This window comes from Sceloporus occidentalis, unplaced genomic scaffold (assembly GCF_023333645.1).
Source record: "Sceloporus occidentalis isolate IW3139 unplaced genomic scaffold, rSceOcc1.0.p SCAF_107, whole genome shotgun sequence".
Taxonomy (NCBI): domain Eukaryota; kingdom Metazoa; phylum Chordata; class Lepidosauria; order Squamata; family Phrynosomatidae; genus Sceloporus; species Sceloporus occidentalis.
The window spans coordinates 109,759-253,937 of record NW_028317087.1 but is presented as its reverse complement, the minus strand read 5'-3'; the positions used below and the strand labels follow the sequence as shown (position 1 = coordinate 253,937).

Below are 144,179 nucleotides of genomic sequence, written 5' to 3'. Positions count from 1 at the left end.
GGCTGTCACAGCATGGGCACTGATGCTGCGTCTCGGCTCTCCCGGAGTCGGCTGACACTGTGCGCAACACACTACGGCTCCGATCACTAAGACATAAGGACCCGCCTCCGTGACACGCCCACACGTATAACCCCGCCCAACCCCATTCATGAATGTGAAGCCTTGCCTCCCCACAGCACCGCCCCTCAGACAAGGCTGATAAGGGGGTGGCAGATCTGTCTGATTAGGGGGCTGCGAATTGGGCATACGCACCCCTGCTGTTCTCATTCTCCGGCCATCCCCACCAGTGAGGAAATAACCACTAAAGTAAACATGTCAGATGCCATTCCACAGGCATCCACATCCTCCATTAGGGTCATTAATCTTTAAGGCGTTGTGTTTTCCTGATCCTTGATTAATAGCTTTATTATATTTTCATGTTGCCGTTGGATTTTTAGAACGTAGATCTAATATATGTTTCTATATAACAAATGATGTTTATAATAAAAAAAAAATTAAAAAAAAAAATATAAACATAGTGTACTAATTTATTATGTACTTTCCGCTGTGTCTACATCTATAGGAAGGGAAACAATTGATGATCTGGAGGAGTGAAGTGCACAGGAAAGAGTTAAATCATTTCATACACCAAGTCATCCAACACACATGTTCTAGATGCCTTCTTTTCATATCTTATCAGAGTGCTTGATGTCTGAGTACCAGATGCACAATGATCCAGAATGATGTGAATCCCACTTCTCACCTTGTGATGATGCACATGTGAAAACATGCATCCAATTACTCTCATTGGGGATAATTTAGAAACATAGAATTTGATGGCAGAAAAAAACCATCTAGTCTGCCTCTATCCTGTAGAGACTCAGGATAGCTTTATGCTCATCCCATGTATGTTTAAATCCCCCTATTGTATTAGCCTCTACCTCTTCTGATGGGAGTCTGTTCCATTAATCTACCATCATCTTGTTAAAGTAAAACTTCTGACCCTCCAATTTTAAACTTTGGTCTAAGGTGTCGCAGACATAAAAAGAGTTGCAATTGTGTTAACACACAGTTTCAAAGAAACATTTTCTGAAAATTAGCATTTTGTACCAAGAATGAGCATAACAAAAGTGGCAGGTTTCATGTAAAAATATTAGATGGATTTTTTGCACTAGAAAAACAAAACAAAATAAACTGTCCTACGTGTCTTTATCAGATCGACAACAGAAGTATGTAAAGACTGGTAATTCAACGTATACATTATCATGTGTCAGGGTATAGTGTCTTTTACTCCATGAATGCAGAAAATCAAAACCTAATCGGTCTTTTTTTCTGTATTTAAATGGGCAGTTTAATGTCCCTGATAGACCCAGGTAATGCATAACATTAAAGTCAATTATGATTACCTAAATATGTATTCTCTAAAATATGGGTGAAAAAATTAAAATACTTACCTAAGGTAGAAGCTGCAGCCCTCTATGATCCATCAATTCTTGCCATGACATATAAAGGCTGCAGTGTCCATTTAAAACATTTGTTTAAAAAATAAGCAGTAATGATTCTTTAGATCAGGGGTGGGCAATTAATTTTCCCATGGGGCCACATGAGAAATTGGAATGGTTTTAGAGGGCCAGACCTCTACAAACTACAAACTCCGAAGCCTTGTCCATTTTGTTAACTTATGTGCTGTTTAATAAAGTTATTCAAGCCTACGTCATTGGTAGAGGTGCTTGAATAAGTAAGGCCTGAATAACTATTAGCACAGCACAGAAGTGAACAAAATGAACAAGGCTTCGGAGTGCATACCGTATTTTTCGCTCTATAAGACGCACCTGCTGATAAGACGCACCTAGATTTTAGAGGAGAAAAAAAAGGAAAAAATATTTTGAGCTAAAAAATGGGCTAAAATATTTATTACAATAACTGAATAAGCTATGAACACAGTAAGACACACGCAGTAAGACAGACACAGACACAGTAAGACACACACAGACACAGTGAGACACACACAGACACAGTGAGACACACACAGACACAGTAAGACACACACAGACACAGTGAGACACACACAGACACAGTAAGATACACACAGACACAGTGAGACACACACAGACACAGTAAGACACACACAGACACAGTGAGACACACACAGACACAGTAAGACACACACAGACACAGTAAGACACACACAGACACAGTGAGACACACACAGACACAGTAAGACACACACAGACACAGTGAGACACACACAGACACAGTAAGACACACACAGACACAGTGAGACACACACAGACACAGTAAGATACACACACACACAAACACAGTAAGACACACACACACAGTAAGACCTCCCTCCCTAACCCCCCTTCTCAGTATCTCCCCTCTAACTCCTTAACCCCCCCTTCTCAGTATCTCCCCTCTAACTCCCTAACCCCCCCTTCTCAGGATCTCCCCCCCCGCCCCGGTCACTTACCTTAAACTCCTGTGTTGGAAGCGTGAGGCGTTTGTCTCGGGTGCCGGCGCTTCACTGCTGATCGCCGGCGTCTGACGTCATATGCCGGCGCCCAGCGTAAAGCGCCGGCACCCGAGACAAACGCTTCCAACACAGGAGTTTAAGGTAAGTGACCGGGGCGGGGGGGGGACACCGGACTCATTGGTGAGTCACCAGGACACTCTTTGCGGGCCGGTCCGAGCTATTCAGCGGGCCGGATGTGGCCCGCGGGCCGTGCTTTGCCCAGGTCTGCTTTAGATCATTATGTTGCATAAATGTTTAGGTTGATACATTGTTTCATGATGTTGATATATTTATGTATCACAACTGCAAAGAGTTTTAGTGTAACCAAGCGGCAAGGCTGATACATGTACAGGAGCAAATCCTTCCTCTCCTATGCACAATAACATAAAGGGTTAAAACACACACACACACACACACACACACACACACACACACACACGCAAACACACACACACATATATATATATATATATTGAATTATGCTAAATGCTGTGTAGGTGACAGTATCATTTTAACTTTGTGCTCATCATTGTCAGCATGCTGAATGCAGAACCATTTGAAGTTTCCTGTAGCCCCTGGCTTGGCCAATCAATTTGCCACTTGGCAAATTGGCAAAGAGCTTTCCTTCCACTGATGGCTGCTTCAAGCTCCTGAAAGTAATGAGAAAACTGGAATACAAAAGCGGAGGAGCACTGCAGATCTGGAGCTGCAGCTTCTCCAAAAGGTTTTTTTTTTTTTTTTAATTTCCAAACAGGTTAAATAATGCATACTGAAGTACAATATACTTTAATATTCATTCTTTCTTGGTGGGAGAGTATCCAATTGTTCTAGCTGCAGACCCAGATGCAACGGACAAAAGATGGACCATTCATTGGTCTCTGCTGAGTAGTAAACACAAAAAAGCCTAATCTTATTTTACATCGAAGGGGTAATAATGTTAAGACCACAAAAGTATTTAATTTAAATATGAAACCTGTAATACCGATTGTAAAATCTGATGAGAAAAATAAATCTGAATACATTTGAACTTCACAGGTCGATCTGTGACTTTGGTTGTCAGTATTTGACGCAGATTAAATTTCTGCCCTTGGCTTATTTAAGGTTTTTCAATGCATCCCGTGTGACAAGTAATATAGTCTTTTGGTCTAGACTGAGTTGAGTGTATGGAACTCCTTTGGGTATTTTGCAGGGTAAATGTGTTTTGGAACTCTTCTATCACTGGGCTGCTCGGCCGCTCTAATCACGGGAACTGGAAGCTGTCAGCCTGATCTTGGCTGCCAAATGAAACATATCTCAAAAATGATTAAAGGGATGGCTGTACACTACATATTGCTGATGCACGTGTTGGGCAGAGGTTGTTCGAACCTTTGTGCCCGGGGGTATCTGGAATATGCCCAGCCCTGTATGTCACTTGCCTGTATGTAGTATGTAAGTAAATGCATACATGTTCTTTTTTTTAAACATGTAAATACACAAATGAATTGTTTACTGCTAGAAATTCTTCTTGATGAGTGTGAATGTGTAACCTCCATGAGTTCAAAAACCCTTTTGGCCATCAAAACAGAATATATATAGTCATTCACCACCTTTTCAGTTAAATTTAGTGGCATACTTAGGGCTGTTTGCAGAGAGTAGCTGGTGATGACAATTTGAAATCTCTTTCCCTCGTCCACATGCCGTCAGGCTCTACCTGTTGGATCTTTCATTCTCTTCCTGTCCACTTGATCCACCACTTCACCCACCCCGACTTTATTGCACAATTCTTTATATATATATATATATATATATATATATATATATATATTATTAATTAACAATGTATTCAACCCAATGTGAAATTGTTTTGTTAATTCATATTTTTCCACTAATGATAACAAATGCAAAAAAACAAATTAAAAAAATATCAAAACTAGACAGATCATAATTTGTCATAAATAAATAGTAGCATTTGGTCAAAGAAACTTTTTTTTTCTACGCAGCTCTTGAAGTTGGACCATATTTTATTTTAAGCTATTATACATTTGTTGAGGTCCACCAGCTGGACAACAGCAATGATACATTAAGCAAAACTATTAATATTGTGTTGTTGATGCACTCCACAAAATGCATAATTGTGGGATTGGTCAAGTTGTGGCTTTACAGACAGGACTCTAATGTCTTCACTTACTGAGAATAATTTGTAATCTCACAATTGTGTAATCTCACAATTCTAGAATTTAAGCATAAAAATAATACAAATAAACAAATATAAATAACTGTTTACCCCCCCAAAAAAAATCTTCTGCATAAAATAAAATGTTTTATTAAGTATTCAAAATTAAGGAGCCCCAACAAAACACGGTCCTTTGAAGTTAATGCATTTAGGTATTACTCTGAAATATGATTTAAGAGCAGTGTAATCAATAAATCCCGAGAGTCATGGGCTATGTACCATGTTCCCCAAGAGACATGTTAGAAAAATGTCCCATCAGCAAATGACTTTTAATGGGTCAAAGAAGTGATTAATTGATCCTTTTTGTCAGTCCTAAGGGATAACTAATACTCCCTTTGGTCTATGGGGTAAAATACCAGCAGAAAAAAGATTTGCTTGTTGTGGGTTAAACATTTTTTTTACTTCAATTACAAAAAAGTTCATGGAAAAATGCAGAATATCCACAAAAGAAAAGAAATGGATGAAAATCCTGTTTCTGCTATTGGGTAATAATGTTGTTTCATTATTTTTTTATTAACAAAACATATAATAAAATATTGATTGTATTGAATGTTATTGGTTATCATTAAAGAAAACAAACAAGTATCATATATATATATGACATTTTGCCACCTAATGGGTCTTTGGCCTTGTCTGTTATATTCAGGATAGTCTTATCCTTCACGTTATTAACTGCTTGCATTCTGCTTATCCACCACACCATTAGTGAAATAATACCTTCTTACATTAGGCTTCTGCGGCCGGGGTAAGGGCCGAATTCTGTGTCAGTCCCCCTTTTAGGAAATTAGTTTTGTTATGAAAAATGAATCAGGGGATGCTTTAATATATAAAGAAATAATTGAGTTGCCATTAATATCCTCCAGTCTTAGTCTATGACCCCCTGATCCTGGCATTTCTCCTTTTTCCAAGTATACTTTGCTCGATAAGTTAATGTGTTTAAATGTTTCACAAACACTTTCCCTCTCTCCTTGTAGTTTTGCCATCTCTATTTTAAGTCTCATTACTATTCCGACTATTCATTTTCTTCCTCACCGTTGGCACATATGATATAATATATGAAGAAAATAGCTTATAAAGGAATGGGAAACTAACTTGGGTCATGTAAGGCCTGTGCCTAATATATAATGTCCAGATAATTACAAGAGATATCAAATTAAAGAAGAAATGTAGTAATTAATGCAATTTTTTACATAATCTCGGCAAAATTTAAAGGATGCATTAGCCCATTATCCATCATTCATCAGCAGGAACTAAGCTAAATCAGTATAGATTTTGAGTAGCATCCATAGCAAAGAAAATATGTCACCATTAACCCACAATTATCAATTTACCTAACTCAAGGATCAGTATAATGTATAATTCCCATATTGGCACTTTTTTCTGAAGACTCCAATCTCCTCTGCATTGGAGGCGACCAAAGGAGATCCAGCCCTCTCTTTGTTCTGCTAAAGATGGAAGGAAAGTGCCTCGTATCCCTTTGGGAGTGTGGCCCCAAAAGAAGAAGAATGAGGATGCAGTGTTCCTCTGGGGCCTTATAACGGCACAGTCAATTTCAATTACATTTTAGAAGAAAGTTTAAAACAGAAACATTAGTATGTAAGACTATATGTACCCATGACCACCCTGTCTTATATGGCCTATGCATAAGTCAACTGTAATATATGTAAGTCTTTTTGTACCCATGGGCTTCCTGTACATTGTGGCATCCTAAACAGTCATCCATACTTTAACAATTGAAATGTGAGAATTAAGAAAATGAATAGGGTGGCACTCTGTGAGGGACAGCAAGCACCCACAAGTCAATAAATGATGTCATATACCAGCACTATGCAGTGTATGACCATTAGAGGGAGCAAAAAACGCAGATCACTGCTGGTACATCTCTCCACAACCACTTGTGGAGAAGTTAAAAGAGAAGGGGTGCAGTTTCATCTATTTCGTTGAATGTAACACTTTTGTAACTAAGTGTAGCATTAGAATTATACATTTGGGGTATAAACTGTTTTAGTTGAGGGCACCGAGAAACCCTGAGTGAGAGTATGAAGAATTTTCCCCCTGGCTGCCTTTTCAGCTGTAGCTCCAGAAAAACTGACATACAATTGTCCCGGGCTAAATACAGACTGGGACAAATACATATCTTCAGTTGGATGTTTTTAGCAGGTACTTCTACTGATAAGAGTGTACACTTTTGAGGCGCACAGATGCCAGATGGGCTGGCCACAGGTCATTTATCATTTAGATTACCTGACATTTGCACGGTAAACACTTACAACCAAATGTCTTTAGCTTAAAGGGCTAATCGCGGTATAATGCCAGTAAAATTGAGTCATGGACGTAAGGGCAAAATGCCAGTAAAATGACACCTAGGATGTGACACCGGTTATTAATGATATTCAACAGTGTATTTTAATTTGAATATAAATGGCTATTTATCATGAATTTAGCTTTAAAAAGCCATTAAAGGCATTAATGAACTCTTTCATTTGACATTCTATGCTACTCACTCACTTAGTTACCCAAGTCTTTCTTATATAGTATACATAATGTATAGTAATGACACACAGAAAGTTACATAAGTTCTATTACAGTGAAACTGATCTTCTTAATTAAATGGTCTGTTATTCCTAAAATACAAAAATTACATAGTTACGCAAGTTGAGAAAAGTCTTCAAGGTACCCGTACCTGTGTTTTAAATAATTATACAAATGTTATGAAGATGCCAAGGAATACCCATACCTCTTGTACGTGTTCCCCACATAATGTATATTCGCACTCTAGTCTCTATCAACATTTCCTGCAACTTAACAGGAAGGACCTGCACGTTCTAATCGGCAAAATCTGCTGACTGCATATTAAGCACCACACAAATCAGGGGAGATGTACAAAAATCAAAGGACAATGTAAACTTCATGTAATCCAGGGGATAAGGCAACTGTGTAATCTCGAATGTTTCTTTCTACGCATACCATAACATTTCTAGCACTATCCTCGCAAATTAACATTTTCTTAATTAATAATTTTAAGCAGTACAGTAGTCAGTTAAAAATCAATACAATTATAGAACAGGGAGTAATATATATATATATGTATATAAATATATATATATATATATATATATACATTATTTTATCTTTCAAATAACTACTATGTATTCATTAATAATAATACTATCATAAATTCCTCTTAGTCATTCATATAAAATAATTCCTTTTGAATTCCAGTACAAATTGATTCATATATGGAACCTGCATAGAAGCTGATAAATGACTGCGTTTGGTATTAATAAAGGTAGTGTTCATTCCGCATTGTGACCAGCTATAAGGGGTCAAGGGGACTAGAGGGAAAAAAGAAGAGATTGTATACTCTAAATGATTGGCATACAACACACTTAGAAGCAAAGCAGGATTACCTTGACGTGAATCAGGAACCATGCAAGCAAAATAGGGCAACACACATTGGCAACTAGGGGATATTATTTGACCTCAAATCTTATTCCTGCTCTTTTTATTCAGTTATAGAGACGTATAGCCTTTCCCTTTGATCAGAAATACATAGCTAGGACCTGGCACTTATTGTTGATTTGGGTGTATTTTGATTATTATATATGTGACCTGGCACTTATTGTTGATTTGGGTGTATTTTGATTATTATATATGTGACCTGGCACTTATTGTTGGTTTGGGTGTATTTTGATTATTATATATGTGACCTGGCACTTATTGTCGATTTGGTTGTATTTTGATTATTATATGTGACAGGCAATGCAGTAGAGCACAAAACCTAGGCTATGATCCGTGAACAGGTAGCCGGTCGTCCAGCAGGCTCCTCTTACATGGGAAGTAGTATAGCAGGTCTGTCTTAAAGAGAAACTTGCTGATGGTGCTGAAATTGTCAGCACTGCTTGTTATAAAGCTGGTGACGGGCCAGTGACAGACACTTGTGTGTTGATAAGATTAGATTGTCTGCTCTTGCCTAAGCTCTTCTTTCCTGTGTACTTACAAACAGAGCAGCCCCATTCTGAGTGCAGGCCACAGGTTTAACGAAAATGATAGGTTTTGATTCCACATAGGCAGGAAGTCATGATCAATTTAGATAATCCAAGTATTACTGGTTTTCTGTTGGTTACCACATATTTGCATTTTGGCGTGATATATCAATTCAAAATGGGAAGTAAAATAGTGTAGGTAACATAGTAACATAGTAACATAGTTCATAAGGTTGAAAAAAGACCAAAGTCCATCAAGTTCAACCTATATACATATTGTGTCCCTACTGTGTTGATCCAGAGGAAGGCAAAAAACCCTTATGAAGCAGATGCCAATTGCCCCATACCAGGGGGAAAATTCCTTCCCGACTCCAAATATGGCAATCAGAATAAATCCCTGGATCAACGTTCTGTCCCTATTAATCTAATATCCATAACTTGTAATATTATTGCTTTCAAGAAACACGTCCAGGCTCCTTTTGAACTCTTTTATTGAGTTTACCATTACCACTTCCTCTGGCAGAGAGTTCCATAATCTCACCGCTCTTACTGTAAAGAACCCCCGTCTGTGCTGGTGTAGAAACCTTCTTTCCTCCAGCCGTAGAGGATGTCCCCTTGTTATAGATACAGTCCTGGGTATAAATAGGTCCTGGGAGTGATCTCTGTACTGTCCCCTTATATATTTATACATAGTTATTAAGTCCCCCCTAAACCGTCTTTTTTCCAAACTAAATAACCCCAATTCTGATAATCTTTACGTAAGTACAAAAAATAGTGTAAATTGGAAATTGATATAGGGGCTCCTTGAGGGTGCATGGAATGGCCATTAAATATATGCAGTCAGTTATTAGTTTAAGGGCAGAAGACGTTACAGTATAGCGTACTAGTCAGGCGTGAATAAAAGTCTCTATCGGTGCGCAGTAGGATAGGCACTGTAGGGGCAGGTTAGGCAGGCCGGGCTGGTGAGCTTAAAACAGGCCAGTAAGCAGGACAGTGACAATCTTCACTCCCCGTCAATTTCTTCCTTTAACATCAGTCTGGAGGGAGAGCTCCAGGTAGCCACAACCATAACGCTCCCAGGTATGGCGTTAGTACAAATAGCTAAGAGCAGGACTCACCATGGGTTGGGTCCCTGGTGAGCAGCAAGCAGAGTGGAGGATGCTACGCTGGTGCTGCTTCTATGCCAGAACTCTCAGGGACTCCGGATCATCTGGACTCAGGGTTGTCATAGTGTTCAATAACACAATGGCCTTTTATCTCCATGCCGCTTTGTCTGGGTCATTATAGCATGATTTAATGACCATATTGACATTGCTCCAGTCATGTTGTTTTAAAGGGTGAAGTATGCGTTATTTCCTTTGTATTTTCTAAAAACATTTGCAGAGGTCTTAGCAGTGGTTTCTGCAATAACTGTTACATTACTAGGCTTGTAAAATGTAGACTTTTTGATGACTTGCTAAGAAACATCAACACATTTTGACCTCATAGGCTTCATAGATGATTGTAGGCAAGATGACATTCATTGTCTGGATGGTTTACTTACTAAGACCTGAGGTTTGGAATTTGTCAGGGGCAGTAAATCTCAGATTTACTTGGCTTCTACTTACAGGAAACTTCTATATTAGCTGACTTGGTTAGTGTCAGATGTAGGTTTTCCCCACAAACTGAGCTACTGAGGGGCGCTATCAGTTGTTTTCTTTGCATTAAGCTGAACATGTCTTAAGAATACTAGCTATAAAACTCATAATGTTCCTATAGAACTTAAAGCCCAGGGTATTTTCAAAACATTCACTCACAGTTAAAGGGGAACTATCACATTTCCCATTATAACCTATGTTGTATTCTGTTGTACTATGAGTAGGTCCATCGTCTTGCCATATGACATCAGAAAATGTTTCATTACCCTAAGATATAGTGTGCTAAAACAATGAATGCGGAGAACAGGAAACATGATACAACTTCCCGCTAGGACTAATGGAAAGATTCAATGCAATTCTCACTAAGAGAGCATGGGAAATGAAGGCACATTTGCATGCCATTGGTGGAGCCAAGGTGATAAACAATAAATAATGTGAAAACCTGAACAATACATAAAAATAATAATCCAAATGGTAGATGCTTTACAATGTTGGCTTTATAGGGTAGGAAATTCTAGGAGGTTATTATTTTGTCATTTTGATAATATATTTGTAGTTTACATAGTAATTGCAATTTTGGATTAAGTTTATGCTCCAGCTTGGACTCATTTAGAATGTTCAAATAGTTGGGTATAGGAAACAGAACATAATATTTTCCTGGTAAATTGGACAACCTCAGCAACATTTAAAGAGAAGAATGATACCTTATAAAGGAAGCGTCCCATCTGTTTGCATTGCTTTATGTTTCCAGGTCATCCTGTACAGCGTGGCAGACTTTGACAATGCTGATTTGTTTTGCTTGATTCTAACTACAGTGAGATTGCCTTAATCCGTAAAGTTGAATTATGAAGTTCAACAATCACTACAGCTGCTTTATTCATTTCCTCATAAAGGAAAAGTCATGTTTATTTGGGTTTTTTTTACATTTTGTAAAGTATTACATTTAAGTCCCCCGCCATTGCAGCGTCTCTGCAATATTTATAGTTTACTTTCACTCATTTCCCTAGTAAAAGTGTAAGCTGTTTGAGTTGCAGAGGAGTATCTAGGGTATGGCACCTATGGCTCGTGCCATAGGCGCCATTTGAAGGGGGCGCCAGTTAGCGGCTTTCAAACGCCGTCTTTTTTTTTTTTTTTTGATGCGGAGGAGAGAGAGGGGCGCCTAGCAACCGCTCGGTGCCCCTCATTCTCCTCCACGAGGCCTCTACCTCCGTCCCGGTCCCGGTGCCGGTGCCGGCATTTCATGCTGAGCGCCGTAATATGACATCATATTTCGGCGCCCAGCAGTGAATCAGCGGGCACCAGCGAGCGGCTTTTAAACGCTGTGGTTTTTTTTTTATGCGGAGGAGAGAGAGGGGCGCCTAGCCCTCGTTCTCCCCCGGATCAAAAAAAAGAAGACAGCGTTTAAAATCCGCTCACTGGTGGGGAGGATATATATATAGTGGGTAGGGGGGGATATATATATATAGTGGGTAGGGAGGGGAGAGGATATATAGTGGGTAGGGGGGAGAGGATATATAGTGGGGAGAGGGTATATAGTGGGTAGGGTGGGGAGAGGGTATATAGTGGGTAGGGGGGGAGAGGGTATATTGTGGGTAGGGGGGAGAGGGTATATAGTGGGTGGGGGGAGAGGGTATATAGTGGGTAGGGGGGAGAGTATATAGTGGGTAGGGGGGGAGGGTATATATTCCTTCAGTGCTGAGATCACAAGTGAATTTCAATTGATCTGGGTTCGTGTGTTGATCTATACCTGCTATCGGCAGCAGGGACTAATATTTATATATATATGGGCAGCTGGGGCTAGTAAATGGGTTTTAGATATTTGGACAGGGGCGCAACTTCAGTGCTTGCCATAGGCGCTATTTTCAGTAGATACGCCTCTGTTGAGTTGTCACCTAAATGTACCTATAGCAAAAATACGAAAACTAGCCTCATAGAGAAAAATGTGTCCTGATCTCTCCACAAAAATAAACGCCAAGTGCCCTCAAGTACCATTTTTGGATTTTTGAATAAGATTACATTGATTCGCTAATGTGTAAAACACGACATTAGGTAAAATCTGCCGCATATATAAGTGTAATGAAAAAAATACCAATGCACGAGATCCGAGATCAGACACTGCTGACGTAATCTACTGATTTCAGTTTCTTAGTTAATTTCTTAAAGCATCAAGCAGCCGTAATTTTAGATGCCCCGCTAACATTAAATTCGTTTTCTGAGATAATGAGCTGATGGAATAATGTGCACATGTGATTAGAACATGAAATGTTCTTAGTGAACAGAGGAGAACATCGCTATCATAATGGTGTTTAGAGAAAGATATGTCATGCTTATCTAAAGCAGTTAAAAAAGCACAGTTAAACGTCTGGAGATTAAATGCCTTCTCTGGCTTCTTACCTGCGGTTGTTATAATGTGTCGCAACTTCCAGCCATTGTCTCTTACAAGAACAGCAGGAGTTTCCCATTACCACATTATGGTATTCTTTCGCGGGTACCGTTCGTTTCTATAGCAGGAGTTGGATATCAACAGTACTGTTGTTTTTAGCCACAGAGTCATCATAATGCGAGTAGAAGTTGGGCGTTAAATGACTTTAGACATTATTAAAAATTCACATAATATACACAGGAATGGATTTCCCAAACACTTGCTCTCAAATCTATGTGTTGGCACCATAGAGGCATCAAGAATGAAAATTTGGATCTCAATAAGAACTAGCTTAACTGAGTGTTACTCATTCGTGAGTAAGCTGTACTTAGCTGGTCGTTTCCTCAGTGGCTCACCCATAACTTGTATTGCACACCTATAAATTGTGTTGGGCAAGCAGATATTCAGATATGCATTCTCTTAAATTGCCACCATAAAGAACCTACAGAGAATGATATTTCCACTAAATGCTCGTTTGCTAGTAAAGTATGAGCTGGCTAGTAACCTCCAACATAGAACTACTGGCTTTAACAAAGAACAGGAGGGACGTTTATTTCAAAGGAGGAGAAATGTTAGAGCAAGAGCTCATTATATAAAATTAGAGGGTCAGAGACCTATATGTAACAAAAAGAAGTTTTACTTTACTGAGAGGGTGGTAGATAAGTGGGACATCTTCCCAGAAGAAATGGTAGAGGCTAATACAGTGAGGGAATTTGAACAAACCTGGGGATATGGCTATCATGGATCTGAGAAAAGACCAAGGACCAATTACGACTATATAGGCTCAATGGTACTTTTGTGACGTTAAGTTCTATGTTTCTTTCTGGATCATTGTATGTTGTGATCTCAGTCCCAAGTTACCGTAACACACACTTAAATCAAACATGATACTTGTTCAAGGGGAAAGTACAATTATTATTATGCCTAAAAAACATTTTTTTTTATACTGTGTCTTGTGATTAGCAACAGCCTTCAGAAACGAAACGTGTTTTTCTTCCATGTATTATGTTATCTCCCTGGCCAGGCTTTTCAACTGCTTGTGAGTTATTGTGTCTTCTGAACTCCGAAGGAGTGGTCCAGGAAATGAGTAGGCACCCCATTTTGTTTTATGTGTGGAAATATTCTTATTATAGAGTTTTGACTGTTTTCCTCCTTGCGAGGGCTTTGTTTTGGAAATTCAGTTTAATCAGAACATGTGTTTGGGAGGTACGTAACGAAGGACCCCGCACACATTTATCTTCTTTCAAGCTTTGCAAGGAGTCTTTATCTTGCACACAGGTCTGTGGCTGCGTCTGTGTGTTAATGACCAGTATTTCATAGATTGATTAGCCTATAACTTCCTGCATCACATGCCGAGAATTTCTACTAACAGCCTTATAAAACTAATTTCAAGGGCATTGTTTTAACTGGAAATGTTACAGAGGAGCTGATGTAGCTGAACAAAAAAATGGTGTTAAAGTTCACCAACTAAATCTGGATTTAAAATGTACCCGTGCACATTAGAGTGACTAGGTGGAACTCTAGGTGGAACTCTAGGTGGAACTCTAGGTGGACAAACCATTTTAATGCAGCTCCATGGGACACATTGTCCATAGATCTAGCAGGGTTTTAACTATGTACATCCACTCTAATATCACACAACTTAATGTTTCAATATTTTGATGACATGTTCAAATATTACAGAACATGCTGGCTGATGCAGGGGGGTTATTAAAGTAAATGTCTTAGAGGGTCAGGCCTAGGGTTCCTAATAGCCTAGGCTTGCTTACATGGAAATGAGGTTGGGATGATGCCTCTGGCCAGCCTACAGCCTTAGACAGCCACTGTGGATGACTTTATGGTAGGACTGACCCTTATCACTTATTTATCGTAGGCCAAGGTTTACCCCTCAGTACAAAGGGTGCTTACAAGTCCCAGCCATGCAGCTTGTTACTTGTTACTTGTTACTAAGTATGTTTTGAATGGTATGACTTACATAGCAAGGTTAAAAAACAAACATCCAAATGAGTGTAGCTCAAATCATATGACTTTTTGATTACCGTCTATGCAAGGAAAGCATGACCAGATGACTCCAGATGTTTATGGAGAAACGCATCATGCAGGGCAACAAGTAACGTTTACTACTAAAGGGCCCTGATGGACAGCCTAGTTCAAGGCCTTGTGTTTGAATAGGAAAGTAGGATGTTTTACTGTCCTAGTGAAAAATAAATCAACTAACAATAGTAATCATTTATTTAGAGGTGGTCTTACCTCATCAATAAGCACGGACATCTTAGAAAAGGTCAATTTACGGTATGGAAGTAAAAATTATTGAACACTCAATTGTTAATGTCACTTTGTTTAAACCATGTATGCCATCATTGTGATTACCCTAAGCCCTTGGATGTATTGTGTCCAGTGTTATTGTGTTATCAAAATTGACACATTTTGCCACCCGTACAGTGGTAAACAATTTGTGATAAATGGTTATCTTAATTGTCAATCTAGCCAGGTTGTATACATTATCAAAAACCTCTGTCAGAGGTCACTGGTGGCAACAAACCTTGTGGCTTTAGGTCACGTGTGTCATGGCCTTGGATTCGGACTATCCATCAGATTAGTTACCCCAAAAGATTGGTGATAAAATCTAAACAACAGAACCTGTTAGTCTTGTATTTTGGACAATAGGTAAGAGAAAAATATCGATGTATTCATTCTTGAGACACTGTTTCTTTTTCTCATTTATCTTTTTTGATTTGACCTGGTTCCAATGTATCTTTTACACCATGTTACAGAAATAAAGTCATGGCAATCATGCTAATGTGATATAAACCAAAAGAAATGAATGTCAGGTTTTTCTACAGATGTTCCAGTATTCTTTAACTGGACAGCTGCCAGATGTTATGGAGCACTTTTTACTGCTTGGTACCTAAGGAGGGCCACTGGTGTCAGGCAACGTAACATGTCTAGTAGAAGGTTCCTTCATTTCATAAGAGTTGCTCCAAAAACATAACTCAAACAAGTTCACAGACTCATCTAGTCGGAAGTCTTTCAAATATATCCTGATCATGACATAGTGATTTATACAGATTCATCCATGTTTCCTATTATTATTATTACTTGCTGATTTTGGGCTTAATTACACTTAAAGTCTAGAGAGAGGTGAAAAACCACTGCTACGACAATCTAAGTACAGGTACTGTCTAAGCAATACAATGGTATAGAAATATGTTTATTTGAAATTAGATGAATTACATATACTATATGTTTACTTCAAATTAGTAACCATGTGTGTTATAACACTGTGGCAAGTTTAATGTCTAAGTGTTCTGCAAAGACAAGGATTATTTCTCTGTACAGCTGAACACCCATACACCGCTTATACAAGCAGCGTGATTTCATGAGATTTGGTGAGTTAAAATATTTCAACCCAGTTCATCTTCTGTAAACTACATCAAGTTGGTCCTGAATAATGCATAGATGAAGAGTGTCAACTTACTGATTTAACCGATACTTAGCATGGCACTCATCTCTTCTTGCAGGAGTAACTCATGATAGTTGGCCATTCGTGGTGTCTAGTGAAGTCAGTAAGATGAAATGTTTCCACTAATTGCAACTAGCCTACAAACTCACAGTGAATAAACCTCTTGGTTGAGTGAGATGGGCAAGATGTCTAAGACTCGGGTGTAGCTTTTCGGGAGTGAGGCTCGCTAAAACATCTCCCCTTCCCACTCATGTTTTCTCACACTCATCCAGAAGGGCTTTCCACATCAGGCAGACAAGTGCGTGTCTATCGAGAGGAGCTGGGCTTGGGGTCTGGCTTATTCTCTTGTACTGGCAACTCAATGATCAATGCTAGTTCATCACTGAATTAAGTTTTGTGTATCTTGCCAGAAAAGACACATGAACGGAAAGAGAAAATTCTACATTGCACCAATTCACATTGGTTTTTATCGATGTTAACCAATGGGCTTTTGGTGAGCCTTTCACTTATTAAGTGTCATTATAGAAAATATTTTTCACTCTTTTTCTCTCATTAAGATATCAGCACAACATTTCAAAACATTTGTTTTGATCTACAACTTAACTTTATGTCTGGTCATTTATCACTTGTATTCTGACTGTGGCCAAGTTTCTGGATGTGTTATCAGCCAAAACTGAAGGTGACTGATATCAAGCAATTGTTTTGAGACGAATGCAGCTACTCCCAGAACTTATGGAGCGCATGATAACAACTAAGGAAACAGGAGGTCCCAAGAGCCGTGTGTTGGATTTTCTGGTAACTTTTGCAATTGTGCAAAGCAAACAAATCCCTTGACACAGATGTGTGTACTTGGCTCAAATATTTTAATGTCAGAGAGCTCTTTCTCATATTCAAATGGATTCCTGCTTAGCTTACAAGCAGTTTAAAAACATTAGGCTTCAATCGGTATGCATTGATATTCATGTGTATAGATAAAGCATTATATAAAGTATTTTGGGGTACAAGATTTTTCAAGTAAGTTTGAAAATAAAAAAGTGGCTACACCAACAAAGAATTTCTTTATGGCCATTTGGTGTGACATGGGGCTATAGGATTGGCTACTGGAGTTATAGTCCTAGAGTAAAAAAAAAAGAGATTTAGTCCCAAATACTTTATTTTCACAAACATTTCCCTGTTTCCTTGTCATGTAATAAAATATGCTCTTAAGTTTAGTAGTGTCATTCTTGCTCCTTTTATCTGGAATAATTTGGAGGAATTAAAGGTGAATTTTCAGCATTTTTTGTATCCTTTTGTTATTGCCCTACGGTTGTAAAAATATTATTTAATTTTTCAGACATAACATTTGTGGCAAAAAGTCACATAAATAGAACTTATTTCTATGTTTCATGTGAGTACACATCTACCCTAATCTTTTACTATTTGACAAATTAGTTCACACGACACGGAAACCTCGTGGATACCAACAAGATGTCAAACACCCTTAAGCAAGTCACAAATTCTCTCAAATATATCAAAAAGTGTTCGCTCTGACGTCAGCTCAGGCTAATATCTACCTTAGTTCCTGAAGCTAGGAAAGTCAACCCTTCGCTGTAGCGGACACTAGATCTACTGTGTGTAAAAAAAACACCCATGCAAACCTTTATGTAAATGTTCCTTTTGCCTCAAGTAGCAATAAATCCCACATTGCTTCCTTCCCTACTGAAAATATAAATAAGCCACAAAATTGATACATGGTGTGTTTCCTACAACCATGTTTCATATGTTCACATATACATGTACTATACGTCAGCTTCAAGCAATCTGGCACTGCGCGGCTGGTAACATAGTAGAGTTGACTACTACTTTTTATCGGCTACTTTAACGCATGGTGTTAAAGGCATTCACAGAACTGAATTATATAGGTAAGCAATATAGTTAACATGGATTTTGACATAAGAACTGTGAGCCACTCATGCTGTACAAATCTTAAGTGAAGGAATGAAAGAGAGTGCTCTATGAAGATATCACGATGGCCAGAAATAAACCAGTAATGGGGAATAGGTGGGGGAAAAAGTATGGCACAAGTTGCTGTGAGGTATTGCCCCATCATCGCCAGTCCCCCTGACTCCGAAGAAAGATGGCTGATGTATCCAATCCTTAAGATCACTATATAAGGTATTCTCAGAGAAGAGTACTAGAACAGCCAATTGCTTTTACACTACAATTGACATTATAACACGTATTCCTTTTATCACATCATTAAAATCGGCGGACTACTCATTATTAATTGAATTTATATTGAGTTGCATTTTTGTATTACTAAATAGCAAACACAACAAACTTGATCAAACAAATGGAATTCTAGACAACAATGTAATTAGGATCAGGTAGTGTATTACTCTAATCACTTTATTAAGAAAACTGTGAAGGGTTTGGCGTATTTTTATCTTGTTTTTGCAAGTGGAAAGCATTAGTTACACAAACACAGGGCTATAGGATAGAATGACATCCATGCATGTTATGTTGTCTTTTGTTACATCTTAACCCCTTATTTTCCTAACAAAATGCAATGAAGGTATTGAGACCTTAGGTTTTTAGAAAGTAGAGAATGGAGGAGAAGCTGCGATGAAAACATTTTTTATACTGGTAGAAGAACGATTTCCAGGTCCCATGTAAAGTCCGTCTCAATTTAGTACATAGTGCCCGGTCCTGTTTAGTGGATGGGGTTGTGTCCGATTAAATAATGCTTGACCACAGTAAGCGCTAGGACTCCATGGGGATAACAAGGAGGTCTTGGTACTTTAAGGTTGGCTCTCCCTAATGATGTAAGTGCAGGATATGACACTACGTTTTTATGCTCACGTAGCAAGCATAAAAACGCTCACGTAGCAAGCACGTATCCATTTGGTGGTGGCACTCTGCAGCACTCTGGCAGATTGGGTGAGTATGGGGTGCTGTCAGCCAGTGGCACTTTATATAACCTGCAACTGCTATTGTTTAGCTGTAAATATTGTATTTTTTTTACTATAATTCCAAAAATGGTTATTGCTATATTGATGCGAAAGAAGATCGTCTAAACAGTTGCATACACTGTTAAAGTACCAAAGCTTAGAGGTCCCTTCTTCAGACATTGTTTTTTTGGGCACTGTTGTATAGGAAAACTAGGTGGCTGCTTAAGGCACTGAGCAGGTAGGAGGCGCAGTCAATAGATTGTCTCATATGTTTATACGTTGGATGAAGGGGGACATCGCAGACATAGTTTGCCGAAGGCGCTGTATGTAGCTCTATGTTATGTAAATCTATTAGTGGTGGTGTCACTAACTTCTTTAGACTGTCTGCAATTCCAAAAACACCTTTTCTGCTATAGACTGTCGATTAGACAGACAGTGATTTTTGAGATAAGAATACAAAAAGGGTGTTTGAATGAATGTTTTGATCCCAGGCATTACATTGCGACTGTAATTTATTGGGTATTACTAGCAAAGTGATCACAAAGAGTACCCTTTATGACATAGTTTTCTCTAAAATCAACTTCTGCTGTTATATTAAAAAAAGAAAAAACAGTGTATCCAGCACCACCTTTGTAGTATCTCTTCCCTGGCACGTCCTTCAAAGGTAGAGCACACAGGTTATGACACCATGTTTCAGTGCCCATAACAGACACTATGGGCCACTTTACTAGGGAAAATTTGCCCTACTGGACAACCAGGCTACCTAGTTCACCAGCAATGATCTCCCTTGTAAGCAGCCCATCTTTCTCTTTCACCGTATCTAAGACAGAACACCCAGAAATGCCCAGATGGCATCCTGGTGCTCTTTCATTAAAAGGACTGGCAGTGGCGGCGTAAGGAGTATGTAAGGAGCAGCACCACAAGATCCTGGAGGCTGTTGGGGACGTTGTCCCGGCTCAGGCCTATGGCAACAACCTCTATAAATGCATCACCGAAAAGACACATTATTGATATGAGATATGTGCCATGTGAGGCATGCATATTACATATTACTTTGTTGAGATGTCTTTATTTGTCATAGCATTCCTTAAAGCCTCTAATAGTGAGCAGCACAACGGTGAAATTAAGACATATGTATATCTCATTCAGAAGTTGACTATAAGGACTTTTAAAGAGACATCCCCCAGAGTCATAGACATGGGAGTAGACTATACTATATAATATAGTAAGTATACTATTTGGAACTACATGATTTACGGCTGAAAACAGTTTTACTAGCTTATGGCGTCCTCAGATTTTATGGTACTCTAAATTAATGTCAGCAAATGCTACTTTGTCCGTGTGCAGCCCACTGACAATAAACAATAAGCTAAATCGGAAGCATCTCACGGTCTTGTGTGTGACAAATAATGTGTAAGGCTTGCCATAGGGACCTGTGTTTTCTAGTTATGCCCCCTGACAGAGGACATTTGGAATGATACATCACACATCCAGGGGTAGCACCCTTTACATCTTCCTGCATTGACATGCACAGCTTGGTTCCTAAGTTGCTTAATTAATTCCCCTCGTTTGTTCATCAACACATTATGTAAAAACAAACAGAAATACTTCTTAACGATTGTCAACAAGTACAAAAGAGGTCTTCCTGGAGAGGTGAGCAATGCCACCCTGATAGAGAAGGAGGAAGTTATGTTCTTTGTATCCCTTTCTGTACAAGTTGTCACCAATCTCTTTTCTTCAACTGGCTCAAGTCCACACATGCGGAAACTACGTATCTAGTGTACAAAACTGGAAACTTCATTAAATGGTAGATAAGAATTTAAACATTTTATATACACAATTCCGTGGTTCCGACTAATTGACTCAGGCCAAAGTTATCAAAAGGTGTCCAAATTCCACTCATTAATCAATTTAACCAACACAGAGGTGGTGGAAAAAGCAATTAGTAATTGTAAGTAGCTATCAATCAAGAACGTTATTCTGAATGTCACACTGCAGTGGCATTTTATCAGAGGGGATAAACCTCTGCACAGCCAGTGTGGATGGAGATGATGATACAAGCCATGCTGCTCATGAATTAAGGTGCATCCAATGTTATTTTGAACAAAAAAGGGGAAATTGGGCAATGCTGCCTTGGCCAAATGGACAAATATTATGCATTCTTCCTTCATGATAGCTCAGTATTTTATTACTGAACTATGGAAAATAAAGTTAACTTTGCTACATTAATAGAAGTTCTCCTATAGAGACTATAGCATCCCAGACGTGTCCAAATCGGTCTGGGTTCTGCTTTTATCTTAAATGACACTAAAGCCAGGTCCTACTTTTAGTCCGGCAACATGAAGGGAAACTGTGAGGAAGAAATGTTTACGGGGACCAAATAAATTTGATTTATCTTGTGTAGAAGATATAATGAATAATGACGTTAGTTACTAACTGAATAATGCGCACTATGAGACAATATTATTATGTAGTTTATCATTCTACTGCAACCAGTAACAAGTTCCTGTGCTCAGGAACGGAACACCTGAGCAGAGTTGGCTGCCAACCATTGACCAGACGGCCGTGTAGACTACCACAGCGGGATATTTTACCACATTTCAAGACAAACCGGGCCAGGATAAGCCGGGTCAGGATACCAGAGAGCAGGGAGTTTAACACAAGTCAGGTCAGGAGGCTAACAATTAGCAATCCCAGCCAACTCATCCCAAATTATGATAGAAGAGCATACAGGGAAGATGAAATCATATTAGGACAGTAATTACCAGCACAAAGATGCTTCCCTTTGGAAAACATTATATACAGTAGGAACTATTTTGTACGATATTGCAACGTTCCTCTTTTGTGAACATGTTTTGCTATTGTTTATAGTTCATAATGATAAAAAAGAGCATTGAAATATCATACAAAATAATTCCTACACACACAGTAGGTACCATATTAGGTTTTGTGCATATTTGGAATAAGAGCAACATATCATTAAGGGCCAGCCTGTCAAACCCCTTATTTAGATTATATTGTGGTCTATACTGTGACCCCCAAACTAATCTATGAAATTTGCAGAATACTTACTAGATGTTCACATAGACTTAGTTCTCATTTAAGAAAAGGGAGTAAAAATAAATCCTCTTAGCATACAGGTGTCATGTAATCATCAATTAATGGCTCGTACTCATATCATATGCTCTAAAGTATTTGAAATAATTGGATGAAAATTAGTACAACACAGACTTTAACTGATGATGTTTACAAAACACTTACTGAAGCCCAGAAGAAGGATAAAAGCTATCTACCCTACACAGTATCACTATAAAGCAGTGTCATCTGGTTATGGGGTTTTTTTAACTGAAGAGCTTCTAAAGCAGTGCATACAGTTCAGTACACTATATAATAATAAAAACAAATAAGGCTGAGCCTCATAGGTGTTCAGCGGCAGGCTGACGCGTGAAAGAATGACTGCTTGCACACACTGTGCGAGAAAGAACCCTCTGGGAAGGTAAGGGGATGAGGGGAAGGAGAGAATAAGAGAATGAGGGAGTGAGAGAAAGGGTAAGGGAATGAGGAACGGATGGAGACAGAGAGAGAATGAAAGAGATGACAAGCGAGTTTACATTCTCTAGATTGTGAGCTCATTTGCACATGGCCCTCTTTTTTTTACCTGTTTTTCCTGTATGTCATCTTGTTATGTTACATACTAATTGTTATGCCCTATCTACAATTTGCACAGCACTGAGGAATCTGATGGCACTATATAAAACAATAAATAATAATATCCATGCATGTATGTTACAGTTAATGTTCATGTGCTAATACAAGTATATGTGTGTTAGAATGAGTGTGATTATATATGTGTTAGGGGAAATGTGAGCATCACTGTGTCTGTGTAAGCATGTGAGCATCACTGTGTATGTGTGTTAGCATGAGTGTGCGTGTTAGCATGAGTACCAAAAACAATGCAAGAATTCAGCGCATACCGAGGGAATACCATTCAAAAAACACTTTTGAGGTGTAAATATTGGGGATTCAGTAACACTATATGCCATGTATTGCTTAGCCCACGACTATGTTGTATATGTATATTAGCATGAGTGTGTGTGTGTAAGCATAAGTATGTTTAAATGTGTGTTAGCATTAGTGTGTATGTGTAAGTGAGTATTAGCATGAGTGCGTGTGTGTGAACTTTGTAAATTTGTGTTAGCATATGTAGTTTGTAGCATGAGTGTGTATGTGTGTGCCAGCCCTGCCCTGTAGGCTTTCTTTGTGTCTATGTGCTATACGGGGATACTTTGACTCTCTCCGAGTACAATGTAATGCCCTCTTCTCACCCCTGTACAAAAAAAAAAAAAGTAGTACACCATACCATTATTCTTAACATGGTTGGTATTGCAATATAAGTGGATTAATTACCATAAAACAAGGATACATATTCATGTATATTTTAATGCAGAAATATTATTGATAACTTTGCCCCCCATGAAGTACATTCAATTTCCCCCTTCTGTGGCCCAAGATACAAGCAGTATAAGTAGAGAGGGGTGAATTCACCCATGACTTGACTTGATTCCATATGATTTTGTGTTTATGATGTTTTCTCGTGAATAACAGCATGTCTGAGTTTGATGTAAGTTCTTTGCAGCCTTTCTCAATAACAACTAAATCAGACTTACCTTACTTAAAAAACAAAGAGAGGCTCGTATTTTCACTAGTTAACTGATATTGTTGTATAGGACTCATTCTATTGATCTGTGGAAAGAATTAACCTTTGCACTCAGATAGGTCAGGTGTCATCTAAGCATGATGTTTAATGACACAGAGGAGAAGAAAGGCTTATAGGTGCCAGTATGGTCTCTGCAGGCAGCCTTTCTGATAAATAATCAATAATCCTTAAAAAACATTCATTTATAAATCATATATTTAATAATCGCAACGTTTTGTGATAAATTCCTTTTTAAAGAAAGGCATCAAGCAATGCATTTGCCATTTAGTTATATTTAAATTTGGATCAGCACCCAGGGAATTCCATCTATCATGGTCAATGATTACAGTGAACTGATACAATCCCAGGCTGTTCCTCAAAGTTTTATAAAAGAATTATATCAAATTATATCGAAGGTGACGTTCTACCTGCTCTGTAAATTTTAACACTTTTGTAACTAGATGAAACATGAGGAACGACATTTCTGGGGCTATTTAATGCCCAAATCCTTTCCAGAAATAACATTTTAATCATGTAAAACTTTATGTCATTAAGCAGTTTTTGCCAACATGACTTTATTTACGTGGGACACAAAAACACACATTGATAGGTTGTTGCCGTAGAATTAGCAAAATGCGTGTGTTTTTCTTTTGTGATTAAACCTTCTAGGCGGAACACCTTTAACTTCAAATAAATACATGCGTAAAGGTAAACAGAAATGTATCAGTATTCTGATAACGTTTTCTAAATGTTATTAAATGTTTATATATGCAAATGTCCACAGAGAAAACTAAATATACAGTATGATCTTACAAGATGAGCCATAGCATAATACCCAATAGTAATCTTTGAATATGGTTATTATTGGGATGCTTACTTGCGCCTCATTATGTTTGTATACCTACGGCACCAACTGCACAGCACCACTACTATAGTGGCTGCTGTACAGCACTCAGTACACCTGCTGTATGAAAATGAAATGAAGCTATAAAAGAAGTTAGAACGAGTTAATAACAAACATACAATATGTTGATCAAATACAGAAAGGTCGTATCAGATTTCCAATCCGCAAGCAACAGATTGGTGCGTCCTGGTAATCGTATTGTAAGTGTTACTTTATGTAGCCTAATAGCACAGGAAAGGTCAGTGTCATAACAAACCGTATATTTAGTACTAATCCTTTGTCAGGCTGCCCTGGAGTTTGGTAGGACTGTCAAACACCGATTCCAACACCTAACATGATCTTACAAGGAGTTTTTAAGTCCGGCAGGCCGGCCACTTGGAGTATTTGTTTGTGGAAGTGTTAGGGACTTACAGACATGCCATATCTTATTGTATATTTGTTGCTTGCTCGACTTTTTGCCTTTAAACCAGAGTTATCTGCGCCTCTCACAATATTTTGCCAGTCACTTACATGCCAGAGTGTCTGGGAGGCTCCTGATAAAGCTCTCGTCATGGACTCAGATTTCAGCTTTAACAATCACTGCTTTACAATTTGCACACCCGGGTATGCAGTTTCCTACAGAATTGCCTTTTTGGAAATATTATCTTTCACAATTATTGCTGTAGTCGCGACTTAATTACCCATTTGTTTAATATGTCTTTTTGTCTGTTTATTTCCAGTGATCAACGAAGTTTCGTCTTACAGATAAATTGGCTGTTATGGTTTCCAAAGCTTTCTTTATATATAATTCCTTACACAGTCTTCTGTGGAATAATCTATGCAAACAAACAGAATGTTGCAGAATCTTGTAATACCGTTTTTGGTATTCTGCGGAATAATCTGTAAGACAAAACTTTGTTCATTATTTCATCATTATCACTATCTCTATCTTTTAAGTTGTAATTATTGGTATTTTATTATCATTATTTATTGTTTTTATATAGCGCAATCAAATTCCGTAGCGCTGTACAATGGCTAGACAGGACATAACAAGTAGTATGTAACATAACAAATTCACTAACAGAGACAACACGTGAGGAGGACCCTGCTCAAACGAGCTTACAGTCTAGAATTGTCCTTTGGCGGACACCAGACAATTTTCAGTCCGTAACAGTATTAATTGTAAGCAATCAGGTTTGTACTGTATTGTAAATAAGGACAATGAATAGTAGTACTGGTCCAAAAGCACATGGTGTCATTAGTCTAAGAAAAAGGTAAAGTTACTTAAGCTTTTGGGACCTTTGAGGATCGACCTTCAGCTGGAATGATAACTGTAATTGTGTTGATTTACTAACATTTTTTTAATAAAAAGTTACTCCCTAATTGAAATTGATATAATTTTATTTGAAAAAGCTGAATTGAATTAGGTTATTTACTTGTAAACTGTATGGAAGCAGAGGAATGTTTTTTGATTATACGTGATTAAAAGCACTCATGAAGCACTAATCATACTGCCACGCAGATTTTATTTATTCTTTTTTTATTTTCCACAACTCCTCCATTTGCTGATTAACCTAATTTTGTACCAAAGCAGTTTTTCAGATTAAGATTAGATAGATAAAATAATTTCGTATAAATTCTGTAGTGAAGATAAGATAATTAAACAAATTTCTTAGTCTCAAATGTATACAACCAGATATCTACATAAAACAAAATGACACATTGTACCACTGTTGGCTTACATTAAACATATTACTTTCCAAAATTGATATGATAGACATTCTCCTTGGGTAAAGATAAACTATGATGGCAAGTCACAAATAAAGTACTACTACTTTAAAAACATCTGAATTTGAAGAATTAAAAGTATAAAGCAGCATGTACCGTATATTAGGAGTGACAAGCTTTATCTGGTTGTTGATTTGGACGGCGACCATCTCTCACTGCACCTTGAGCTAGATCGATAGATGGGATTGAAAGTAAATCTCCTCCCTCAATGTGTGGTAAACATGGGTGTCTTTTACTCATCCCTGTTTTAGCTTTATACCTAAAATGATGTGTCAGAATTTTGAGGCCTAATACAGATGTATGTTGCTGATCCCCCATCAGCATCATAATCCCCCTATGTTCTCTGAGGCAACTTCTCTTTCCCATTCCCCTGCATCTCTGCTCCAGTGTCCATACCCCTCTGCCTCCCTCTCTCCCAGTGTCCATACCCCTCTGCCTCCCTCTCTCCCAGTGTCCATACCCCTCTGCCTCCCTCTCTCCCAGTGTCCATACCCCTCTGCCTCCCTCTCTCCCAGTGTCCATACCGCTCTGTCTCCCTCTCTCCCAGTGTCCATACCCCTCTGCCTCGCTCTCTCCCAGTGTCCATACCCCTCTGCCTCCCTCTCTCCCAGTGTCCATACCGCTCTGTCTCCCTCTCTCCCAGTGTCCATACCACTCTCTCTCCCTCTCTCCCAGTGTCCATACCCCTCTGCCTCAATCCTCTCTTCAGTGTCCATCTCCTTCCCCACCACAGTGCCCTCTGCCCTGAGTGTCCCTACCCCTCTGCTACACCAGTTCCATGCACTTCTTCCTCTCTAGTGTCCCTACACTTCTACCCTCGCTCTTCCAATAGTCCATAGCAATCTACACCCATTTGTCTATCCCCCTATGCCAAACCCACCCTGCGCACATCCCTCCATGTCCCCATCACCCCCTCTGCATAACGCTCTGTTGCTTTCATTCTTTCCAGAGGGCTGTTCTAGACTCTTGAGCATTACTTTTTGCTTCCTGCTGCCATCATGGCTCCACTCATGGCGTGTCCCAAAAAAGAACACCAAACGGTAAGCCAGTGCACTGCATGAAGGACCTGGCCCTGGTCCCCTCACAGCTGTATTGGCTTTACACCTCGGATCACGACCCTTTTTCCAGCTGGTCAGCCACAGAAAACTAGTTATTAAAACTACCAAAAAGACAAATGAAAAAAGCAGAATTCATATGAATTATGATGATGTCATTAATATGTCATAAAATGAAGAAAAGAATGCGTGAGTTGCCGTGCACACATTATACATAGACACTACTTCTGTTTATACATTCTAAATACAAACAAAATGTGAACAGTAGTCATGAAATGGCAAAAGCTACACAAACCTTTCTTTTAAAATGATGTATTAGAGAGACAGATGATTCATGTTATATAGCTGAGGTGTAGTGTCAGTGTGATCTTATCAGTTATTGATTGATACTTCCCTGGACATGACGGTAAGCTGCTGCCGTGTAAGGATAGCATCCTCTGCCTGTTTACTGCCCAGAGCAGTCAGAGGAGCTTGTTCCTAGAATAAATAAGCATCCATGTATTCAACATCCATTCATTAATTAAAGGGGGGCTGTCCACGTCACAGTGTTTGGTATAATTAATTGCATTTAATAAAATGATATATAGCTTGTGTTTTTTCTTTGTTGATTAGAGTAATTGATTTGGAGACATTGTGTTAGTTATATGTTTGTGGTACAATCTTACTATCTAATTTGTGGAGGAATACCCCAAAAAGTATGGATAGGAGGAAGGCTGAAAAACTGGGGTTCTTTGTAGAAATAGCCATTATTTGACCCTTTTTGCATCACGTGAGTTCTGATTTCATTATAATCCCGAGCTGAAAACAACTACTTTAACAAGGTCTGTTTACCACCCCATCAGAGAATTAAAACTCCGTGGCAGAGGAATTATTACAAGCTTAGGAAATAAAGATAGCATAATGTAGTAACGGGACGTTCCGTGACCCCTTGGTAGAGGATCTTCCCAACTGACCCATTATTTCCACTGTCCTCACAAGAGCTGTCACTGTACTGTCCTTTTAAATGTTTCTTTTGAAGTTTTGTTTTTAAGTGTGTTTTTATGCACTTGTACAGGTACAGTGTATAATTATGATCATCATATATTGAACCAAAGCAGGTATAGAAGCATTGCCAGAAATTACACAGGATGACTAATCCCAATTTACAACTGCAACCTTGAATAATATCCTACTTTTCTAATTGTATACGTCAATTAAACGTACTCCATCCATTATTCAGAAGACTTAAATCAAATGGAAAAAAAATATTTAGTTTTGCTTCCCGTGATCAAGCTACGATTAGCAGATAAAGCCATGAAGGGAATACAAAAGTGGATCACAGATAAGCCAGAGTTCCAAATCTGTACACAGATGTCAAAACAAATCTTCAGTGAATCCTAATAACAAATCCTGTGCATCGAGAGGCGCAGGTTGCAACTCAATCGTTCTTATATGTTAAAACACAGAAAGTGGGCCACTTACACTGCATTGCATTGGAAACTTACTTAGAGCAGATAATGTACTCTGATTGTTTACATATTGGGTAGAATCACCAGAAATAAATATACAAATAAATAAAAATGTATTTATATATAAATGGAAAAAAAATATATATATATATATATTGTGCAACAGTATAAGCTCTTGGACGCTGCTTTTTTAAAAAAAAAAAATAAAAAAAAAGATACAACATAAAAAATAATAACAGCCGTGCATTGAACATGTCTAAAAAGAAGATACTTGAACTTATTGTAGCTGTATGTTCTGAACAACCATGGAAACAGGAACAGAACAATTCCTGGAAAAGAGACAGTTGTGATACAACTGGTGGAAACTGGGGATTGAGCTCAAATACAGTTATACATTTGTTAGTAGACCACACCGCTAGGTTTGCCCAAAGATTAAAATTGCCATCTCATCTTTGGCGGTCCATGTGCCATGTGCCACTTCAAATGCCACAGAGATGTGTGTTTAGCCATTAAAAGCTTCTAGAAGACGCTACAGAATCCCCTCTCAGCTATTTGAGGTGCAGGAGATGTGTGTTTGAACAAATTATATTCTTACCTCCAGTCGGCGCCATCTCTGCCCTCTGTGAAAGCTGTGGGTAGATGTCTATTCCGACCAGACCCCTATGCGCATGCATGACAAGTGTTCCTATTGACTTCAATAGGAGTAATTTTCTGCCACCGACTGGCCTTTTTAAGCAGCCATTCAGTAGCAAGAAATGCCAGATCACAGAATGATGCCCACGGGGGGCCAGCATGGGCTATAGTGGGCCCTGACTGTTGTGCGGAGGAGGGGTAGGCTTTTTGGCAGGAATTTCGGGGGTGGAGTTGGGGGAAGATTATATAAGTGGCTGCTTTCCCGGGCTTAGGAACCATTTTTGTGGTTAGCTTACCTGGTTGCGTGTCCCACCCTCCCTCCCTTTTTCTTTTGTTTGTTGGTTTGTGTCGTTTGTCACAGTCTGTGGGGCGGCAGCTTGCCAGGTATCCAGGGGGTTAATGTGGTGGTAAGTGAATGGTTGGTAACATCTGGTGGGAGGTTCTTGGCTGTCAGTGCTGGGAACCTCAGGTCAGGGTGGGGGCATCTCGGTATGTCCCTTCCTTAAGTGGTGTTTGGTTATGGTACCTGGATTACTTGGCAAGCTTGGTGTGTTTATTGTATATATTTACATGTTGGTGTTTTGAGTCATTGTCCTTGTTAACGCACCTATGTTTATTGTTTCAGGTTTTGGCGTGACAATGACTCTAATAAATAAAATTGGCTGTGGCCTTTTCTTATCCATATTCTATGGTGTGGTGTCATTATTGGGGTTTTAATGGGGAGTTAAGCCTAGCCCGGGAAATCGAAGCTACAACAGTCAGAGGAAAGCTGCAGAAAAAGGGCTGCAGCTAGTACATCAGGTAGGTTTATTTTGAAGAATGCACTTTTTTAATAGGTGGGTAAGGGATATTTAACTGTCCCTTTAACGGGAATCAATCTTTTTTCTATGTAACTACTGTTGAGGTTAGTAAGAAAGACCAATATAGGTTCACTTGTATTATTACAAATTAGAAAATATGCTAAATGTGTCCAATAGAACAATTGCAGTTCAACAAAAAAAGGTTCTTGAAAATTATTTTTTTGAAAACAAAATACTTTAAAAATTCAGAGTACAAAATACTTAACCTTGAAATGTTGCTTTTCATATTCTACATTAAACAAGGAAGTTTGAATTGTAGAGATCAAGTTTGATGCTGAAGCGCAATTAAAAGTATAATTGGAATACAAGATATAACCTGACATATTTATCTGTTAAATTAATGTTTCGTATAGCAGGCAAAGGACAGATCAGGCAGCAGCTGCAGGAAGCGGTTTATCTAACCCCTCTGACCCATGAGAGGTGAGACATAATATTTGCACTTAAAGACTTATTTACTGCGATCTGAAAATCGGAGGCTGAGTGTCAGTGCTGCGGTGGGTTAGTAATTTAGAGGTAAAATATAATCAGGAATAAAAAGACGATACCTGCTCTATGAGGATGAGCTTCAGCAAACAAGATCTGGCAAGGTCAGCATTCTATAACGCCAGCTGTGGCTCTCAAGGGTTTCTTTGGTGTGGCCTCCATCCTGCCTGGCATCTAGGTTCTTCTGTAATATGATAAATTATATAACAATAAAAAGCCGGCAAACTCTTATGTTGGAATTAAAATATCATCTATAGATTGATAGAAGATCCTATCCATGAACAAAGTACCAGCTGGCTCCCCCAAACAGAACTCTTAAGAACATAACAACTTTAGAACTTGTACTGACCGTACCCCAACATTTTCTCCAAACGTAACTGATACTTGGAGGGGGCATATGTTGATTTAAGTCATTGACTGAAGCAATTTTCTGCTAATTAATCTGTGCCCACCATGAGACATGGTTACTGCGTTAACCCCATATTAACCCCTTCTACAAAAAACGGCAAAAAAACAAAGAAAAAAAATGAACACGAAGAATGTACACGAATATTTGCCCGAACCGAACACAGGAATGGGAGAATATTTGTGGAATACAAAGATTTTTGTCGAGTTAGTCGGCGCCCAAGTCTAATACAGATAATCTGCTACTTCAGATTTAGAAGTTCATAGGCCATTTGAATGCAGTTTTTCAAGTAATACACACATCGTACACATGCTTTAAGGATTAAGTGAATTTGAGCCTCATTAATCTTTCAGCTTTATCACTCAAAAGAAATAATAACAGTGTCGTTAGTCAGGACTCCAAAATTGAAGGATTTCCTGCCAGAAAAGTAAATTTTTCACAAACAGGTTAAATTGTCCTTTTGTTATGACATTTCAGTTAAGTCATAATGGCTTCTTTGGTCATTTTCTGTCGAAGCTGACACACTCATGGGAAGCACTCGGATCGTAAATTGGAATAAAGAGGAAGCACATATTTATTAGCCCCAGAAAAAAAAAAAAAAATGTTTCATGTATTATTAAATTGTCTGTATACCTCATGTACCTGGACTGGCCATCTGGCACACAGGGCAAATGTCTGGTGCTCTGCTGGCCTACGGAGCTCCAAACTCAAACGACCTGCTGCTCCAGCGGCAGATTGGGTGCTGCAGTGTGCGGCATTAGCTTCATATGCCTGGCCGCATGGTGCGTGAGCGCATATACAGCCATCATACTCATGTCATTAGGCAGCCGCTGGCCTTAAAGCACTAGGGCTGCCTGGTCACCACCAGTCCTACCCTGGCAGCAGGCGTGACAAATACAGAACCCACAGCATGTATGAAAAATGAAACGCACATGATTGTAATGTTTATTTAATTATCAGAAAAACAGACATGTAAGTATTTAAATGTGGCAATTCCTAGACCACACGGGCAGATCTTTATTGCCACGAATCTTGTATGGCTTATATGCCTTTTATTGTTTCCTTCGTAGTCCAACAGTATAACTTAGATTTTTTTGTTTAACCTTTTTTTTTCTATTCCTTTTTTTTCTCTCAATATCCTCCCGTCTGGTACATCGCTGCCATTTGTTACTAAATTACCAGTCCAAAAAATCCACCACCCCAGCTGCTAAGGGAAAGTGGAGGGAAAGTATATGTTACATGAACACATTACACCCACCATAAACAACCTCACCGTGGGTGATGATGTGTGATTATGTGTGTGATTTAGTTTCGTCCTATGAAGACGTTCTTCATAAAGAAGCCTGAAGCAGACCGGCTCAGACTGTGTGGTGATGGAGGGATCCCATGCCTCGATGACCACATCGGGCTCCATGATGATGGCAAGGCACACAATATTTGCAAACATATATTAACCTTACATTTGTATTATTTGAGCCTGAGACTAGCTTAGCGCACCGACATTTTTTCTTTTCCCTGTTTGCACATATTTGAGGTTGTTGGCTCCTCATCAGTCTGGTTGCAGCTTGCTGTCCAGGGGTTAAATGGGAGGAGGTTTAATTGCACCTCCCCAACACATTAATAAGGTTTTGGTAGCCATATAAACTGCTTTGTGTGCCCACTATGTAGGAGGTGAGAGTAGGTTCTCACCCTATTGAGAGTGTGCCTTGACGTGGCGGGTGAGCTTAATTATGCTTTGGCCAATTCATATAACCAAAACCTCTCGTTTATATTATGTTTATATATTTGTTGCCAACTTTATTAGGGTGAGAAGCGCAGACAGTTTTTGTTTTCTGTACACACTGTATTTGCAGCATGCTCACACTGTTTGGTAGGCCTCATATTATACATTTGTATTATTTGAGCCTGAGACTAGCTTAGCGCACCGCCATTTTTTCTTTTCCATATATTAACCTTGTTTACGAGGGTTACATACAGAACTTCTCATTAGCAGGGTTACCCTCTACTTAAAACCAAACAAAATGACTGCCTAGGCTACAAGAGGGTCCTTTTCAAGCCCAGTCATGCCAACTGTAAGGGATGTTAATAAGTGGACATCTATATCCTTCTTCTCTTTAGACGTTAACAGCTCTCTCTCCCTCTTTGAATACGTGCAAGCATCAAAAAATGTACATACAAATGTTCTATATTTTACAATAGAAATTTACAAAAGAAAACCATTTCACAAGGGGACATTCTATACCACCGCACTACCTTATTATGGGCACAAAATACTGCCGGCTGACAGAGAGGTGCCTAAAGTGATTGTATTGGCTATAAGACAATAAAAAGGAAGAAAATCCATAGTCACTGTTATTGTATACAGACCTTTCCAGCTGATTAAGATTAAAAACAAATATTATGTAATACAAGTAAGGAAAATATAGACATACGGTATGTCATCGCAGTATCTTTTAAAAAAAAAAAAAAGGATCAGGATTAATAAACACTGTCAGAGTCTAGAAAAAAGAATTGACAAAGTAATGCAGTATCTGAGTCGATCCCATGTGGATCACATAAGATGTATAGAATGTCATGTTTCATTATTCTTAATAGCTCATTTATAATACTTTAGCCTTCTCATTAATCAAATATATACCACTTGTCACCACTAAACTTAAGTCTTTACCGAGCCTGTGTCATTACGCTTACTTGTCTAGCACCCTAATTCCTTGTGGCATTTCAACAGCTGTCTGATTCCACTGTGTGTTTTAATGGCATTGGGCTTAGAGCCACAACAAGTCATTAAGAAACCACAGAGGACAATTTAAGTGTCGGTTTTCATTTGCCCCATTGAGTCTTCATCTTTTCATCTTTATGAAGACTTCATTTGCATGGTCAGCTCGTGCGGGCTTGAAAAGAAACTACTTGTATTTGCAACTCCCCGAGGAGGTATAAACAATAATAAAAAAGTTTGAAAGTGGTGAACCGGGCTTCATGATCTAGCACTTTATGATAAGAAGGACCTGCTCTCCCTGCAAAGTTCACGGACCTACAACATTAATTTAAATGAAGGTCTCCGACAATTGACATCAGGTCACATCTAAAACCTCACTAAGTAGCTAGAATATTTAGACTCAGTGAGCTTTATCCAGGACTCCGAGGGATACCCAAAATGTGCTGATGGTTCCAGTGGGACGTAGAAACTAGATACATTCACTGACAGCTAGGAAAAAGAACACCTACATTAGAATTAACGCGATACATTTAAAAATGCTAATATTGAATATTTTGCCCCTTCTAATACACAAATTTCCCATCATTGCCTGTATAACATGAATGTTTTAAATTGAAATAATAAGGAAAAGGAACTATTAGGCCACTAACTACAATGTTTGGTAGACGCATGGAGTTCTCTGTTGGTTTAGCAGGGAGAAGAAGAAGCTTTGTTTAAAATGCTAGGACTAACATTTTAACTAATTTAATTACTTGCACTGGTGATTATTAGTTATTGTGTTTAATTAAAAAATATAATATTTCTCTGTCGGCAACCAGATTAGTGGCAGTAAAGTTTAAGCCTAACTGGTGTGATTTTGACTAAGCTCTTAGCAATGATCCCTTGTTATTCCTGATGGGCCAGCAGAGCCAGAACTTCTAGAATAACTGACTGCACTTAGAGATAAATATGGTATATGGTATATATATGGTATATGGTATGCATGCGCGCAGTAATAAACATGGTAATTTTTGCTTAAACTACTAAACTAGAAGACAAGGCATACACTATGACATCTGTTCCTAAGGAAGATGGAATTTTTGCTCTTTCTTAACATTCTTTTAGAAATATGATTGACACAGGATACTTGGTGAACTCACAATTAAAGTCTCTGACCTAGATCCCTTGGAATTTATTAGGATGTATGACTTATCTCTAAGTAATAATATTGTCCTACGGGGATGTATACACAGAGTAACAAAATGGTTTTAGAATTTGGTAGTAAAGGACAAAAAAGAATTAGGAGAGATTCTACAGTACGGGGAACTTCCATTGTAGTTTTTACATTACTTGAAAGAGCTGTTAAAAATATTGTGTATTTTTCTATTTCAAAACATCTCAGCATTTGTGCCTTTTGTACCATAACCCCCTCCCCACACACACACGCGCGCACATACGCATGCACACACGCAAACCATCTATCTTTGTTCGGCCAAACAATCTCCTGCTTTCCAATGTACAATGTTCCAGCGCAGGCTGATTCAACTGTTCCAGGGGGTCTAACAAGCGCCTGTGCATGGACAGAAAGCGATCCCATTGTTTCCATTGAGAGAGTTTTCCTACCACTGAAATGGCACAGAACTTAATCGCCTATACCAGCCGAGCGGACCACACAGATCTGCAATGGATGTCTCCTGGTGTGAGTCAATCAAGATTCAGCTTCCTCTCCATGTCTCTCTCCCTAGTTTGAGAGCTGTGATTGAAAGCTGATAAAGCTCCGTCTCCCCACTGCCACAATCTAGCTGTCCATTTGATCATTAAAAAAGCCATCCTTATATTGATAAATGGTCTTTGTGCCTTTGATTGGAGGTATCATCTTTGTTTATAATCACCCAGAGATTTGGGCAAAGTGACTTAAGATATTGTTATACTATGTTGTTAATCCAAACGTAGTGTTAGGTGAAGTGGCCCTAGAGATATCAGTAGAACTGGAGATTATGTATATACAGGAATCCAACATATCTAATCTTTAACTGTAGATGTTCCTCCTTTTGAGTGTTGGAAAGGTAATGTGTGTATTCATATTAGAAAGATCATTAGGGGTTTAGTTAAAATAGACATTCAACTAAAAAAAATAATAATAATAGTAGTAGGGCCAAAAATGGAGCCAAATAATAAAAGTGGTGTAGAATAAAAGGTGGGTTTATAAACATAAAATGAGGACAAAATGCCAAATAAGATAACAGATTCCCATAAAACATTTTTGTTGGTAAATACGGAACAGTCAATTTGCTTACCTAGTTCTGCCTGCATCAAAATGGCTCAAATGATGCTTAACAATTCGATTCTCCCATATATCCCTGTATGTGTAAAACCCATAAAGAATCCCAGGACATTACAGTGAATTATAGCTCGCAGGTCTCTTCTGAACACCCCAGGCATTGAGAAAATAGAATAAATAAAAATAAAGACAGCATACAGATTTTTATTCACTAAATGGAGGGTTGTTAGGAGGGTTTGTAGGAAAGTGTTTCAGCTCAGGGAATTCATTATGAAAATCCACCCCAATGAGCTTTTGCTGTTGAAAGAGCTTGGCTGGTTCTGTATAATGCATTGTTACACTATATGGGGAAAAGTATTGGGACACCCTTATTAATTATTGCATTTCGTTACCTCTGATTATTTTAATCAAGCACCTAGCCACGGAATCTGCATTTACAAATGTTTGTGAAAAAAATAAGTCGTTCTCAAGAGCTCAGTGAATTCAAGTGTGATACTGCGATGGGATAGATGGTACTGTGATATTCCACGGTCTACTGTAAGTGGTATTATGGGAAAATGGCAGCATTTACGGAAGACCACGTAAAGTCACAGAGGGGGGTCACTGAGCGCTGAGGCGCATGGTGCATAAAAGTCGCCAACACTCTGCTAAATCTATACCTGAAAAGTTCTAAACTTCCACCTATATTAATATCAGTGTGCGGCATGAACTTCATGGAATGGGCTTCCATGGCCCAGCAGCCGCATGCAAGCCTCACATTACCAAATACAATGCCAAGGATCGAGTGGTGTAAAACACGCCGCCACTTCACTCTGGAGCAGTGGAAACGTATTCCGTAGAGCAGGGGCGTAACTAGATGCCTCAGGGCCCGGGTGCGAGAATCTGTTAAGGGCCCCCCACCCCCTCACCCCCCCCAAAAAAACATGATTTTTACCCAACAATTTTTTTTCAACTAATTCAACAAATTCAATTTACATATTGAATCATAATCAAAGAAAAAGGGGCGCATGTACAAAGGGCATAATCCAGGGGTGTCTAAGTTTTTTCTGCAGTGGGCCACTTCATCAGAATTGTATACGTGCGCGGGCCGCACTCATTTTTCACTGTGACAAAAAATATGGCCTTTAATAAAATATGCAGATTAAAATAAAGTAAAATGACACAAAACCTTTACTCTTCCTCTCACTGATTTCTGGGCCTTGAAAGTTTTGCGACTACAAATTCAGGATTCCCTAGATTTATTCTAGGGATGAACTAAAATGAAAATTCTGGACCAAAACATTCAGGGTTCACTTAGCCAAAACCGAAAATGACCCCCACCTTTAAAAATAATAATAAAAACTCACATGTTTAATAAAAGTAGGTAACACGCAATTGGACAAAATTAGCAATATGACTTGGCATGATAGGAGTGTGATTGCTAACAGCAATCACACTCCTATCATACCCAGGCAACCAGTAAATGCTGGTACCTAGGCATGATGGGACTGTGCTCGCTGTGATTGCTGTTAGCAATCACACTCCTATCATGCCAAGTCAGCCAGTACATGCTGGTACAGGGTGGCTGTAAGTGATGTGCAGACCCCATACTGCTGGCAGCATCACTACACAAGGGGGGCAGCTAGCTAGGTTTCAGCATGTACTGGCTGACTTGGCATGATAGGAGTGTGATTGCTAACAGTAGTCACAGTGCCATCATGCCTAGGTTCCAGCACTTACACATCCATCCAGTAAATGCTGGAACCTAGGCATGATGGGACTGTGATTGCTGTTAGCAATCACACTCCTATCATGCCAAGTCAGCCAATACACGCTGGTACAGGGTGGCTGTAAGTGATGTGCAGACCCCATACTGCTGGCAGCATCAATACACAAGGGGGGCAGCTAGCCAGGTTTCAGCATGTACTGGCTGACTTGGCATGATAGAAGTGTGATTGCTAACAGCAATCACAGTCCCATCATGCCTAGGTTCCAGCACTTACACATCCATCCAGTAAATGCTGGAACCTAGGCATTATGGGACTGTGATTGCTGTTAGCAATCACACTCCTATCATGCCAAGTCAGCCAGTACATGCTGGTACAGGGTGGCTGTAAGTGATGTGCAGACCCCATACTGCTGGCAGCATCAATACACAAGGGGGGCAGCTAGCTATGTTTCAGCATGTACTGGCTGACTTGGCATGATAGGAGTGTGATTGCTAACAGCAATCACAGTCCCATCATGCCTAGGTTCCAGCACTTACACATCCATGCTATCACACACACACACACACTCATTTATTCATATAATCATTCATTCACAGATTCATTCCCTCAATCACACACACTCATTCAAACACCCTCCCCACCCCCTTACCTGCACTGCAGCTCCTCGATGCCGCTCACAGACTTCAGCAGGGGGCGCGGCCTCCCTCTGCCTTCTCTGCTAAAGCACAGAGGAAGTAGGATGTCACGTGAACTCCGCTTCCTCTGTGCAGTCCAGAAGACCCTCCCACAAGTAAGTAGCAGGGCATGAGGTGCGGCTCGCGTAAGATCGGTTGCCCTGGCTGCCGATCTTACGCGGGCCGCACCTCGAGGTCTCGCGGGCCGCATTTGGCCCGCGGGCCGCATGTTGGACGCCCCTGCCTTTTTTTAAAAAAAAAATGTAAAAAAGATTTCGGGCGGCCCCTTGGCTTGGGCCCCCCTGCCGCCGGGGCCCGGTTGCAGTCGCGACCCCTGCGACCCCGGTAGTTCCGCCACTGCCTGAACCTCTGATTCCTTGATTCCAGTCTTCTTTTTGCTTCAGCTCCTGTTTCCTTTATAAGGTGTGACCCACCCATGTGTTCTGTTTGTCTCAATCTGCAGTCTAAAGGTTTGTCCTTCTCGGTTCTGGGTTTGGATTCAATGTTTAGTTTATCAGTACTTTCGTATGCAGGGCTTAGCGTTAGGACCCACCGTCATTGGAGTACTTTGGCGTAGTGGTGGGCTAAGCATACTATGGCCATATGATGTGACGGAATCTCCAATTATTATCACATAGTCCTAGGCTAGTTCCTGTATTCGTGTTTGTCTCTTATGTACCTTTGCCCTTCTTCCCTGAATCATCTGAGGATTTCGGTTCCTCTCTCCTCTCCCCATGTCCCAGTTAATATGTCCTATCCTTGCTTAAAGGAGAAGCGTCCGAGGATTCTGGCTCCTCACTCCTTCCCCTGTGTTCCTTGCCTTGTTCCCTGTCCTTTCTTGTGCCCTGTATCATGTATGTCTTGTCTGGTTATGTTCCTTGCTCGGTCTCCCTGTTCCTTGCTCTGTCCTCCTTGCTTGCTACGTTTCTGTTGATACTCTGCTTAGCTTCCATACTCCCAGCCTGCAGCATCCTGCACATGATTCCAGCGCTATGTTTCATGCCTGCTCCAGGGTGGCTGCAGGATATCTCTAAGTTTTGTTTGCTTTGTCAGATCCAAGTTTAGTTTGGATTTCCACATCCAGCCAAGTTTCGTTCTGCTCTGTTCTGGACTACATCTGCTGCTATGTCAGGGCACTGGTATGTGGCTGCACAACCCTAGGTGCTCAACACCCGGGTGAGTGTGGTCGCCCTGCACCAGGCCCTGTCCAACTCTACTACTGCTCAATACCTCCTGAACTCCATCTTTGGGTCTGTATGGACCCGGTTCCTGACATATGGCCGCAGGCAAAAGGCCAGGAGTTTGCAGAGTGGAGACTGCAGTGCTTTCAGTCCGTCGGCTTCTGTGCTATGCTGGTTCCGGTGTTCTGTCAGCTCTTCCTGCCTGTTATGATGCATACCTGTTTCTGGACCTGAGTCTGCAAGAGTCGGCTTCCTCATCCCTGTTCAGTGAATCTGATTCCTGTCCTGAGCCCCGGCCGAGGGGTGTCCTGTCCTGAGCCCTGGCCGAGGGGTGTCCTGTCCTGAGCCCCGGGCCGAGGGGTGTCCTGCCCTGAGCCCCGGGCCGAGGGGTGTCCTGTCCTGAGCCCCGGGCCGAGCCTCGGCCGGGGCTCAGGACAGGACACGCCTCATAAAGGAAACAGGAGCTGAAGCAAAGAGAAGACTGGAATCGAGGAATCAGAGGTTCAGGACAGAACATACGGAAATCCAGGAGTGGACCACAGCAAAACATGGGAACTGAGGCAAGGCAGGGAAAAACAGAGATATGCAGCTCCGAAGCCTGGATGGACCCTGACACGTAGTTCGCGTACTTTTGTGCCCCTCTGTGATATCTGTCCTGGCATCTGTTACAATTTCCCCTGATTCTTCAAAAGATTTCTGTGTGAACAAAATGTCTTCCATTTGTGCTTCATTTCCTCCTGCCTCTGATCTCCTAATTATATTGTATGCTAATCCTCATCCTTTTCCCCCACTGTTTTGTCTTCACGCAAACCGCGTTCTCCATAACAATGTCTGCAATATGCCTGTTTGACTGTAAAAATCTCAAGAACAGCCCCGGAGGGAAAGAATTGGACAGAGGGGCCCCATGAATGTAGTGCGGACGAGGTACCCATGGTCAAGCCGGTTTAAGGGGTTAAGGCATGACTAAGCGGAAATTTTAGCACGGAAGGAGTTAAGTTTGGAGGCACGTGCAGGGCCAGAGGGGAGGGGGTAATTACCCTCCCTGGGGGATATATAAGGAAGGGTCGTGGCCTATAGGGGCAATTATTTTCAAAGAGATTTTTCCCGCCCATCCCTCCTCTAATTTTTGGCTCTGCCGGGTACTCTGGTTTGGTTAAGCTGGTACGGTGCAGGAGTTAACCATCTAGGTATGGTTACTTGTGGTGCACAGAGGTGTAAGTGCAGGACACTCCAGGGGCATGCGCCTCTGTGAATCGTAAGGTCATGTGACTGCCGCGCTAGGGGACGCCGGCAGTTCCAGCAGAGATACAGGTGGGCACGCCCATACCAGCAGGTTATTAATTTGGTTATTAATGGTTACAATTGGTTATGTTGTCTTTCGTTTTGACAATAATTATTGATATATGTTGTGTCAAATTTGTTGTGTTTATAATATTTGACACTTTATGACATATTAATAAAGGTTGAGTGTCGCGGTGCTGAAGTGTTTAAGTCCGCACCGCGGACAAATAATTCCATTCTGACGTTAATAAAATTTTGAAATAAAGAAGTGTCTCTTGTTTTATTTGTGAAAGAGGTACCGAAACTGGACGCTACTTCATTCAAGATGCAAATAAGCTCTCTCTATATCATGATTTTATGGGGGGAAAAAAGTGTTTTAAATCACACATTTCATAAGCAATGCATGTATATATATGTATATATATATATATATATATATATATATATATATACACACACCGTATATCACATATAATCATATATATGGGCTGGTAATCTTAAAGATGCCTGCTTAAAATGTAGCACATGGTCGATGGCCTTCACTTTCATCATAAACTACATTTACTCAGAATGGGTTTACTACATGATTGTGAAGCCGATGTCCCATAAATTAGAGTTTTACTATTGCTGGAATTGTTTGCACTTTTCTTATATAAACAGATTTACAGGCAATTATCAATCAGTTGTTCTATGCTATGACAACATATGAGATTAAAAAAAAACACATTTAGTAGCTAAATCTTAGTATGACACATTTTGCTAAATATTTCAATATTCCTACTGTTTGGCACTTTGCACCAGAGAGTTAAGTAAATGCTTAGTGATGTTTTACCCTCCTTATGGTCTTTTCCCGCCTTTAAGCTAAATGCATACGCATTGTTTTTCCAGACCTCTGTTTTTATCCATGCGGACACAATATTTGTCTATTTATAGCTTGTTTCCCTAATTACCTCCCAAAATAATGACTTCCTTGGTTCGCTTCTCATCACTCAATAAGATAAATGCAAAAAAGGGCTTTTTTACCTCCATATGCAAGGTCGCCCTTTACAGTGAACAGTTCATACGCTGTTCTCAAGTTGGCAAGAAAATCCCCTGCGAACGATGAGGAAATCAAAGCCCCCTATTGTTTCATTCCAACTAGAAAATGAAACTGTAATAAATCCGTAAACTGAATTTCAACATCAATGTAGGTTATCAAAAATAATAAAAAATTAATAGGATTTCAATTTGTAGTTCACACAGAAAATGTGTTATTGTAGTTATCTTATAGAGACCACATATTATGAAAACACAAAAAGCTTTAGAAAACAGGCCAGATTTATGTAAAGCACATGAAAGTGACGATGAAGTGACAATGGGATATAGGACTTTCCCATCATCTTTGTGTTACATTCTGGAAATACAGCGAATTTTTGGAAACCACTAATATCTTTTGTTGGACAAGCGGGTAAGAGAATACTATCCTCCAACAAGGCATAGCTTTGGTGTGATTCCATCGGATCCTCCATAGACCATCTATTCAAATATACAACCTAATATATACCTCAAAATTGGATTCCAGCAACAGTTTAATCATCTAGCAAGATCTAGTACCGTACAGAAAAAGAGGGAAAATAACCCAAAAAGTGAGGTATTTGGAACATAAAAGGTGAAAAGTAGCACTAGGGGTACTGTGCTGTTGTTAAAAACATGGGTTAGGCACTTGGGAGTAATGATTTCTGAGGACTTCGTCCCTTCACTACCAGGGTTTCTTAGTAACCCATATGTACCCAAGCAAATTATACATCTTTTTTTTTCAGAAAAAAATACCCTCCTTGTGAAACCTAAAAACATGCAAGAAAAAAATATTGTGCGCTAGTTTTATTCTACACCGTAGGTACCACTGATGAACAATGACTTCATTTATGGCAACATCCCCTGATTACAGAAATCCCCCACACATTATTTAAGATCTAGGGGGCAACATCTATCCCTTACATAGAACCCTATAAGGTAGTATTTTTAATACATCTGGATTAAGAGGTTTGGAAGCAGTGAACGTAGCGGGGGTTATACTTTTAACATGTAGCGGTAGGGCAATGGCATGACAGTGATTTTTCTTCTTTAATTATTATAATTTACTATCAGTCCAATATGAATAGAGAGTCCTTTAGGAAGATATCATATATCTTACGTACATCTCGTGGTATCACTGAAGGCACTGTATTGTTTTTTTTAATGTATTTTATTTCTCATTTCTATTTCTATTTTGTTTAAAAAAATAACACTTTTCTCCCTTTGTGGGAAGAGGGGGAAAAAAACCATTGTTTCTCACTCTCTTCCCTCCGACGACCCCTGTCTGTGTGTCTCTGGCTTATATGTAATGTAAGGACGTTTAATTTTACTGAGAAGGTGGTAGGTAAGTGGAACAGCCTCTCAGAAGAAGTTAGAGAAGTTAATAAAGTGAGGATTTTAAACATGCATGGAATAGACAAAAAATGACAGGTTAAGGTTTGTGTCTTTACAGGTGGAATGGTGGGCAGACTAGATGGGCCCAATGGTTCTTCTCATATGCAGCCAAAGCTCATGTTTCTCTACATGCACAGTTCTCTCGCTCACTTTTGTCCGCCATTACCATTACAATTTGTTTTACTTTTCTAAGCAAAACTCTTACCTGTAGAATGATACAGCAGAAGCTTGCCCAGGGTTAATTTTGGTATGAATATAAAAGAAATGGTGTCAGTAAAGTCTGAGTTGGTTGAGTTCATCTTACATCATTCTGTCATTATCCTTTTATGCAGTTTTAAAATAAATTAGATTAATGATTTGATGGAATACCATTGGGAATGTAAGCAGTTGTGCCTCAGTTTTGGACATCTCCCGCTCTGCATATCACTTGGTAACAAGGCACTTACGCTTAAACAGATCAACAAGGAATGTCATGCCCTGTCGACACCATTATGCCTTTTTTCAACAACCATTGTCAATCTCCGTTAACTTGGAGAAATGCTGATCATCATGCAGCCAGGCAGTATTCCTCAGCTGCGGTTCGGAGAAGCCGCTAGGAATTATAGAGAATTTTGACCCCAGTACACCCTGGCCTCAGTGGCATGGACTGATATTGTTTAAGCTCAGAAATACTCTATATTACTACCAAATTTACATTTTCTTTGGATTTAGAATTTCCATATCTATAGATGAGCCACGTGAAGTTGTTGAAGTACGTATAAAGAAGGGCTTCCTATGAGAAGAAAAAAATGTGGGGCATTTGATATTTTGTATATGTAGGGCTCTATTAAATTGGTTGTCACCGGCATTTTTTAAGCACAATTTAAGTTGAAAGATATGTTCTCATCTGATAAAATGAAGGTTTACTACTTTACAGACTGCGTTAAGATATTGGTACAGAAGGAAAAGAGGCCCCTGCTCTTGTGAGCTTACAATATATTGGACTCATTTTATAATATTGTATATCATAAGATCAACTAGGAGAAGGACTAAGGAGGCGGAAGGCAGGGAGTTGGCGGCCCCTGAACCACTTAGGGGTTCATCACCCAATTGTGTGATTGGCATCTTATACAGATACTAGCTCAGACCACCAAAATGCCATGAGCACGGCTACTCCATATAGGTTGTTGTAAATATGATATGAGTTGTAGAGTTAGAGATTTTTTTCAGTCACCTCAGTTATTAGATCCAGTAATATAGGAGATTTTTTTTGTGCTCTTATCAAAAAATTTAACAATTGTGAATTCTTAGCAGTAAGAATCCCTAAACACTGTTGACAGCTTTTTATTAGCTCCTGATTATGTTTATTTTTGGAGTTACCTAATTTTGCTCTACTGGGAGTATTCCAGAAGTTTAGATATAACCTAGCCAAGAGCGTAAATGGCCCTCCCGTGTTACTGTCATCAAAACCTTCCAAGACAGGAGAAATTTAAATGACCTTATGCTCACCTTTGACTCTATAGGGCTAGGACTACTGCCCTTTACCGGTGGAGGTAATTAACCAAGTAAGGACTTATTCCACGAGGTGGGTAAAGGTCCTTAAGAGTGCAACATGCAGATGTATTTAATGACCCTTCCCCAAATACAAGATGCATAATAGTATTCAGTAACTCAATAATAAAATACAGACATTGGCTTATGTATTCTAAATTCATTTATTTTAATGCAACCAGTATTCTGTCAATCTACCATCACTCGTGTCTGTATGTATTTTGTTAAGTCTAAGGGATGGGGGAAAACACTAAATTTCTGTGTAAAAACCCAGATTTAAAGGTACCTCTAAGCAGTAGCATTTTATCTCGGGGTATGTTCTGTTTTCACACCTTCAGACTGTTAAGCCACCCTGAGTGTTTTAGGGCCCCCACTATGTGCACTTGCTTGCAAACATAGGAAAGAACATGATGGTGGTGGCCCCTACTAGCTTGACATGCTAGGTTGGTTCGCTGCTGCCAGATTGAATTAAATTGACCCAAAATTGTTTCTTGGTATGGCACCCGTTTTACTAATCTTTGAAAATATAAGTTATAAAGTGTTTCCATGGGTATTCAGAATGGTTTAAAATACTGGTGAATCAAACATTTGGGGGATTTTTTTGTTATTGTGTCACAGGTAGGATCCTAGGTTGTTTTTTTTAAAGTTAGAGAATAGTTGGCAATTCCTATTTTATTTTATTTTCAGATATATTTTCCTTTTACAAAACCAAACTAAATATTCTTCATATGTGTTTAAACTGTACCTATTGCTCAGAGTGTTTCATTTTCACAGAGCTGAGATTAGCAGAGTGTTTTATCGTGGTTGTGTATCACAGGAGAGATCCAATAGCTTTTTAGTGTCTGTAGTATTTGCCAATTTGTTAATCTATCTTTGGATACATTTTCTTAAATATATATATATATATATATATATATATATATTATGAATAATAATTTGCATTTTGTGATGCATTGTTACAGAATATAAGTATCATAAACGGGAGCCAATGTACATGATGCTAAACATTGGATATCTGTATTCTTTCCACTGGCAGAATAGGTACTTTTTTACGTAAAAAAAAGTGACGGAAATGTTTTAATTAATGTCCTCCTCCTCTTATACTATCTGCTTGAACACATTACATAATTAGTTCTATATTGTAGGAGTGGATAGCGCCCGGTACCGTTATGTATTGGAGTCTCCTTCCAGACCTCACGTGGCACAACGATATAAGGGATAGAATGGATGAGTGAATAGTTTGGTGAAGCATGTGAAGCAGAATGCTGCTCTTGAATGGTCTTGATCTTGGACGGCCCCTTATATCACAGTGCAAGAGGATTGGGGTCTCAAAGTCGCAGAGTTACATCCAAACAAGGAGACTCCAAACCCTTCACTGTCTCCTACATATCCTACTACGATAGGCCTAATTATGCTATGAATTAAGTGAATAATTGACAGGACCTGGGCAGCAGGTCAGGTAGGAGCCCTATTGCAGTGGATATCTGAGGCTCTGTCTGTAGTCCAAGATGCATATTGACAGACAGGTAAGTACAGACAAGAGATAACAGTCTCACACCAGGCTGGTATACAAGAGTAGGTTGTATTGATGAAAGCTGGCTGATCAGGAACAGGACTGGTATATATACAGTGGAATAAAGCATAAACAAGATACAGTTAATCATAACACATGGACTTGCCGGACAGGCCTGGAACTGGAGACCCACTGGCAGGACACATGGCACACGGCGGGAAGCCCACTGGCAGGGCACATGGCGGGAAGCCCACTGGCAGGGCACACGGCGGGAACCCCACTGGCAGGGCACATGGCGGGAAGCCCACTGGCAGGGCACACGGCGGGAACCCCACTGGCAGGGCACATGGAGGGAAACCCACTGGCAGGGCACACGGCGGGAAGACCACTGGCAGGGCACACGGCAGGAAGCCCTTAGACAGAGGAACTGTAGCGAGGATGGGGGAACTGTAGCTAGAACAGGGCACACTGCTTGGAAGCCCTCAGGCAGGGCACACAGTTTGGAAGGTAGGTAAGTCTGGGACACGCCGGGGTCTGGTACACAAATCAGGATCGAGAACGTAGCCAAGCTCATACACAGGAAATAAGAACAAATAAATGGATCATTAGCTGCAAGCAGACTAACAGGGATCCAAGCCAAACAATACAAAGGCCCAGACTGAAGGGCAGAGCAGGTATAAAAGGGCCAGGGCTAAACTCAGGTAATGAGGCTCAGCTTTTCCAAGTAATGAGAAAGGAAAGGGCTGCTCCTGAGAGGGAAGGGTGGCCACTAGTGGCTGCAGGTAGACTAGAGTTGAAACAATTATTGCATAGTCCAGGCTATGGTTTTAGATTTGTTTTGGGCTTCATTTCTGGGTTTTTTATTGGTTAACGATCACATTATATGTGTTGGGTACATATATATTTGGTTGCACCATTATATCCTTTTTGGTATCTAGTATAGGATCAGGGGGCATCCAAGTCAGTTTGTGGAATTTCCTGACTTTATTCTGAATTATGAAGGGCCAATCCTACCACCAAGGTTTTGGGTTTCCTTCTGTACAATCCTACCTAGTGATACATTTAAGAAATGGCTATTTATTATGTGTTATGTGTTAAACATTTTGCTTTGGTGCCACGAAAGGAAAATTAAGATCTAATCCTTGTAATAAATATTAAATCTGCTGCTTCTGTCCTCCTACTCATTGTCAGTTCCTGTTGGCTCCCTAGAGTTTGTGGACAATAGAAATAAAGATTGTAAATAGTGTGAAAACCAAGACATAGATCTCACAGCCTCCTTGTAGCGTTTTCAGATGAAAGTTATGACGTGAGATCAGCTGAGGGAGTCAACAGAACAGGACACACAGGTGGTGGTAGACTCCCTACAGATAGTACCAGAAATATAACATGCAGATTGCCAATAAACTGAGGGAACTGATTCAACTCTTTAATAGAACCACTGCAAGATTCTTAATGTATGTGTAGGTATTGATGTAGGAGTAGATGTTACAGTTCGCCAAAGATTTGATATAGTTAGCCACACTATTTCCAAACATATCTGCTTGCATGGTGTCTATAAAAATGATTGGGTTAATACACACAACAATGTCAGGAGCTCTGCAAATTGGTAGAATTACTTGGGTACTTGGGTTTTTACGGGCGTTCCAGTTAAGGAACTAACCACAGAAGCCCCCAAAACTTTAAATTTATTAGAAAATCTATTAGAAAATTCAGATGACATGTTATAGCAAGTTACAGGGATATATGCATTTAAGTATAAACTTTTAGGGGGTACTTTGATGCCTCTGAAGAGAACATTTCAATATGCATCTGTCCCACTTAATCTCAGGTTTATTGTGCTTCATAAAAGCAGACTTCTTAGAGTTTTGCCTCTGTAGATCGTAAATCCAGGACAGCCAAGAACATCAACACATTGAAGGGCCCACTTAGAGATAGACATCCACCGGCATTCCTCCCTTAGAGACTAAGAGTCTCGTGAAGCAAGATGGTGATCATAATCCTGAACAGATGGATGGACAAACCCTCCTCTATATGTGGTTTGAGGACAACCTGCCATTGAAATAAATTATCAGTTTGTCCCAGTATTCTAATTCTCAGGGAAAAGCTACTTAAACATCCTTGCACCAGTGCCCTTACAGTGGTTATTCTCAAGGACATTTTTAGTGCTATGTTCCATAGAATCATTGAATTAACAATAGCCATAAAACATATTTGGGATCAAGCATCTTTTAATGGAAAACTACAGGTTTAAAATCTTAACTATTTTAGGTAAATGTACATGTTGTTCAGACTATATTACAAATATATATAGAGGTAACTAAAATCTCAAATTTCTAACATGTGAACACTGTGCATATTTCAACCTAAATCTTTTATTTTATTTTTTTTTGCATTTTGTTTATAGTCTGTAGCTAAATTCTATGAACGTTCAGGTCTTTTTTGGAAACATTCTAATAATACATTCTATTTTCATATTTTTCAGTGATTGACTAGTGAACGCCAGGTCATATGGTGTGAGGTATGCCTTACACTTTACTGCCCTATCTGCTAAGAATGGCCCTTAAGTCCTTATCGTCCTTTTTTACATCATGTAGGGTGTGCAGAGTGCTTCCTGGACCTCAAAGTCAGGCAGCTGGGTCCAGTAGAGTAGAGCCCTGCTTTTTCAATCCCGCTCCCGCTGATTTTTTGCCCAATACTGCCCGCTCCCGCAATGTGGGTGTTCCACTCCCGCCCGCTCCCACCACATTTGTAGCCAATCTCTTCCGCTCCCGCCACATTTGTAGCCAATCCCGCCCGCTCCCGCCATATTTGTGGCCAATCAAGCCCACTTGCTTACCTGAACTGCAGATTTCCCACGCAGTCCCGCAAGGCTGCCATCGAGTTGCTCCCTCACAGCATCTCTTCTCTTGCTCTGCCCAGGAATAAGGCGGAGTCACGGGAAGTGACGTCACATCACGTGACTCCATTTTGTTCCTGGGCGGCGCAAGACGGGAGACACTGTAAGGAAGCAGCGAGAAGGCAGCCTTGCGGGACTGCGCGGGATTACCGGGACCCGCAGGTACAGTGTCTGACCGCCCGCTCCCACCCGCAGCCCCAGCAAGACCGCCTGCAAGTTTTTTGGCAGGACCCGCCTCCCAATGCAGTCCTCTACAGCAGAGCATTACCGAGGAAGATCAGCACACCTGGGATGTATGAAAAACACAAAGTATAAATCCCTGAGAGTTCCTTGCAGCCAGAACAAAAGTGGCACAAACCCCCACCTGATCCTGCACCTCAAAAAATGCTAAGCCTTTTGTAGTGAACAACAAATATCCATGATACTTGCATATTTTTAAATGGGTTGCTTCAAATACTAATACATTTGCAGCAATTAACTTCCCTGTACCTGGCAAAAACATGATGGAAGATGAAGAAGACCACAAATGCAAAATATTTCATTAGGCACTGGGAACTTCTAAGAGGGACCTCCTCTGTGATTCACGTCTCTTAGGCACAGTGTTTGGGCAAAATGGAACCAACGTGCAGTTGTGAGCAATGGGTGTTGTGAAAAGGTCTAAAGAACCTTCTCACTGGACCCAGCAGTAGGAATGCCCAAAATGAAGAAGACCTGTTCCCATGCGGTCTTGGGTTTTACTCCTAGCATTTACATGCAGGAGAGTCAGCTTTTGGATCCAAAAAACACTTATACCATTCACATAACACAGGGGCCACTGGTTGGGCTGGTGTCAGGAGGGACAGCCTTTGACTGGCACCTACAGATAATGTAGTCTGGTTTCACCGAACATGCACTTATGATTGTGTCATTTGCCATTTTTTCTCTCGGTGGCTCAAGATAGAATAGGCCTGGCTCACCTGCCTGATATTGGAAGTCACTGCACATGCCCAAGCATTAAAGTGGAAGAGATGCTTAAGTCAGCTCGGCTCGTACTCTTATTCTTCACTTGATTGTCCATTTTTTATTTCAACCTGTAACAAAATGTGTGCACCTGCATCCCTCAGTAGTACATTATTAATCAGGCTTTATCATAAGGGCTTAATTTATATGCTTTAAATAATATAAGGCCTTCAACTACTGTAATAAAGTACCGGTACTGAATAAACCAACAGTGTTTTGGGCATTTGTTTTTACATGATCCCGGGTATTTATCTTCACAATTTTGTTGGAAGGAGTTTTGTGCTTGAATTCTTGGAATTGTTTCGGTGCGCTGCATTCTTTTCCGTGGGTCTGTAGCGCCACCTCCTGGCACCAAAACGAATGTAAATTCCATAAGGAAGAGAATCTGAAATGGAAACCAACACATTTGAAATACTTTATTTAGTAATGTGTGTATTTATTTTTGCAAAGGAAGGAGTGGTAATAATTACAAAATGTTGTTTAGCATCTTGATGTAAACTTCATGAAATGTTTTTTTTTTTCTTTTTAGTTAAACAGTGAGCCTTGCACAAGGAAGCTGATCAAGTATCTGGGGCCATGTGCGAGTCTGTTATCAAGCCCTAAATATAGGGCCCTAGTCACCTTTCCTCTTTATGTGCCATGCACATACGTGATGCACCAGCAATGTATATATGAACATGCAAACTGTTCGTGTGCAAGGCAGAAATCACAAACCCTGTCCTTCCTGGTTGTTCTCCGTTTTGTCCACCCTCTTTTTGTTCTCCCTGTATGTAATTTTTTCACTACCCCTTTGGTTTTTGTTCAATTCTATCATTGTGTGTTTTCCTTTTGTTCCCCTTTTTCCCCTTTTATCTTCTCACTTACTCCACTGTCGATTATGTTTGCACCCCAATTTTGTCCCATAATTTTTTAATAAAGCACCACATACGCAATGATTTGGCTAAAACCCCCATAATTGGTAATTTTTCACTTACTTTTATGTTTTATGCCAGTATTTATCTACCTTTGATGCTGTGGCACTCATAAAGCTACTCTTGATGACCTGGAAGCCTTTTGGAGATCAAACATTGTGTCAATAACTAGTGTGCCACATAATTACAGAACCTGCAAATGGAGTCCTACCTATCATATGCAAACCACGTATCACAGAAAATGTGCTTTTAGTTTTGGCAATATGGGACTTTGGGTATGGGTGCCTGACGTCACTGACTACTACTGCCCCGTGTAGTCCAAAATCCAGCTGAAATAGGTGATTATTGGGTGGAGCGAAGACTATGATTTACTGCACACAGAGAGAACCAGGAACTAAAGTACCCATACAACACTTTCAGTAAGTTTTCCTGGTCTTCTTCTTCAAGCTATAACCATGTACTTATCGCATATTGCAAGGGACTCTACCGGCAAACTAACCACGTAAAAAAAAAAAACAATAGATGTTCCTCTTTAAGGGAACCAAATACGATAAATGTAAGATTAAAGTTGTCAACCAGGCTGGTAATGTTATTTTAACTTAATGGCATTCCCTTAGAAAACTGCCAGTTTGTCAAGGTGTGATTTAAAAAGCCATATCACAGGTGTAAAAAGACGTACAGGAGACTTGCGGCAGGATCTGTCACAGGTGTCTGTGTTGTCATCGCAGGTAAGTCAAGAATGTGTTTTTGAAGATGTAGAACAAAGCCATGAGTGACAGCAATGCAACAAATGAAAGTGAGTGTGCTGGCCCGGTGACACTATGAATGGCCACGTCAATAAATGATAACGGGAATCTATGTACGGAGCTATTGTATGGCCTCGGAGATTGTATCAACAAACACCTGATTGACAGATTCTTCACTAATCCTTCCTCACTGAACTGAACAGGTGAGATTCTGAGAAGGACGCACAGGAACAGGGAGACAAAATGTGTGCGTCTTTTGATACAGTTACCAGAAAAGTTTGTTTTTTAACACAGTTTCACTTTATCGGTGAGGGAACAAACTTTGGGGCTCAATGGGTGCATATGCCTAGCTTTTCCTAACCCAACACTTTACGCTCCTATAAGCAAAACAAACCGATGCAATGGTAATTTCAGATTAACATATACACGTGGAGATGAGGGTGTCACATTTGGGGACATGGGTACCTAAGTCCCTAACTTGAGTTGTTGAGAAATGGTACAGGGAGCAGTGCATTTCCAAGCCTTTTTCAATGGCCAGTGACTAGCAAAAAACTGCCTGCATAGCCAAGCAAGGAAGGATGAATGTATTTTAATCACATGAGGAACAACCCATATATCTGATTACATCAAATGGGGAGTATAATAATGTGCAGATTTATTTGCACCTGTTCCTTAAAGCCTTAGGACCGGTCATAAGGACAGATAGACGGAAAGACTCAAGCATTTAGGGAAAAATGTCATTGTTCCCTCGTGTTCTCTACCCTGTAATGGGACCCATGAGGAGATCCGATGTACGAGGCCAACACTGGTCTGATCACAGACTGCAATGGAACGGTTTCCGCAGTTTTGTGCCCATGGAGACATACAGTTCCCTCACTAGACTGCCTTGAGGGGACACAAGAAAAAACGGAAAAATAAATACTAGAGGAGGATAGAGAGGGACAGGACAGTTTTGAGGGCACAAAGATTGTGGTTTAATTAAAGTCCTAAAGGGAGCCTGGCAGCTGTGAAAGCTGTATTACCGCTGGGGGTTTCCATGCAATGCGCACCTCCAAAGACTGGTCCTGAATGTTATCCCTTCACCGCAGGAAGGTCTATGCTTATCAGCATGATCAGGTTTTTTAAGCCAAATCCTAGGATGATGTTCCACTTAGACAAAATATTGAGTGTTCTAATATGTTAAGCAAATAACCCTTAGCAGACAGGGGCAGGTGGCCCAAATTGTTCAAGAAGGGTTGGCACAACTTGTCCAGCAACATTTGGTTGCCCGCTCTTATATGGCCCTGCAGTGGTAGCCTTGTAGTTCACACCATGTGTCAATAGAATGGAAGGCAGGCGATGGACAAGGTAAGGTAAGCTGTAATTGAGAGAATGCATGTGCAAGTGAGAGAGAGTGTGCGTGCCAGTGTTTAAATGCAGAATAAATGGGGGACGGAGCTAGAATGGCTGTGCTTGCCCCTCAAACCAAAGGTGCTGCCTGCCGTTGTTATGAGGTGATATTATTGTTTAATCACCTAAACACAGAAACAATTAGAAAACTGACATTTATTTGATAACAACCTATATGTTTTCTGTCACATGACAATCTAGTGTTTCCAGGACAAAATATGAATAAGACACCTTTACCTTTATCGCTCCTACTCTTTCTCTTTGCTTCACCTTTTTTCCCTATCTGTACCCTCATTATTATTTGCCTTCCTCTTTGTCTCTGCTTTTTCTCCCCTTTTTCTTTTTCTAGTTTGCTTTCCACTTTTTTTTTATCTCTTCCATTTCTCTTTATCTTTCCTACTTCACTTTCTCTCCCTATTGTCCAATCTGCCTTCTCTTTTATCTCTTTTCTTTCTCTTTATCTCTCCCTTTTCTCCATATGTCATTACCTCCCCCCACTTCTCATTATCTTTCCCCCTAATCATTATCTCTCTCCTTCTCAACTCTCATTATCTCACTCCTTTCTCTTTATCTCATCTCAACATTTTCTCTTTATCTCTCTTCTTTCTCTTCATCTATCTCTTTGTCTCCATGTCTCCTCCTTTTTATTATCTATCCACATCTCTTTCCTTTCTCATTATCTCTCCTCCTTTTTTCTTATTTCTTCTTTTTCATTTTTTCCCCTTTTCCTTATCTCTCCCCTTTCTCGATATCTTTCCCTTCTCTTTATCTTTCCCCAGTCTCTCTCCTCCTCATTATCTCATTCCTATATCGTTTGCTTTATCTCTCCATTTTATTAGTATCTATTCTATAATATCTATTTCTCCCCTTCCCCATCTCTTACTTTTCTAAGAACCTGTGCTGGGAACACGGGGTCTGTTTCTAGAAACAACTGCCAGAGGACTTGTTCGGGATACAAAGAAAAACCCACAGGTGACCTCATGTCAGGAAACTGGGTCCATACGGACGACTGTAATGACCCAGCGCGCCCAAAGATGGAGTTCAGGAGTTCAGTATGCAGTAGCGGAGTCTCAGGACAGGGCCTGGTGCGGGACGACTGCACTCACACGGGTGATGAGCATCTAGGGTTGTGCAGCCACACACCAGCGCCCAGATATAGCAGCGGATGAAGTCCAGAACGAAGTTAAATCCTGCAGGCTCCCTGGAACAGGCATGAGACATTACACAAGACTCATGTGCGGGATGCTGCAGGCTGGGAGTGTGGAAGCTAAGCAGAGGTTATAGAAGAAACATAACAAGCAAGGGATAGGGAGACCAGGCAAGAAACATAATAGGCAAGATATATGATACAGGGCACTACATGGAACAAGACATGAAAAGGACAGGACACCCCTCTACCAGGGATAAGGGACAGACTGATACACAAAAATACAGAAACTAGCCTAGGACTGGTTGATTACTATTGGAGATTCCGTCACATCTTATTGCCATAGTATGCTTAGCCCACCACTACGCCAAAGTACTCCAATGACGGTGGGTCCTAACGCTAATTCCTGCTGACAGAGGTACGAAACAAACTAAACATGTAACCCAAACACATAGCACTGAGACATACCTTTAGACTGCAGACTGAGACAAACAGAACACACGGGAGGGGCGCACCTTATAAAGGATACAAAGCAAACGCAAAGAGCTGAAGCAGAAGCAAGGAATGGGAGATCAGAACAGTGCAAAAGGAAATCCAGGAATGGATTCAAGCAAAACAGGTGGTTGTTTCATGGAGCACAATATGACGATACTTGAACAAAGGTGAGCTGGATGGTCAAGTTGCCAGAAAGAATCCTTTACTGCGCCAATGCCACAAAAATGCCTGGTAACAATATGCCCATACCTGGGAACTTCTTAGCTCCAGCTACCTGGAGTCCCTTGCAGGACGCAGCCAGAACTGCCCAATGACATTAGCGTGGGCGTCTCCGCTGATGTCGGTGGGCGTTCCCGCTGACGTCGGAGGTGTTCCTGCTGATGTCAGTGAGCTTTCCTATCAACATCACTGGAAACACCCCAATTTAAAGGGGAAATGGGCAGGGAGCGAGGCATGTCAAGACCCGAGGTTTCGGGTGTTGACCCGGAGAACCAGAGAAGCGGTGCTCACCCGAAGATTTCCGGGCCGAGCCCGGAGAGTTCCCAGGTGTGAATATGCCTGACAGCACCTTTACATGCCGCACAGCTTCTGGCACACTGTAATTTGGAGTGAAAAGCCAAGATAGAGCTTTATGGTCACAACCATGAGCGCTATGTTTGCCCCCCCTCGTGTGCCCCCCCAATTGAAACGCCGTCTTTTTTTTTTTTTTTTTAGACGTGGAGGAGAGAGAGAGGCGCCGAACAGTCGCTGAGGAATAAGTTTTCAGAAACCGTTCGGCGCCTCTCACTCTTCTCCGCGAGGCCTGTGCCTTGGTCGCGGTGACGTCATATACCGGCGCTCAACAGTGAAGCCGCGCACACCGCGGCAGAAGAGGGAGGCAGAGGCCTCGCGCCCCCACCGCTGGACTTCAACAAGGTATGTGAATTTCAAAGGGGGAGAGGGTAGAAAGTAAGGAGGGGGTAGATACGGTAGATAGGGAGGGAGAGGGGGGAGATAGGAAGAAAGGAGGGTGGCAAGAATATTGAAATAAAGAGTCAGAGAGAATTAATAAATGGATTAATGTGTGGATGCATTAATGAATATGTGTAAATAATTTGTGTGAAAGAATAAATGATTGTGTGAATGAAAGTGAGTGACTGTAAAAGTGTTTGGGTGAATCATAGGTGTATTATTGTATCTGTCAAAAAAGCAAATATGGTACAGGTAGCGTGTTTATGGGACAAAGATGGCGTACGCTCAGCTGTTTGGGGACAAAGTTGACTCATGCTGGGATGTTTGGCGACAAAGATGGCACGTCCTATGTGTGTAATTTGGGTGCTGGTCCGGTTCTATGTGGGCAATGTGGACGCCAGGGTTGGCTTTGGGGTGTGTGGCTTTATGTAATTTATGGGGTCTGTGATTTATGCCTGTAATTTAAGGTGTTTTATCTATATTTTTAATGCAGTTTTTATGTGAATTCCAATTCATATATACCTGCAAAGCTGGGTTTTGTGTCATTCTGTGGATCTGTATATGCTATGTTTTCATACAGTATTTATGTTTACCTGCAAATATAGGATTTGTATGTCTTATTCAATTGACCAATACCTGGAGTGCTGTTTCCATGTGTTGTTTATTTGATCTATACCTTCAGTGCTGAGTGTACATGTGATTTCCAGTTGATCTCTACCTGCAATGCTGGGTTTGTGTGTTCTGTCGGTTTATACCTGCAATGCTATGTTTCCATACATTATTTATGTATACCTGCAAATACAAGGTTTTTTTTAATCTCATTCAGTTGCATGTGCCGTTTCCATGTGTTGTTTATTTCATCTATACCTGAACTACAGGGTGTAAGTAAAAGAGCGGTATGGTTTAGTGAATGAGGGGACAAAGGGATGATTACAGGGGAGAGGACCTCTCAATGTCACGGTCCAGTCAGAAGGACTGACTCTCACTGTCTTCCCCTGATCTGCAGTCAGTGTGGCAAATATTTTTTTTTGCTGTGGTAGCGGAGGGAGTGATTGCATGCAAGGGAGCGTTGAGCAGGGCCCAAGGAAATGCTTGGGTAGGGTCCAATTTTTTCACTTTAAAATATATTGGCAACAGGGTCTAATATTTATATATATATTGGCAGCAGGGGCAAATATTTATATATATGTTGGCAGCAGGGGCAAATATTTATATATGTTTTGGCAGCAGGGGCTAATATTTATTTATATATTGGCAGCAGGGTTTAATATTTATATATATTGGCAGCAGGGTCAAATATTAATATATATCGGCAGCAAGGGCTAATATTAATATATATCGGAAGCAGGGTGTAATATTTCTATATATCGGCAGCAGGGTCTAATATTTATATATATATTGGCAGCAGGGGCTAATATTAAAGAATGAAAAATAACTGCCAGTTCAGCTGTTATTTTGAAATCATATTTCAATCACTTCAAAGAGATATGTACATATGATGTAGTTAAAAATGCAAGTCTAACGCATATATATATATATATATATAATATATGTACCGTTTTATAATTGGCCCCCCTACTTTGGTCCCTGGCCCCCCATGTGCCCCCCTAAATATGAAAGCTGGAGACGCCACTGAGCGAAAAGAATACCATCCCCACTGTGAAGCATGGTGGTGGCTCACTGATGTTTTGGGGCTGAGAGAGCTCTAAAGGCACCGTGAATCTTGTGAAAATGAATGGCAAGATAAATGCAGCATGTTATCAGAAAACACTGGCAGACAATTTGCATTCTTCCACATGAAAGTTACGCATGGGGCGCTCTTGGACGTTCCAGCACGAGAAAAACCCTAAGCACAAGGTCAAGCTGATCCTCCAGTGGTTACAGCAGAAAAAGGTGGAGGTTCTGGAGCGTCCATCACAGTCTCCTGACTTTAATGTCATCGAGCCACTCCGAGATCTCAAACATGGGGGTTATGCAAGACGACCAAAGAACTTGGGGCCTCATAGACAACTATTACAAAAGACTGCACGCTGTCATTGATGCTAAAGGGGGCAATACACAGCATTAAGAACTAAGGGTATGCAGACTTTTAAACAGGGGTCATTTATTTTTTGTTTCTTTGTTGCCATGTTTTGTTTTTTGACTGTGCCATTCTGTTATAACCTACAGCTGAATATCAATCCCATAAGAAATAAAAGAAATGTGCTTTGCTTGCTCACTCATGTTCTCTTTAAAAATGATACATATGAAAACTTTTGAGCACGACTGTAATTGGCGTTTAATAAAAGAAGATGTATTTATCATACAGAACTGTAACAGGTCGTTGTGCCCCCAGAGATAATACCGTTATATGCAGCAGGCGTAGAGCCGTGTGAGCAGTAAACGGGATTCCAACTGCATCAACCAAAGCACCGCCATTCTTACCTACACACCTTTATAGGGATAGATATATAAGGAGACCTCTGACTGATTTATCTATACATTAGACAGGGCCAGCCGAGTTCACTTGGGTTTGGCCCTTTGTAATGTATAGTGAAGTCAAGGAGATGACACACAACTCTCGCTTTAGTGAATAGATCCTAAAATGTCTGTTGGCTGCATAACCTGTATAACGTACACACCAGTAGAGTTGGTCGTTGCTATATAAAGATACCTACTAGAATTCCTAAAAGTGTTAATCTCATGGATTATATATTACATAATTATACGGTGTAAATCAAACATAACAATTCTAATAAACATTTTATTTCTGTGTTTTGTATTCCTTTATTAGTTTTCATTTCTGCACGATCTCATGCATGTCTAAATTCCATTACTGCCTTTACCAACTCTCTTGGGAGTCAGTTCCCTCTATATACGACTCTAACATTGCATTACACCTTTTAATGACTAAACAATTTTTGCAGCTTCTATTGACTTAGGTCTGCTGAAAAAGTTAGCTATTAAAAAAGCACACGGGTGGGAGAAGAGGTCAAAATAAGTGGCTATGCGCTCCAAAAAGAAGCACTTAGAATGAATGTACTCTATCTGTCCTCGTATGTGGCAACGATGGATGGATCACGTGGTTCGTTGCTGCCGCGGTCCGGCCGTCCTTTGCGCATGCGCTGGTGAATCCTTATGCTGTTGGCCGGCATACCAGGGATTGTGCTGGTGAGATCCTCGCCGCTGGAACGGGCTGTTCATCTGGATCCCCTCTCCGGTTATTCGCGGGTGGATGAGTCGCCGCTGCTACCTGCGCTGGATTCTCCCGGTGGAGCCATGCAGTGGCCCGCGGTGCCCGGGGGGAGTGTGATTGCCGGCGTGTGGCTGGTTCTAGACGTGGGGTTTTTCGTAGCTCTGCTCGCGCACAAATTGGGCCGCCGGGGTAGCCTAGTGTATACTGTCTTCCAAGATGCCATTCGGTACGGAAAGACCAAGACAGGCATCCAGCGCCCTGCCTGGCTGCACTGCTTTGATGTCCCCAAAAGGTAACTGGTGTCCCCCGTGCAAAGAGCCCCCCCTTCCCCTCCTACAAAGAGCCCCCCCCTTCCTACAAGGCGACTCCCCCCTTCCCTTCCTACAAGGAGACACCCCCCTTCCCTTCCTACAAGGAGCCACCCCCCTTCCTTCAAGGAGCCCCCTCTCCTCATCACTACCAGTATGTTTCAGGATGCTCAGCACTTTACCAGCCGCACCTCCAGCGTGTGTATATGGTTTGGGAGTAGAATATGGGAACCTCGCCTGTATGCCTGATCGCGGCTGCACAGCTCTAACTCGTATCTTGTTTTAAATGATGCAGAATCTAGAAGCTGATTTCTTTTTTGTGATCTTTCTGGCCTCTGTGATTAGATTTGTGTCTAGCTACGATTTATTCCTCCCCAGTGAATGTTATACCTGCTTGCGGTTCTTTGAAGTAATAATAATGTCAGCGATATGCTATTCCTCCCCGACGACCTCTTGGTACGCCGGTACTGTACAGTAATAACCCGTATGCTAAGCGCTGTTGTGTCTCTGGCCCCCCAGGTGGTTCTCTCATTTCTATATGGTGTCGGTGACGTGGAACGGCCTCCTCCTTCTCACATTAACAGGCTTTAAGGTCCCAGAATGGATGACTTCCTTACTCAGTTTCCTAAACGTCGATCCCCAGCAAACAGGTGAGTCGATGGGTGGAAAATGGAGTAATGGCTCCCAGGGATTTTATTTGGGAATTCTTATTTATTGATTTATATAGCGCCATCATATTCCATAGCGCTGTACAATGGGAAAACATAACAAGTAGTAACACAACAATTTGACTTACAGAAACAGGTGAGTTTAAGCTAACAATTCAAATAAAAACTGGGATTTAACAAAGTACAAAGGAGAAAGAAAAGGTTAGAACAATAGGGCATCATCTAAATGTAGAGGGTCAGAGGTTTAGGTGTAATGAGAGGATGGTAGATAAAGGGAATAGTCTTCCAGCAGAAGTGGTAGAGGTGAATACAGTAAGGGAATGTAAATATGCATGGTGCAGGCATATGACTTATTTTTTATGTATTATACATTTGAAGTTAATGTGTTCATTTTCTCTGAATACAGGTGGAGAACTTTCGGCTGTCCTGGCTCTTGCTCTCATCTGGGTGCACAGCGTCCGGCGACTCATTGAGTGCCTCTTTGTGAGTGTCTTCTCCGAAGGAGTCATTCATCTTGTGCATTATTGTTTCGGCCTAGTCTATTACTTCCTGTTAGGTGTGACTGTGTTTATCCATTCACGTCCGGACAGCGGGGCACGTAAGTGACATGCTTCATATCCTTAATCATAGCCTTAATAATTAAGAACACCAGTCACCCGGCGGGAAAGAAGTTCTGGTCCCTACCAACAAGGCTATGGATGTGCTGGCGTATTCTCAACCGGCCTGCGGCCTAATGGTCTGCCCAGCCCAGGGGGTGCGGAGCGGGTGTCGGGGCGTCGCGGAGCGAGCACTCTTCTGGTTTGACCTGCCTGTGTGGACAGTGAGGGAGCACCAGTAATGAACTGTCACCGCCTGGTGGACGGCTAGTCCTCATAGATAGGGGTTATCTGGAAGTATGTTTGTTGTGCGCGTGTGGAGGTGCGTTGGCGAGTGTGTGCATGCGGAGGCGCATGTGCGAGATGGGAGAGAGTACAAATAAAATAGAAAAGAAGAGACAAGGAGACTTTAAGGAAGAGGTTAATAAATACATGCGGGGAAAGAGTAATGGATGGGGAATGGATTTCAAGAGAAGTGCATGAGAGTTTCAGAACTGAGACCAAGTCTCCAGCTCAGCCGTGATTTCAACTCTGCTGTTTTGGCCCCCGTTATGCAATTCTCTTGCACGTCCCTTGAAATTCTCACCAATTCTTTGCTTAGTGAATAGACCCTAAAATGTTTTATGTTTTCACGTTTATGATTAAAAACAGATTTATTTTTTTGTTGGGGGGGGGGGGGCTATAAGCTATCTTTCACCAGGACCCTTAACGCGCTTGTTCCTGCACTGCTATGGCTCGTGTTTTATTCTGAGATGGTTTTTGTTTGTTTTTCACAGTATCCGTTGAAGATCTTGTAACGCAGGCCCGCTGGTACCATGTCTTTGGGCTGATGCTTTATCTCTGGGGCTCCATACATCAGCACAGGTGTCACGTTATACTCGCCAATCTCAGGAAAAGTAAATCAGGTGAGAACGTTTTGTTCCAAATCCTACACGCAGTAAGTGAATGAATGAATGAATGAATGGGAGCCCAGAGCCGAGCCGAGTCTTGCTCTTGCTATACTAAGCTATTGGCCAGCTATTGAGTTTTTTGTCCAAAATTCAGTATTGAAGCCATGCAAATATTAATGTTTATTCCTGAATGCTGGTTATATTTCTTCTTTGTATAATATGGCTGAATGTGAATTTATTTGGATTGTGAGAGAATGTTCTCATTCTTGGTTATTAATATGATGATAAACTGTTTTTTGTTGGATCTAGAAAGAAATGTATGCTATGTAGTGTTTATTTTATGTTTTTATTTCAGGGAATATTGTAAATCTGAACTATCTGGTGCCCCGTGGAGATTGGTTTGAGAAAGTATCCTGCCCGCATTATTTTGCAGAGCTCCTGATCTACATCTCCATAGCGTTCATCTTCGGACTTGTGAACGCGACCTGGTGGCTTGTGGTTACATATGTTCTCTTCAGCCAGGCGTTGGAAGCAGTTCTGTCTCATGAGTTTTATCGTGACAAATTTAAGTCCTACCCCCCCAACAGGAAGGCATTTATACCGTTTGTATTTTAAATAAAATTGACGTGTATGTTTTACACATTTCCTTGTTGTACAGCTGTGTGGATTCTCTGAGTGACGCTCCTTCCCGCGGGACACATTAGAGCTCGTCTCCTGTATGTTTAATTTGACGGGTTCAGTATAGAAATATATTCATGACTGGGGCTTTTGTCTAAGGATGTCCCTAATTATATCCTGTGTCTTTGTCATCTTGTAATTTACCCCTACACCCCCTGTCACATATGGACCCCAGACCAGAACCTGACACTGCATATTACTGATGTTTTAAGTATAGTTGGATAGTCCGACTTGGATACCTCATTGTGTGTTATGAAATGCTAACCTCAACACAATTATTTTCCAGTAGAAGCCCGGAACTGGTCCTGAGTATTATTTATTATTTTATATACTGCCATCATATATCATAGCGTTGTACAGTAGATAGCTTGGTCTTCAATATCCCCCCACACACACATTAACCATGTGTTATGCAAGACCAGACCTTGTTGCAAGTATTTAAAGTATCTGCGGTAATACTGTGTTTGCTAGATTATAAGATGAACCCCCAAAATTTGAATATTAATTTAGAAAAAAAAGCCTGAATATAAGACTACCCTATAGGAAAAAAAAAAGTTTTACTAGTAAATATTCACATGTAAGCTATTTTTTCATATTTAATAAAAAAAACCTATGGTTTTATTTGCCAACCTTTCATCTGCCCCACGGCTTGCTACTCTGCCTCCCCCCCCCCCCCCCGATATGCCTTATACCCCCTATATGCCACTCTGCCCTACTTACCAATGCATCCCTGGACTTGTCCCCTGTGCGCCAGACTCCCTGGAGTCAAGTGGGGGGCAGCCAGTGAACGACTGTGCGATGCAAGCATTTGCTCTGAAAAAACCTTGTCTTATAATCGAGCAAATATGGTATTTCTTCTTTGTATAATACAGCTGAATGTTTTGCTATGTATTTGGAGTGAGAGAGAATGTTGTCACTCCTGGTTATTGATAAGCACGCTGCAGATGGTCCATCATAATGCATAGCAAAGTTGGGAGTTGAAACACCAACCCGTCTCCCAACTGACACTACTAATGGTGTGGAAATCAAGAGACGTGATGACCATCAGACTTCTTTAAATGCATGAAAGTTTATTCTGGATACAATCAGCTGTAGGAAGATCTATGCAAAAGCACGCAGGTCTGACAGCTTTACAAAATCTCAATATATATATATATTAATACACATTGATTACAAAAGAATATTAGTAAACACATTCTAGAGGATGGCACAAACAGAATGACTCTCTTGGCTTAAAAGGCAACAATTTTAACCTGCATAATATGATTGACATGGTGGGCGCTCAATAATTAGACACCCTTTGTCCTGAAGTTGACCCCTAACCTACACTTATGGCACAATTCCTTATAACCAGTTTGGTCTGTTGTATGTGACTTATGCCCTCTTGTGTTTATCTTACAGGGAATGTTCTGAAAGCACACCACCTCACCAAATGCAGAACTCGTTTAACCTCTCATCTCCCATATTCCACACATGTTCCACAGTAAATATGCCCCTCCCCAGAGGAACATCGTGTGTATGCCTGTTGGCATATAGACAGATTTTATTTATATCTGTTACAGTAAGAGGCAGGCCCGGACTGGCCATCGGGCACACCCGGTGGGCCGGGCCGCATTGACTTAGGGTCTGATGGAGCTGCAGCTCCAGGCCCCTACCCTACCTACGGCCGCATTAACGCGGCCGCACAGGGTTTAAATTAAAACATCGGGGTTTTTTTAACTTTATTTAACATCCTCCATGTTAAAGTTTTTTTTAACTTTATTTAACATGGAGGATGTTAAATAAAGTTGAAAAAAACCCCCGATGTTTTAATTTAAACCCTGTGCGGCCGCAAACCCCTAAGGCCGGCCCTGGTGGGGGCTTCCCGGCCCCTTAGAGCAGGACCGGCCTTTGGGGTGTGCGACCGCACAGGGCGTCACACTCTAGGGGGCGGTCCGCACCGGGTGCCGCTCATCAGGGGGTGCCAACTTGCGGCACCCGGCACCCCTCCAGAGACGGACAGTAATGTCCGCCGCTGGAGGAGCAGGCTCGCAAGGGAGCGGTATCGGAGGTCTTTAACAGACCTCCGGTTCCCTTGAGTGATTTTAAGCCGGGTTCAACCCGGCTTAAAATCACTCAAGGGAGCCGGAGGTCTGCTAAAGACCTCCGATACCGCTCCCTTGTGATCCGCGCGGCAAGAGCTGCTGTGCGCCGGGGTTTGTTGTTAGATCCCGGCGCACAACACTGAAGCCGCGCCCACCGCTGTCCGTGCCCTCTGAACCGGAAGAAGACAGAGAAGACAGAAGAACTGAAGAAGAGGAGCGAAGAGGAGGAAAAGGAGCTGTAAGGAGAAAAGAGGAAAATATTCAGTGAGAGTGGATTAGTATATATGTGTGGATTGGTATATACGTGTGGATTGGTATATACGTGTGGATTGGTATATACGTGTGGATTGGTAAGTGTGTGAGAGTGATGGGTGTTATGCTGTACCATTTCCAATGTCTTTTTCATGATCTAATTATGCTCTAATAGTACATCATAACTCCCATCACTCTGTACTGTTCCATACAGTGGCAGAGCTGGGAGGCAGAGGCCTTGCACCCTCACCGCAGGAGTCCTGAAAGGTAAGTGAACTTCAAAGAGGGAGAGGGTAGATAGTTAGGAGGGGGTAGATAGGGAGAAGGGCGTGAGACGGGGGAAAGGGGGTGGATAGGGGGAAAGGGGGTAGATAGGGAGAAGGGAGTGAGAAGGGGTAGATGGGGCAGAAGGGAGTGAGAAGGGGTAGATAGGGCAATCATACTCCTATCATGCCAAGTCTGCGAGTACATCCTGGAATCTGGGTATGCCTGGGCATGATAGGAATGTGATTGCTGTTAACAATCATATATATATACATATAATATTGTTTTTTAATTGTTTTGTCCTATTTTGGTGTGTTACTTACTTTAAATAAAAGGGGTTTTTTTATGGTGTGGGGAGGTCATATTCGGTTTCGGACAGGTAAATGCTGCATTTTCGGTTTCAGTCCTGAATTCGTTTCGGTGCATCCCTACTACTAAGTGGTAGGCCTACACCACAACAATGTTTGGCGTAGTATATAGTGATTGGGGTTATGCTGCACTATTGTCAATGTCTGGCTCAATGTATAGTGATAGGGATTACGCTGTACCACTGTCAATGTGTGCCTCAGTATATAGTGATAGGTGTTATGCTGTACCACCGTCATTGTCTGCCTCAGTATATAGTGGTAGGTGTTATGCTGTACCACCGTCAATTTCTGCCTCAGTATATAGTGATAAGTATTATGCTGTACCACCGTCAATGTCTGCCTCAGTATATAATGATAACAGTGAGAAGAGGCAGAGGTGGTAGATAGTGATACAGGGGGATAGATAGTGAGAAAGGGGAGTTTTGTTACAAGTTTTTATTCCTTTCTTTTTTTGGGATGGGGGGGCACCAGAGGAGTAGTCCGCACAGGGCGCCAGAACACCTAAGGCCGGCTCTGCCTTAGAGTGGCGGACCCGGTTGCAGTTGCGGCGGGCTTAAGGGGCTCTGCCTTAATGCGGCCATATAGGCCCAGTCAGTCCGGTCCTGACTGGGCCTATTTTAAGGTAGGAGCCTGGAGCTGCAGCTCCATCAGCCCCTAAGTCAATCCTGCCCTGCCACAGGCACGGTCGCAGTTGCTGCTTGCTCTGGCAACAAGGTAAATAGGGTGAGGGAAGGGGCTGCAGTGAGAAGGGGCAGAGGGGGGTTAGGTAGTGAGAAAGGGGGAGAGGGGATAGATAGAGGCGGTACATATTGAGAAGTGGGGAAGGGGGTTACATAGTGAAAAGGGGGAACATAGTGAGAAGGGGCAGATAAGATGATGAGAGGGGGTAGTGTGAATGCGTATGAGAATGAATGAATAAATGTGTGGATGAATTGTGTGAATGCGTATGACAATTAATGAATTCATGTGTGGATGAATTGCTTGAATGATTTGTGAGACTGCATTAATGAATGTGTTAATGATTTGTGTGAATGATTAAATGCAAAGATGGTACATGAAGGGTGGGCTTTAACAATAAATAAATAAATAAATATGGGCTGCTCAGGCTTAAATGCCCGGGCCTATTTTTTGTCCCAGTCCGGGCCTGGTAAGAGGAGAACAGTGGCCATCGTAAGTAAGACTTTGGAAGAGGTTGACTAAGTGTTGAGTTTTCTTTTGTTCTCCCAAGTAAATGTAGGTGGTTTTAATCAAAGTGAAATTACCGTATTTGCTCGATTATAAGATGAGGTTTTTTCCAGAGCAAATGCTCTGAAAAATACCCCTCGTCTTATAATCGGGGCCGTCTTATAATCAGACCTTAAATAGGTCTGACTATGAGACTAAGATCCAGATCCCCTGCAGCGATGCAGGGGACCTGGATCCTCCCGTGTTATGCCCCCCCCCCAACTTACCGGTGCTTCTGAGTCCCCGGTGCTTAGTCTGGCCAGCGTGTAGAGCTCTACGTTGTGTACGCGAATCGCATAGAGCTCTACACGCTGCCCGGACTAAGCACCGGGGGACTCAGAAGCTCTGGTAAGTTTGGAGGAGGGAGGGGGAGGGAGTGTTAAATGGGGGGCATAAGGCATTTCTGGAGGCAGAGTGCTCTGTGAAATGCCTTTTAACCCCCTTAATGCCACTCTGCCGCCAGAAATGCCTTTTAACCCTCTATATGCAACTCTGCCTCCTGAAATGCCCTATACCTCCCTATATGCCACTCTACCCCATAAAATGCCTTTTAACCCCCTAAATGCCAGAGTGGCATATAGGGGTATAAGGCATTTCTGGAGGCAAAGTGGCACATAGGGGGTCAAAGGCACATCATGGGGCACAGTGGCATATAGAGGGTTAAAAGGTGTATCATGGGGCACAGTGGCATTTAGAGGGTTAAAAGGCATATCATGGGGCACAGTGGAATATATGGGGTATAAGGCATTTCTGGGGCAGAGTGGCAAGCCTGGGGGCAGATGTGCATAACTGGGGGGGGGCAGGTTGAAAAAAAAAAAGGAAATAAAAACAAAATATTTTTCTCAATCGTAGCTTTTATTAACAAACAATTGTTCACATAGTGTACATGAATTAACATTTACTGGTAAAACTTTTTTCCTATAGGGTCGTCTTATATTCAGGCTTTTTCTTTTTTTCATAAGTTAATATTCAGATTTGGGGGAGTCGTCTTATAATCGGTACTTTTAAATTCTGTTTCAGTAAAGTAAATCAACCTAGAGGGAAATATAAGAGTGTCACTGGAGATACTACCAGTCATATGATGGACCTAGGATTAAAAAGTATTGTGACAGTTTAGACTGTAATGAAGGTCTGGCGGGGGAGTAAAGAAACATATAAGTTAGTAATCATTCTGGCATGTTAAATGCCGGCTTCATTTAATCGAGTGAGCCAAGTAATAAAAGCCTTGTTGTTTCTGTGCATTGGAACACTTCTAGATTGCTACAAGGCAGTAGACATGTCAGATGTAGATTCTTCTGCTGTCAAGATGCAAAGTTTTACTATTATTTCTCCTTTGCCTCCAGCAGAAAGTTATCTAGGTAGCCCTCCTAGGTAGCTTGCATTGCTGGAAAGGGGTACACACAGAGTAACTCGTTTCCGTGGTCCGATCCCTATTATAATGTGACTTTATCAATCCTCATGCTTTGCAGTAATAGAATACGGTCTTTTGGTATATGTTCCTAAAGGTAGCCATTAAAGTGTACTAGCCATCCACAAATTAGAGGGTGGCAAGTACTTTTAAGTATGTTTCATTTTCTCTAAGTTTCGTAATGATTTAAGTAGCACCATGAAAAAACAGCTAAATATTCTAAGCATATCTAGCTGATATCTGGAAATATATTCTAGTTCATCTTGTAAATTGCTTTGGCCGCAAGTTTCACTTAGTTGCTTATTTATTCCTTTTTTCCTGAAACATTTTCTCAACATTTTGTTATATGCAGATACTTTCTTTACACATATGATTCTTTGTCAATCATCGTGAAACCACATTTTAATTTAAGTTACCAAAAGAATATTATAGAATTTTACATTGAAAATGATATTGCCATCATATCTTCTCCTAATGCCACCAGAAAAGGGTGATTTTAATTCCATTTTCTGTCATATACTTTTTATTTTCTTTCAGAATAAGAAAATACGCTGCCATTTGCTGACTTTTCTGATTGTATGAAAATGAAATTCATTTATTTAGTAAAATAAAGCCTCAAATAAGATATAAATATTAAGAAATGTTTAAATGTTCTTCACCTAGTTCTAATCTTATATATATAGATATATAATTTTCCTTTGCCCAGTTAATGTGAAATTCATTGTACCTGACTGAGACGGGCAGCTATCCTGATCACGTGTTCATAAACGCAGCTCTCCCTGCCGTAAAAATTGAAAATTTGGTACGCTGGTCCTATGAGCTTGCATTCAGTTAACTGTGGATATAAAACCATTACATACATTTGTAACTTAAGCATGTCTCATTTTTAACTCCTGTCTGTGTCTTTTCTCCACTTCTGTTAGTTAATATATCCCTTCATTCCCCCATAACCATGTCGGCGGCCCAAGCTGTGTCAGGATTTTATGTTCTAATCATATTTTGAGTATCTTCCCTACTTTTTCCTTACTTTTCTTCAGGACACCATTGAAATTTAAAGGGACCACTCAGCTATCATATGGTGGAGGGTCTGCCCTGGGGAGGGGGGTTGTAGGAATAGGCGGAGAGGAGTAGATGGGAGCTGGGAAGGACTCTCTCTCCACAACCACCAGGCCCAGACTGACCATATGACACAACAGGCCTTCTTCTGAATCGTAGGGAGGCTGTGCTTGCTCAACACAGTTCATAGTAGACTTGTGCACGGCGAGCAAAATCCACAAAATGTTTCAGCCTGTTTGGGGGCATTTTTTGACTGAGGAACAACATTCAGGGGTCGCTCCGAAAGGGGGCGTTCGCTGGCACCTTTTGGACTCTTTCACCTACAACAGCACCATCTTAAGGTTAAGGAAAAGATCCACACTCACTTTTACACTGCAGGACCACCAGCAACAGCTGCACTTCTTCAGTGGATACAGACATTCAGCAGCATGCCATGGGACTAAATTTCTCCAAAAACAAGACCAGTTTGATTAATTGATCCCTCAGAGTAAAGGAGATGATATGGCAGCAGCAGTAAGGAGCGGAGCCAAAGGGGCGGCAAATAAGGCATTGCCTAGGGTGACAAAAATCCTTCCACCAGCCCTTGTTTTTATACTTCAACATACTTTGAATATTGCAACATGAATATGATTGTCATGTTTCACTCCTCTAATTCACCAGCTAAAGCCTAGTTGTGACAAACAGCATTGTGAAAGTCATTGGAGTTTATGGAGAATTTAATAAAATGTTCCTTTTCATATCCTGTATGTGGGAACTTTTTTGTGAAGATAAGGGTTTTGTTTTTTGTAACTGTTGCCTTTGGGAATGTGCCTATAGTATACTTATTACAAGAAGATAGAGAACTGTCACTTCTTAAACCACTTGAAGTTAGAACTAAATCCACTGATTGAATTATTAAACCCCATCAATGGGTAGAAACATACGAAAATATCAAATATGACAATAGGAACTATAATGAAACCGAAATAATATTTTTTTTCTTCTTTTTCTCCTCTTTTCATTGATAGTGGTATAGGTAGTATAGTTATAGGTAACTCCCAGGAATGGGAATAAAATAAGATCGATAAAGAACTTTCCTTTACCTGTAACATAATGTAAAATACACACGTTTGTATTGCAGATTGGACCTGCTACCTATATGTGGTGGAAGGAACAGATATACGCTAACTAATGCCGTTATACAGTTGCATATGTTGTAGAAAATGTTTATTGTAAGGTAACGGAGAAGCAACACAGTGTAGAGAGGTGTGTTTGAAACTGACCAATTGGCTGCAAGTTGGTTGCCGCCCAGTGGAAGGGGGAGTTTATAGGCTTGACCAATCAGCGAATAATGCAGGTTATTTAGATTTCCAACGCCTGATCTCCCTTGTAGCGTTAGGGATGTGTATGTCCTAAAGGGCTTTGCTAAGTACATTTTAGGACATCTATAGAGGTTAAAGTTGTCCTTTAGGAAAACCCATAGAAAATGTAGAAATAGTGCATAATCTACAGTAAAAAATGCAGTGTAGTGTAGCACAGTCAAACTGGTTTTATATTAACCTCTTAGTGCCCAGAGGGAGGGGCGATTCTTTCAGCCATGGTCCCCCAGGGATTTCCCCCAATGATGCTGAGTGCTGAAGAATGACTCTTTGTGAGTCCAGAGGTGGCCCTATATTTTACCTCCTTTGAGGTAAATGTGTACATTTTGCTTCTGTTCACATATTTTATTTGATTTAATAATAAACTTGTATTAGTCTCCTAATTCTTTTTGTCTGTGAGTTGTTCTTTTAAATTATTACAAAGGAATATGTCACCTTAAATATTCTACTGGAGGACTTTATAAATTTATACTGTAAAAACTTTTGAAAGTGATGGCTCTGAATGGACCCAAATGCCTGGAGGAAACAAATGCATTTGTATATGTCTGCATTTCATATTTATTGTACTTTGTATCTGTATCAGGTATGTGAAACATGACACATAAAAAAAAAAAAAAATTAAAAAAACCCAAACATACATTTTCATTCAGAAAACTCACTGCCAAACAGTAGCATAAAATAAAATCCTGGGGATCCCTGGAAGGCTCCTCCTCGTGTTCATATCCTGTTTTTGGATCTAAATGGTTTTACATTATAAACTAGTTCAGTTCTATTATGGAGCAAATTAATGCAATATTGTTCATAGTATGAAACATTATGGAAAGAATGAATGAAATAATGTTTATACTACCAGTCAGTGATATATTGATAACTTTGGCATGTGTGTGGGTATGTTAGTATGTAACAATGTATTACATTATATTGTCTGGGCATGTGTGAACATGTATCTTTGGGTATGTTAGCATGTTTAGATATTTAATGTGTGAACATGTGTAAGAGTGTGTCTGTGTCAAGCTACGTTAGTGGTTGAACATGTGTTTTTATAGGGTATCTTGTGATTGTGAGGGCCTGGGTATGCTTGTGCATGGGTATTTTAGTGTGTGAATATGTCTTTGGGTATATAAGTGAAAGTGTGTGTCTAGGTAAGATGGCATGGGTGTGTACGTCTGGGAATGTGTGTAGGGGTATTTTAGTGTGTGTATTTGAATATGTTAGTGAGTGTGCGTAAGTGTGTGTATCTGGTTGTGTTAGTTCGAGTGTCGGAGTATGGGTCTGTCTGAGTGTGTGCTTTAGAGTCTTATTAGTGTGTGTACGTGTGCTAGGTTGAGTGTGTGCTAGTGTTGAATGTCTAGTTGTGTTGATGTGAGTGTCTGGTTCTTTTCACTGTATCCCATGTCCTATATGACAATAGTACATTTTTCTGTTTCGTTCTATGCTGCTTACATGGCAGTGCTTAAGTCTAATGGTAGAAAGCAAGGGCTTGTGCACAGTGGTTGTGGTTTAGCATGCTCACGTGAGACCAAGTTCTTGCTACTCTGGTGCAACACACATTGTTCTAAAGAGCAACAAGAGATGTTTAGTACTGTTAATTGCAAGTGGGTACGGCGGTGGTCTCTGTTTCTTATAAATGGGAACAAAGGAGTTCAAAATATTGGTATTCCATACCCCCTAAGTGTCCCTTCTTTAGGTGGATCAGTCCCTCTTGTGGCATCAAACCCCCTTGTGCCTCTTTTCCATCTTGATGTCCTTCTTTTCTAAGAAGTCGAATGTTTTCTGGATATGAGTTTATCACAATGTTCTACAACCACCAAAGCCACAATATGGGTGTCTAGGAAATGATTAAATTGTGTAAATAAAACACTTCTAAATACCTTAGTTGTTACACAAACAATATCAAGAGGTAAAAGTAAAAGTGTTGGTAAAGACCTACAAGCTGGCCATAAACTCAACTCACAGAGTCAATTACTCAGGACCGGACTGGGAATGAAAAAGCAACCCTGGCAATATTTGGACACTAGCCCCACTGTAATGAGGCTATCATTTTAATGCAGCTTTTATATTCAGAACTCAATGAATCTCCCACCTTTCTCTATGGTCATTGGCTGAACAGTAGCTATCCAGAACACTGCGTTGAGTTGAACACCTGCGGTTGCCAAGGGTGCGCGCATGAGCACTACAGAGCTGTGGTGAGAAAGTATGAATTTAAGTAAGCCGTGCATTGGCTACCTGCGATGGTGATAGTTACAAATGGCTACAAATAAAGACAGCCGCGTATTCAGGCGCCTCGCTAGCAATGCCCGAGTATATCTGCGTTTTGAAGAGGAATCTGCTGGGTTAGGCGGGGGCTGCGCTCTTCAACGATTCCAGAAACTGATTGGGGTTCCACTCTACTAGTCTGAGGGGTGCAGACAGATACACCGTGGCTTGCTGAGATTCAGGAGAGTTGTAGCAAGAGCAGCCGGTGTCCCATAGGTTAACCCACCATAGGAGTTGTAGTCCACAGCACGCAAGGCTGTTTATCTTTGCACTCTATTCACTAAAGAGAAAGTTGTCAGGATAGTTTGGACAGGACAGTTGAGACTAGACTTGGGCACCAGGGGGCTCTTCGTGTTCGTCTTCGTGCTCGTCTTCGGGGGGAAAAAAACCTTCGTATTCCGCGAATATTCGCCCGTTCCTGTCTTCTATTCGGGCGAATATTCGCGGACATTCTTCGTGCTCGTTTGATCTTCGTTTCCTTCCCGGTTGCCTAGCAGGGGTTAATACGGGGTTAACAACACATCGGAGCAGCAGCAGCTGCCGTGAAGGAACGTGTGTGCAACTCTATTGGTCGTTTCGGCAGGGGGCTGGTCTGGCATCAACAAGTGAATTGCAGAACGCACTTCATTCGTTGATGGCAGGCCAGCCCCCTGCCGAAACGACCAATAGAGTTGCACACACGTACTGAGGTGTACTGTACACAAAATGACCTAGAGACAAATGCTCCAAGGAACTTGGCCTCCGTTTATCATACACAAGATCATCATCCATAGATGTTTAATAAAAGAATAGGGATTATTTTACATTTTTAAATTGATTTTGGACCACTTGTAATACATGCCTAACATTTGCTACCTATTCACAATGGCATACTTTGCAACAACCCAACTTTTACTGGACAGGACTGGAAAAAAGCAGGACTGTCCACCAAAATCTTAGGTGTGTTGGCAGGTATGCGGATGGAAAAATGTTGGACAAGAACTAAAAAATAGCTTAGGGTTAATGTACGGTTATGTTTAAGATTAGTAGCAGTGCACTGGTTTGGTTAAAGATGTATTATGTCTAAATAATAATTTAATTTTAATTTTAATGGGTTTAAAAAAATTAAGGGGTTTATTTAAATGTATTTTAAAGTTAGATTTATTATTTAGTACTTTATTATATTTATTTAATGTTTATACTAGTGCTACCTACCGAGCTATAACTACCAACGTGTATTTGCATACCTAGATAGCTAAATTAGATGGGACAGGACTGGAAAAAAGCAGGACTGTCCCTGAAAAAGTTGGGTCTGTTGGCAGGTATGTGGATGGAAAAATGTTATAGTATGAAGTGTGAGTTATAGCGTTAATGCTAGTGAGTGTAGAAGTGAAGGCCAGGACAAATAACAAGAGGAAAGGTCCTTGTGATTTGTGCATTGTACGTGTATGTGTTATGTGTGTTATGTGTGTTGTCACTGTGTGTTATATGTGTTATGTATTATGTCACTGTGTTATTTGTGTTATTGTGTGTGTTATGTTTGGTTGGTTGGTTGTGTATCAGAAGGAAAATAATGAAATGGAAATGGAAAAGGAAATGGAAAAGGCGAATGAGTGGGCAATTGGTGACCCACTCACCTGTTTCACCCCAGAGCAAAGCATCCAAACACTGTCAGTCCTAGACGTTTGGCAGCGGACTTCCAGAGCTCAGACACAAGGCCCTAGCGTAAGCTGGCCACTCCGGCGGAGGTAGCAGGCGTTGCCACACCACAAACAGACGCAGCCAGGGGGGAGAAACTGCCCTTACCATTAGGGACATTTTGGGCATGACTCTAGCCAGGAAGCGAACTGGCACAGAAGAGATGCTGGCACCACCACAACCACCACCACCAGCAGCAGCATTGAAAAATGGGAAAGGCGAATGAGTGGGCAATTGGCGACCCACTCACCTGTTTCACCCCAGGGCAAAGCACCCAAACACTGTCAGTCTTAGACGTTTGGCAGCAGACTTCCAGAGCTCAGACACTAGGCCCTAGCGTAAGCTGGCCACTCCGGCGGAGGTAGCAGGCGTTGCCACACCGCAGACAGAGGCAGCCAGGGGGGAGAAACTGCCCTTACCGTTAGGGACATTTTGGGCATGACTCTAGCCAGGAAGCAAACTGGCACGGAAGAGATGCTGGCACCACCACCACCAGCAGCAGCAGTGAAAAATGGGAAAGGCGAATGAGTGGGCAATTGGCGACCCACTCACCTGTTTCACCCCAGGGCAAAGCACCCAAACACTGTCAGTCTTAGACGTTTGGCAGCAGACTTCCAGAGCTCAGACACTAGGCCCTAGCGTAAGCTGGCCACTCCGGCGGAGGTAGCAGGCGTTGCCACACCGCAAACAGATGCAGCCAGGGGGGAGAAACTACCCTCTCCATTAGGGACATTTAAGGCATGACACTAGCCAGGAAGCGAACTGGCAGAGAAGAGACGCTGGCACCACCACCACCAGCAGCAGCATTGGAAAAGGCGAATGAGTGGGCAATTGACGACCCGCTCACCTGTTTCACCCCAGGGCAAAGCATCCAAACACTGTCAGTCCTTGGCGTTTGGGAACGGACTTCCAGAACTCAGACACAAGGCCCTAGCGTAAGCTGGTTACACCGGCGGAGGTAGCAGGCGTTGCCACACCGCAAACAGACGCAGCCAGGGGGGAGAAACTACCCTCTCCATTAGGGACATTTAAGGCATGACACTAGCCAGGAAGCGAACTGGCAGAGAAGAGACGCTGGCACCACCACCACCAGCAGCAGTAGCAGCATTAGAAAAGGTGAATGAGTGGGCAATTGACGACCCGCTCACCTGTTTCACCCCAGGGCAAAGCATCCAAAGACTGTCAGTCCTTGGCGTTTGGGAGCGGACTTCCAGAACTCAGACACTAGGCCCTAGCGTAAATTGGCTACACCGGCGGAGGTAGCAGGCATTGCCACACCGCAGCAAGTGCAACCAGGGGGAGAAACTACCCTCTCCATTAGGGACATTTGAGGCATGATTTCAGCCAGGAAGCGAACTGGCAAAAGATACTGGCACCACCACCAGCAGCAGCGTTGGAAACGGAAAAAGGTGAATGAGTGGGCAATTGACGACCGGCTCACCTGTTTCACCCCAGGGCAAAGCATCCGAAGACTGTCAGTTCTTGGCGTTTGGGAGCGGACTTCCAGAACTCAGACACTAGGCCCTAGCGTAAATTGGCTACACCGGCGGAGGTAGCAGACGTTGCCACACCACAAACACGTGCAACCAGGGGGAGAAACTACCTTAAACATTACAGAGAAAAAAAATTAACTTTCCAAGCTAAGAGCTGGGTAACCCAACTTGGGCAAATTGAATTTAAGAAAGGCAATCTGCTCCATCAGATGAGGTGCCATGCGTGAGCGCTGTGGACTCAGTATGTTTCCAGTCATAGAAAACACGCGCTCACTTTGAACAGTGGTTGGCGGACATGATAGTACCGTGTTTCCCCGAAAGTAAGACAGTGTCTTACTTTCTTTTTATCCCTAAAAGCCCCACTATGTCTTACTTTCGGGGTATGTCCTATATTGGGAAAAAATTGTCCAATTTTTTTTTTAACCATAAAATTAACATATACACCAATCCACACGTATACACAAATCCACACACATATACACTAATCCACACACATATACACTAATCCACACACATATACACCAATCCACTCTCACTTAATGCTTTCCTACCTTTCCTTTCTTCTTTCAGCTTCTTTTCCTCCTCTTCGCTCCTCTTCTTCAGTTCTTGTCTCCTTCCGGGTCAGAGGGCACGGACAGCGGTGGGCGCGGCTTCAGTGTTGTGCGCCGGGATCTGACAAGAAACCCCGGCGCACAACAGCTGTTGCCGCGGTGATCACAAGGGAGCGGTATCGGAGGTCATTAACAGACCTCCGGCTCCCTTGAGTGATCTTAAGCCGGGTTGAACCCGGCTTAAAATCACTCAAGGGAGCCGGAGGTCTGTTAAAGACCTCCGATACCGCTCCCTTGCGAGCCTGCTCCTCCAGCGGCGGACATTACTGTCCGTCTCTGGAGGGGTGCCGGGTGCCGCAGGTTGGCACCCCCTGGAGTGTGGCGCCCTGTGCGGTCGCACACCCCAAAGGTCGGCCCTGCTCTAAGGGGCCGGCCTTAGGGGTCTGCGGCCGCACAGGGTTTAAATAAAAACATCGGGGGTTTTTTTCAACTTTATTTAACATCCTCCATGTTAAATAAAGTTAAAAAAAACTTTATTTAACATCCTCCATGTTAAATAAAGTTTTTTTAACTTTATTTAACATGGAGGATGTTAAATAAAGTTAAAAAAACCCCCGATGTTTTAATTTAAATCCTGTGCGGCCGCAGACACGTAAGGCCGGCCTTGGTGGGGACTTCCCGGCCCCTTAGAGTGGCGGACCCGGTCGCAGGTGCGGCGGGCCTAAGGGGCAGGCGCCCCTTATGCCCTGCGTTAATGCGGCCGTAGGCCGTAGGCAAATCCCCCGTGTTTCCCCGAAAGTAAGACATATGTCTTACTTTCGGGGTACGGCTTATATTAGCCGACCCCTCTGAAACTCCCGATACGTCTTACAATCGGGGGTGTCTTACTATCGGGGAAACACGGTAGCTGCTGCGCAACCCATGAGAGTGCAGGCCACACACTCTTCTTTTCATCCCAGTAGCTAAGAGGATCAACATTAGGCGCAGAAGGAACTTCACAGAGGTAAAGTTTGACCATTTCAGCAGCACTACTCTCCTTTCTGCTGCTAGCTCTGTCAGATGGTCCAACTATACTCCCAAGTGCCTCTTCCCAAAACGCAGCTGCTCCACTCAGCTGTGTTGTGCTGCTTGTGGCACTGCTGCTGATGCTGCTGCTAGGAGTAGCAGACCACATCATCTCTTCCTCCTCCTGCACCTCTCCCTCCTCGGACAGCATTCCCATTTTACGCTGCGGGTCACGCACCTTGTTGACCAATTGCTCCCGGTAGCTACTGAGAACATTAAATTTCAAAGCTAGCTTTCCCTTAATTCTTGGATCGCAAAGGCACGCTAGCATCATTTCGGGACTCTCTTCCATTCGTTTGCGAAGGTGTACTTTTAGCAGATCCTTCAGCTTCCTGGCTATGGCTGCTACGTCAGGATGTAGAGTGCCACCTTGAACAGCCTCACGGTTTCCAAGGAACACATCCATCTTGCTGCCTAGATGGGAGAACACTGGGATTACCTGGGCCAGACTGGCAGTGTTTGAGTTTAAATTTTCTGTGGCATCCCTGAATGGTTTAAGGACTGCCACTAGCTGGGCGATCACTGTCCAATCCTCCCTATTCAATGGAGAGGTAATCCCAATATTGTGCTCTGAGGCAAGATTATGGATTGCCCTCTGCTGCTCCAAAATCCTCTCCAGCATGTCTAACGTGGAGTTCCACCGTGTACTGACATCCTGGCGTAGGCAGTGTATGGGAAGACCTGACCTCTCTTGCTCTTCCCTCAAAAGTTGGCTAGCCTTAACACTATGGTGAAAGTGCCCAGCGATCTTTCTGCAGCGGGACAGAACTACTGCTGCCACATTAGTTCCTTCTGACATTGCTGCCTTCACTACAAGATGGATGATGTGGGCTGCACAGCGCACACCAACAATATGACCATCTCGCAGCGCTTTCACCATATTGGCACCTCCGTCAGTTACCACAAAACCAACTTCAACATTGGTGCCCGCCTCTGCTCCGACCCAAAGGCTAAACATTTTCCTCATTGCATGCAGAATATTTTGGGAAGTGTGCTTTTCATCCATCACTTCTGCATGGAGAAGGAAAGATTGCTAGCCTGCTGCAGCAGCTTCCTTAGACACACCGGGCTGCCACCAGTGTGCTGTCAAAGAAAGAAAGGCATGCTGGCCGCTAGGTGCACTCCACAAATCTGTAGTGAAATGAACACACTGACCAGCAGCCTTGGAAAGCTCCTCTTTCACTGCTGCAACACAGGACCGATACAATGAGGGGACAATGTTCCTGCTGAAAGTGGAACGTGACGGAACTGTATATTGTGGAGCCACAGCCGCCATCAATCGATCATAGAGAAGGATGCCCCTCCAACAGCAATGAACTGACCAATCAGTCACGTTACTTTATTGGCCTGCTGTTTGGGCATTGACCTTTTGGATTGGAATGCCACAAATTGTTCCAGGGTGGGCTGGACATGCAGTGCTCCAACCTGCCTTGGTCTCTGGCTGCCAGCACTAGCTGCTGCTGCTGCTGCTGCTATTGGCTCAGAAGAAGAAGCTGTTGGGGTTTTTCCACGGCCACCAGCTATGCTGCCTGCACTAAGTTTTACTTCTGCATCTTTCCCCAATAGCACAGCGTTGTGTTGAGTGCTGAGGTGATGCTTCATGCTAGCACTGGTAAAATGGCCAGACACTTTCCCTCTGCTTATTAGCTTCCCACAATGTTTGCACTTTCCATAGCGCCCTTCTTCAACATTTTCAAAGTGCTCCCAAATTGGGGCGTGCATAGCCTTGGAGTGTGCCTTGGGTGCTGCTCCTACTGCTCGGGGTGGATGAACAGAGGCAGAACTAGTGGTGGTGGGACTGGTGGTAACAGTACTGGCCATAGTGGGACTGCTAAATGCTTTAGATTTGCTAGGTTTTGCTGCTGCTGCTGCTGCTGCTGGTGGTGGTGGTGATGGTGATGATCGTAGCGGAGAAGGTGGAGGCTCAGGGGAAAATTGTGCACTAGTCATTTGGACACTGCTCCCTGAGGAATCTGATTCCTGACCACTCATCTCCTCTACTTCCTCTGGCTCATAGTCTAGCTCTTCATTAGCCAGATCGAATGGAATTCCTGCTAGGCTGGAGCTAAGACTGATATCGTCGTGAGACTCGTGACTAGTAGTAGTGCGAGCAGGAAGAATAGACTCTGCACTTGGCCTCTCAGTCTCAGGCTCCTCTGCTACCTCGCTAGGTGGAGTCCCACTATGTGTAGCCCTCTCTCTAACTGTCTTTACAAAAATTTTGTAAGGACTTGGTGGCTTGCTAGAGGTACTAGGAGGACATGGCGTGGCGGTACCAGTGGGAACAGTAGGCGCAGCACTAGTGGTGGTAGAGGCGGTGGGGGTGGTGGTGGTGGTGGTTTTCCCTACAAAGGAATGAGATCGCTTTTGTTTGGGACCCCTCTGAGTCTTGCTGCTAATTTGGCTCTGCTTGGTACCTTGCATGCTGCTTGGGGCAAAAGGCACTTCTTTTTAGTCACTGGGCTGGTACTACTTGTGCTACCCTTTAACTTTGAACGTGCTTCTGGTGCTTTAGGCTTTCCGTAAAAAACCATAGAGCTTGTGGGCCTAGCCGCACTACTACTGCCTGCTTTTGGTGCCTTTCCTTTACTTGATGATCCTTCAAGCAATGCTTCCCCAAATGATAAGCGAGAGCTTGGCCTACTTGGCCGACTAGACTGACGCAAAGGCTGCATCTTAGAACTGGTGGTGGTGCTGGTGGTGGTGGTGGTGGTAGATTGAGCTTGTCCCTCCTTAGTCCCAAAAGGAGGATCCATTTCAAATTTTGTGTTGTGTGTGTAGTGTAGTGTAGTGTTTAAAAAACTATAAAAAAATTAAAAATAAAAATAAAAATAAAAAAAAGGAAAAATGAATTAAAGACAAAAAAATTAGAGGAAGTTCTCTTCAGTGCTACTGCTTAAAAAGTAAAACTATGCACTACTGCACTGTGCTGTTGTGTGCAATCTGGCAAAGTGCTAAAGTTATTTAAATTATTAACTATTTATTAACTAGCAGTATTTTATTTTTAATTTGAATTTACACGGGCCTAAGAGCTTAGCCTACTACTATGCTAGCCTAAAGCTATATTTCCTTACTATAAGTCTACCTCTAGGCAGACGCTCTCAAACCCACTAAGCTAAAGTGAGGTTAAATCAGATTCAGTATGATTTATTAATTAATATTAAATTATATAATATTAATAGATTAGAAATAATTTACTTATATATTATGTATTATAGATAGAAGAATATAGATTATGAATTAGAATTTAGAATTAGAATTACTTATATTATAGATTATGAATTAGAATTTATATTGTTATATATTATTTATAATATATTATAGATTAAGATTAAAGAAGATTAGAATTATTTTAGTACTACAGCTAGTAGCTTGAAGCTTTGCTTAGTACAGCTCGTCACAGTCAATTTTTCTTGAAAAGAATTAGAAATAAAATAAAATGTCACAGCAAAACAGTTAGCTTCACTGCTTGCTGAACAAAAACACACAGCACTTATGCGGCTGCACTCACTAGCCCAACAAGTTCACTTCACTGATGGACTGAGGTGAGCAAAACACTAAGGGTACTTTTAATAAAATTGAAATAAAATGTAAAATAAATGAGAAAATCTTTGCAAAACAGTTAACGTCACTGCTTGCTGATCAAAAAAAAACACAGCACTTATGCGGCTGCACTCACTAGCCCAACAAGTTCACTTCACTGATGGACTGAGGTGAGCAAAACAAATGAAATAAAATGAAAGATTATTAAGAAAAATTGACTTGGTCTCTTGCTGTTGCTAAAACAAAGCACAAACTATAGAGCTGCAGCACCAGTACTAATAAGATTAGCTGAACTATACGCTAGTAGTAATTAATATTATTACTTTTATTTATAGCTAATTTAATTAACTATTAAGATAAGAAAGAATTATAGAATTATTGATATTACTGATTTTAGATTAGACACTAGTAGATGTCTTGAATGTCTACAGTACACTCTACACTAGTATACTATTACTAACTATAACTGACAAATATATATATAATTTTATAATGAATTCAATTATTAATTATATTAATTAATATTACTGATTTTAAATTAGACACTAGTAGATGAATGTCTACAGTACACTCTACACTAGTATACTATAGTATATATATATATGACTGACAAATATATATATAGATAATATTATAATGAACTATTAAATTATAGACTCTATTAAATTATTATTTATAAATTCTATTTAATTTATTTAAGCAGGACAGGCAGTAGGCACTAGTGCCAGCCCAGGGCAAGGGCACCCCAGTGCCACTGAGACACTGGGTGCACTGTCAACTCAACAGCACTTACACTACAGTTGATGACAAATTAAATTAAAAAAAAATTAAATTAATCAAATTATTATTATTAATTATATTAAGTAGCACTGAAGTGAGGATGAAGTACACTGTGAGAAATGGCAGGCTAAGGCTTACCAGTCTCACACAGAACAGAACAATCTCTCTGTAACGCTCGGATGCAGCACAGCAGTGTTGCCAAAGCAGTCACAGCGAAAAATGAATGGATCTCTCAGGCAAGCTCTGGTCTTCTAAAGGCGCCTTCAGAATTCAAAAAACAGCAGCACAGGCATTGGACGAGACCCTTAGCGTGACGTCACAAGAGTGAGCTGATTGGACAGACGAGATCAGCTCACTCCTGTTTGAAATTTTGGCGGCTGCGCGGCAAAAACGAAGACGAATCTTCGTGGTTGTGAGTCTTCGTCTTCTCCTACGTTTTGCCGGCACTGTATTCTCTTCGGCGTGTCTTCGGAACGAACAAAAAAACGGCCTCTTCGTGCTCGTTTTCATGTTCGCCCGAAGACGAATGCGCAAGTCTAGTTGAGACTCAGCTCATTGACTTCACTATGAAGGGCCAACCCAAGGGAACTTCTACTGCAGGAACAGCTTGGCTGGTCTTATATGATTTTAAGTAAAAGTTCAGGCGCTAAACAAAAATTATATGTATGTGTATAAAGTAAGGTGAAAATTAAAATATATTGTAGCAGGTGCTGCAAACACAAATAAAAATTCAATAGTGTTTTTTAACACTATTGAATTTGTATTTTGGTCCTGTATGATGAATAGTTAAATACATGAGAGCTCATCAAAGTCTCCTGACCCACTCAACTATACATTATACATGCCAGCTCAGTCATTCTTGCTGGAGGAACCTGCCACTGTTAGCTCTCCAAAATAAAAAGTTGTGTAGGAGTTGAAACTACAACTCTCCCATTAATGAATAAAGCCGTTAGTTTCAGTCTATCCCTTGGGTCAGCCATGAATCTTTGGTATAAGATGTCGGATTGTGTAGGAGTGTTCAGACATCCCTACAAGCTGTGTCCCCATATAAAATAACCTATTTTTTATTTTGAGTTTTAGCCACAACTTTTGCCAAATGCCCAAGAAGTGTAAAAATTGGGCTAATGGGGCACGTGCAGCAGGACTGAATTTCCACAATATTATAGAAATGTAAAAAAAGGTTTCCCCCATAGTAAGGACGGTCAAGGAGATGCAGCAGTAACCGTAGTAGTTGAGCACTGGGTCTGGGAAGCCAGGCACATGCAGCCCCGTGGGGCATGACTACATTTCTACAATATTATTGTCTGGGTTTCTCACCAATATTTATCAAATAAGCGCAATATATGATAGAAAAAATGAGCAACTGTGTACAACAACGTAAATTCAGGAATAATCTGGGGATTGGCCCCCTGTAGCGACTCCTAGGCTTTTAAGTAAATAAATATACCTGTATGTGTGATTTAGCTATTTCTAGAACTTTCCTTTTTATAATGAAAGCCCCACTGTTGCTTACTAAAAAACAACCCAGGGACCTAAAACCCATCAAACAGTCCTGATTATGATGAAACACAAGCTGAGAACCCGTCTCTGGGAGTTACAATGGGCACATGTAAAGCAGTTGAATGTTACTTATGTGTCCTCAAACAACATGTAAAACTTCTTTAAACTGTACTGTACAAAGGCAATCGTTCATGCTTGTAATATATATATATATATATACCTCCTCACCTGTTGTCTCTGTAAGTCAAATTGTTATGTTACATACTACTTGTTGTGTCCTGTCCACCCATTGTACAGCGCTACGGAATTTGATGGCGCTATATAAAATAAATAATAATAATACTAAATATGTATATACATACATACATATACTTATATATTCGAGGGCACACATATATATATATGGTTTTAAGTTCCGACACCGCTATGGGAACCGTGTGGGGTGTTTTAATTCATTTACTCTTCTAAAGAGGAAGAAGAGCGCACTGTATGCTTATTAATTCAAATGATTTAAACGCTCCGTTAAGTGGGCTGGAGTGTAACGCTTGTAGAGGTATAAACGCTAAAGCACAATCGTGGCTTTTGGCTTTTTCTCCCTTCAAGCAGTAAAGAATAAGCTCTATTCTTGGTAGTCAGTAGGCTAGATTTGTATGTGGCGTTTAACCCTTCCTACGTATTGCGTCACTTCCTCATGGCTGTACGTGTCAGTTCGCTTAGCCAATGGGCGTTCTCTTTACCTGCAACGTCATTCTGGGTAGCCTGGGTGGGATCCTGGGGCTCTGACGATGGCAGCGATCTGGTGACTGCGCTCGCCGTGCTGGGACGGGACGCGGTAAACCGGTTGGACGGGCCGTGTGGAGCCGGTGAATAGTCATCCAGGTGGCTCTCCACCCCCGCCGACTGCAGTTCTAACAAAGGAGAACACCGAAACCGTCTCCCTCCCCAGCCGGTGCTGTGGCTTATTCTTCTCGCGGGAACGGGAAGCCGGCTTATCCCCTGACAATGAGCTCCCCACCGTGGCTGCCGTTGGTCGCTGTCTGCTTGCTGCAGATTGCTAGCTTGGCCTTGGCCATCCAGGAGGATGACGGGACCCACCGTAACCGAGAGCCCCCGCTGCCACAGAGACCCGAGCCGCCTGTGCGCGTCGAGGTGAGAGCCCAGGGCCCTGAATAGCCCGAACAATCCAGGGCAACTCAGAGGGGCTGATATTCGAAGCTTTACGGTGTATTTCAGAATCCAAACTATACATCAACACTTATATATGTCTTCATATAGACACTTCATGGGGGTTTATTCACTAAATAGATCAAAAGATAAATAGACAAATTTGTATGACTTGCCTTTGACATAATGCCCATATTTTGTAATACAAGTAATAAGTAATATTACGCGCCAAATCCTTTAAGTCCTGGTAAATCTTTCATTTTGCTGAACTTGGGCTTTAACAAGCATACTCGCCCAACCGTGATCCTCTGCCGCTCTTCTCTGGCCCTCGGGGCCGTGGCATGTGACATCATTGCTTGTGTACATGGCCAGTTATTGCTGAAAAGGCTGTAGGTTATTGCCTTATTTTAGACCGTGTCTGATGCCCCCTACGGAAGCTGCATACGGCCAAAAAGGCAGCAGGCTACAGCGTTATTTTTGGCAATGCACAATTTCATGTATGATGTCTGACATCATCGGAGGATGTCATTGCCCAGCACGCTCCGGCTGGTAGAGGTGATGCTGGAGTACTGTGAAAACGCAAATGGAAAAGTTTTGGGTAAACTTTCCAACACATAGCTTTAGTAACACTAGCTGAGCACACAAGTACCCTGCTGACTACACAACAACAACGCCTGCGGGAGATCCCCTTTTAAGTGTTTATTATGCAGGACCAATCACTTGAGCTGCTGTTGTGGGAGAAGCTCACTGGTTTTGGGGTGTCAGAATGTTCCAATCTATTGCAAACGGCCGCTTTAGCGATTAAACCCCAATGAATATAATTTTGCACCCTGAAACAAGCCTTTTTTTATTGTTGCTTTGTAAGCCAAAAACTTTACCAAGTGCGGCCAATCAAACCGTTTCCAAGGTAAAGTTAGATGTCTTTGTAACACAACAGTATTGTGTAGGGCGATGGAAATCACGGCAGAGCTATTGGATTTGTGGCAAGTGAAAAAATATTTTGGCTTTTTTCTATGCCGTCAGCATTGACCGCAGGGAAGAGCTACAGATGTGGGTGCCTGGTGGACTGCATGCATTTCATTCTGTGCAGAACATTCAGGATTTCAGGCACTCATCTGGCCATGTGGTGGTTCCACCAGCAAGCAGAACCTTTTATTATAATGTTTCTGGAGGACAGGTCACAAATCATGAATGAAGTCATTCATCTTAATTGGGTCAATGGTGCTCTACTTTTGTTCAGTCTCTACTATATGAGCATTGGCAGAGGTTGATTAACAATGGGGCAGAAGTGGCAGCTCTGCTGCTGTCATTCAATGCTGGGTGATTTGGGGGCCCATTTTTTCATGAGGTGTATCTCCTGCAGAAGGGGTACCCACAGAGATGCAGACTCACTCGGTTTCTGGAGTGCAGTTGCTGATAAGGGAAGCTTTGTACTTCCTGTCATGTGAAAGAGTCAGCTGGTAACAGGTTTTGTAGTTGCGTGTTTCGCTCCGATAGGAACCTGCAAGGCTCTCTGCTTGTAAGTAAAGACTCAGCGTTGCTGTGTTAGGATCCAACTGCCTGTAGGGGAGATTCTCTGATCTCTTCTGACGTGCCTAGTAGGGCTGCAACTAACGATTATTTTCATATTCGATTAGTTGGCCGATTATTTTTTCAATTAATCGGATAAAAAAATTAAATTTTTCATTTATTTTAAATTATTTAATGAAGTAACATAGGATGTTAAAAACAAACGGCAGAATAAACATTTTTTCTTGTTTTTATTTCCCCAACCTGCCCCCCAGTTATGCACATTTGAGCCCAGGCTTGCCACACTGCCCTCCCCGACATGCCACACTGCCCTCCCCGACATGCCACACTGCCCTCCCCGACATGCCACACTGCCCTCCCCGACATGCCACACTGCCCTCCCCACATATGCCTTATATGTTGCCAACGAATTTCATTATCGATTATCATCGATTTTATCGATTAGTTGTTGCAGCCCTAGTGCCTAGGGAGCCTAGGCCTCCATTGTAGCTCTCATGTGGCCATTTTGAAATGCTCTGCAGCTAAGTACCACACATTGGCTCCTTGGGTAAGGTAGGTGGTGGCCTTGGACACTTCTGCCTCTGGTCTTGCCCCCACCCTGCCTCTACTGAAATATTGAGGCGTTGAGTTGGAAATATAAGTGCAGAGGAGCTAAGGCTTTCCAGTGGTGTGTGTGATCCTATGTGTTCTGGATCCTTCCCTGCGCAGTGGTGGCTTCTTGTTATCAGCGAGGCAGCGGTGCAGGGTTTGTGCACGGGCACCGGGAGCGTGTTTTCACACACTTGTTCTATCCAGTCTAGTTTCTGGTTTAGCAGCTGAGCTAAGGGACAGTTACACCAAATCACTGTTAAATGGACGGTGTGATGCCCCGGGAAGCCTCGGCACTGAAGAATGGACATGCGAGTACTTTGTGAGTATGAATAGTGTTAATGGATGCATAGGTAAGATTTCACTTCCGAGCCGAGGTAAACAGGTTTATTTGTAGAGGTGGGTATTCTTGGCTCTTGCCTTTATGACCATAGAGTGCTTTTCAGATCACTATTTTATATCCAAGTCTACAAAGTTAATGTTCCAGCCATGAAAACGAGACGGCAAAGTCTGCTAGTGTAACAAAGTGAGGGCCGCACGCTACGCTATGTTACATTTATTTATTTAGCGCCAGCAGATTCTGTTTCTGGCTCCCTATATTTTTATTTACGTCGTGGTTGACTTTAGTAACATAGAAAAGATTGTTTTGTCTTTTTGTTTGGATTCGTCTGGATCAGCAGGAATTGGGAATATCTCGGGATAGTAAAGCCTGATGGGTTGTATGTTTGTTTTTTCCTCCTTTTATGAATATAGGATGCAGACGCGTTTTACATTCGATAACACGGGGTTGGCATCTTTATTCTCTAATCTCCTGTTTATTCAGTCAGCCGGTTGCTCCGCTGCATTCCTCGTTTATCTGAACGCCGTTCTGCTTCATTTAGTATCGGCTCTTGAATCTACTCCGATTGTGGAGACGTATTACACGAAGCAGACATTTTATTCAAAGCTTTTCAAAAGTAAAATAATCCAACATAGTCTTTGGTGGTTTCACAATAAGAAACAAAACAAAATAAAAGTAATCTTAAGGGAGTCGGAACAATGCTAATCCACTTTTCATTGTCAGGATTCCTCCTGGATGTGTATAATGGGAGCACATGCTGGTTTTTATCCCAGTTTTATCTGACTCATGACCTCTTGAATGACACAGGTCGTTCTGACCTTTTTACATCAGCAGAAGTTCTGCCAGAAACCATATGATTCCTATGAAAATTCCAGGTTCCCCGGGAGATCTACTGAGAAAAGTACGGCATTTAGGTGTTCGTAGCACTAATACCGGACCGGCGTTCACTCGGCACAGGGTTATGTTCATCACAGCGCCATTTGTTACTAAAACTTGTATTTGATGGTTTGGACTCCAACAGCCTGCTAACGCTATTCTTACTTTTATCCATGTACAGCTTCACAAAGCACACATTAAGAACATGCAGCGCTCGCTCTAGGGGCTGAATGCAAACATACAATCAGCTGTTTGATTTAACGTTTATTATCTGGCTCGGTTTAATGCGGAGTGTTTGTTTTGGACAGAACGTTTCTTTATTGCTCTGTTACTCTTGGCTTTGTAACCGTTTTGGAATGCGGTTTGACCTCAGACCCTTTATATGACATAATACTCTGTCACTAAGTTTGCTTAAAAAAAGCAAAGTGCTCTTTTTTTGTACTTTTTGCCAATAGTCCCAGGGTAACGATGTGTGTATCATTCATATACATTTCCCTGGGTCAATCGGTTAAATGTTAAGTGATAATGTCAGATTTTATTAAATGTATCCTTTTTATTTCCACAGAAGCTGCTCACGCCTCCTTCTGCCGTACATACTGGCAATGAAGAGTTCTCATCCGGTAACCTGGGATTCATTCATGCGTTTGTGGCTGCCATTTCTGTCATCATTGTGTCGGAGCTGGGAGATAAGACGTTCTTCATTGCTGCAATCATGGCCATGCGCTATAATCGCCTGACAGTGCTTGCCGGGGCGATGCTTGCTTTGGGTCTGATGACCTGTTTATCAGGTGATTTTATTTTTATTTTTTTTTTAACCTTTCCTGTTTGAAAATTGGTTTAATACAAATATTAGCATTTAAATGTTCTATTCATATTCCATACACCCCACCAGTGAAGAATGCATTTAAAAGTACTTTGTATGTCCTTTAACATGCATTCTTCTCCTGCCTAAACAAGTTCTGCAGTTATATTCCATAGTGGGATATTTCTTGTGTTCTGTTTTATGGACGCTCTTTCTGTGATCATTTCCTTTTGAACCAGAGCCCCTCATCTCCATCTTTCTCATTCATTATTTTTCCCCATTATAAAGTAACATTTTTGAATTTGTTTTAGTTTTGTTTGGATATGCCACCACAGTCATTCCCAGAATCTACACGTATTACGTGTCAACCGCACTCTTTGCAATATTCGGTATTCGAATGTTAAGAGAGGGCTTAAAAATGAGTCCGGATGAAGGTCAAGAAGAACTTGAGGAAGTTCAAGCAGAAATCAAAAGAAAAGATGAAGAAGTAAGTCTTAAAGAATAGTTTTTACCTTTTTCTCTGTGTTTTGCATAAATACACCATCAGTCCTGTTAATAAAGCATCTCCCAGAGTGTAATAAACACATATCCTGAAGCAAAACACTGACTATTGGAAGTTTCCGCTAACAGATATGCTCTATGAATAAGTCTTACATGGAATGGGTGTGCCCCAAGGTTAATCAATGTTAAATGCTAGCATCCTAACATAGGAAAGCCCACTGTACCTATTAGCAGTAATTCATGTTCTGTCTTCCAAGCTAAAATACCGATTCCCTCATTCACTTCCCATAATTTAACTATTTTTGACTCAGGGACTGGGCGTATGGAACAAGGGCGTACCTAGAGTATTTGGCACACGGCAGATCCTATATTTGGTGCCCCCCAGTAACTCGCATATGCACCGGCAGTCACTCCCCCCCCCCCCCCATGCTCAGACAGTCATACATGAAACGTCCCTCACTTTAGCTCCTTACCTCATCCTTAGCTTTCTTCTGCAGGCTCATGTGCGAGCAGATACATTTAACCACGTGACCTCATGTTACTTGACCCCACTGTGTTCCTGGCTCCCTGAGCTGGTACAAAATTGTTTCAAAGGGCTTTACTGGCCCTGTGTGACACCTCCCTGATGAGTGCCCCCCTCAAGTACACCACTGATATGGAAGGCTTCTTGTTCTTGCTTAGTTAACTCAGTAACTAATGCATACAATGCATCTTAGTGTAAAAGTATATATTTTTGTAATTTCTTACCCTCCTTTTCCTCATTTAGCTATGGCAAAGTCCAAACATTAAGGCTCTTCAATTAGTTGGTCGCTACATTTTCCCTGCCATCCCAGGTGACGCTAGGATAGACTCCTCCTCCGTACCTGATAGGGCAGGACTCAAAACTTTAAAAGGGCCCTCCCCTCCTACTAACACCAGTGTTTTTTTTCCTGCCCTACCAGGTAGGGGACTCGTCTACCTTTTATTATTTTTCTAGGCTCTAGGTTGAGCCGTTTCCCCGGGCTAAGCCCCCATTCCTGGGGGATACCTTGCACCTCAGCCTGATGGCTGGTGCTGCGTCGCCCACGCTTGTCCCGGTCGCGGCGGTGTTCGCGGCTTCGGCAGCTCCGTCGTCCTGACGGTGATCGCGGCGGCACCGTCGTCCTGACGGTGATCACGGCGGTGATCGGGCCGCGGTGGCGTCGGCATCCCGGCGGTGTTCGGCTGCACCGGCGTCCCGGCGGTGATCGTGGCCGCCGTCCTGGCGGTTAGCGCGGCAACTCCTCCGGCCGTGTCTACGGTAATCCGGCGGGTTGCCGGCACCTTCTATAGCCGGGGACGCCTGCCGGTCTGGCTGTTCGGCGTACAGATGCCGCTGTTGCGGCTTACTGGCTTCGGCCAATATGGCGTCTGATGTCTTCCGGTTTTGGGCTTCTGCACTTCTGGTTGTGCGTTCCAAGCCTCGTTTTGGTCGAAATTTAAAATTTTGGCGCCAAACTCTCTGCTGTTGCAGATTCCAGCCTAATTTCAGCTCCTTTCACTGTATATATATAGAAGGTAAGTGATTTGGATGTTGTGTGTGTTCCTGCTGTTTTCTTTTGGTCAGGTGCTGTTGCATCTTTCATCATGTCGGCCCCTGATAATTCTGAGCCGCCCTCTGTTGAGGACAAGCCTAAGAAAGCTGTTATGAAGTCTAAACATGCCCAATGCTCTGGGTGTCACAAGGCTTTGCAGGATTCAAGGAAGAAACTCTGCTCCGCTTGCCTGAGGTCTGTAGCGGATTCTGAGCCGTCTGGGGGTAGGGAATTTTTGGTCTGGCTTAAAGAGGAGATGCAGTCTACCTTCTCTGCCTTCCGTCAGTCGGTTCCTGTTCCTGCCTATCATCACCTTCCCGCGGTACAAGACCCTGCTCTTCTGGGGCGTCAGCCCTTGTTCTCAGACTCTGAGTTTGATTATCCTGAGGTAGAGGAAGGTTCCTCAGAGGAAGGAGAGATCCGGGAGGAAAGTTCTTTTTTATTCCCGGTGGAGGAAAGTGAGACTTTAATTTCTGCTGTGAGGTCAGCTATGCATTTGGAGGAGGCCTCCACCCAGAAAAATGACTCTTTCTTTGGTGCCAGCTTCTCCAAGCAGTCTGCCTCGTTTCCTGTTCATCCTGCGCTTTCTGACATTATCAAGCAGGAATGGAACCACCCGGAAAGGAGGGTTAACCTGTCCAGACGGGTTAAACGCATGTTTCCCTTTGATGAGAACTTTGCTGATTTTTGTGCTACCCCGCTGGTGGATACTGCTGTTATGAAGGTCTCCAGGAAGACTACTCTGCCGCTTGAGGATGGCTCTCATTTTTCTGACCATATGGAAAAGAAAGCCGAAGCTGCAGTTAAGAAATCTTTCGAGGCTTCAGCTGCGACCTTTAAACCTGGAATTGCTTCTGCCTCAGTTTCCAGAGCTGTCAAAATTTGGCTCTCTCAGATCGAGGAGGATATTGCTGCCAAAACCTCCAGGGAGACTATCCTCAAGAATGTTGCTGCCGTGAGATTGGCCGTGGATTTTCTCTGTGATGCCTCAATTGAAAACATCAGAATGACGGCCAGAGCTTCGGCGCTTTCAGTGGCAGCCAGAAGAGCCTTGTGGCTTAAGGCCTGGGCGGCGGATAATGCCTCTAAGAACAAGCTTCTTAATATCCCTTTAAGGGCAAGACTTTATTTGGGGAAGAGCTGGAGTCCCTTTTGGAGAAGACCACAGGGGACAAGCATTGGATGCCTCAACGAAAGCCTCCTTCGAAAAGACGGCAGTCCTTTCGGCCTTTTTTCCCGGGACAATCTAGAGGCCATAGTTCTAGATTCAACCCCTCGTCTAGAGAGCAAAACTTTCGAGGCAGATTCCCTCGCGGAAGGGGGAGATTTGACAGGATCGCCTTCCCCAAAGCGTTTCAAGACCCCAAGAACGCTGCATGACGCCTCCTCCATTCCGGTGGGAGGAAGGCTCCGTTTTTTCACCGACAATTGGTTCTCACTCACCCGAGATCCCTGGGTGAGAGCCATTGTATCGCACGGCTATCAACTTCAATTCCGGACCAGACCTTCAGACCGTTTTTTGATCTCCCACCTTCCTCCAGACCAGGCAAGGCGGTCAGTCCTGTTATCCACCATTCAGCAGTTGTCAGACCTCAGAGTCCTGGTTCCTGTCCCCTGGCCAGAACTGGGCCAAGGGGTTTATTCTCCGGTTTTTCTGGTCCCCAAGAGACCGGGTGGTCTTCGCTTAATCATAGACTTGCGTTTTTTGAACAGTCACCTCCAGTTCATCAGGTTCAGGATGGAAACCGTAAGATCCACCCTCGACACCTTATGCCTCAACGACTTCATGGCTTCATTAGACCTAAAGGATGCATATTTCCATGTTCCCATCCATCCGTCCCATCAACATTTCCTGAGAGTGGCGATTCCTCGGGGTTCAACTGTCCAGCATTTCCAGTTTCAAGCCCTTCCATTCGGATTGTCGGCGGCACCAAGAGTTTTCACAAAACTTTTGGCAGTCGTGGCGGCCCATCTCCGTGTCCAGGGAATCTCAGTCATTCCTTATCTGGACGATTGGCTTATCCATGCCCGGTCGGCGCAGATTCTTCGAGTTCATCTTTCCACGGTGGTCAACACATTACAAGATCTCGGCTGGATTCTGAACTGGGACAAATCCTGCACCGTTCCCTCTCAACATCTAGTGTTCCTGGGTCTTCGTCTGGATTCCTGCTCCGGGAAAGCTTTCCTTCCGACTGCCAGAATAGAGGGGATTCGATTCCTAGTACGCAGGATTCGCTCTGCGCACCGCAGCTCCTTACGGTTATGTATGTCCCTGCTGGGCAAGATGGTCTCCGCAACTTATGCAGTGCCCTGGGCTCTGGCCCACATGAGAATACTTCAGGGATTTGTCCTCAACCATCTGGAAGACAACCCATTGGCTCTGGACAGGCGTGTCTGTCTTCCTCCGCAGGTCAGAGCTTCCCTCTCCTGGTGGCTCCAACGGAACGTCCTTGCCGCGGGGAGAAGATGGTCTCTTGTCTCCAAGGTACTTCTCACCACCGACGCCAGCGTCAAGGGATGGGGAGCTACGTATCAGGACCTGTTTGTGCAGGGTCTCTGGTCTCCAGCTACGAAACTTCTTCCCTCGAACTGTCTGGAGTTACTTGCAGTAGAAAAAGCTCTGCATCACTGGGAGCATCTGCTCGCCGGCAAGGACATTTTGCTTCGTTCCGACAATCAAGCAGTGGTAGCCTATATCAACAGACAAGGGGGCACAAGAAGTCCTCGGCTTCTTCATATATCGCTCAGGATTTCCTTTTGGGCAGAGTCCCATCAAATGACTCTGTCCGCCATTCACCTCAGAGGAACTTTGAATTCTCAAGCAGATTTCCTGAGCAGAACTCCTGTGCTAAGCGGCGAATGGGTTCTGCATCCGATGGCCTTCAATCTAATCGTCCAACGGTGGGGCTTACCCGAGATCGATCTGATGGCATCCAGAGACAATGCTCAGATTCCGGTCTTCTTTTCCCTCAGGCCTCAGGATCATCCCTTGGCAATAGATGCCTTCTCACAAGAATGGAATTTCCGTCTCGCATACGTTTTCCCTCCGTTTGCCCTAATCTCCAGGGTCCTACAGAAGATCAAGAAGGACCACGCCTCCGTGATCCTGATAGCACCAGACTGGCCGAAGCGGGTCTGGTATTCCGACTTGATCGCTCTAGGTCTCTCTCCCCCTCTGAAGCTCCCAGCTTGGAAAGACCTTCTACATCAGGGTCCATTCCTACACCCAAACCCTGCCGTGTTCCACCTGACGGCCTGGAGATTGAACGCGGACTGCTGAGAGCTCAAGGGTTTTCTTGTCATGTGGCTGAGACTCTTCTGCAGAGTAGAAAGAAGGTTACCTCTCTGCGATACATTAAGATCCGGAAGAGATTTCACAGTTGGTGTTGTTCCAAGGGGATTTTGCCAACTTCCTGTTCCTCTGCCTCTGTTCTGGATTTCCTCCAGGAAGGATTCGACTGTGGACTTCAGCCTTCTACGATCCGGGTGCAGATTTCTGCCATCAATGCTCTCCTCGGGTTCGAGCTTATATCTCTGCCTGTGATCAGACGTTTTGCCAAGGCCATCGTCAGGATACGTCCTCGTTCGGTCACCAGGATGGTTCCGTGGGACCTGAATCTCGTCCTTCGAAGACTCACTTTACCTTCTTTTGAGCCTCTTCAGTCGGTTTCTCTGTATCTATTATCGCTGAAGACAGCCTTCTTAGTAGCGATTACTTCCGCTCGTCGGATTTGTGAACTCCAGGCTTTGTCTATGAAGGAACCGTTTCTCCGTTTTTTCCCGGATAAGGTGGTTCTCTCTCTGCCGCCAGAGTTCGCACCCAAGGTTCAGTCGGCTTTCCACAAGAACCAGGAGATTGTGTTGCCTACCTTTTTTCCTGCTCCTGGCTCGGGTGAAGAAGAAGTTCTTCACACTCTGGATCTGAAGAGATGCCTCACCATCTATTTGGAACGGACTCTACCCCTGCGTAAGTCCTCTCGTTTATTCGTGGCCTCTTCAGGGCCCAACAGAGGCATCAGTATCTCCAAGTCTTCCATCGCTAAGTGGATTGTTGCAACCATCAACTTGGCATATTCTGCAGCCGGCCAACCTGCTCCTGTGGGGATCCGTGCCCACTCTACTAGGGCAGTCTCCACTTCCTGGGCTGAAAGATGTTGTCTTTCGCCCGACCAGATCTGCAAGGCGGCTACTTGGCGGACTCTCCACGCTTTTGTGCAGCATTACCGTCTCGACCAGATGGCTCAGGAGGACTCGGAAGGTCCTTGAGGCTGTTTTGTCTCCTTAGTTTGCCCACCCTTCTTCTTTGGTAAATCTATCCTAGTGTCACCTGGGATGGCAGGGAAACAGGAAGTTCTACTTACCGAGAGCTTCTTTTCCCTGTCAATCCCTGGTGACACGTTTTTGTTCCCTCCCTTCTTTTCAATAAATTTGTTGCATCAGATTGCTTTGCCTGTGTGGTCTTTGGTATTCACTGGTGTTAGTAGGAGGGGAGGGCCCTTTTAAAGTTTTGAGTCCTGCCCTATCAGGTACGGAGGAGGAGTCTATCCTAGTGTCACCAGGGATTGACAGGGAAAAGAAGCTCTCGGTAAGTAGAACTTCCTGTTTCTTTTAATACCTGATCTTACAGCAGTATGTTGTAAGAATGCAGAATGCTGCTACTAACTCGCGAATACCAAGTAACGCTTGTTTCCAGATAAGAAAGCCGGTGTGTATCAATTAATTTTGTCTTACAGGACGCTAAATGAATGCATCTTATATATTCTGCTGATGTCCCATCGTACCCGTGTTATTTCACTTTCCTCCTTCACTGCAGAACACTTTGTTAAAGAATTTTATCCCTGTTTACACAGAGTTATTACTTTTTTTCTTAATAGCTCCAGCGATCTAAGCTACTAAATGGACCGTCGGATTTGGAAAGTGGCGGAGGGCCTACCGTACCCAAGAAGAGGTGGATGCAGTTTATATCTCCTATATTTGTGCAAGCATTCACCTTAACGTTCCTGGCAGAATGGGGAGACCGCTCTCAGCTCACAACTATTGTTTTGGCAGCCAGAGAGGTGAGAGCGCAATGTACTGATCTTTTCGGGTAGAAAACTAACAAATTTTATTCTTTTTGGTATGGTTTTATTGGTGTTTTCTGGTGAAGGTTTCAGGGAGCACTTTAACCATAACATATATTAACCCTAAAATGTCCATAGTATTTTCATGTGTTTGTTTGAAATGTTAAATTACTGGGTGTTTTTAGCGGTTTGTGCAAGATAAAAGTAAAATTCATTCTATCCAAAGAGACACAGAATCATGTAAAAGGCTTTACCTTTAGCTGTATAACCCCCCCCCCCCCAGGAGACAGTGACTGAATTATTATTGCTCGTGTTTTATGGTGACTTTCCTGTCCTGCCTCTTGCAATATATGGATGGATTTTTTATTATTTGCCAAGATATCTGTTTAGCCTGATGAATCATACTGCTAATAAAATGCAATAACTGATGTATTTAGGCCTTATCAATGGTATAAGGTATAATACGTGCAGTTGTGTAATAAACACCATATGTACACACATTTTGGAGTACTATATGGATGGGGGGGGGCTTACATGATAAATATAACCCTATACTGTCACTTTGATTTTAGTAATTAGTATTATTTACCTATGTTGGAAGGCCTGCAGCAAAATAGTCACATAATATCGACAGTAATGGATGAACCGGTACATAAGCCGTACATCCGACTCATTTTATTACAGGGGGCTGGAATCCTTTCTTATCCAAGCGCTTGCAGCATAATACCTGTTTACTTCTCTTAATACAGGACCCCTTTGGCGTTGCCGTTGGGGGCACCATCGGACATTGCCTTTGCACCGGTTTAGCAGTCATTGGAGGAAGAATGATAGCGCAGAAAATTTCAGTTCGAACCGGTGAGCATCTGTTTCTTGTGACAAGAGCTGTTTGTATTTATAAATCAATATGCCGTGTAAAGGTCGCTTCTGGGATATCCACTGAAAGGTGTTTTCATCGTTTACGCGCTCCCTACCGTATCTAAAATCTATGCATGGATATACTTATTTTATTTTTATTAATTTGGTACAATAGTTATTGCGGCTTAATGTGTAGCCTTTGTGGATGAATATTAGCAGTTAAATGCCTTTTTAGTATTACTAATGACCAATTTCTTTGTTTTCTTTTACAGTGACAATCATTGGCGGCATTGTTTTCCTGGCTTTTGCTTTCTCAGCGTTATTTATAAGTCCAGATTCCGGTTTTTAAAATTTTTGTTCCCCTAAGTCCTGGTTGGATATACCCTTTTTTTTCTTTTTGTACTGTACGATGTATATAATGTATAAATTGTAGGTTACAATGAAAGATCCTCTGTACAGAATCACTCAATCGAAATGATCTTTTAATCTGTATGGTCTGCTTCAGGGGTTGTTAAACTCTTGGGAGACGTTTAGGGAGGTGTCTCTATGTTATGAATTTACAGATTCCAATACTATAATAATCTATTCATCACCCCATTATCTTTATCATTACTGTACATTTAATATTGTGTGCCATTAGCGCACAGTATGCAGTAATTGCATTGTCAATATTTGACATGAAAGATTTTTAGATTGGAAGTGGCATGCTAGATGGGGAAAATATCAACTTTCTCCACTAAAACGGATTACATATTTGTTACCAATACCTAACATCGTGGCATAAATTGTGAGACCAGAAGATTTAAACTGCACCTGTCCACCAAAACGGATTACGCAGAACAGCAATAAAACTATTCACATGCGTATAAATAAAGAGTTGGCGATTTCAGATTGTGATCAGGGTGCTGATTAAACCCTTTTTCCTAGTTGTTGTTTTTATATTTTTAGATTAGATGCTACAAACACATTTTGAAACCTGGGAGCTAAACTTAGATATTTTTTGCTCTATGTATTTTTTCTTTTTAGCCTTACAAGCGTGCTTTAAAAACCACTAAAGACTGGTCACCCACTGACTAGACCAGGAGTGTCCAACCTGTCCAAACTACATCGCCCATATTGCTTTCAGCTAAAGGCTGGCTAAGCAGTATGGGAGATGTAGTCCTGCAGCAGCTGGAGGGCCGCAGGTTGGACACCCCTGGACTAGACAGTTTCTGGAGTGGGATAGTAAGGAAGAGGCCGTGTAGAATCTTCCTCCATGCGAGAGCCATTTACATTGTGTGTCCTGCTCTTGGTCGTGTGCCTTGAGGGACAGGGGTTAGTGTTGCTACTTAGACAGATATTTTGTGACTTTATAATATAAAGCAATATTTTTGGTATGTCTCTATGGCATAGATAAAACTACAAACAATTGGCACACTTCCCAATGCTCCATGTAGTGTATGGCCAAAGACTGATGTAGTTACCAAGGGTGAGATCGGTGTCCAGCGTGGCCTCCCTGTCTGAACGGAAAGTTATTGCAAGGATGAGATGACTACCCTGACTTCTCGGGATATGTCACGGGTTTTAGCGACAGTGTCCTGCTTAACAGCAAATTCGAGTTTTGGTTTAAGAATAAGGATTGCAGAATTTAACCTCCGTTTATCCCGTACGTGCAAAAGGGTTGTTTTTTCCCAAAAATTACTTGTTCAAAACATTTGGTCCGGTTCTATATCGCACTGAATGTGGTTAGTTCTATTTAGAGATGTTTAAGTGAAAAACTACCCTCAATACCATCATTGTGCTTAAACTGTTTGTACAAAATAAGTCAGGTTATTTTAGGCCAAATGACAAAGCTGTCTTTGGATGGAAAAATCCGTACAGAATACTAGTCTGTTTCCTGATGTTTAGTAGGTGCAAGCGACTTTCATATAATAATTCAGTAGTCTGTCTACATGAATCCGCCATAGCACTCCAAACCAAGTATTATCCCCTTAAGGGCAATGCATTTGTGTGCCCGTACATGTACAGGCTTTGTCATGAAGGGGTCATAAATCCAAAACGTTCTCAATGTGGGGAAAAAAAATTTCTGTATGATTGCAGATGTTTATAACAGTTGCAGATTTTGTTTGGCGACTCTAGTTGCCCAGTTGCTTTTTTTTGTGTGTGGTTTGTAAAAGGCAGCCATGGCCACCATTTGATGCTGTGATCAGAGGTGAGCTAAGAGGCTGGCTGAGAAGGATGGGAAATGTAGTCCTGCAGCAGCTGTAGGGCCGCAGGTTGGACGCCCCTGCTGTAGACTTTCATCCGGCGCGTACAATAGGCTAGAATGGGAACCGGAAAATCAAGTTTCTCTACCAGCCCCAGTTCAAAAGCAAATGATTGGTAAATAGGAACACAATGTTTGTGGACAATGAAAAAGGAAGTCGGCTGTAAATTATTAAAGTATTTTAAGCAATCCTTTGTGTGTATCTTCTTGTTCAATTGAATGTGGAATAACACGGTGTTATTGTGCCCCTGCCATGGTGCACTATGCCGTCTCCAAAGCAGGCAGCCAGCTCTGTCTGGTGCAGAAAAATGAACGTCCAGAATGTGAAGTACGATGAAACGTGCCAGTCAGTGGCGGGCCGCACCGGCTGCCGCTCATCAGGGGGGTGCCAACTTGCCGGCACCCCTCCAGACAGTAACGTCCGCCGCTGGAGGAGCAGGCTCGCAAGGGAGCGGTATCGGAGGACTTTAACAGACCTCCCATACCGCTCCCTTGCGATCCGTGCGGCAACTGCTGCTGTGCACCGGGGTTTGTTGTCAGATCCCGGCGCACAACACTGAAGCCGCGCCCACCGCCGTCCGTGCCCTCTGAACCCGGAAGAAGACAGAAGAAGAGGAGCGAAGAGCAGGAAAAGAAGCTGAATGCTGCAAGGAGAAAAGAGGAAAGGTAGGAAAGCATTCAGTGAGAGTGGATTGGTAAGTGTGGACTTGTGTGTGTGTATTGGTAAATGTGTGAGAGTGATGGGTGTTATGCTGTACCATTTCCAATGTCTTTCATTATACAATTATGCTCTAAAAGTACATCATAACTCCCATCACTCTATACTGTTCCATACAGTGGCAGAGCTGGGAGACAGAGGCCTTGCCCCCACCGGACTCCTGAAAGGTAAGTGAACTTCAAAGGGGGGAGAGGGTAGATAGTTAGGAGGGGGTAGATAGGGAGAAGGGAGTGGGAAGGGGTAGATCAAGAGAAGGGAGGAAGGAGGGTAGCAAGAATATTGAAATAGTCAGAAAAAAGAGAGAAAATGAATGGATTAATGTGTGGATGAATTGTGTGAATGAGTGAGAGAATGCATCAAAGAATGTGTAAATAATTTGTGTGAAAGAATAAATGATTGTGTGAATGAGTTTAGTGACTGTAAAAGTGTTTGTGTTAATCATAGGTGTATTATTGATTTGTCAAAAAGGCAAAGATGGTATAAGCAGGGTGTTTATGGGACAAAAATGGCACAGGCAGGGTGTTTCTGGGACAAAGATGGCGTACACTCGGCTGTTTGGGAACAATGCTGACTCATGCTGGGCTGTTTGGGGGCAAAGAGGGCACGTCCTATGTGTGTGCTGGTCAGGTTCTATGTGGGCAATGTGGACGCTGGCTTTGGGGTGTGCAATCTGATATAAGCCTGTAATTTAGGGGGTTTTATCTATACCTTTTATTGCTGAGTTTTTATGTGATTTCTAGTTGATCTATACCTGCAATGCTGTGTTTCTGTACATTATTATTGTATACCTGCAAATATGGGATTTGTATGTCTGATTCTATGCCTCCAGTGCCGAGTTCACATGTGAACAATAATAATATATATAATATGATTGCTAACAGCAGTCACACTCCTATCATGCCCAGGCAACCAGTACATGCTAGAACCTGGGTATGCCTGGGCGTGATAGGAGTGTGATTGCTGTTAATTATATATATATATATATATATATAATATTGCTATTTTTTGTCCAATTTTGATGTTACTTTCAATAAAAGCGTGAGATTTTTTTTATGGTGTGGGGGGTCATTTTCGGTTTTGGCCAAGTAAATGCTGAATTTTTGGTTTCGGTCCAGAATTTATTTTGGTGCATCCCTACACCACATCAATGTTTGGCTTAGTATATGGTGATAGGGATTACGCTGTACCACTGTCAATGTCTGCCTCAGTATATAGTGATAGGTGTTATGCTCTACCCCGTGAATGTCTGCCTCAGTATATAATGATAGGTGTAATGCTGTACCACCTTCAATGTCTGTGCCAGTATATAACGATAGAAGCTATGCAGTTTTAAAATGTGTGTGTGTGTGTCTGTAATTTACCCCTTAATCAGTGCATTCACTGTGCTCTGGAACCATCCAGATGGCATGAAGTACCAAGAATGTGTACAAAAATCAAATGCCATGGTAAAAGGAGTGTTGGGGACAAAAAATTAACACAAAGTTACAAAATTATAACATTTATTCTCTAACAAACGTGGTACATCAAAACATACAGCCACATGTGAGATTTTATGAATGAACTTTGACATATCTTATCAGGTGGGCTTCTCAAAACATATCTTTGGTTCCTCAGATTCTGTACCAGCGTGAGATTTTATTTTATGTGGCCATACATATACACCAACCATAAATAAATCGACCGGTACAAAATGTATTCAGTTCACAGGGCAGAAACCTAGGACTACTGCAGACGATTCATTGGGTGTTTATACATCTCATTTATCAATAATGCTTTCATAGACGTGGGGAGGAGAGGTATGCAAACGTTATGGAACACGTCTGGTCTCTGGTATGTATCACTCCATGAAGCCGTACCTTAATGAGAGGCAAACAAGCCTGGCGTGTCAGAAGCCAAAGCCGCACGCCTCAAATGTTAAGCCAAATCAGATGGCAGCCGGAACGGTCACCTAGGGGTGCAGACATGAAGAAATGGGGAAATAAACCAACACCACCCAAATGCCACCATTTACATATTGATTTTGATCACGCAAAAAGTGATTTTGCCACAAGTTCAACTCATCTTTCTGTCTCCATTGAACGTTAACCCATATAAATAAGGATTTCCTCCGTTTCCAAGCGTGACAGAGACCAAATCAAGCCATTAATCCACAGTACCAAGTGATTATTTCATGGGCTAGAGCGCTGTAGCAGTTGGATTTTACCTATTTGCCATACCCAGTAACGGTGATTAGCGATACGGAGCTATTCGCAGGAAAGTCGTTTGTTAAGGAGCAGACCAAAAATGAAATAACGCAGAATTCACAATCTCTTCCCGCCAGCCCTGAAGGAGGTCCGAGCGCAATCACACCTACTTTAGAAATAACACATTTATATTCCTACCACTTTCTGGAAAGTGCTGTCCTTTTACAAAGTCTGTTCTTACTAATATGATTCTGGAAATAAATCTCAGAAAAAGCTATTTCTAGGACCAGATAACCGGTTGAAGCAGCAATCATAGAAGGTTAAGAGACTTTTACCACATTCTGCAGTCCAGCATTATTCATGGTGTTAAAGGGTTAAAACAGCATTTATTGAGATTAAATAGGTTATCAGCAATCCAGCCATTTTAACACCTACAGCATGATTTTCATGACTCCTCCCCTTCAGCACAAGCTAATTGGTTCAGGCAGCTATAGAGGGCGGGGTAGGAAAAACAAACTACTTAAAGTTTTTCCTTATTGACAGCTAAAATAGTCACTTTTAAACCTAATCTCACGTGCAACTAAACCAACTGAAAAACGATGATGGTAAAGCTGTAGCTCTACTTTAATAGATCCCCCTTTAAAATAGGGTGCACATTATCTAGGAATCTGCTCTCTGGGTCCAGTTCCCAGAATGAAAGCCATTGCCAAGAGAAACAGACTGGAAATAACGATCATCACCGGTAGGATTTTGGCCTTTTTTTTTAAAATATACTCGATAAATAAAATCATATATTGACGTTCACACTTTACTGACTTTACTTCGATGGTGAATCAGAACGTTCCAATTAATTCCTTTTTCACAATAAAACCATTAAAGGTTCCGCGTTCCTGTGACTCGGATGACATTCCAGCCATTAGCGTCCATAGTGTCTCTAACAGCCTCCCGCAGCAAAAGCAACTAATTCACCTCCTATTATATATACTATGGGAAACTCATCATCCTCTAACTCTGTTGTACAACATGGGCCTAAATATTACACCCTTGTTTGCCGTTAGCTGCGACTGCTGAAGAAGTATTTACTCGCACGCTCCTAGCTCGCCTCTTCTCCCGTGATCTTACTTTCTGAAGGGGCCACAACGTATTTCTTTACCCTAATGGGGAGAATGGCCACCACATCCCACGAAGACAGATGCCATCTGCATCCGGCGGCTGGGAGGTTCACTTTGAACGCTACGCGAGCTTCTTAAAATGGCTATGATGGAAATATTCATTAGAAACATAATTTGCCCTAAACATTCAAACCATAATTATCTGTCCAATGCACTGAAGAACTCGCAGGACAGAAAGTGCACATCATAGCAGTTATGGGGTCACCTGAATTAGCGTGTAAAGGCACTGTATACAGATATATATATATATATAGAGAGATAGATAAGATATTTTCCTTATATTTTGTAGGATAGCCCCTAAAAGATTTGAACAAACACAGACAGGGGGTTAGAAATAAAAAGCATCCTTTCGACTAACAGGACATCAAAATGGCAAAAAATATATTGTACGTGTTTAGAATTTTGTGCAAATCACTCCTAGAACGGAACTTCCAATACGATGTCTAATTTTTCTGAAGATTTTTTGCTTTAAAATATTTTACATAAATAGACAAAAATAGCTTTGAGAGGTAATTTTTTTTTTTTAACCATCTGCAAAAAAGTGCAAAGTCCTACTTATAAAACAATGATGAACCAGTAGTTGGATAAAAAAAAGTGGATGGATATTTAGGTCACTATGAAATAAGTTTACACCCTACCAAAAACATATAACATCACGCTGTCAGCTTAGAGTACTATTCCACAGAAAAATATTTGAATAATCACAAAAACAAGGCTAACAGCAGCATGTAAACAGCATATATAAGAAAGAAAGAAAAGTACAAAACAAGATGTTTCAGAAAGGGTGGATTTGGACAAATGTTAAAATCTCCAGCCATGCAGCGTATAAAATTCTGTTGTAATATATTATCCATATTATATATGCAAATATGTACACATTATGTTACACCGTCTATACAATAAACCAAATTCATATAGTGTTACGGAGTTAGAAAAATAGTGATAATATCTGTCTAATATCTCTTTGCTTCTGAAAACAAGTTCAGTCCGTCGACAATCCATGTTTGATTGGTAACAAAGGATGCCTGCAACACTTGGAGCCTTACCATTGTATCAAAAGCAATACAAAATCAGGGACAGAAGCAGTGTTTGAGGATGAAACGCATGTCACCTATGGCCAGATTATTTAATCACAAGACCGACAATAACAAGAAGAGAGAACTCTTGCATGTTAGCCAATGTCCGCAGTACCGAGACATATCCTCGTGGTAGCCTCTGCTTACCTTAACCTAAGTAAAGCCATGAAAACCTGGCATATGCTGTTGTACTGTATGAAGGAGAAATTTTCTAACCCCCAAGTTTAGCATGTGATAAATTAGGGGTTAATCATGATGCCGGGACAAAGCAAGTTCAACAAATTTACCATTAGTGGAGCATATCTTGAGTGGAACGAACCTCTCGAGGGTAACTCACAATAAACCCACAGGATACATGTTAGTTAGGCAGCTTGTGGACGATGATAAAATGAATTTAAAAAATGGAACTCGGCAAGATCTAAGGCTACGAGTGACCCCCGTGAGTCGGCCCATGACACTTGTAGGTGAATACCTTGATCACACAGAGCAAAGCGTTGATATCGCCTACAGAATCTTACCAAGTCACCGTGACGGTAAACGTCGGGGTAAAATATATCTGAAATGGCATTGTCCTTTCATGAAAGTAAAAATTTACCTGTGCAAGATACATGGAGACATAAACTGGTTTCTCACTAATCATCATGAAGGATGTCTGGAGGCAAGAGCTTGCAAGCACCCCTAGTACCAAACGAGTCTACAACCGAGCCAAGGCAAGACCTGTGCAACAGTCAACCGAGTCCATAGTAAATCAGAACAATGAAACACTGAAGAGATGCTGGTTTTGCATGATCTGCGTGAGCTCTGCTGCCCCGTAGCCCACATTCACACACATTGTATTGATTCTAGACCCGCCGGTACTGGCACCAGGCACAGTGAGCGGCCCCTTATGAGTTCTTTGTAGCACCGCAGCATTCACAGAAGTCCGTCCGAGTTCACTGCTGCTGAACTTTGGAAGGATCGCTCATGCTGTCGGCCCTGTGCCGAGCCAGAGGCTGCGGCTGCTGGTGGTGAGATGGGGTAAAAGTGTTCTGTTGTACTGGGAAAGGGGATAGTATTAGCTGCGCAGACTGGTTTCCATGAACTAGCCGGGATGTCTGATGGAAGAAAAAAAAATACTAAAAAGTTCTGGTATATTTGTATAGCTCTTAAAAACAAATAGCAAATAGAGCTAGTTACACCTTGTAAAATCCAGCAACAATTGGTATTGTCATTAAATTGAGGGATCACATATTATTGACAAGAACAATTCTAAAAAGCTGTCACAGCTGGGTTTTGATGTTCTGGGAAACTTCCACTATTTTTAGTGGACGAGCCCCTGATCGATTTACTAAGAGGTTAAGCAAAGGAGGAGAAAATAGAGGCGACGGGAGTATCGCATTTCCTCAGTTTTACAGAAAAGTAAATCCCAAAAGTATGTGAAGCCCCCTCATTATTTATATGACTAACAGGAAACGACTCAGTTTAAAAGGTAAATTATTAGACAGCAAAGAGCACAAAGCCCTTTGGTGCGTTACCTGCAGGAACTGCTGAGGCTGCTGGCTGAGCTGTGCTTGAGCCGGCTGCTGAACACCGGAGATTGTCGGCCCCTGTTGCGGCTCCTGTGGATTCTGTTGCTGCTGTGTTATTGAAAGGGTCTGGCCCTGTTGTGTAGCAAACGTAGGGTAAGCAGTTACCACCTGACCCATGAACATGCTAGGGACCATAACTGCTCCACAAGCCACAGGAGTCGTCACCAGCTTAGTCACGATTTGCTGAGCTTGAGAAAATCTGTATAGAGGTAGAAGCAGGAACACAAAACAAGTTCATTACGGGAGACAACTCAATCACGAATAGCGACAAATATAAATCCTTATAACCAGGCTTACAGAAAGGCGAGAGCGTGGTAGAACAACTCAAATGGAATTAAAAGTCCCTGCATTACTCGCAGATTCACACAATCAGGGTCACAAACATAACTGGACCTGAAATGGTGATGGGGAGAAATCTGGAAAGGAGCTGACTTTTTACTGACCTGATCTGCCTGTCCTGAGGAAACGCGGACACGGCAGCTCCCTGGTTATTCTGTTGCAGCCCCGACGGCATTTGTACCATATTACCAGAGGACGGCTGAGAAATGACCATAGTGTTGTAGAGTGGAGCAGTGAGAGTCCCCGTTGTCTGGGTGGTGAGAGAGGTCTGCTGATTGTGTCCTCCATGGAGGGTCTGCTGGCCTTGCTAAAAAAAGTGTACAAATATTTATTCAATTCACCTTTATTGAAAACATGCATAATAAAAATACAGAGGCGTATATAGAAGACACAGAGAGAAAATGCATGAGAAATGACACAAACAGAATACTCGCGAAAAACGACCCTGAAAACCAGCATATCGCAGATAGTACATAAGAGTATTTGAGGATTTGGGAGGGTCTCGTAAAGTACAAGCGGCACACCAGGGTCTCCAACAACGCGGTCAGTAGAGACCACCGCAGGTAAGTATTGAGGGGTGTCGTTTACAATAGAGGTGGACAGAAAGCATCAATACAAATCAAAGAAACAGAACAAAAACATAATACAACGAGAAGGTACACTGCACGGCCAACCTGACGGGAGCGCGTCAACCCATGATGAGAGCGCAAGAAAGTGCTAATTACCCAGAAATAGCATACATAGCCAAAGGTCACCCAGTAAACGGCGACGACAGTACGGGGAAGAAGGATGTTTGTCTAAACCTGGAGGGGGGTTACCACACCCAAGACCCGCATACGTGGGGATGAAAGGAAGGACGACCAAGGGAGCCATCGGAGAGTGTTCCTATACTCCTCCCCCTTAGACGCTGCAACTAAGTCCTCCATATGGGAGATTGCATTCACCCTTGAGACCCAGGCGTCAAAGGGAGAAGGGCCTGGCACTTTCCAGAATCTGGGGATAATCGACTTAGCAGCCTGGATAAGGTGAAAGGTTAGCGACCTCTTGTAAGAGCCATAGGAGGATTGCGTGTGATGAAAAAGGCACGCCGCGGGAGAGGGTACAAAATCGGGGTCAGCTATTTCCTTGACCACCGCACCCACCAATTGCCAAAACGGCTGAATGTCCGCGCAGTCCCACCAAAGGTGTATGTAGGTGTCAGGACTCGGGTGATCAGGTCAGGTAGGAGCCCATGCGCAGGGGATACTTGGGGTTCAGTATGTAACCCACGGTGCATGATTATGCAAACAAAGACACCACAAACAGAAATCCAGGTAATGCAGTGTATTTCATGTATATAACAGGACCAGCAAATAAGGGTAATATAGTCTAAGCAAGTAACCGGACGTATGGCAAAATAAAATACAGGTAATAAGTCTTTTGGCAGGGAGCCCACTTGGAAGGGCGCGACAGGCAGGGAGCCCACTTGGAAGGGCGCGACAGACAGAGAGCCCGCTTGGAAGGGCACGACAGACAGAGAGCCCGCTTGGAAGGGCACGACAGACAGAGAGCCCGCTTGGAAGGGCACACAGCCCGCTTGGAAGGGCACAAAAGGCACACAGCCCGCTTGGAAGGGTACAAAAGGCACACAGCCCGCTTGGAAGGACACAAAGCAGGGAGTCCACTTGGAAGGACACAAAGCAGGGAGTCCACTTGGAAGGACACAAAGCAGGGAGTCCACTTGGAAGGACACAAAGCAGGGAGTCCACTTGATCAGGACAAAAAGCAGGGAACCAGGAACAGTACAGGTGCAGAGCCACAGCAGGAAGGTCCATAGACTTCAATACAAAGGCCCTGACTGAAGGGCAGGGCAGGTTCATAAAGGCAGGGCAATCCAGGTAACAAGGCCCAGCTGGATGTAGACTGATCCTAGTAATAGAGTTCTGAGTGCTCCAGAGGGCAGAGGGTGGCCACTAGTGGTAGCAGATTTAAATGCCACAGGTATGAAAAAGCCATGGTTCAGGCAGCAAAAAAGTGGTTCCTGACAGTAGGAGCCAACGGCAGCTCCACACCTCCAGCACAAGGAGGAGACAGATGGTAAGTAGTAATGTAGGTCTTGCGGGACCTTATACCAGCGGGAGAGCAATTTGAAGGAGCACTCCTGAACCTTGCTAGAAATGGAGCCCTTATGTGTGAGCAGCAGAATCTTATCCCATTCCGATTCAGATAGCGGGGCTGGGAGAGAAAGGTCCCTTTCCCACAGACTCAAGAAAAACGGCTTGGTGTTGCAATATTCATCAGTCAAGAGGGTGTAAATTTGAGAGAGGAGGTGGGAGGGTTCGCGAGAAGAGACGCAAAGGTTTTCAAAATTAGAGAGCGGCCTAGTGAGACGGGCATCTGGCAAGAGAGAGGATATATAGTGTTTGAGTTGATGATGCAGAAAAACGCATCGGAAAGAGGGAGAGGCCTGTCGAAGCAAATCTCGAAGGGGTCGGAAGGCTGAACCCTGGAGAAGTTGGTGAAGGCGTTTAGTACCGAGCTGTGTACAGAGACTTCCGAGGCCCGCTAAAATAGCGGGGTCGAGAGCAGGGTTGTGTGAAAGGGGGAGTAGGGGGCTAGGGGCCGATGATAGAAGGCACCGGGAGGTCAGCCGTTTGAAAACACGCAATGAGGCCGATATAGTGGGATGATTAGGTGTCGTCAGACGCTGAAAACGGTCCGGAAGCCACGGTACTGCCGCGACATGGTGCAGCAGGAAGGAATTTTCCAAGGGAACCCAAAGCTTCGGGACCTCCAACAACCACTCCACTATGCGGCGGAGATGAGCAGCCATCCAGTACCACTCCACACATGGGACCCCTAAGCCACCCCTGGTTTTGGGCCTAATCAAATGAGAGAAAGATAGACGGGGATTTGAGTTCCCCCAAATATATTTACGGAACACCCCTTGGCAAGCCTTAAAGTACGCCCTGGGAAGAGAAATCGGTAAGCATTGTAGCAAATAGAGGAATCTAGGGAGAATACTCATTTTCAGGACCCCTATCCGGCCGAACCACGATATGTGTGGGACCGACCATCTACGAAGATCAGTAATAACCGAAGACAGCAGGGTGTCGTAGTTCAGTTGACGGAGTCGGGACAAATCTGAGGGTAACCACAGACCTAGGTACTTAATCGCAGAGGGCTGCCACTTAAAGGGGAAGGAGCGCGTGAGCGACTCCCTGAGCGGGTCAGGGACATTGATTCCCAAAATCTCGGACTTCTGTAAATTTATTTTGTAGTTCGAGAGAACCTGGAAGGCATTGAGTTCCGCGATGATATGTGTGAGGGAAGTATGGGGCTGCGTGATCATGCAAAGCATATCATCAGCATAAATAGCGAGTTTGTGGGTGTGCTGGGCAATGGTTAGGCCCGTGATGTTGGCGTTGTCCCTAAGGGCGCAAGCCAAGGGCTCCAAGGTTAGAATGAACAACAGTGGAGACAGGGGGCAACCCTGTCTCGTACCGTTACGAATATGCAGAGTATCGGACAAGATACCATTAACCTTAATTTGGGCCGTGGGGTTGGAGTATAGAGCTTTAATGAGATTGAGAAAGTTCCCTGTTAAGCCAATGACATCCAACGTTTGGAAAAGAAAGGGCCATGCCACCCTGTCAAACGCCTTTTCGGCATCCATGGATACCAGCGCATAGGGGAATTTGTGGTCATGAGCATACTTCATTAAATTCAACACCCTAATGGTGTTATCCCTGGCCTCTCTTCCAGGGACAAAACCAACCTGATCCCTGTGAATCAGGGACGGGACAAATTGCTGGAAGCGAAGCGCCATCACCTTGGCCAACAATTTAAGATCCGTGTTAATCAAGGAGATGGGGCGGTAGTTAGAGCAGCAGTCCGCGTTCCTACCAGGTTTGGGGATAACTACAATATGGGCCAAATTAGTGTGCGGATCAGGGGTATGACCGGCAGCGAGCTGATTAAAAAGAGTTGTTAAATGGGAGCCCAAAACCGGAAAGAAGCGATTATAATAACAGCTCGGTAGACCGTCCGGGCCTGGGCTCTTGCCCTTAGGGGAAAGTTTTAGCGCGGCCTTCACCTCATCACATGTTATAGGGGAGTTTAAAGCTGTTAAAGCCTCCTCATCCAACCGACGAGGGAAGTGTCTACAAAGATATGACTTCATTGAAGCCAAAGAACGAGACTGAGTCAAGTCCGAGGACGGCAAATTATAGAGGGCTTGATAATAGTCAAGAAAGCAGCGGGCTATCCTATGGGACTCATGCTGAAGACGGCCATCAGGACCCCTGATTTTAGGGATGAACGAAGCCGACCTCTGGACCCGGAGGGCTCTAGCCAACAGCTTACCCGGCTTATCGCCTAGCTCATAGAACAGTTTTTTCGTCAATAAATAGGACCGTTTCACCCGACTATCCAAGAGGGACGCCAACTGCTCCCTAAGAGCCTGTAGTTGCAATAAAGTGGCAGCATCTAACGTGGCTTTGTGGGATAGCTCCAAGCGAAGAATTCGGCTAGTAAGGGCAGTGATGTCAGCGAGTCGTAGCTTTTTAAGGGTGGCCCCCAGATTTATGAAAATTCCCCTAATGAAGGCTTTGTGTGCTTCCCATACTGTAGGAAAGGGAATGTCGTCAGAGATATTATCCTGAAAATAGTTCTTAAGGTGGTCCGAAAGATCCGCTAAAAGGGAAGGGTTGTCTAGGATATTGTCATTGAGTCTCCAACTCCAAGGTTTATGACAAGGCTGGGACAATGTGAGAGAGAGGTGGACCGGGGCATGGTCACTCAGGGAGCGGACATCAATGCTAGACGAGTGTAAATGTAGTAAGTGATGATGGGAAAGAAAAAGCATGTTTATACGGGTGTATCTGTTGTGGACTGTAGAGTAGTATGAGTAATCTTTTGTATTAGGGTGTTGCGAGCGCCAGACGTCCACCAGTTGGTTGTTATGTAGGGCCCTTTTAACTCGCTTAATGTGTTGGAATGGAATGTGCGAGGATTGCGCAGAGGAATCCTTAAGAGGGTCCAATATCATATTGAAATCACCGCCAAAGATGGCTACACCGTCCTGAAAATCCGCAAATTTAGATAACATATTGCAGAGAAAGAGGTGTTGTCCACGATTGGGCGCATAGACATTCCCGAGCGTGACCTTGTGGTTGCCCAGAAACCCCTTCAGGAAGATGGCTCTGCCCTCCGCATCCCTCCAAATATCCAACAGGCGAAAGGAAAGTAGTTTATGCAGTACAATGGCTACTCCTTTGGTTTTGGAGTGGGGGGAGCTGGAGAGGAACACATCGGAGTAATGATGGTTTGTAAGTTTAAATTCCCGTGAGGACCGGAAATGGGTTTCTTGTAAAAACGCGACATGCGTCTTGGATAAATGAAGATTGTGAAGCAATTTAGATCTTTGCTGGGGCATGTTAAGGCCTCTCACATTATGAGAGGTGAAGTGGACTATGTCAGGTATCATCTATGGGAGATTTGGAGAGGGCAGAGTGAGCAGTCAGTGCCATGACAGCGCAAAAATAAAAATAAAACCATATACAACAAAAACATAAGTAACCAAAACAAATAGAAACAGACGGTGGCACAACAGGTGCCACAAAAGACCCTGGATGCCGAAGCATCAAGTAATGAGCCCAGCGACCTAACAGTAGGTCAAATACCTGTACTCCACTCCTCCGAGGGAGAGAGACAGGACGGCTCTGGGGGGTGAAAAGGTAGGAGGAACTCCTACAACACAAGCAAGGAGATCACAAGAGCGACGGAGAAAAGGTAGGTCACCAAGGACTACGAGGTACACCCGACCCCGAAATGCAAGAAGGGCATAGCGGTAGGGAACCCCACACTAAGGAGGAGTGAGGGGTACAGCGCAACCACAGTCCCAGCAATCCCCATGGTCTCAGCGCACCATGGCAACGAAAAGGCAGAAGGCGGCAAACCAGAGAAATGAGGAGAGCAATCAGATGTGCGTATAGCTGAATGTATATATAGAGCATCGACCAAAAAAAAAAAAAAAAAAAAACCCCAAAACAAAACATAACATAACAGAGCAAATCAAAGCATAACATAGAAGGAGTACCACGCAGAATAGGGCAGATATGGTACAAACACGTCGCCAATAGGACAAAGAGGAACATAGGGACCCACAGGGGTTCCACCGACCGAGACACCCGACCACCCGCCACATCAAGATAACCCACAGGACAGTGGGACGGAGCGCACGACCCCCCACTCCCACCCGGGACCCCCAGTTAAGGTACCGTCACTAGTCCTGTAAAACAGCGATCGTAGTAGTCCCGAAAAAGCAGTTTACAAAAACCCACATCGCGTGAGAACGTACGGGCGCAGCTACCCGGTGGGGGGAGAAGGCAAGGGCCGTTTGTGTCGCTGTGGTCTCGGGGACCATACCCTGGACGGGTCTGAGAGACTGGCCGGAGGGGTAAAGGAGTACTCCCAGGCAGGGATCTCACAATGTGGGAGGCCCAAGGCCTCAGTGAAGGCGGGAACGTCTCCAGGTTGGCGGACCACAAGTGTGTTGGCGCCCCGTCTCACCATCAGGGCAAAAGGAAAGCCCCACTGATAGGGGATACTTGCCGCACGGAGAGCTTTGGTGAGTGGCTGAAGCGCGCGCCTGTTCTGGAGCGTGGCAGGCGACAAGTCCTGGAAGACGGAGATGTTGTGGGACTCCCACGTAAAGGTAGGGTGAGCACGAAACGCCCGAACAATGTCCTCCTTCAGGGGAAAATCCTGCAGGCAGCAGACCACATCACGAGGGGGTTGAGAGTCAGGAGGCCTCTGTCGGAGAGCCCGATGAACTCTGTCAAAGCCAATAGGTACCATGTCATCCCGATTCAGGATCTTGTTAAAAATAGCTCGAAGGGTGGTAGGCAGATCCTCGTGGGCCACCGATTCGGCCAGACCACGAACCCGGAGGTTGTTTCTTCGACCCCTGTTGTCAAGGTCCTCCAATCTCCTAGACAGGTGTCGGATGATGCCCGACTGTTCCTGAAGGTGGAGGGTCAGGGAGTCCACAGTAGCGTGAACTCGCGGCTGTTCCTCCTCGAGCGCCGCCACGCGCTCACCAATATGGCGGATGTCTGACTGTATCGCGGTGAGACTGGAGCGAATCCCCTTAGTCACTCGGTCGACAATGTCAGAAATGTCCGCTTTAGTTGGAAGGAGGTCGAGCCTCTCTCTCCAGGAGCGGTCCGCCGCATCAGGAGAGGTCGATCGCGTCCTCTGGGCACCTTCACCGGTCACCTCACTGTCCAGGCTGGCAGATGGAGATGGCGGCCGAGGACAAGAGTCCCGGGAATCCTGGTCCGAAGAGGCGGCAAAGTAAGAGCGCACCGAGGCTAGCGAGCCCCTGTCCCTGGATCCCGAGGGTTTCGGGGTGGTGTGCTGTTTATTAGTTTTGCCCATCTTGCAGATAGAGGCGAAATAAAAGCTAAAAAACGGGCCGGGTGTACCAGAGCTCCGGACTCACGCATCCATCTTGTCTGCGAGCAGGCCACGCCCCCAAAAAGTGTACAAATATTTAACCATCAAAACTCAATCATGTAATAACATTTTTTTTGTCAACATTTAAACCCTGACAGCAATGAAAAAAATTGGTTCTGGCAGCATTTCTTGAATTGCTACAACAATATACAGTAAAGACACATTCCTCGCCAACAATAAAGTACACATCCTCACAAATTATCATATTTGCTCAATTATAAGACAAGGTTTTTTTATCTGGGGGCAGAGTGGTAAATACCGGGTATAAGGCATATCTGGGGGGCAGAATGGCATATCAGGAAGGCAGAAAGGCATATAGGGGGGTATAAGGCATATCTGGGGGGCAGAGAGGCATATCTGGGGGGCAGAGAGGCACATCAGGGAGGCAGAGAGGCACATCAGGGGGTATAATGCATATCTGGAGGGCAGAGTGGCATACCAGGGAGGCATATAGGGGGAATAAGGCATATCTGGGGGCAAAGAGGCACATCAGAGAGGCAGAGTGGCATATAGGGGGGGTATAAGGATATCTGGGGGGCAGAGTAGCAAGCCGTGGGGCAGATGTGTATTACTGGGGCAGGTTGGCAAAAAAAAAGGAAATAAAAACAAAAAATGCATTTTTTTTCTCAATCATAGTTTTTATTAAATATGAAAAAAAGTTTACATGTCAATTAATATTTACTAATAACTTTTTTCTTACAGGGTCGTCTTATATTCAGGCTTTTTCTTTTTTTTTTTTTTTCTAAAATAATATTGAAATTTTAGAGGGGTCGTCTTATAATTGTGCAAATACGGTAGTAAGAGTACAACATTGATTTTCAGAAACGATGTCATACTCTCATCCTAGCTCTATGTAAAAGAAAAAAAATGAAACTAAAATTACTTTAGATATCATCAAGAATATCAGTTGGCAACAAAATGATTCGAAGTAACCAATTTTGGGGTGGCTTATTTAATGAGGGATGAATAACAGCGATCTCTATATCACTGGCACCAGCAACCTCACTCTGTTACAGGGCCACAAAGTACCATTAATCATTAGACAGCAGCTACTAAAACACACACATTACCTGGCTTGTGTTTTGTAACGGAGGCTGCATTATGTGCTGGGCTGTAAGCTGAGCAGAGTTCATGCCGCTTTGAAGCTGGCTCGGTTGCAGTACTTGCCCTTGCATGGTGAGCTGCGGAAGCTGCTGCAGGCTGGATGTGGATCCCGTAGAAACCTGCACCGGACCAAAGTTTAGCCCCTGTGCCGACTGCTGCAAGAACATCTACAGGAAAACAGATGGAAGTTCAGTAAATTATGTAAAATGTATAGTAAAACACAGCCTGAGGAGGGAAAACAATCTTTTAACAGTATCAGGTCAGTAAGATATCCTGAATAATGTCTGAACAAATACATTCTGAATTTAGATCTGGAAAAGGGTGCTCCTTAATAATAGGCACATCGTCCATATCTTTCTATATCTGTGTCGGGTGCCTTAAGAGGCTGTGCTCTGGGATACATAATGTCGCATCCCGGCAATAGGCAGAGAGGATGGCAGAGATAAGAGGCAACCAAAAAACATCACGGTTCAAAACACCCACATGGAAATACAGGCACTGCCTTTCTATGGTATCATCGCTGACACCGCATGGGTGACCTTCAAGAGAGAACCCGCTGGGTTCCCTGAAAAGCGTTGGCCCTCTCCGCACTCTGATCTCCCTGCTTGCTGATCACAGAGGGATCAGGGTGCAGTTTGGTCATCAACAGTTTCTCATTCTGCAAAGAAAACAAAATAATGAAAATCAAACAAGTAAAAGTATTTAAAACATCACTGTCACCTTATGCTTTCGGCAACATAAAACAAACAAATATCTAAAGAAAACCCATTCTCTGCCCATCAACTCGCCAAATAATTTAAGAAAATGGGTAGCGTTTAACAGGTGTTTGGTTTTCTTGACATATCTAGTTTTTGCCCGACTATACTTTGGCACTTGTTACGTATAATCAATACAGGTGAAACTTTTTCTTGATATCATATCATTTATATCATCCTAAATGACAAACACAAAACCATCTGGGCCATGTATGACTGAAATGCCTAGAAATGCCTCTCTGCCAACACACGGTGACCAGACGCCGAGCTCACCTGGAATCCCTGGCCGTGCACCATCTGCAGCTGCTCCTGTATCTTGCGCAGCTCCTCCTGCTGCCGATAAATGTTCTCCTCGATGACCCGCGTTCTCTGCTCGAGCTGGTCCTTCAGGTGCTTCATGGCTCCAAACTGTGCCGTGAACTGAAAGATGGGCTGAAAACCATTTAGAACACAGCAGTGGCTCAATTTAAATTTTATTTAAAAGCGTGGGTGTGTTGCATGTGATGACCAACCACAATATACTCTGTATCACTGGAGAACGCATCTCCACATGAGACAGAAGCTAGAACATGGTATCTCCACCAAGTATAGATGAAAACGATTTTGGGTAAGAATACCCAAAACATCTGCAGATTTGGCTAATTCAAATGGATCGGGTGTTTTTTTTGTAACTTACGGGTTGTATCAATATCAAACTCAACATTTTAATTGACTGTTTTCCTTCTGTTAGGTTATACATGCCTCATCCTTCAGTGATGGACTATAGCAGGTGGTCATCAACAATTGCCCAGGAAAAACTGGCCAGTGTGGCAACCATTTAATATGATCCACCTGCATGTTATTATTCACTGCCGTATTTCTAAGTGAGAGGAATCGGATACGTTTAGGTCATTAACATTTTTCTCACTATTTGCTGAAAAAGTATAAAATCGAGAAAATAGAGAATTAGTCCAGTAGTTGAGGAAACAATTTGTTGGTCCCTTATATTTTATGACAAACATCATACAGTTTTGTTTATAAATCCACAGCCATAAAACAGAGGAACTGGCCTTCGTAAAGCAAAGAGGTGTGGATCTTGATGAGGCAGTTCAAGACGCATTGCCCGCCGAACGGAAGGAGACACTCACCTGGTTCATTCCTGGCTGCAGCTGGATGGCGGCTGTGGTCTGCTTCATTACTGATTGAGACATTTGTGTGCTAACCGACTGGGAGCTCATAGACTGCAAGGACACAAACACATTATTATTATTACCACCATGAACATAATGGATATTTAACCCCTTAAGGACAATGGGCGGTCCCTAAACGAGCTTTGTCATTAAGGGGTTAATAATACTGTGCTGTACTTTGCTGCTCTTAATTATTTATGTAATAAATACTGATGCAATGTCATGTCTTTAAGGGTTGGAAAGCGTGATTAGTTACCTTCCCTTTATAAAATTCAGATATAAAACGTATTTAGAAATAAGAGTTAACGTAACAGCTATCCAGTATACGGTAAAAGATTTGTGTATTTGACAGTACCTGGCCACTAATTGATGACCGTTGCTTGTCAAGCCCGGATATAGTTTGTCGAGGAGGGGTGCTGGTGTCTGTTGTGATCTTGGTTGGTGTAGCTGGAGAAACAGATAGGTGTCATCATGCAATTTGAGCTTCATAAATGGATACAAAACAATGTGATAGCTTATGTTAACAGGGTATATAACCTGTTATTACTTTGCAACCAGGAGCCAATGATCTAGCAATACAGTGTTTTGTATATCTTCTTAATGCATAACTAAGTGGAACAGCATCAGAGCAATAGGAGTGCCGTTCCACCATCTTTCCCGTGATCCTCAGATCACACTAGGTGTTCATCTCTCATACTCACATGATGGGTCAGACACAGCCGTGTGAGAGGATGATTTGATAGAGCTCTTTGAAGATGGAGATGGGGTCTGGCTATCTTCAAACCTTTCCAGCGCTTCCTTCAGGCTGACGGTGTTATTGTGATTGTCTGACCCGGAGTCCTGGTTCTAGTGCAGAAACAGCACAGAATATCGTTATTGAAAATATATTAAAAGTAACTAAATAATAATAATAAAAAATACAAGTTCCCAAACTCTGGAGTTCTAATAACTGCAACACAATAAGTGGAAAGCAAATTGAAATAAAAATAATGAAATAGTGAAATATATTAAAGTACATATAACTGCCCTTTTTTAAAGAGAGTTTATTGCTTTGGTAATAAGGCTGAAATTATTTAACTTCAATGTAGAAAAACTATCTGGATTTTAAAGTTATTAAACCCTAAAATGTAGAATTTGAAAAAGTGACATGGGCCACTTTAAATTCACAAATTAGACGGTACTTCAGCAGCCCACTGCAGTCGGATTCCAGCATGCACCTGAAGTGTCATTCCCTTGGAGATACAGTGACGTCAAAAAATATATAGTGCATGCTGCAAAGGGTTAGCCTTAAAGCTTTACAACAGCAGCAGTACTCACTTTATCTGTGATAATAGTCGGAGGAGAGTCCTCAATTCCCAGTTGCCGTCTTCTCTCCGCGCCTACCTCTGCGTAGCTGCAAAACCAAATTTACACAATATAAACCATATTATAGATGTGTGTACAGGCATACATCTAAAAAATACAGTTCTGTTTCATTATGATATTTATACATACATACATCTAAGAAATACAATAGATCGTAGGCTGTCCAGAGCGTGGCACGTGTCTCATTCGGCATTAGCACGTGTTAGCGTGTGTTATGGATATCACTCACTCCCTATTCTAACAGTGCTAATGAATCTGCTGCTACTCTATAAATAAAATGTCACATAATACACAGCGCTGCGGGTTACCTCACTACAGTATGTGTGCAGACAATGAACTCCGGCCTGGAGTTCCACTGGTGGTAAGTGATGTAGTATCGTGTTTGCAGCCAGATCCACTGCTGTCCTTTGGTCAGAAATCTGTAATAGCAAGACTTGCCTTTGCCATACTGCATTACTAGAAAACAAAACATACGATTAAACATGGGCCACATGTTCCCAAGCATTTGTAGTATTAGGATTACCCTGCAGTGGTCCCAGCTATACATAGGATCTCCCACTGACCTGGTACTTTTAATACTTTAGTACCTGTGTAATATTTGTTAGGGAGACCCATTTGTGTAAAATATTATGCCAAACAAGCAGTATTTTGTGCAGTTTTATTAAAAGATTAAATATTTGGGGAATTACACAGCTAATAGAATCACTTCCGTTTGCTGTCAAGGCAACTAAAGAGACGCAATATTATAAATAACAAATGATGATAATTCATCATTATATAAATCACACCCATGCAATGATCCTGTATTGCACACCATGTAATCCACACAATTACCAATGAGGATGGAAGTCAACCCCTAAATGTACAATCAATTCCGGGGAATCTTGAGTTGTTGTGTTTACTAGAAACTTTTATTGTTTCAATACTTTTCATGGAGCAATTGGGATAGATTTCATCAAAACAGGTTTATTCACTAAAGAAAGAGTTGTGGCTTCAATTCCTTCATGGAACCATTCATTATAAAAGGGCCAACACGATCAGGTTCCTTCAGCTAGATGGGTTGAGCTGCCCCTGTGTAATGTATAATTTAATGTGTGAGGAGATGTCAAAGAAATCTCACTGCTTTAACTATGCATTATACAGGGCCACCCAAGCTCTTCCTGCAAAAGAAGTTACTGGAGTTGGACCTTTATAATGTTTAGTGAAGTCAAAGGGGTTACTTCACTAAAGAGAGAGTTGGTAGCATAATAAGCAAACTCTCCTGGCAACGCTCCCTTTAGTGAATAGACACCAAGGAGATAAAGACATCGCTCCCACCAAAATTTCCCTTACTGAAACCACCTCAAAGCCTCTCTTATGGGAGTATACTCACTACAGTCAATAATAATAATCCTATAATATAATCATGCTGTATTGTTCATTGTCTAGTTTAAACTTTCAATTACTTTTACGTATTTAGTGCCGTTACATGACTCTTGGCCAAAGCGGGTGATAAAAAAAGAAGGGTGCGTTACATTACGTACAATGTTCATGGCACTTTGCAAGGTTTTCCAGGTCATCCACGTGATAATAATCATAGCCGGAGGTCCCCAATACTTCAAAAGGCAGATATCCTATTATAGGTGGAGCCCTAAAAAGCAACAGACGTCCGTCAAACACCAAAGGGTGTTATAAAAGGTGAACGAGAGAAGACACAGCAGCAGCGGCACCCAAAGCGGACCCTTTTCCTTTGCCGTGTAAGCTGTACTCGCTATGTACGGTACAGTAACATGTTACTACTGGCACCTACATTTTATGCATTTCAAACTCTGTGGAAACACACGTTCCTTGGAAAAAATAGGTTTTTTTTTCCAGCATAAAATACAGTGCTGTATACAATAATGTAGGTTACCATTGACAATGTTTTTTTGCATCATGTTCCAATAAACTTTTTCCTTTATCTGCTGACCTGGAGGCTGTCATTGTTGTCAGCATTGTGATATTTTGGGTGACTTTCACTGCTCAAAAAAACAAACAACCAAAAAGTGCCGAACGGTTTATGGAAAAGCTAATAAAGTCCTGTTTGTACAACGAAATCCTGTTCTCCATAGACGGTCATTAGTCAAAACGTCAGGAAGGTTGACTAAGACCGAGCAGTTGTATTGTTTATTGTATAAATATGGTTTCTAGTTTGTTTTGTACATCAAGAATATTAATTTAACTAGCATTATGTGCAACAATATAACAAAGTACAAAAACAATGCACAGTTCTGTTCTTGGCCACACTAAGGCAGGTCAAGTGCTTATTTTTTCAGGCAACATCTAGTTCTGGGACTATAAATCCGTGTCTGAATAAGCGGGAACATTTTTAGCATTATACTGTAGCCTGGCCCCAATGTACAGAAATAAGTAAAACAACTACACATTTTGAAGTGTTTGTTCTCATTCATTACTCAGAGGAAGTACAACATTATAATAAAAGTGGAAACGCACTGGGCGCCTGTGACAGATTGCAAAGAAGTAGTGGAGAAATAGTTCATTTTCACTATGTAAGCCACTGTCAGAGAGAGGCAATAAGGCACACCTGGGACTATTCAGCCAGTCAGGAGGTGGCCAGGGGGTTAAAAGGCAGGTTTCCAACCAGTTAAGCAGAGAGGGTGTTTGTGTGTGATGGTGAGTGTCCGTCCGACCGTCCTGAGAGGAGGTTGCTGAACTGAGCCTCACGGAGCAGGTATCCCAGAAGACTAACACAGCCTTAGGTGTTCTGGCGCCCTGTGCGAACTACTCCTCTGGCGCCCCCCCATCCCAAAAAAAGAAAGGAAAAAAATCTTGTCACTATCTATCCCCTCTCCCCCTTTATCACCATCTACCACCTCTGCCCCTTCTGACTGCCTTCCCCCTCTGCCCCATCTCACTATCTACCACCTCTGCCCCTTCTCACTGCCTTCCCCCCCCGCCCCTTCTCACTGCCTTCCCCCCGCCCCTTCTCACTGCCCCCCCTCTGCCCCTTCTCACTGCATTCCCCTCCCCCCTCTCCCTACTTCCCATTATCCTTACTTACCTTGTTGAGTCCTGCTGTGGGAGCGAGAGGCGTCCGTCTTCCCGTTCTGCCGCGGTGAGCGCTTCACAGGTGAGCGTGAAACGCTGGCACCGCGACGGAGTCACGGAGATTGAGGGGCGCCGAGCGGTTGCTCGTGAAGTTTTCATGTATCTCCTTATTGTAGAACTAGCTATACTTGGCTGCGTTATATACTTTGCCAGCTAATCCAAGCACCTGAAAACAAGCTGCACAGGGCACCATGGCAACAGGGGCGCCTGCCGGGACTTAAATTAAAACATTGTTTGTTTGTTTTAGTTTCAACTTTATTTAACATCCTCCCTGTTAAATAAAGTTAAAAAAAACTTTATTTAACATGTTAAATAAAGTTAAAAAAACAAAACAAAAAAAAACCGATGTTTTAATTGAAGTCCTGGGCAGGCGCCCCTGTTGCCATGGCGCCCTGTGCATCTTGTTTTCAGGTGCTTGGATTAGCTGGCAAAGTATATAACGCAGCCCAGTATAGCTAGTTCTACAATAAGGAGATACATAAACTGCGCAAAATAAAGCTGGCATTATTTTTAATCATGTTTGAAGAATGCTGTGCCCACAACCTTCAAAATACCCACCAGAGGCACATAAGCACCGTCACAAACTAATACCAAATACACACCTATGGTCCAAAAAGAGAAATTTCCACTCCAAGCTGTGTCTGGATGTAAACTCTTCATTGGGTTCCTCCACGGTACACATTTCCTTAAGGTGCAAAAGACGTGAGCGTTACCGTGTGAAACAAACATATCAGGAAGACACCATCACCGGCATCAGCCACCTCGGTTTTGTTTTTTTAAATGACTACATACAACAGCTTAAAGGGACACATAAACCAGACATATGCACTTTCATACATATGACAGCCGAACGTCCCCTACACCAAGGTCGGTCAGGAGAGCCGCCATACGCATGATTGGGACTTATTATACCGTTTCTGATGCTCCCAAACAGCTCTCTTATTGCCACCATTGTGAAAAAGGAAAAGAAAATAAAAGTGGGCTTTTTGAGTATTAAAGCCATAATTGGTTAGTTCAAGTCATTTGTTCAAAGTCGTTTCACTACACACTTTCTCGGGAGATTTTGTTCATGATGTACACAATATTTCAGGGTGTCATCGCCGTAAATTAAACGGATATTCCCACCCTACTTTTTACATTACAATATTTGTGCTCTCTCACAGAACATGTTTTATATACTCCTTAGAAGAAGTAAAACAAAGAATCAACCAATTTAGGAATGGAGATTACGTCCGTTATACCTTAATAAACTGGGGGGTAGCTAACCTGACAGTAGCTACAAAGCAGACTCTCTCTTCGTAGGAAGGTCTAAGAGATCTCTGTAACGCACCATCAAAACCATTGCGTGTGGAATTAGACACTGAAAAGGACGAATAAGTAGGTGGTTAGCATTCTACAAAGCAGTACTTCTTCCGTAAGCATCCAAACCATCAATAGGACATTTTTAAAAAGTAGTGTAATTGTTTTCAAGACTTTAGACTCACAGGAGAGCTGAAATTCATTGTGTTTGTGGCAAGAAAAACTAACATGTCCTTAACTCACCTTCCTTCCTACCATCTTACACCAAAGGAAAGGAGTACACTAACAGTGTAACATTACATTTTCTTCAACAATAGCCACAATGATATATTACGTAACCTACCATTATTTAAAGACTTGAAGTTTCCAATACATTTTACAAATTCATATGTAGCTGGCTCTTTTGGGTCTACTGTGCCTCGCAGCATGTGACAGCAGAATTCAAGTTCATTTTTTGCTGGAATAAGAGAAAAACATGTTTATGTTAACTTACACAATTGTTTTAGTAACCAAAAAATTAAAGCACAGAAGCACTTGCCTTTCAATACATTCGCTAAGAATTTGAAAAAACTCCCATCAAGTCTACAGGAAAAATGTTATCATGGCCTCCAATCCCCTTACCTGAGAACTCTCTGGGGTATCTGGAGGTGTGGGACGGCCTCCCCCTCACGCACTTTCCCTCCAGAAGAAGGGGCGCTCTTGGAAGCCTACCCTAGGAAGGCCCAGGTACACAGACCACCCTCACAAATGCAGAAAATAAAGTGGGTCTATGTGACTTGTTAGCTCTGATACTGGGCCTGTCCGAGTCTGACTTGTTGAACGGACTAAGGTTATGTTTTATACTGCCCCCATTTGTGACACCAGGAAGAGGAAGGTTAACCTTTCTCGTTGGTAAGGAGCTGGTTACGGAGAAATGGCTCATGTGGTTGACCTTAGGTCAGCCTCTCTCAAGAGTTTTCCCCACCGGCGTCTGTGGCATGGTCCAAGACAGAGAATGCTTTTGTAACCAGAGCTAGATACATTGTATTGCGTGTTAATATAACATGCTTTGACCGTGAATTGCCTTTGTCATTGAGAGTACACATTATACAGCTAGCATCTTCCCTATATATCAGTGTACCAAGTTCAACAAAATACCTTTTTTTTTTTTACTCAAATAATGTGAAAGTTACTTACTTTTCAGATAGTCCGAGTTCAAAGAACCACTTTCCAATGTGCGTGTAGACAGTATTTTATAAACTTCTGAATGTTCCCCCTCGGGGACAAAATTAAATATACTCTGATCAACAAGATCAGACTAGAAAAACAGAAAGAAAAGGATAAATACATTAAGTTTCAGGGAACCAATCACTACAAGTTTAATTATATATACATTACACACACATATATATATATATATATATATATATATATATATATATATATATATATATATATATATATATATATATATATATACACACACACACACCACACATTATACATGATATATCAGCCATGAACTAAACATGTTTAAGATGAATACAGTATTGATATCTCCCCATCACATTTGATAAATTATTTCAGATCAATTTGATTTCTGAAAAAATACAATTTCCTAGAAAAACGTAAACCTTCATATAGTTTTCGTGCCTTTGTTGCTCGTCACAATCCCAAATAGTTTGGGTATCCTAGATTGGGCAGGGGCAGCTATATGAAAATGATTGAAGTTTATTATTCTGTACATGTAGATACTTGTAAAAATGTCTTTGTGTATATTACTACAATGTACCCCCTCATCAGGGACGCAGAGGGAATATTATGTGAACACCGAACAATCACAAGTAATTAAAAGGCAGTCAATTTCAAAAAGAAAACGTAGCATGCTGTTCCGCTGAACTTACCGGTAAATGTTCAAGTAAGGGAGTCACACTTTCTGAAACATAGATTATACTGCCATCTGTCATAACAGCCAGGAAAAATCCATCAAGTGCCTGAAATAAAAAAATAAATAATAATCAGAAAACATTAATGTTAAGTGATAATTATTGAGCATGTGCTCAGATTGCCGGCAAACTTTAATAACAGACTGATCAGCACATGCGCAGAACTCTAGAATATGGAGTGGGCAGGTGACGCTCCAAATGCTACAAAATCAGAAATACCTGCTTTATAACCAGGACTTACGCAGCCTCATCAACGATCAACGTGCAATAAAGTACTTTAAGCATTTTAATATGCATTCTCCGTGCAAAATACATTCATTTAATTAACTTTAGGAAAACCTGCAGCTCAACCCCCATACACCCCCAAGATTCTGTTTCCACTCAACCAGAACCCTTGAAGAGATTTAAATCCGAATAAATAGGAACTAGGAAGGAGGCAAATACATATGTAAGGATTACACAAGTATTTGCAATGGGGGCCACACAGCTATCATACGCAATAAAGTGAATGTGATGGGTGGAGCGTCGCTTTAATATATATATATATATATATATATATATATATCTCTATAAACGCAAATGTCAACTAGGATAAAAAAAAAAAAAACGTATACATTTTTTGTTTTGTATCAATAACCGCACTTATACAAGTAAACACTACTTACTCAGCATGATGTGAGTTGTGCCATGAAGTAAAGCAGAGGCCAATGCTAAGATCTTAGAAAACTGATGCATTTTGTGAGTAAGCCCCCACCAGTTAACACAATACACTGTTTAAGATAGACTACTTTCATTTAATCCATCATTGTTAAATACCTCCAGCATGAGCTGTGTGAACTCCTCATTACTAAGGAACGTGGGCTTCCAGTCCTGGCGAATTTCACTGGCATCAGACTGCGCGCTAATTTCTTCAAGGAGAAAAGGGGTTACAAATGAAATATTTCCTAATTCCCAATATGTAGAGGGTTACAATCTATATAAGCATTTCATGTTTCAAGCGTACATTAACCCAACAAAGAATTGCTAAATGACAGAACTATTACTGTCAATAAAGGAGATGGCTTTCCTTACCTTTGTGCTTCCGTAAGAAATCAATGCTTTTCTGCAACACCGTCGACTTGTCCATCTTTCGGGAATTCCCCGGCAGCATAGAGCCGAGTTCTTTGATGAGAACATTGAACTGATCTCTGCGCTTTTTTTCTGACTTGTTCCTAGACACCCTTCAAAACATAAAGAAACATGATCAGAGAATAATAGATCGCTATTAATAGATAACATTTCCGTTAAATCTTTATGAACATATTTCTTACTATGACGCTGCTCGAGGACAATGAGCCAAAAATTACTCCGTGTTCATATTATCCAGGCGAACTACATTTAACTACATTATCCAATAATGCGCTTGCAAAATATAGCCTTTAAGACACACTCCGGCCATCATATGCCCTCTAATGCCTATGATAACCAAGAGGTCCCTTTAAATTTACATGGTGTCCACATGCAAACGCATGGATTTATTACCCATGCAGAATACCCAACAAAACAAATGTTAAGAACATACCCAGCAAATACTCTTGCACTTATATGAAGCATAATTGTTGTGGCTCCAGTATGCATGAAAACCTACGGCTCAGATAAAATCTATAACCTCAGAAAAGTAAAAATGCCACGGGACTCATGTTCCCAAGATGTGGCAGCATCATGTTATTTAACAGGAATAAAGCGGCAACAAGTCAGGAGGAAAGAAATCGGTTTTAATGAACCAGTTTCCCAATTCTGTAAAGTTTTTGGGTTTTCTTTTTGTCTTTTAAGTCTTTGTCATACCTAGTTCTGCTCTGCAACAGCACATTAAAAAAAAGACATAAAACACAATTAATTAGTAATTAAGTTGTAAATACCCTACTTTTTTTTTTTTTTTTTTTTTTTTTAGGTTTTTTAAGCCAGAAATGAGGAACACAAATGGTGCACATGCACATGGTCTGGAATACCATCATAAATAGATAATGGAATGTTATTGATATGTATTTTTAAAACTTGATAACAATAACTACTAGTGACCTAGAAGATAACATCAGAAGCACCCTATCGCATTTCAACTCCCTCGCTTTGTCACATACAGGGTTTTCTAACATATAAAACAAGCATGTCAAGGTCTCATCCTAATCAGATTGGACAGGAAGATGATCATTTGTACATGTTGAACTTCAGCCCATTGATGAAACTGAAATATGTCAAGAAATTGTCTTAGCAAAAGGAATTGCTTGGTTAATGTGTAAACAACATAAAAAAAAACCTGCATTTGATAGCCAAGTGGTCCATTTCAAATAACTACCCCCCCGACAGAGTGTGTCTTCTAAACACATGTTCTGCTGCCACCGGGTCCAAGTGGTATACTCACCATCACCCAGCTCCACTTGCTTAACAGTGACGTGGGCATGGGACCTCGAGGAGCCCTGGATCTGGAGCTATATTCAGTACTTGAATATGCATTATTTGTCAATGAGACACTAAACTGTCCCTTTAAGTAGAGACCTCTTACATAGCAGCAAACCTTAAAGGGTTAGGCGTTGTACATTACGCAGGTCATTTGATCATTCTCATTTGCTCTGATTTACTCTGATTTTAAAAAGCTCATAACCTTTTGCAAAGTAAAAAAAAAAAAAAAATAGATAAGTTACTGCTTGTTTTTAGAATACAGTTTAATTAATCTAGTTACATAGTAAATGTAAGATTTATTACCCTGACCTTAACTTTTCTCTTCCACTATGACCAAACTGTTTGTTTAACAGCGGTTGGGGCTGGCTGGTCTAGAAAGGTGCAGTATTAAAAATAAAAACAGGATTAATAAGTAACTGCTTTGCCCTGCATCAGGACAGTTACAAAGCTAATTCCTTAACCCCTTCGTGACAAAGGCTGATTTTACTTTTTGTACCCTCCGTGACAATGGGCGTTTTAACATTTCTGCACTGCTCGTGTTTAGCTGTAATTTTCTTCTTTCCCGTTTACTGAACCCACACACATTAGATATTGTTTTTTTCAGGACAAGAAGGGCTTTCTTTAGATGACATTGTTGTGATTGTATCATATTATTTACTATTAAAAAAAGTATAAAATATGGTGAAAAATTTAGAAAAAAATGACTGTTTCTAACTTTTAGTTGAAAAATCTTTTACTCGTCTATAAAAGTTAATGAAAAAACCTGCTAAATAGATTCTACTATTTGTCCTGAGTTTAGAAATACCCAATGTTTTTATGTTTTTTTGCTTTTTTCTACACATTATGGGGCAAAAAGTACAGGTAGCGTTTTGCTATTTCAAAGCCTTTTTTTCCAAATCTGGTAATCCTTCGCCCAATGTGCCATTTCGGGTATCTTTGAAGCCGGCCAATGCAATTTACCCCATCAAGTCATATATTTTTGAAAACTAGACAGCCCAAGTGCTAGTATTTTAACCCTTTCCAAGCACTAATTCTACCATCAGCCTTTGTCAAACTTTATGGTAGTCATTTTTTTTGCATTTGTTTTTTCACACACTTTACTTTAGGTATGAATAAACAGGTTCTGGTATATGTCACTATCATAAAACACCACAATATGTGTTTAGCAACATCTCCTGAGTACAGCGATACCTCACATGAATGATTTTGCCTGGGTGTTTGGGGGCAAAAGGGCCACATTTGGAGCATGCGCATTTTCAATGTTGAACTTTGGCATTTGGGGATCCACTGCCCATGCCCTATTTGGTACATCTTTGAGCCGGGCCATTTCAGTGTGCCCAATAAAGCCATATATTTTTGAAAACTAGACACCCCAGGGTATTTTAAATGCTGGTATTTTAACTCTTTGCATGCACACATTTTACCACCAGCATTTTTTCAAAGTTTGCTGTAGTATTTTTGTGTGTGTATTTTTCCCACACACACCTACTTTATGTATGAATTTACAGCTCCTGGTATATGCCGCTGTCACACGACACACCAATATGTGTTCAGCAACATCTCCTGAGTACAGTGATACCCCACATGCATGGGTTTGTCATTTTTGGGGGGAACTAAAAGGCCACATTTGGTACGTGTGCATTTTTCTAATTGGAAATTAGATGTGTGGCCATCCTTCCCCCCGTGTTATTTGGGACCTTGTTGAATCCGGCCAATTCAATTTACCCCATCAAATCATACATTTTTTAAAAGTAGACACCCCATGGGCATTTAATATGCCAGTATTTTAACTCTTTCCATGCGAGAATTGTTTTAAGCTAATGTGCTAATTTTAGGACTTGCTCACAAAAATATATTTTTTATATATATATTTTAATTTTTTTTTGCCTTTTTTAAAACATTTTTAAGATTTTTTTTCAACTTGAAGGTTCCCCTGATAGTGACATCAGAGGGAAATTATTTTTACATTTTACAGTTTTTTTACTATTTTTTTTCTAATGATTATTAATTTTATTTTATTTTTAATTTATTTTTTTCTAATCACACTGTGATTAGAAAGCTGAGCTCCATTGACTTGCATGGTTGAATGCAGTACCTGTATTCAACCTGCAAGTGGAGCCAGAGTTCTCTAGAGGGTCAGGAGACCGTCAAGCGAACTTTTTCGTCTTTATTATTTTTTTTCCCGGGTCGCCGCCATCTTGCTGATGGCGAAGATCACCGGCAGCTGCGGCTGTGACCGCTATCCGGAGCGGTCACAGTCCATCAAGAGGTAAGTGTTTGGTGTCGCTGGATGCCTCCTGATCGAGGCATTCCAGCGACACCATTTAAGTTTAGGAGGTGATCGTTGATCGCCTCCTAAACGCTTTTAAAACGGGCGTCCGCCGCCATACATTGTATGGCGGATGTTGACGCCCCGGGGAGGGGCCAGACATGGCCCCTGATTCCGATCATGGCGTTGCTGAATGCCTCGAAGTCGAGGCATTACAGCAACGCCGTTTGGGTAAAAAAAAAAAAAAATAAAAAAATAAAAAAAAAAAAAAAAGATCACGGATCGATTTTTTTTACTCGTTTTAACAAATGACGGTCCTGGCACGTCATTTGTCGTTAACGACATGATTTTCCGTGACGTGCCCGGACCGGCAATTGTCATCAAGGGGTTAAACTACAACAGTGGATGTGTGATCATGGGAAACCAAAAAACACCTCTTAAATTCAATCTCTGAATCCCCCCGGGCTTCTACACCCTGTGACCGGAGAGGACTTTTTTATCATTAGGATCTGCGCCATAATTCAGTGATACGTTCAATTTATAACTGAAATATAAAATGAACGCATCATATCAGAGATCCTTGTACCTCTTTCTGCCTTTCAGAATACCAAAGAAGTATTATAATAATGTTTTGCGAATTAATTCCAAGCCAACCAAACAGCTTAAACCTTTTGCATTTTATATTCTTTATTTTCCTAAAAACATCTTGAGTATATCAGGTTTCAGTATTTCAGGTCCTCACCTCAGCCTCGTTCCCTGTAAGTTTTATCGGAATATTAAAAAAAAGTAAACTATGAAAGCTTACAACGTTTCATTTAATCTTCTGAATGGGCCGGACTCAATACAATTTCCAAGAAATTACTTTTTTGTGTTCATTTACGTTAAGAGTTAATGTCAATATACAAAGCAAGATCAGTTTGCTTTTGTTAATGTTACATGAAAATATTAATATACATACACATTTATAAGACCCATACCTCTTTGCCTTATCTTTGTCATCTTCTTCCCCCAGTCCGTCAAAAATACTACCATCATCCCTGCGAATGAAAGAAACATCCGTAGATCAGGTAAAATAGTGGAGTGGAGTGAGACTTGTAGATGCTGCCAAGAGACTTTATATAGCACAAAATATAGCTCATAATCCATTATTTTATTTTTTTCTATATAAGAAGGGTTCCAGTGCAGGAAATTTTTTTAAGCAGATTTATTAACATTTTCTTCAATAAATTCTGGATGTATTAATTGTTAGAGATACTGTGAAAAATCTGTATATGTTTCAATAATACAACCACATGCAGATCAACTTGTCATCGTATCTTCTTGTCACAAGAATGCACAGGTAAAGTTTACTTTATTCCGCTGTATTCTAGGTGTAGGCACAGTTCCGCGTGTTGCTGCGCATGTTAACTGGTGCATTAAATGATGTGAATTAGGGTGGTTATGGTCACATGTGCATGAACATAAATTGATTTACCATCAATAGTAACTTGCCAACTCAAGCATAGTTGCTTTGGCTTTCTATTCATATTTTTATATAATCATGATGTACTAAGAACTGGAGACTTTGTTACACTTGTTATCTGTAAAAAGTGGAATTACCGAATTACCTGTCTGCAATGGAGCTCATCTTATGGCTGCTTAGGGAAAGGACCGGAAAAAGCAACACTTTAGCCGTGTGGTAGACATTTGTATGTCTGTCTGTGGGGGGAGAAAAAAAGAACAAAAATAAACTCAGAGAAACTGCTATTACAATGGGACTACCCATACAGGTCGATGTAGATTTCCTTTTGATACCTTTAGTATATTATATTATAATGTGAAAACCTTTTTAAATTTGGAGTCACAGGGATTCATTTGCTAAATGTTTAAAATTATTTAGACTTGAAATGCTCCCGTTACGACAATTAACAATTAGTTTTACATTTATAACAACCAACATCGACCCAGCCAGCGAAGACCTCACGATCAACTGTGACAAGCAAACCAGAGCAGAGATCAAAAAAAGCCACCACCATGATGAAGAACAGGAATTCGGCTGGATCTGATCACAATCCAGCAGACGGCCTAAAAGCAGACCTAGACGTCTCAGTGGAGATGCGGTAATCCCTGATCAGAGATACCTCATCAAGATCCAAGAAAGGGGACCTACAGAGGAATCATACTCCTGTCAGTGCCAGGGAAGGTCTTCAAACAGGTCCTCCTAGAGAGAATGAAGGACTCTGCTGATCCATAGCTACGAGATGAGCGAGCTTCCGGCAGATCATCCACGGATCAGATAACACTCCACATCAGAGTGGGGCAATCCTTGTACACCAACTTTGTAGACTACAAGAAGGCTTCTGACAGAGTGGATCGAGAGACATTAAACTGTACATTAACTTTGTCAATTATGAGAAGGCATTTGACAGTGTGGATCGAGAGACACTACTCATATGACTGAATGTCCTATAGGGTGATCCATTAACAGCTCCAGGCCCGAACTGGAGTCAGAAAAGGATGCTTGTTTTCCCTTTCTTTCTTATCAAAGACATCCATCAGCAAGCACAGAAACAGAACCTAGAGCCCAGCTTGATGACCAGCACTTTGACGATGATCTTGCACACCTTTCACACAGCAAACACCAAACAGCAAGAGAAGACCAACTTAGTGGCAGCCACGTTGTCACAGGTTGGTCTCAACAACCACAAGGACAAGACCAAGATCCTCAAGATAAACTCCATCAGCAACAACCCAGTAACACTGAATGGAAGCCACCTGAAACAAGTGTAGTCCTTCACCTACCTGGGCAGCATCATCGACCAACAGGGTGTGGCTGATGTAGACGTCAAGGGAATGATTGGCAAAGCAAGAGTGGCCTTCTTTCAGCTCAAGAACAACTGTTCAACTCTAATGTGAAGTCAGTTCTACTGTATGAAACAGACCTAAATGACAACCAAAACAACCATCAGGAAGGTCCAGACCTTCGTCAACAGCTGCCTCAGAAGGATTCTCAAGATCAACAGACACCTGGAGCAACACCCATATTTGGGTGAGAACTTGCAAACTCCCAGCAGAGGAATAAATCAGGAAGAGAAGATGGGGCTGGATAGGGCACACTCTACCCAAGCAGCTAACCAACATCACCAGACAAGCTTTGAGGTGGAACCCTCAAGGCAAGAGGAAAAGAGGCTGTCCAAGAATTACCTGTTGACGCGACCTTGAGGCCAAACACCAAAAACATAGGCTATAACTGAAACCAGCTATAAAGTCACCCAGGAGATCTGTAGTTGGCGGCCCATACCTCAGCAGGGGTGATGGGTATAAGTTAGTAAATGTATTTTTTTTATATATAAAATGATCCATCCTGCGTCAGTTACACATCAAATTAGAATTAATGTAATTTATTTTTTTATTACAGACACACAATTGTAGACAGGACCCATTGTCCTGCTAACACCGATAAGAAATTAAGAGAATACACAGGTGCACCGCCAGTCTCCGTAAGTTATTGTAAGAAGGTGGGTCACATAAGACTCACGGCACCTGCTACAACATACCCCTGCAGGAAAGCATAGGGTGCTAGATTCACTATGGCAGAGAATAGGCAGAGGTGTGGCCGGTCTCTATGAGGTGAGAGGGGGAGTAGTGGATGTGAGTTTGTGATTACTATAGTGTGTGTATGTATATATGTGTGTGTATATGTACAGTGCTGGGGTCAGTGTGTGTATACTGTAGTGTCCAGAGTGTGTGTCTAAATGTACAGTATAGTGCTTGATACTGTCTGTGAATGTATATACTGTAGTATCAGTGTGTATGTGTGTATAAACGTATAGTGCCAGATTCAGTGTGTATGTGTCTATAGTGTTAGAGTAATTTTATATATAGTGTAAGCCAGTGTGTGTGTACACGTGTATAAGAGTGTGGTGCTAGCGTGTATGGTGTTGTTTATGTTACAGTATAGCATTAGCATGAGTGTGTGTATTGGTGTATGAGTGAAGAATGTTACGTGTGTGTTACTGGGAGGTGTTAGAGTGTATAAATGTATGTTAGTGTATGGCAAGGCTCGACAAACCCAGGGTGCCAGTAAAATGTGGCTGGCTCCTACATCCAAACCAAATTTGCCGACCCCTGTGGTAAGGTGTTGGAATTCCAATGAATTACACCTGTATCATGTCTAAGACATATTTGGATCTCTTGTCAACACACATACAGGGCTGGAAAAAATACTGAGAGTAGCAGCAGAGTTATGGTGTGTAAAAGTTTGACCCAGATGTAAAATTGAAAGAATGCTTTGTGCGAATGGTGGGCTAATGAGTTTTGTTGCTTTGACTAGTAAGTCTGAAGGCATGCACGTGTATCACACTGGCTCAATGAGGAAATGCAGATAGCGTCAATATTGATTACCAAGAGCAACACCTGGTAGAGAATAAGGCACCAGCTACATATGATGGCTATGTGAAGCATGCAGCAATAATGCCGAGTGTTAAGTCTACCAAATGGAGCTCTATACTGTACAGCAACTTGAATGAGGGGGTTACCTTTTTGTGCTCTCTTTCAAGTAAAGTTAAATAATTCAGGGTCAGGTTAAGCAGCTCTTTAGAGAATATTCAAATCTCAGTGTCCTTCATGTTCGACATTCCACTCTGAAAGGGAAGAGAAAGAATGAAAAAAAAAATAGAAACATTACAAAGTGAAATGTTTGATTAGTCACCACGCTGCCTGGAATTTTAAAGGTAAACTCTAGCAATCTACATGGACTTTAATGCAGCCCAAATGAGAAGTTTTTTCATGCATTTATCAGAATCCTCTCCTTGCACTTGTACCAGATTAATATCGTAAGAAACAGTTACTGTTGGGGAGAGTTGTATCCACGTGGTGGATAAAGCTGAGCATGTACTTGTGCCATGGGCTGAGGCGCAGGCAGGATTTTCTTCATTCTCACCCAAAAGAAGACCCTCTCAAAAATAACCGCAGGAAGTTGAAGTTTGACATGTGGCCTTTATATTAGGCAATGAAAATAAGGCCACAATGCCACAGGGAATAACCTATGGAATGTTAGAGTATGCCATGCATAGAGACATCTAAGCTTCTTAGGTACCTGACCAACAAACATTCAAAGTGCTATGCATTTCAAATTACTACAGACAAAAAAGCAACACCCTCCTAACACATAAGTTATAAAAGTATCTAATTCATTAAAAAAATTTAAATTATTCCATCTCTGTGGAGGCCAGTGTGTGTTTTCCGCACTTTGTTGTGGGACTTTGGCAGTAAGTATCGTCTTTCTGGGTTCCAGGACTCTGATTTGCGTACATTCTAGATATGATTGTATATTATAAATGCTGTATAATCTGATGTCCAATGGATTTTTACCCCCCATTTTAATGTTTGCCAATTCATTTCTCATTAAAAAAAAAGAAAAATACACATCTCATATGTACTTCTCTTAGTCACATTGCAATGTAGATATCAGGCCCGGTGTGCCATCGGGCACACCGGGCATTTGCCGGATTCACTTAGGGGCTAATGGAGCTGCAGCTCCAGGCCCCTACCTTAAAATAGGCCCAGTCAGGACTGGACTGACTGGGCCTATGCGGCCGTCCTTAATGCAGGGCAAAAGGGGCACCTGCCCCGTAAGCCCGCAGCAACTGCGACCGGGCCCGCAACTCTAGCAGCGGGCCCGCCACTTACCTGGCAGACGCGCGTGAGCAGCGTCTCTTCTACCGCCAGGGGGACGCAGGAATCCAACGGAACCATGTGACGTACGTCACGTAAGTCACATGACCCTGCTGCGCGTCTGCTTCCCCTGTGCAGATCTGCAGAAGTCTGCGAGCGGCGCGTACATCATTAGTTCAGGTAAGGGAGGCTGTATGAAGTATGTGAGATTGAATGAAAGAATGAATTAATGAGTATATGTGAAGGAGTGAGTGAATGAATGTTTGTGTATATATAAATGAGTAAATGTAAATGAGTATCTGAATGACGGAATTAATGAGTATCGATGTATGAATGAATATCTGAATGAGTGAATGATTATCTGTGAATTAGTGAATAAATATTTGTGAAAGAGTGAATGAATATGTGTGTGTGATAGCATGGATGTGTAAGGGGGGGGGGGCAAAGATGCAACAGGCAGGCTGTTTTGGTGGCAAAGATGCCACAGGCAGGCTGTTTTGGTGCCAAAGTTGCCACAGGCAAGCTGTTTTGGGGGCAAAGATGCCACAGGCAGGCTGAGTGAAATAGTCAGTGGAAACCCTCCGGATGCGGGTGTCAGTGTGGCAAAGCCTGTCCAGGTGTTTGTGATTAGGTGTCAGTGTGGCAGAGCCTGTCCTGTTGTGTGTTTGTTTGGGTGTCGGTGTGGCAGAGCCTGTCCTGGTGTATGTGTGTGTGGGTGTCAGTGTAGCAGAGCCTGTCCTGGTGTGTGTGTACGGGTGTTGGTGTGACAGAGCCTGCCCTGGTGTGTGTGTTTGGGTGTCGGTGTGACAGAGCCTGTCCTGGTGTGTTTGGGTGTCGGTGTGCCTGTCCAGAGCCTGTCCTGGTGTGTGTGTCTGGGTGTCGGTGTGTCAGAGCCTGTCCTAGTGTGTGTGTTCGGGTGTCAGTGTGGCAGAGCCTGTCCTGGGGTGTGTGTTTGGGTGTTGGTGTGGCAGAGCCTGTCCTGGGGCGTGTGTTTGGGTGTTGGTGTGGCAGAGCTTGTCCTGGTGTGTTTGAACACAGAAAAGAACCCCAGCACTCCAATCAGCTTCCAATCCTTAGGTTACTTTATTCAAAGAAAGCAAAACAAAAAAGCAACGTTTCGGCCAAACGTAGCTATTTTTGTTATGCTTTCTGTTTTTGTTTTGCCCTTTTTTCCTGCTAGCTCCCAGCTTCCTGGGAGTTTAATGCTGAACCATTTCTTCTTTTTTTAACTGTCCTGGTGTGTGTGTGTGTGTGTTTTGATGTCGGTGTGGCAGAGCCTGTCCTGGTGTGTGTTTGGGTGTCGGTGTGGCAGAGCCTGTCCTGGTGTGTGTGTGTGTGTGTCGGTGTGGAAAAGCCTGTCCTGGTGAGTGTGTGTTTGCTTATCTGTTTCCTTAATTTACAGTAGGAACTATTTCATAAAATGCCCTCCTGAATTTGTAGTGACTTCAGGGGACAAAACATTCAAGGCCCTGAAATCATTTAGTGGAAAAGATAAGGTATTGTGTTATTTATTCTAATATTTTTTTAAAGGATTAGTTGTACTAAATTGTGGCTTCAGGCTTCCCATGTTAAATGACCAAGTATTATGTATATGTATGTACATATATGTTTTTTCATAAAAATGGGCTGCTCAGTCTGAAATGCCCGGGCTTATTTTTTGTCCCAGTCCGGGCCTGATAGATATACACAAAGTAGAACGTATATTATAGTCGTTTAATAAGGCTTTAACACGTGCACACATGGGAGACGCTATAAATACACAGAAACAACACGTGGACGCTCTTCTCGGGAGCATGTGAAAACCACAACAATACAGCGCTGTGTAAACAGACCGGCAGAGACTGATCTGGCACGAGCTGTAAAGAGATGCCGGAACAAGTCAATGAACTCACACATTCTCTAATGTCCCAGTAACCTGCTGGCCCAGTTACCTACTTTCTGAACAGCTTAGTATAGAGCACAGATAGCTGTAGGGTATGAATTACATGAAAGAGGGAAGAAAAAAAAAAGATGTTTATAAATATTTAAGGACGTGGAACAAATTAAAATGTGTGCAGCTAATTTTACAGTCATTTTATTTCTGAAATATCTTAGAAATCCACAAAAAAAAGGAATGGACTCCTTACTCCTGCAACTTTTTTTTACACTAACTCTGTTTATACTTAAAACCATCAGCCTACTGGGCAATCACCCTCCACCATGCAATGCTCCCCCATTGAACATTACAAGGAAAATCTCATATCGGCTCTACTTGTATGGAGAACATGGAAGGTTGTGATGGTAGGGAGCTAGCAGTGTGACCTGTAATCACTACAAACCGTTTGCAGTCTCCTTGGTGTTTGGGTTCATCATGAAGCAGATAAGGAAGATTAACAGTAGATGCATTCAATTACTAAATTAGGCTTAGTATCTTGGATAAAACGTGCTTCAGGTCAGATGAGGGATCATATCACAATATTGAAATATGTTCAGGTTCTACACATGGTCATTTCAGGGGAACTTTCCATCCACATACAGAGTAGGTAACAAGATGCCTCCAATTATGGCCAGAGGAACATAGATGTCAATAGGGGAACACAAGCTGTCCCCAAGCTCAACTGTATCAACTTTTCACATGGGGCTTTAAGTACTGTTATCTTAAAGCACAGGTGCCTGGAAACAATTATAAGAAATGTGTTTAGTATGGACGCTCTCTCAGGGGACACAGTAATATTATATATAGTAAGAGAGCAGGGGCAATGTGTCAGATGGCAGCAATATATATGTCTGCCTGTGCAAAACAGATACTCGAGTTCTCAGAAATGTAATATGTGTGTGTAGTTTTGTATTTATTATTTTTATATTATCTTTTATTTATATAGCGCCAACAATTTACACAGCACTTCCAACATATATTCAAGGGGTATGAAAAGACGAGAATTGACAGACTAAGATAAAGCGATATATTAGGTAGAGAGAGCCCGGCTCGCAAGCTTACAATCTTGAGAATTTGAACTTTATTACACTAAAAATAATAATAGTCTACAGATATTCAAAAAAGCCACACATACTGACTAGCTGTAAGCCCCGAAATACCGTAGCCCTACAGAAGTGCGAAAAAAGGTAAACAAGCTTACTTTTTGCCCAGGTTTAAAACTGACCGACAGGCTGAACATTACAAAGGAAAACTTTTACTGGAAAGCTGTTTTCACAACCTTTGGCCCTGTCCTTGGACAAACCAAATGAACTTGCTGACATGCCTGCAGGGGAAGATCTGGAACGGTTTAATACAAGTTATCATTACCGGAATACAGAAAGCTTTGACATCTGGCAGAATTCAGCACACGGCAACTAATCTCTCTCTCACACGGTTTTAATAAAATAATCTTAATAAGCATACCCTTAAAGCAGGGGCGTCCAAGCTGCGGCCCTCCAGCTGCTGCAGGACTACATCTCCCATAATGCTCTTTCAGCTAAGGGGCTTGCTGAGGAGGATGGGAGATGTAGTCCTGCAGCAGCTGGAGGGCCGCAGGTTGGACGCCCCTTCCTTAGAGTATATTAGCATGCATATAAAAAAACAACTGTTAAACTTCATTTTTTACAAACGCCAGCCTAAGGATATTGCAGCTAGCACTCTACACTTACACAAAATTGTAGGCAAATACCAGTTTTCAGGTTATTGAGAAAATCAGATGGCTACTAAACATGGCCCGCCTTGTGAAAGCCACCATTGATATAGTCAGTGCCAGTCTTGTGCCCGGGTGACTAGCAGAGCAGGGGGTGCAGGCAGAAGTATTAGCATCCAAACTGCGAGATACCGTTAAGTGATAAAAGCCCATTCAGAAACCCTAAAATTACCTGCAGATTATTACAGAATATAAAATGAAGACTGAAGTCTTTCTACACAGAGCACGTATGCACCGTGGATCAGAATACACCGGCGCCCGCACTGTGGGTGCCCAGCTTTGCGAAGGCACACTATAGAAAAAAACAAGAGATTCTCTTTGAGGTTAGGTTCATCTATCTAGAACCAAGGAAAAACAAAGCAAAAAAAATAAGTCCATGCTGCGCCCTGTGACAGCTTAAAAATAGTTCATTTGGGTTCATGTAATATCATGTGACTCAAGGAAGTACCATTTGCATCACCATGGTAGCCAAATGACAAGCTGTCACACCAACCTAATGCAGGTTCAAGCTGTCACACCACAAATGCAATTAACTTACTTAAACGGAACAAATGGGGGAGAAAGAAAAAAAATGTAAAGAAAAGAAAGGCCCTAAACAACAAGGGGAATAGAAAATATAAAAAAAGCAACCATCGCAAAACTCTTATAATCATAGATATGTACAAAAAAGGGTCAATCAGTATGAGGTGACATTCAGAGATGACTAGTTTAGTTGGATGAATCAGGAAAAGTCCAAACAGCGTGGCTGGACATCTAACGTTTATTAAAACAGAGTCTGTGTTAAGTTTGTAACAACGTCCTTTATACAGAACTGACCATTGTGAGATGCCGCTCAATGTTGGTCCCACGACCTTGATGGGTCTGTTTCAGAGGGCTCCCGCCGGCACTCATGTTCCCTGTCATGTATTAACCCCTTCAGTTCTTTTTATTTTAGAAAATAACCCTATGTTATGACATACAGTAAAAGAGATATTCTTTTATCCATTACACAAAATAATTAACCCCAATGGAAAGAAAAGTGTTGCATCCATACTAAAACACTACATATGCTTTTCACTTAGCGTAGAGGAAGCTTGGTAAATATATATATATATATATATATATATATACACACACACACACACACACACACACAGATATTGTATATATACAGAAAACAGCCTATCAGCGCCAGTTTTAAAAGACCCTCTTCATCCTTGGGGGCCCCTCTGTTACCTGTGGGCCCCCATGAACTGCATTATCCCAACTTCACATGGAAATAGGGCTGGAATGTTCCTTTAACAGCTAATAAAAAAAGTCAATTAACAGTTGATAAAAATATGCATATAGGCTTGTACAGCATAGAGATCACGCACACAGACAAATCCAATTGTCTTTCAAACTGTTCGAGCACAGTACACTCCGCTATTACTATTGAAAGGGATGCACATCCTTATACAGGATATGTGAAATGCTTTGTGTATTGTACAACATAGTTAGCAATGTGTTAATTTGGGGTAGTTTAAGATCTGGGGTCTCTAAAGTTGTTATTTACAAATAAGTGCAGGAAAGGTAGAGTACGCTCCTAGCAACGAGCGCTGTTATTGACCTCCGCTCTTCCGATAAAAATCTATTGGATTCTTGTCAGACATGGTGCCCCAGATATCCCGATTAGTAACAAGCTCACATACGAAAACAGCCTTGAATCCAAGATTTGTTCAGTTCTAGAACACACAGACTTTTTCAAAAACTTTCTTAGCAGCAACAACTCAAACAAAAACATTACAAATTACACTAGACTTACAATTAGTGAATAAAAAGAGTTGAAATACCACCATTTGAAATACCCTGGGGTGTCTAGTTTTCAAAAACATATGGTTTGATGGGGTGAATTGAATTGGCCGGGTTTCAAAATGTCCCCAATAGGACATGGGTATTATAAAAAAATGGTTCTGAAATAGAAAAAACGCTACTTGGTGTTATTGTCCTCGCACACAAAAAAACAATGGCTATTTCAAAACAGAATCTTTTTATCAGGGTTTTATTTTTAATTAGCTTCTTTTAGTCCCTTTTTTCTAAATGTTTACCATATTTTATCTTTTTATAGCAAATTATATAATATGATCAAAGATCAGTGATGAATATATCAAATAATTAGCTATTATGTGTCTAATCAAACACATTGAACATTAATAAAGCTGCATGAACTAAATTTTAGATTAAGCACTAACGCAATCATTAAACTGAGAGAATTAAACCTATTGGAATCATTCAATTCCAAGCACTCCAGCACAGCATTAAAATAATTAACGTTTAATCAAATCGAAAAGGGCTATAGCACATTCATCGTTTCATGGATTTTCATTTTATTTTGCGTTATGGGAAACCCTGTTTTCCTTATTAGTTATTAGTTTTGCTCCTAGTGAAACATTCAGTATTCTTAATTCCAAATTGTGTAATGGTGTTCACAATGAAATATATATTTTATATTTGAATCATAGGAGACGCCATCTTCAATTCATGTTCTTAGGATTCAGATGCTTATTTCTCATACCCAAGTTTTCAGCATAGACGTCTAGAATTTACATTTTTGAAATTTCTTGAGCCCTCTAAATGCATATACATACACCCAGAAATGCAAACATTAAAAGAGGCTTAAAAGGCTTATTCCCAAAACATATATTGAGTTGGTGAGATAAAACATTATTTATCAACTTACATTAAGATTCTGCAGCGCTGTACTACTCAACGATATGCAACGCAGCAGTAAGGTAACCTTATAACTAGATATACCTGCGCAAATTCAAGATGAGTTCCACTCGGTGGTGGAGGGGTGATGATTTGGGCTTGTTTTTCAGCCACAGGATCTGGGAACCTTGAGTCGACCAAGAACTCATCTGTATCCCAAAGTATTCTAGAGTCAAATGTGAGGCCATCTGATTGACAGTTAAAGCTTGGCTGAAATTGGGCCATGCAACAGGACAATGATCCCAAGCATGCCAGCAAATCTACAACAGAATGCCTGAAAAAGAAAGGAATCAAGGTGTTGCAGTGTGAGAGACCGATAAAGCCATACAGAAAATGATTACCTCAAGTTACTGCTGCTAAAGTTGGTTGTTGAATCATAAAGTGTACTTTGTATTTCACACATAGCTTCTCCATTGTGGCATTATATTTGTTGAATAAATAGGACACAGTGTAATATGTCATTTGCTGGTGTTCATCTGAGGTTGTATTTTTCAAATTTTTAGACGTGCTAAGGAACAGTTAATTGTTATGCCCCGATACGTAAAGCCATATAATTCAAAGAGGGTGTCACGCAACTATATATTTTTATACATTTAGATTAAACGGGATGGGGCAAGGTGGTTGATGGAAGTCATGAGAAAAAGGTTAAACTAAATTCCGATTCTTAACATTTTTGCATTTATCTTTGATATATACATATACACAGACACACAGATACATAATTTATTTTGGCAATATTATATATCTGCCATGCTGTGTGATGCACGTATGTAGTGTATGCATGTACTTGTGTGTGTGATGTTTTGTTCTGGAAGACGAAAACAACACCAAACTACACCAGGAGTAGGCACCAAAAATGCAGTGCTGGCAATTTGAGGTCTGCAACTTGGTTTCATTCAGAAAATTGGGCACTCAGACCATCACTGGTATAGCCATAGAAATGATGTTTCTAATGCATTTCCTACATAAGTGTTAAATTAAGCAATATAGGTGCAATAGCAACCTTAAAATGACACTGCTACTACTATTTAGAGAATGGAGATCTGTACATATGACTAAATGCAACTGAACAGCAGAGCTCATGTCCTCAATAATCAACAAAAAAAGATAAAGTATCCCAACTTATCAAAGGCTAAACATAGGAACGTATAGTTAACCAGAGTGCCATCTGCCTATAATCCAACCATTGATGTCAATCTGCTTAGTGCAAAAGACATCCTCGCTCTGTCTGTCTGCAGACACTGCTATCTGGTAACGCAACAAGCAGAATTTCTCAGAGAAGCACTACTCGGATTGGTTTTGATAATGGCAGTGAAGCAGGTATGACCGTCCCTTTAAAGGGATGCTCCAGCCACTGTATGCACTTTAACAGACATAATAGTTGTGTGGGCCCGGTGTCAGCGGCATGGGCGTAGGAACCGGGGGGGGGGGCGGGGGCAGATCCCCCCCAGTAACTTATGCGGGGGGGGGGCGATAATGAAGAAATCCCTCCCAGGGCCGTAGGAACCCCCCCCAATAGAAACGCCGCAAATGCGGCCCGCGAGACCTCGAGGTGCGGCCTGCGTAAGATCGGCAGCCAGGGCAACCGATCTTACGCGGTCCGCACCTCGAGCCCTGCTACAACAAGAGCCCTGCTACTTACCTGTGGGAGGGTCTTCTGTACTGCACAGAGGAAGCGGAAACCAGCAGAGTTCACGTGACATCACATCACGTCCTGCTTCCTCTGTGCAATACCAGAGGCCGCACCCCCTGCTGAAGTCTGTGAGCGGCATCTAGGAGCTGCAGTGCAGGTAAGAGGGTGGGGAGGGTCTTTGAATCAGTATGCGTGACTGAGGGAATGAATGAGTATATGAATGAATGAGTGTGTGTGTGATAGCATGGATGTGTAAGTGCTGGAACCTAGGCATGATGGGACTGTGACTACTGTTAGCAATCACACTCCTATCATGCCAAGTCAGCCAGTACATGCTGAAACCTAGCTAGCTGCCCCCCTTGTCTATTGATGCTGCCAGCACTATGGGGTCTGGACATCACTTACAGCCACCCTGTGCCAGCATGTACTGGCTGACTTGGCATGATAGGAGTGTGATTGCTAACAGCAATCACAGTCCCATCATGCCTAGGTTCCAGCATTTACTGGTTGGATGTGTAAGTGCTGGAACCTAGGCATGATGGGACTGTGATTGCTGTTAGCAATCACACTCCTATCATGCCAAGTCAGTCAGTACATGCTGAAACCTAGCTAGCTGCCCCCCTTGTGTATTGATGCTGCCAGCAATATGGGGTCTGCACATCACTTACAGCCACCTTGTACTGGCTGCCTGGGTATGATAGGAGTGTGCTTGCTGTTAGCAATCATACTCCTATCATGCCTATTCATATTGCTCATTTTTTTTGTCCAATTGTGGTGTGTTACCTACTTTTATAAAAAATGTGAGTTTATATTATTATTTTTAAAGGTGGGGGGTCATTTTCGGTTTTGGCTAAGTGAACCGTGAATGTTTTGGTCCAGAATTTTCATTTTGGTGCATCCCTAGAATAGAGGGTAGATAGTAAGAAAGTATGAGAGGGAGGAGAGGGGGTAGATAGTGTGAGAGATGGGGAGAAAGTGGGGATCTGATGGGGGAAAATGCTGTCCCCCCAGATTTTTAGGGGTTCCTACGCCCATGGTCAGCGGGGTGACCACATGTTCTGTATTGCCTAGGACAGTCCTGCAATGGGACTTTATGTCCTAGGTCCCAGACAGCCTCAATCCAGGAAACAAGAACTCTGCATGAAGGAAGTCTCAGCCAATCAGGAGACGTCTCATCTCTCCTGAGGGGTTCATTCTGCTGCACAGAGCAGAGGGCTGAACTCCATCATCTCACCACCTGGCGATCCGTGCCAAAGCGCCTCTCTCTGCTAGATCACCACAAGGGAGCAGAACAAAAGATATGAGGGTGATCAGCGGAAACATTTCTGTGTGGAGACCACAAAAATACTGTACTTAAATTGTTTCATTAGAAAGCTCTACAGCCCGTGGACTTTGTTTTTCAAAATATTTGAAACAGTGACAGAAGCAGCATAACCTGTCCTTACCTGGCCTGCCTCCTCCTTACCCCACGCCAACAAAGGCATTCAAGGGGAGGAATAAATTACGCAAATCATGAGAGAAGGAAATTAAAAATCACTTCTCACTGCAGTGGCTGCAGCGTTTCCTCTGGTCTGAAGAGACTAA

The 144,179-nt window shown here is 42.1% G+C and overlaps 3 protein-coding genes across 4 annotated transcripts; 2 read left to right on the top strand and 1 right to left on the bottom strand.

Moving 5' to 3' along the window:
- The first annotated feature begins 59,359 nt into the window (after window positions 1–59,359).
- Window positions 59,360–62,494, top strand: LOC149283230 (polyprenal reductase-like). The gene is made up of 5 exons (XM_089497782.1): window positions 59,360–59,709; window positions 60,245–60,375; window positions 60,800–60,991; window positions 61,766–61,894; window positions 62,235–62,494. The coding sequence occupies exons 1-5, from the start codon at window positions 59,360–59,362 to the stop codon at window positions 62,492–62,494; spliced, it is 1,062 nt and encodes a 353-aa protein (XP_089353908.1).
- Window positions 62,495–84,438: 21,944 nt separating this feature from the next.
- Window positions 84,439–97,054, top strand: LOC149283229 (putative divalent cation/proton antiporter TMEM165). Its single transcript, XM_089497781.1, has 6 exons — window positions 84,439–84,585; window positions 88,500–88,722; window positions 89,048–89,223; window positions 95,665–95,847; window positions 96,600–96,705; window positions 96,978–97,054. The coding sequence occupies exons 1-6, from the start codon at window positions 84,439–84,441 to the stop codon at window positions 97,052–97,054; spliced, it is 912 nt and encodes a 303-aa protein (XP_089353907.1).
- A 7,977-nt stretch (window positions 97,055–105,031) lies between these two features.
- LOC149283228 (circadian locomoter output cycles protein kaput-like) lies at window positions 105,032–130,554 on the bottom strand. Of its 2 annotated transcripts, none has more exons than XM_089497765.1 (20): window positions 130,523–130,554; window positions 129,893–129,952; window positions 125,282–125,430; window positions 125,027–125,118; window positions 124,169–124,258; window positions 123,462–123,582; window positions 122,629–122,742; window positions 122,228–122,346; window positions 121,589–121,671; window positions 119,423–119,529; window positions 118,208–118,355; window positions 117,852–117,927; window positions 117,236–117,380; window positions 116,890–116,981; window positions 116,493–116,585; window positions 115,639–115,797; window positions 114,570–114,777; window positions 106,111–106,309; window positions 105,614–105,866; window positions 105,032–105,193 (listed from the first exon to the last, which is right to left on the bottom strand). In XM_089497765.1, the coding sequence occupies exons 1-20, from the start codon at window positions 130,540–130,542 to the stop codon at window positions 105,032–105,034; spliced, it is 2,490 nt and encodes an 829-aa protein (XP_089353891.1). In that variant the 5' UTR covers window positions 130,543–130,554. The 2 variants fall into 2 exon arrangements, with proteins under 2 accessions (XP_089353891.1, XP_089353890.1); XM_089497764.1 differs by having other exon boundaries at window positions 106,111–106,313; window positions 114,577–114,777; window positions 130,523–130,542.
- Window positions 130,555–144,179: the final 13,625 nt, after the last annotated feature.

Excerpts from the sequence above, each read along its gene's own strand:
- LOC149283229 (XM_089497781.1), top strand. The coding sequence starts at position 84,439 with ATGAGCTCCCCACCGTGGCTGCCGTTGGTCGCTGTCTGCTTGCTGCAG. Across the intron at positions 89,224-95,664 it reads TCAAAAGAAAAGATGAAGAA|CTCCAGCGATCTAAGCTACT; the intron begins GTAAGTCTTAAA and ends TTTTCTTAATAG. Across the intron at positions 96,706-96,977 it reads GAAAATTTCAGTTCGAACCG|TGACAATCATTGGCGGCATT; the intron begins GTGAGCATCTGT and ends TTTCTTTTACAG.
- LOC149283228 (XM_089497765.1), bottom strand. The coding sequence starts at position 130,542 with ATGAGCTCCATTGCAGACAG. Across the intron at positions 129,953-130,522 it reads ATGAGCTCCATTGCAGACAG|GGATGATGGTAGTATTTTTG; the intron begins GTAATTCGGTAA and ends TTTCATTCGCAG. Across the intron at positions 121,672-122,227 it reads CTACCCCCCAGTTTATTAAG|GAAATGTGTACCGTGGAGGA; the intron begins GTATAACGGACG and ends TTGCACCTTAAG.
- LOC149283230 (XM_089497782.1), top strand. The coding sequence starts at position 59,360 with ATGCTGTTGGCCGGCATACCAGGGATTGTGCTGGTGAGATCCTCGCCG. Across the intron at positions 59,710-60,244 it reads TGCTTTGATGTCCCCAAAAG|GTGGTTCTCTCATTTCTATA; the intron begins GTAACTGGTGTC and ends CTGGCCCCCCAG. Across the intron at positions 61,895-62,234 it reads TCTCAGGAAAAGTAAATCAG|GGAATATTGTAAATCTGAAC; the intron begins GTGAGAACGTTT and ends TTTTTATTTCAG.